The 144,179-nt window shown below is 37.7% G+C and overlaps 3 protein-coding genes and 1 pseudogene across 6 annotated transcripts; all 4 read right to left on the reverse strand.

The window, feature by feature from the left end:
• Positions 1 to 267: 267 nt before the first annotated feature.
• Positions 268 to 32,995, reverse strand: LOC106844392 (membrane-spanning 4-domains subfamily A member 4A-like). 2 transcript variants are annotated; one of them, XM_070487909.1, is made up of 7 exons: positions 32,938 to 32,995; positions 11,106 to 11,265; positions 9,885 to 10,019; positions 6,734 to 6,790; positions 5,389 to 5,547; positions 3,696 to 3,797; positions 268 to 1,484 (listed from the first exon to the last, which is right to left on the reverse strand). In XM_070487909.1, exons 2-7 carry the CDS (start codon positions 11,238 to 11,240, stop codon positions 1,446 to 1,448), a joined length of 627 nt encoding a protein of 208 aa, XP_070344010.1. In that variant the 5' UTR covers positions 11,241 to 11,265; positions 32,938 to 32,995; the 3' UTR covers positions 268 to 1,445. The 2 variants fall into 2 exon arrangements, with proteins under 2 accessions (XP_070344010.1, XP_014717286.1); XM_014861800.3 differs by lacking the exon at positions 32,938 to 32,995 and adding an exon at positions 23,020 to 23,184 and having other exon boundaries at positions 272 to 1,484.
• A 15,237-nt stretch (positions 32,996 to 48,232) lies between these two features.
• LOC106844391 (membrane-spanning 4-domains subfamily A member 4A-like) lies at positions 48,233 to 82,934 on the reverse strand. The gene is made up of 7 exons (XM_014861799.3): positions 82,706 to 82,934; positions 60,258 to 60,417; positions 59,043 to 59,180; positions 55,855 to 55,911; positions 54,550 to 54,708; positions 50,968 to 51,069; positions 48,233 to 49,026 (listed from the first exon to the last, which is right to left on the reverse strand). The coding sequence occupies exons 2-7, from the start codon at positions 60,399 to 60,401 to the stop codon at positions 48,907 to 48,909; spliced, it is 720 nt and encodes a 239-aa protein (XP_014717285.1). The 5' UTR covers positions 60,402 to 60,417; positions 82,706 to 82,934; the 3' UTR covers positions 48,233 to 48,906.
• Positions 82,935 to 83,847: 913 nt separating this feature from the next.
• LOC106844390 (membrane-spanning 4-domains subfamily A member 4A-like) lies at positions 83,848 to 104,422 on the reverse strand. 3 transcript variants are annotated; one of them, XR_011495100.1, is made up of 8 exons: positions 104,271 to 104,410; positions 97,123 to 97,282; positions 95,938 to 96,075; positions 92,750 to 92,806; positions 91,404 to 91,562; positions 87,879 to 87,980; positions 86,331 to 86,473; positions 83,912 to 85,976 (listed from the first exon to the last, which is right to left on the reverse strand). XR_011495100.1 is itself a non-coding variant. In XM_014861798.3 (7 exons), the coding sequence occupies exons 2-7, from the start codon at positions 97,264 to 97,266 to the stop codon at positions 85,887 to 85,889; spliced, it is 690 nt and encodes a 229-aa protein (XP_014717284.1). In that variant the 5' UTR covers positions 97,267 to 97,282; positions 104,271 to 104,410; the 3' UTR covers positions 83,848 to 85,886. The 3 variants fall into 3 exon arrangements, 2 of the variants coding, with proteins under 2 accessions (XP_014717284.1, XP_070344011.1); XM_014861798.3 differs by lacking the exon at positions 86,331 to 86,473 and having other exon boundaries at positions 83,848 to 85,976; XM_070487910.1 differs by lacking the exons at positions 86,331 to 86,473; positions 95,938 to 96,075 and having other exon boundaries at positions 83,928 to 85,976; positions 104,271 to 104,422.
• Positions 104,423 to 115,551: 11,129 nt separating this feature from the next.
• Positions 115,552 to 128,191, reverse strand: LOC106844348 (membrane-spanning 4-domains subfamily A member 4A-like; annotated as a pseudogene).
• Between the last annotated feature and the right edge of the window lie 15,988 nt (positions 128,192 to 144,179).

Here is a 144,179-nt window from a genome sequence, read left to right on the forward strand (position 1 = left end):
GCTCTATGATACCTCAATAAAGCTGGAAAAAACTGAAACCAAAAAAAAGTCTGTAAAAATGCAAAGATTTGTTCTTTTCTCCTATCATAATAAAATTATCACTTCCTCAGAAAGAACTTTCCTGGTTACTCTTTCTAATGTACCACACTCCCCCACCAATACCACCAGCTATTCTCTAGCCCATTAACTTGCATGTAGGTTCTAACAACATGTGGAAATATTTTGACTAATTACATATGTGTTCAATTATGCCCTGCCCTATGAGTTTAACTGACATGACACGAAGGATGTCATATCTCTTGTTCACCACTATATTCTCATTTGCTTAAAACAATACCTACTCATCATAGGCACTTTATAAACATGTGTTGAATAGAATGATAATGAATTGGTATTACATATATACAAATACATATACGTGTACATATATTCATGTATGCGTCTAAATTAAACCTAAGCCTCAGTATTTGCCAATGAGAGTAATGGTTGCTCTGCCTATATTGTATCAAGCAATTATCACAGGTCTATGAGCTAGGTGATATTATCACTACTTTACTGAAGAGCAACATGAAGTACCGAGAAATGTTGTTGTATAGCAATGGCCACTTGGTTAGCAAATGAGAGAAATGGATATTCATTGTTTCTAATTCTGTTTAATTTATTTTTGCTCTGTAATAAGTCAAATGTATTTAATGAACAAACAGTAAATACCATGTGTTGTTCTATCACATATATGGCACTGGATACAAATTTGATTAGAATATAACCCTGCCCTGTAGGAAAGAGAATGAGAGAGATAGGGAAGGAGAGGAAGGTGAAGAGAGAGAGAGAAAAAATAAAAGTTGAATCTGATCCATGATATGATTTCTATTCTATGTATATTTACACGCAAATAATGGTTTGTGCACATGCAAGGACTGACTGTGCTATTCGAAGTTATTTTCAATAGGAGAAGGAAAAGGGAAGAGAAGGAAAAGCCACGCATCTCAACTTTCTAAATGTTAAAATACCTTGTATTGCCAAAGGCAGGAAGAGAAAGTCACACAAGAGGGAGAAGTATTGACCAAGGAAGCAGAAATATGTAGTCTGCATGGAGGCCTCATTCAGCAATATCTTTTTGCCCTTATTCTGCCAAATCTTATTTACCACCTTATGTCCTTCTATAAAAGTCCTGAAGCTGGATGAAAAACTTTCAGGTCCTATTGACTTTTACATTTATTTAATTTCTGCTATTGATGATAAAGAGCCAGCGAAATGAGCTCTGGGGAGAAAACGAGAACATATTTCTGAATTTTATATAGATAAATATATTAAAGTCAGAGTTGGATTCTGTTACTTTCCCAAGTGGGGTTCTTGCATAACTGTCAAGAAAGGTTTTCTGGAACATTTCTCTGTTGATCTGTTGGTGGCATCAAATATCCTGTAACTGGTGCAGGAGATGCTGTTTATGCCACGTGAGGATTTGATGAAGCAATGAACACAACCTGCGGAATCAATCAGAATGCCATAGGTGAGTCAACAAATAACCTTGGGGTTTGCATTACCTGTCTACACAATGTCACCATCATCAGAGTCTACAATTTCTTCTCTGAATTCAGTCTCAACATCAATTTTCTGGGTTTTTCAGGCATTCTTTAGATGAGGCTAGATCTAGGAAAAACACTCAGTGATAGCTCTTGGCCTGAGATCTTGATTGCTGTTACTGTGGCCTTGCAAGTAGATCAATCATACATGTGGATGATGGTGCTCAACACGTTGGGTAAACCCAAGTGTCGTGGAAAATACAGAGCTCTTCTTCCAAACCTGGTCGTTCATGCTGATGGCAACAACCTATCCAAATCACTGATTTGCTGAACATGAGTAAAGCATTGCAAAAAACCACATTGACCCAAAATAGGAGGAATCATTAGGAAACTAAGGAAAATGCTGGTTCTTCTTCCACAAACTCAGTGTGAAATGGAGTGTATGTGGCGGGGAGATCCAGAAAGAGATAAAGACTTAAGCATTATATGCTCCAAAGCCATTGCTTTTCTTGATTGACACTTTCCAGTTCTGTAACCAGTGGAATTAGGGAAAGCAAAACTTCTCAGCTCTGTAACTAATCTAGGAGCAGAAGCCAACAGTAGCCTAGATATTACGATCTGAGCATTACTAAGGAGTTTACTGCCTGGTTCAAATGTTTCATGTAATGAAAAAAATGCTGCACTTAATTAAGTTACAAAATCATTGGGAATTGTTGAGAAACTCTAGCTTCTAGGATCTTATAATGCAAGAGTCCAACAATAAAGTTCATTTGATTTAGTCAATCTCTTTTCTGTGGGGAACGGCTGTAGGGTGGGGGATGTAGTCTAGCATGGAAGCCCCAAAAGAAAGTAGTGGAGGGGCCGGCTCCGTGGCCGAGGGGTTAAGTTCGTGTGCTCCATTGCAGCGGCCCAGGGTTCGGATCCTGGGCGCGGACATGGCACCACTTGTCAGGCCATGTTGAGCTGGCGTCCCACATCCCACAACTAGAAGGATCTGCAACTAAGATATACAACTGTGTATGGGGGGGTTTGGGAGATAAAGCAGGAAAAAAAAAAAAAAAGACTGGCAACAGTTGTTAGCCCAGGTGCCAATCCTTAAAAAAATAAAAAAGAAGAAGAAGATTGACAACAGTTGTTAGCCTAGGTGCCAATCTTTAAAAAAAAAAGAAAGTAGTGGAAAAATAATCTGATCAAACTATTATTATTTTATGATTTGGTTTTGGCTTCTGTCTGACCCAGGCCTTTGGGTAGTGAAACTAATGAGCACCTCCTAGGTTTTAACATCCATTTTCTCACCCTGGAACCCTCAGTTCTTGGAAGATATCCTTGTTCTATCCTTCCTAGTACCTCTTGGTCTCTTCTTTCCTCCCATTTCCCAGTCTTCTCCAGTTGACATCCTTTCTGCTCAGCAGCCAGGAGGATCTGCTGCAAGTCTCAGGGTAAGAGAATGGGCAGGTATGCGCACACTGACAGAGAATTGCGAAACCCTGACTTTCTGCAGCAGGAGGCTGCAATAATAGGATAATGGAGCAGCATCTGGCACTGCCTGGGGACCTCTCAATTGTAAAATATTCTGATCCTAAGTAAGAAGGGAGGCCCTTCGAAGGAGTAAGGATGAAGAAAAATAGCTTTACTTTATCCATTGTGATAGGCAGAATTCTAAGATGACACCCGGTCACCCATGCTCCTGCATGATTCCCTCTGCTAGAGTATGGGTGAGACCTCTGTATTTGATGGGATATCAATCCTGTGAGTAAGTTAGTAACCAGTTGACTGTGAGTTTACCAAAAAGGATACTATTCTGGATGCACATGATCTAATGATGGGAACATTTTAAAAAGCCTTAAAGCAACAGAGACTTTTGCTCTCCTGGAGGCCTCACTGTAGAAGTAATTTGTGATGAGTTCCACAGCTGAGAGGAAATAAATTCTGCCATTTGAGCGTGGAAGGGGACCAGAGGCCTCAGCTGAGACTACAGCCTCAGCCCACTCCTCGATTACAGCCTTATAAATCCTGAGCAGAGAACCCAGCTAAGCCATGCCCAAACTGAGAGAAGCTGTAGAAACTGAGAGATAATAAATGTAGGTTGCTTTATAACTCTATGTTTGAGCAATTTATTACACAGTACTAGAAAATGAAGGCAGGTATCTTCAAGGCAAGACTGATACTCACCTTACCACGATTACAACAGATTATTTTGTACCCGATGATAGAGAGGGACACAGCAATGCAGAACTCCAGCACACTTAAAATGAGCACCATACCATCCATACCCTAAGAACAAATTCATAACAAAGGAACATGAGGAATAGAGATGATGAGTTCAAATCATTGACCACTGATTACAATACTAAAAGAGAAGAACCATTGGCCAGAGGTCAGAAAAACTGACTCCTAATTGCAGACATACACTTATTAGTTCTGAGCCTGCTGAATGTCATTTATCCTCTCACTTTTTCACCAATAAAATTATCATTTTTTCCCTGTCCTCTACTTTCAGTGCTATTGTAGATATAGAATATGAAATGCTATAAAAGGGGGGAAAGGATCATAAAGATAATTATCAACTTAGTTCTTTCAAAACTAGGAATTCCATATAGTTGACACAATAATATGATCTCATATCTTAGTAATTGTAGGTGGAGTGATAATTTTAGGCAGAATAACAATAAGCCAAAGAGGTCCACATCCTAGTACCCAGAACCAGTGATTATTTCAAGTTACAGGGAAAAGGAGAATTAAGTTTGTAGATGGAGCTAAGGTTAATAGCTGACCATGAGATGGAGGGGTTTTATGGATTACGCAGTGAGCACAAAATAACTACAGAACACTTATAAGTGGAAGCAGGAGCTGGAAACCTAAGGGAAGTAAATTATTTTAGCAAAGTCACTGAAGGGGTGATTTTGGAGTGAATATATGGCGGTCAAGATTCTCCTAGGATTTACTAGGAATTAAGAAAAGGTAATGCGATCGATCTGCTTAAGAAGTTAGGAAGAATGCTGAGTTCCAAATTTGGGTTTGGAAAAGAGACAATAAGAGAAAGAATTAAGCAGCACAGTGAAAGACTGGAAGCTCAAATGGAGAGGAGACAACAGAAAACTCAGTGGTGTTGAGAATGGCCAATAGACTTTTTAATAATAAAGATTTCATTGTATTTTAGTCTGCTATGGGTACAGCAATATCTCTTCCTCCACGCACTTACCCAAAACTTCAAGAAGTTTCACAACCTACAAAATCTTGTGTAAGTGCTAATTTGGAGAATAAAGCAACCAGGATGCTATCTAGATGAGGGCAAGGGGCACAGAAAAGTAGTAAAATTCAGAACAGAGATTGAGAATTTGCCAAGAGCTGGACATTGAAGCAAAAAGTGCTTAATCTTGCAAGAACATCCAGAGATGGGAGGTATACTGGGTTTTTCACCATTTGTAATATAACGTTCAAGGCAATTTCCTTTATTATTAGAGAACCAGGCAACTGTATCAGGCTCCATCAGGACTCCCTGGAAGATATAGAGACTGACATCTGGGCTCCATTTTTAGAGTGGATAACAGGACATACTTACCAGTGTTTTGAAATTAAACAGGAAGAATTGAGCAAAATGCTTAGCACACTAGTTATTACAGAGTGGATGTTCTACTACTATGAGCTTTCTTCCCACTTTCCCTTATCACATTTAGAGAAGGAACAAAGAGAGAGATGAGACATGGGCCTGACTCCTATATAAAAGATTGCCCTATTTCTCAATCAATTCTAACTTCCCAAAGTGATTCATCAATTAGATGACACTGATTGTTACTTTTGCCAGAGCCCGGGCTCCTGTGACTTGCTTCCACCACAGTATCCCATGAAAAGAGGAAGCACTAACCAATAAAGCAGATACAAGCATGGAACAATTCTCCGAGTTCTGATGATTTCTACACAAAGGGTAAGTGACTGAGAAAACGATTATGCTGCTCATAGTGACTAAGATCCCTGATGCAGCAAAGATAGAGCTGGTAATGTTCAGCCCTAGGCTACCTTGGACCTAGAAAGGAAGGAAAATCAGTTAATCCAACAACGTTCTCTGATACGTCTCCATCAATAACTTTACATTCACAACTTCTTCTCCAACCATCTTCTCTGTCTTGATTATAGCAATAGTCTCCTAACTTGTCTCTTTTGTTATAGTAATTGCAACTCCAATCTCCTGCCAAACCACAAATATCGTACTATTATTCCTACATTACAGCCTTCAGATGACTCCCATGGGCGTGTGAGCTCAACTCCAATCTCCTTAGCAGGGCTTTCAATACCCTTTACCCTTTAGCTGGACAGTCCTGTCTGTGTCCATCTCCCATCACGTTCTGTTTCAGGTGACTGACTTCTTATTTTCTCACTGTTTCTTGCCTCTCATGACTACATGCTTTTTGCATATTATCTCCCTTTGTTCTCTCTATTCCTTTTCCTGTATTCTCTTCTCTCAGTGAAGTTATAGAGGCCTTTATAAGAACTAAAATTCCTCAAGAAAGTATGAGAGGCTTAGTGTGGCTGTAGCACATAGTAGATTTTAATGGTTATGGTTATATCTGGAGGAGATGCTAGAGAGACAGATTGAGGTCAGATTTGGAAAAGCAATATTGATCACCTCCATAATTTGATATTTATCCTTTGAGTGAAGATAACTAAAAAATGTTCTTTATCTAGGAAAATCATTTATTGAGATCTGGGCTTTTGCCTTTTATTGGCTTTGGGAAAGACATATTGGCATGAAAGCTTGTTTTAAATTTGCTTCTCCTTATTTAACAGCTTTATTCTGAATTTATTTAATTGAAAACTGAATCAAAATCCTTTCTGTATATAATTGGAATACATATTTTCATCAATAAGTCAATAAATATGATGCTACATCAACACTTGGTGCTACTGTCATGTGGGGCTGGATCTCAAGCTGTAGGGTTTGTTTAACCGATCCTTTGGATGTATCGTCTCATGACTTCTCTGTATTTTCATAAAGATTCTCCCAGCAAGTACTTTCCCAAATGTTCATTCTCATGTCAATAATTCTCTTATCTGACAATTTTTTATTCCAATTTTTGAAAGACCAATCCCACCAGGTAAAACTTACAATTTCTTCTGATTTTTAAAAAGTAAAATTTGTTTTCTATTCTGGAAGAATACATACATGATTAATCTTTCTTCTTTTGGAGCAAAAACTAGGAAGCATTACTCACCAGACCTCTTGTAGTTCTGGTTCCTGCTGCAATTGACAAGGACCCTGATATAAGAAACTAATAACAAGAAGAAAAATACAGGTAAAAAACTTTAAACAAATATGTAAAGGGATCACTTGCTAAAACTTATCCTCAAAAGTCACAATTATGTTAAACAGAACAATTATATTAGAAGAAACACAAAAATTTGTAAATAACGGTAGCCTTTTCCCAGAAACAACAGAGAAATTTTACTAGATGGATTCACAGGAGAATTTATCCACCCTTTCAGAAAATGTCTAACAGTGATGGTATTTAAACTGTTTAAGGGGATTGAAACATACAGAAAGCTTCTCAATTCCTGATATGAAGTAATCCTAATATGAGGCCAAATTTAACAAGATTAATATCTTATTATTAATATATAATTAAAACCTAATGATTATTTTCTTTTAAAATGACTATTAAAAGTTGTAAATAAAATAGTAGCAAAGAAAAATTTTAAATTCTATATTAGATGATATTTCTAATATACTGATTCACTTGACTCCATCAATTGGGTAATTATTTTCCATTTAGCTCAGATGATTGGAGTGAAGTCGATGGGACTCCCTGCCTTAAGCTGTTTAACTGTTTGAGTTTCTAGGTTTGCTTTCCCTATTTGATTTCAGAAGTTTCAAAAAATCTATCTTCATACCAAAAAAGACTGATCTAATGAAGTAGCTTGATAAATTTTTTCAACAAATTTATGAATACCAAGACAGATGATTAATGTAAACTAAGTCTCTTCTGAAAAAAAATAGCAGGTCGAATCACCCATCATGTAATATCACGTGAATCAACAACAAGTGGGTATTTCTCCAAATGTCTAGTTTTTTTAGTATTGAAATGCTGTTATAATTTATGAAATTAATGAATTTAAGGAGAAAACTCAGATGCTAATTGCTATTCATGTTTACAATGTGGATAAGACAGTTAATAGCATTTGATGTTCTTATTGACTTAAACATTATTTATAAAATATGAAGAGTTGCAATTTCTATAATATGCTAGAACATCTGTCTCAATCTTAAGGTTGTTATGTTTAATGGGGAAACACTGGGGTCATCTTATAAAATCAAATCAAGATAAAGATGTAGACTCTTATGTAATACTATTCTTAGTATATTCACCAAAATGGTTATATAAGAAAAATATTTGAAGCAAATGGTTATAATTACTTCTTTCTACATATAAATATGTTATACTGCAAAAATCCAAGATTATCAACTAAAAACTGCTATACACTCTAAGAAAATTCACTAAGGCACAAGGGAACATCATTATATACAGAAATTAAGTATATATATGCTATAAACATGTGTTTGTGTGTTTGAATATAGGAATTAATAAGAGAAATTCATTTACCATAGCAAAAAATTTATAGTTTCTGAGACAAAACGCTTAACAAAGAATGTGAAAGGTACGTATAAATAAAACTTTACAATATTCCAAAAGTACACAAAAGAAAACTTGAACAGATAGACTAATGTGAGGATAATTTCATGGGATTGTGATAAAGGACATTTATCTCTACTGGAGACTAGAGGGCCAAATAGAAGAGAAATGTGTGAGTGGTTCTTGGTGTTATTCTTGTACTGCATAAGGGAGAAAAGGAGGCATTTCAAAGGTGAAGTTTCGAGATAAGGTTGAAAGCATAACTGATGGTAGCAGGAAAAAATATTCCCCCAGTTAAGCAAAGGCTCATCTAGTGGGACGCCTACAAGAGTCTGAGCAATGTCTCAGTTGACAAACACAGCTCCTGCAGTTCCTGGTAATCTACTGAACATGTGTAAAGGTGTAAATTATGAAAACTGGTTTCCAAAGTGGTCTTGAAAAGGAAACGGAAAGGGAAGCAGAAACCCCAAGTGGTTAGATGCATGAAATACTGGAATTACACTGACCCTATTTGAGCTCTAATTCCCCTACCAAATAAGTGTGTGATCTTGGGCGATTTACTTAATCTCTCTAAACCCTAATTTCTTCATCCATAAAATGAGGACAATGATAAATCCTTTCTCAGAAGTTTGGGATGATTGTTTGAAATGGAATTACACATATAAAGCACTTAGCAGAGTGCCTAGAGCACAGTAAGAATTTAATAAAAGCTACTACTGACATGAATATGATCAGATATATAAAGCATTGTACAACTGCCCAGAAGGAGACCAGCATTTGCTCTTCTTCAAAGCTTGCAACAGGCATGGGGGCGCACAAAGCCAGCTCATTATAGACTTTAAACTCTAAACTGTCTCATTTTCAACTTTGCAGATAAAGGGAAACTTGGCAGACTTAAATAGATTCCCTGAGTCTAACACACATCCAGTTCATAGATGTATTTTCCTCTTGTCAGTAGATAAAACTTGATACTTTATGCTTCATTTACACTCTCAATTTGCAGAGAAACTCTCTTGCAATTTTTTCTGGGGGGAAATTTTAAACTTTCTTAAATTTTAATTTAATTTATAGTTATTAATATTGAAATTATGAGATAAAATGTATCTAATGGCAATGGTATTTGCAAAGATTTGAGAGTTGACTGTAAATTGCTTGCATACAAGCCATGTATCCTCTCCTCTCTTGCTGACAAAATTCTCATTTTTTTCAGACTCTATGAGCTTCAGTGAACGCTTGCCAGCCATAGAGGTGAATCTTGAGTAGCCCAAGCTAATAATGGCAAATACATGAACTTTGCCCATAGCTGGCTTAGGAATATAAAGCATTTATGCATTATAGAACGTTTATGAACAAGAAGATGTGCCAATGAATCTGATACACTATGCCAGCAGTCCTCAATGGGGTAACTCCTGAAAAACCAACCCTATAAATGACTAACTACCAGGCTTCTTGTTGTGGAGTAATCAATGCTTTCAATTTTTTAACCATTCTGGTTTAGATTTTTTGCTATATGGTGTTGTAATATACCCTGATACATTCATTATTTAGTCTGCCTAGCTTTCTTTGAGTTTTATGTTATTATTCACATTTATGAGAAAATTGAGTCAAAAGAGGTTGGAGATCTTTCTCAAAGTTATAGACCTACAAGAGAGGGTTAGGATATGATTCCAAAGCTCCAGGAGATTAACAACTATGTTATATTGTCTCCAACTATGTCAGACGGTATTCTGCTCACCATCACCGACCCCCAAATTGTGTACCCTGAGTACACTGTTAAAGGACGATCATAAATTCCATTAAATGACACCACACCAGTAGTCATTATTATTCCCAAGCTGAAGTTCACCAGGGCAATCAGAATCTGGACAACCTAGAAATGATGAAGAAAGTAAAAATTGATTACCTACCACAAAATTTGCTGCCAAGATACCCCCTTTCCAACCACTAAGTTACCCTTATTCTCTATCTTTTGAAATAGTCAGATGATCTTGATGATATTGTCCTGCCACTTTTCTTACATACAAAGTACTGTGTAAATATTAAGTTACTAAAATTATCTCTTGGTATATCTATCCCAATTGCCTCATTAATTTCAAGATAAAAAAGATGGTACCAGGACCTTCCCAGAGGTGCTTTATGATACCTACCTATTATGCTACTCCTACCACCACTGTTGATCTCCTTCGCACATGCTCAGACAGGAGTGATCCAGAAATTAGGAAGCAAATGTTCTAGCAAGAGAAGTAATCTAAGGAATGAGAGTATGTACAGCAGAAGACAAAGAGAAGAGAAATATGCCATTTTCCTGGGGTCTGGGGCCTGGGGCCTGAGGACATGAGTGAGTACATGGCCCAAAATAGAGAAATTGGAGTACATTAACCCATTGAGTTCAAAAGGATCCACAGCATCATAATGACTTTGTACCATTGGCTTAAATCTTGGGCTAAAGATAATCCTCTATATTCACTGTCCTTCCACCTGCACTAACCTGTCTTTCTTTACATCATCCATTTCTTTTAGACACATCCACCTGTGACTCCAGACAGAAATGCACAGAGCACAGAAGAAAGCTAAGAAAACTCCCCAGAGAGAGATAGTAAAAAATATGGGGCCATCAGCTATCAGGAAGTTCTGTAGATGGAACACGAGCTGCTGCACATATGTCCTTTTCTTTTGTTGCTCTTCCGTGGTGAAGTTAAATATAGTTGTCACGGATGACCCACAACCCTACAGTAGATCTGAAGTCACTATATTTTAAATACAACTAAATCAGATGCATGAAGTAATAGAATATTGTATCATTTTTCAAGTGATAGGCTCTGCACACCAAATACTGATATTCCTAGGGCCTGCTGATGTATTATGAGGCTAGTGAGACAGAGTATTTGATGTTAGATCTGATCCCTGGTGATTCTACAACAGGATTGGTCTTCTCCCAGATCCGCTGCTGACTTACCCCGAGGACTTTGGGTTCCCCCTTCAAGAACTTCTCTGGCATCCCTAGCCATTGGTACTCGTTTTGAGAAGCATGAGGTCCTGGCTGGTAAAAACCAGCACCAGCCCCTGGTGTCGTCTGTTGCATTCCTTGCATGGTTGTCGTGGCAGCAGAAAAGATGCTATAGTAAGAAATGTAATTTAGGAAGAGGTCATGAAAATGATAGAACAACATCGGGTCTACATGTGCTTCCTCTATTACAACATCTATTAGGACATTTTTACATAATGTAATTATTCATAGACTAGCCAGGAAAGTAGAACAAGGAGAGAAGGCGAGAGACACAGAGAGAGAGAGGGAGGGAGAGAGACAGACAGAGAAAGAGAGAGAGAGAGAGACAGAGAGAGAGAGAGAAATGCCCTGTGACATCAATATGTTAGAAAGTATGGAAGAGAGGGAAATGTGGATAGAATTGAGGCAAATATGCTGGGCCCCTCAAATTAGGGAAATGTCATCAAGTTTATATATCACATCTGCACTCTGATTTTATCTCTATCCCTATGTCTGCATATTCCCTTGATTACAATCATTTCCTCTTTGAGAGTCAAGTTTTTCAACAGTAATAACACATGGAATCACCTGCAGTCCAATTTCCTGCGTTTTGTAGCCTTCCTTTTCTAATCAGAGCAGAATGACATTCTCAGAGCTGGAAAATTTTCCCAGGTTCATCTTGACTAAATACAATTTATGTAATCTTGGCTTTTACCCCATAAATTTTGGACTTTGGAGGTGGAATTTATGATTCTGAAGTATATCCCTTGCACCAAGAATTTAAGTCTGTTGTCCCATTAAAATGTTTTAAATTAATGTTTAAATTGATAATTAATTAAAACTGACTTGCTAATGCACAGCAAGGACATAAAATTATCTTTCTGAGACTCAAAGCACAAACACAATACTCTACTGCCACTTTCTCTCCTCAACATAGTAACCTCAATCAGGTTATGTGGAGATACGTTTAAGTCACATGATTTTTTTTTTTTATTGAGGAAGATTAGCCCTGAGCTAATTGCTGCCAATCCTCCTCTTTTTGCTGAGGAAGACTGGCCCTGAGCTAACATCCATGCCCCTCTTCCTCTGCTTTTTTACATGTGGGACACCTACCACAGCATGGCTTTGCCAAGCGGTACCAAGTCCGCACCCGGGATCCGAACGGCCAACACCAGGCCACCGAAGCGGAATGTGTGAAATTAACTGCTGCACCACCGGGAAGCCCCCATGTGAATATTTTTATCTGCTCTTTTGAATCCATGTTCAGATGTTGCATGGCTCTCTTCCATAAATTTTGAGGGAAGTGAAACTTGGTAAGACTCTGCCAAAACCAATCAATTCTGATACCATTTACGCTTGATTGGTATTGATAAATGTCTCAAGGTTGGAGATGTGTGTACTTTGATTAATTCAGATTTCTATGGAAAGGATTATTAACCTGTATTTATATTCAGTGTGCCAAAGGAACTACATTATTAGTTAACTAGCAATAAAACTGACGGAGATCCAAAAAAAAAATGAGTCTATTTTAAAGATAGATAGAAAAAAAAGTCCAAAATCAAAATACAAGATTAATCATTTAAAACATTATTTTAATTTTAGTTACATATGCATTCTAAGTTCTGAAAAGTACAAAAGAGCAAATCATAAAAGAATGAGTAAAATAAAAATTAAGAAAATGATAAGAAAAATATAATTAAAAATTCGTAAGCAATACATAAGGTGAAGGAGACTAAAATAGTTGAGATCAAGAAGTAAACAAGAGAATGTAACCAAAAATTCAATATTTCTTTTTCTGTTCTAAAAAATTTCTAAAATCAACACAGAGAAAGAAATTTGGAAGTGCATTTTGAAACTAGGAAATAACTAAAATCCCCATAAGTTAGATGAAATGATTGTCGAAAACAACCAAGATTGCGTGAGGATGAATTTAGGGGAAAAGTAGAGACATCATAAAAAAAAACAGGACACTACTGCCGCAGATGTTCAGAATACACTTCTCAAAGATGAGAGACTCACTGAGGTATAAAACATATATTCTTGTTTATAATCCTGAGAATATATGCACCAGTTGATAGCAGTAGCTTCTCTGGGCAAGTATAGTTCTGGGAAGTAAAAGGCAGGAATAAAAGAGAAATCACATCAAAAAGCCACTTTTGTAGAAGGCCATCTGTCTCTGACTAAGTCTTAGGCTGGAGTCCACAAAGAAGGAAGAAAGCATTCTTGGCCTGAGTCTCCAAGAAATCCCACAGATTAGGATCACCTGAATATATCATCACAACCAAAGATCATAATATGCACTAAAGCCAGTCTGTGAGATTTAACCAGGAGAAACAGCAAGTGTGTCAGATGTTAGCATAATCAAATACACAGTATGTAATACATATGGACAAAGTATTTTAAAAAATGGAATCAAAAAAGCGAGAAAGCACGGATAAAGTGCAAAAACTGACATGACACATTTAAAACTTGTCATGAAAAAAGATAACGTTGACATTAAAAAAAAATTTGACCAAAGTGTTAAACAGCAAGGAACAACTGAAAAGAGAATTAGTGAACTGGAAGGTAAATCTGAAGAAATCACCCAGAAGCCATATAGAGAGAAAAGGAAATGGTCATAAAAGAATACAGGTTAAAAGATTAGAAATAAAGAGTGAAAGTTCGAGAATATGTATAATTAGAGTACTAGAAAGAGAAAATATTAACCAGAGGATGGGCAAAATTGGCAACGTTTGGAATGATAATATATCTGTACATTTTCTTTAACTGATGAAATTCTTAAACCCACAGACACAGGTCACATAACATACACCAAGGAGTACCTTTATCAGATCTACACTGAAACACATTGTAGTGAATTTACAAGATAGCAAAGAACAAAGATGATCTTCAAAGTCGTAGAAAAGAAAAGTCAGATCACACACAAAGGAACAGCAATTAGACTGACAACAATCCAGAAAACCACAGAAAAATATTTTTCAAACAACTATAGACTTAGAATTTGTTCTGCACCAAAACTGCACTTTAAGATCAAGGGTACAATAAAGACATTTTCAGATAAGTAAACACCTGACAGAGTTTACCAGCACAGACATTTACTAAATAAAACTTCTAAATGATGTGCTTCGAAAGTAAGGCATATAAAACCCAGAGGGATGTTCCACCATACAAGAAGGAACGGTGAGCAAAGAAACTGGTAAACATGCATGTACACACATAGTTTGCAAAAATTAAGAACAATATCTAACTTGTTAGGTTAAACATAAGGACAAAATATAAAATACTGGACCCTCCAAAAGCAAAATTTGGGATTGGAATGTCAAGGGTTGGTCTTTTAATGTCCTTGTGCTCTTTGGGTGATGGGTGAAGGAAGTAACATTAGATTTCGAGTAAGAATGAAAAACATCGAGTTACCACTAAGCATAAGGAGCGGGTTGTTTAATTTTTCAGTAAAGAGAGGAAAATGTTATGACAAAACAAGTGAATGATAATTAAAAGAATAAATGCAATCCATCAACTAAAAAAGCAGAAAAGGAGATGAAATGAGCAGAAAAATAAGTGAGACAAGCAGTAAGCAAAAATATGGTAGAGGGCAAGGCACCTCCAGAATTGCCAAGCGAGGGCATCTGAGAATCCTCTCCTCTTTAAAAGCAATGAGAACACTGCAAAAATTATCAAAATCAACTTTTTCAGAACTCTGGACACTAACCAAGACCTTGCTTCAATCCTGGGAGCATTTATTCAAAGAAAATGGCCGAATCTCAGTAAAAATATTGAGCATGGTCATTTTGTTTGTAGTAAAATATTCATAGCCTAGAATTCACCATTTTAACCATTTTTAAGCCTGCAGTTTTGTACTGTGGTTTTAAGCACATTTACATTTTGGTGCAAAAATTAGCATCTCCATCTCCAAAACTTTTTCAACTTTCTCAGCTGAAACTGTAGTCGTTAAATACTAACTCCACGTGTCCACCTTCCCCCAGCCCTGCGGCCACCACCATTCTACTTTCCATTTCTATGAATTTAACTACTCCAGGAACCTCACATAAGTGAAATCATAAAATATTTGTTCTTTTGTGACTGACATTTCCCTTAACAAAATGTCTTCAAAGTTCACCTATGTTGTAGATGCACATCAAAATTTCTTTTCTTTTTAAGGCTGAATAATAATCCATTGCAGGTATAAACCACATTTTGTTCATCCAATCATCAGCCAATGTACACTTAGGTTGCATCCACCTTTTGACTCTTGTGAATGATATTGCTGTGTAAATGGATATACAATTATCTGTTCAAGTCCCTGCTTTCACTGTTTTAGGGTGTATATCCAGAAGTGAAATTGTTGGATCATATTACCATAAGGTAATTGTAAGATTAATTTTCTTAGAAATCAACATACTGTTTTCCACAGTTGTGACACTATTTTACTCCCCACCAGCAATGCACAAGGGTTACAATTTCTCCACATCCTTGCCAAACTTGTTACATTCTGGGGTTTTTTTGTTGTTTTGGGGGGTTGTTCTGACAATAGCCTTCCTAATGGGTGTGAAGTTGTATCTTACTGTGGTTTTGAGTTGCAGTTTCCTAGTGACTAGTGATGTTGAACGTCTTTTCATATGATTCTTGGCCATTTGTATATCTTCTGTGGAGAAATGTCTATTCAAGTTTTCTTCAATTTTTAATCAGTTTTTTTTTGTTTTGTTTTTTTGTTGTTGAGTTCTTTATATGCTCTGGATATCAATTCCTTATCAGATATACCATTTGCAAATATTTTCTCCATTCCATTGGTTGCCTTTTCACCCTGTTGATATTCTCCTTTTATGAACAAAAGTTTTTAGTTTTCATGAAGTCCAATTTATCTGTTTTTTTGTTGTCATTGCTTCTACTTGTGGTGTCAAATCCAAAAAAATCATTGCGAAACTTAATGTCATCAAAATTTCAATCTATGTTTTTTTCTAAGAGTTTTATAATTTAGCTTTTAGAATTGGGTCTTTGATCTATTCTGAATTGATTTTTGTACTTATATGGTGTAAGGTAAGGGTCCAACGTCAGTTTTTTGCATACAGATATCCAGTTTTCCCAACACTATGTGTTGAAAAGACTGTCCTTTCCCTGTTTAAAGATCTTAGCACCCTGGTTGAATATCATTTGACCATATATGTGAGAGTTTATTTCTGTGCTATTTCATTCCATGATCTGCACATCTATTTTTATGCTAGTATTACAATTTTTTGATTACCATGGACTTGTAGTTAGTTTTTAAATCAGGAAGTGTGAGATCTCCAACTTTGTTTTTATTTCTCAAGATCGCTTTGCCTATTCAAACTCTCTTGAAATTCCATTTGAACTTTAGGATTGATTTTTCTATTCCTTGAAAAAACTATATCACTCAAATTTTGATAGATATTTTATTGAGTCTATTCAATACTTGCATGTTAATAATATTAAGTCTTCCCGTCCCTGAACACAGGATGTCTTTCCATTTCTTTGTGTCATCTTCAATTGCTTTCAGGAATATTTTGTAGTTGTCAGTGTGAAAGTCTCACCTCAATAGTTAAGTTTACGCCTAAACATTTTTTTTTTTTGCTACCAGTATAAATGAAATTATTTTCTTAATTTCCTTTTCATTGTTCATTGTTAGTGTATAGAAAAGCAACTTATTTTTGTGTGTTGATTTCATATCCTACAACTTAACTGAATTTTCCTCCACCTACCGTCTTTTTGTGTATGGAATCTTTGGTGTTTACAAAATAGAAGTGCATGTCATCTGTGACCAGAGATAATTTTACTTCTTTTTTTCCAATTTGGAAGCCTTTTATTTCTTTTTGTTGCCTAACTGCTCTGACCAGGACTTCCATTTTTATGTTGACTAGAAGTAGCAAAGGCAGGCATCCTTGTCTTGCTCTTGGGCCTAGAGGAAAAGCTTTCATCCTTTCACTATTGGGTATGAGGTGGACTGTGGGTTTTTTCATAGATAGCCTTTATTATGTTGAGGGAGTTTCCTTCTATTGGTAGTGTTCTGAATGTTTTTATCATAAAAGAATGTTGAATTTTGTCCATTGCTTTTTCTACATCACGTGAGATGATCACATATTATTGTTTATGTCATTCTGTTAATGCAGTATATTATATTGATCCATTTTCAAATGTTGGACTGCACTTGCATTCTAGGTATAAGTCTGACTTGGTCATGAAATATAATCTTCTTAATGTGCTGTTGAATTTTATTTGCTAGTACTTTGTTGAGGATATTTGTATCAATAATCAAAAGGGATAGTGGTCTGTAGTTTTCTTTTCCTGTAATGTCTTTATCTGGCTTTGGTATCAGGGTAATGCTGACATCATAGAATGACTTAGGAGGCGTTTGGTCCTCTTGAATTTTTTGTAAGAGTTTGATAAAGATTGATGTTAATTCGTCTTTAAATATCTAGTAGATTTCACCAATGAAGCTACCTCATCCTTGAGTTTTCATTTTTGGGAAGTTTTTAATTATTCATTCAATCTCTTTACTAGTTATAGGGCCCTCCCCATTTTCTATTTATTTTTGATTCAGTCTAGGCAGATTGTATGTTTCTAGAAATTTATCCATTTCATTTACATTATCTGATTTTTTGGAGTATAATTGCTCATGATACTCTTATAGTCACTTTATTTTTTCTGTAAAATTTGTAAGAATGTGCTCTCCTCTGTTTCTAATTTTAGTTATTTGACTCTTCTATCTTTTTGTCTTAGTTAATCTAACTAAACTTATGTCAATATTGTTGATATTTTGAAGAAGCTACTCTTGGTTTCATTGATTTTCTCTACTGTTTTTTTCTTTTTTGAGCTTTGTCATCTTTTTACTTAGAACCACGGAAGTTGTAAAAACCAGTAGCTTAACAGGCTATGGAGGTGTTAGAACAGGGTTGTAAATCCCAGAAAGCTCCATCACCAGAGTATTATGAGTATTTGATCTGTTTGGCAACTACCTAGAAGAGCCACACTCATAGATATTGTCTTTATTTGATGTGACTAAGAGTTCATTCAGTGAAGGAAACCCTAACTCCAAGGTGTTTGTCAAAAACAATCATTAGAAACTGTTTAATTCACACCTTCCTGGGCAGTGATAGCTGTTCAGGGAAAGAAAAGCTGAATTAAAAAAAATTAAAAGAAAAAGACAAGAAGGAGGTACATGCAGGGAGCTTTGAAAAATTCCTAATGTATCCATGGAAATCTAGAAAGTCATGCACATGTGGAGGGTTGCGTCTACGCCCAAGAAAGAGCTGAGAAGTCCCTGATCCCTCAACTATAGCTGATCTTAAGAATCTATGCAAGTAAGAAGGAAAGACTAAGACAGAGTTGTAAACTCTGAAGTTGCCTCAGTGCATACACACAAAAAGCCTAACAGAAAAGAAGAGGAGACTTACTATTTTAGGGCTCTTAAAGACAACTGTTAAATCATTAGTTGACCATTAAACTAATCAAGCAGAAAGTTCAATGTCCACAGATTACAAAAAATACAGACTTCACAGAACCAAGGAGTCACTAAACAAACAAACAAAAAATAGCAACAGAAAAACAAAAAAACAGACAACAGCCACAACACTAATGAATGCTTGGGATGGAGTAGTCTTTTAAAAGATCAACAGAATTGGAAATCCTTTAGCTGGGTTGAACAGGAAAAAGTGCAAGAAGAAATTACTAAAACCAGGAATGAAAAAGGGAACATGATTACCAACTTGACAGAAATTTTAAAAAATTAAAAGGGAATACTAGGAAAAACCGTATGCTATTAAATTAGATAACTTAGATGAAATAGTCAAATTCCTATAGAGGCACTAACTAGTGAAACTGAATCAAGAAGTAATACAAAAGCTACAAAGATCTATAACAAGAAATTAAATTAGTAATTTAAAAGATTCCCACAATGAAAAGCCCAAGCCCATATGGTTTCACTGGCGAAATCTATTAGGCATTTTTTAAAATATTAATAACTCCTTCAAAAACTCTTTGAAAAATGAGAAGAAGAAGGTCACTTCCCAACTGATTGTGAAAGAATGTAAAAGAACAAACTTAGACCCTTCTTCACACCAAACAAAAAAATTAACTCAAAATGGGTGAAAGATCGTAATATAAGAGCTAAAAATATGAAACTATTAGAAGAAAACATAGGAGTTAGTTTTTGTGAACGTGGGTTAGGCAATGGTTTCTGAACTATAAAAATAAAAGCCTCAAGCAACTAAGAAAAAACAGATAAATCAGACTTCTTCAAAATTAGAAATTTTCCTACTTCAAAGGGTCCCATGAAGAAAGTGAAAAGAAAACTCACAGAATGGGAGAAGATATTTGCAAATCCTATATGTGATATAGGACTTGGATCCAGTATATACAAAGAACTCCTACAATTCAAATATGAAAGAGAAAAATAATCCAAGTTAAAAATGGACAAAGAATTTAAATAGACATTTCTCCAAAGAAAATAGACAAATGGCTGATAAGTGCATGAAGAAATGCTGAATGTCATTTATCGTGAAAGAAATGTAAACCAAAATCACAAGGGGATACCACTTCACACCAACTCAGAAGGAAAAAATAAAGACAGTAACAGCTGTTGGTTAGAATGTGGAGAAATTGGAATCCTCAAACGTTGGTGTTGAGATTGAAAATTGGAGCAGTCACTTTGGAAAACAGTTTGTTTTCCAAATGTAATAGGGAGACTTACCATATGACCCAACTATTCCACTTGCAGGTATATAACAAAGAGATACAAAAATATAAGTCCACCCAAAATTTGCATACACATTTTGTTAGCAGTATTATCTCTAATAGCCAAAAGAGAGAAAACCTCCAAATGTTCTTCCATTCACCAGACTAGTATAGTGGATCTTATTAAGCAAAGAGGCTTTGGAATTACACTATCTTGGTTTGAATTCCAGTTCTGCCATTCTTTGCTCAAGTTACTTACTATTGTGTTTCTATAACTCTCTACTGTAAATAACAGTGCCTATCTCTTGTGGGAAGTTAATAACAAGATAATGCATTTAAATCACTGCATTTCACATGATGAATACTAAACACATATTAACTATTATTATTGTTGTTACTACTCTTATTTATCCATTTTTGGATAATTTATGTTTAATGTATAAAACATAAACTTCCTCTAATACTTGCTGCCACTCAAGAACATGCTAGAGAGGAACTTTATTCCTGACATCCCCAGCTCCCACTTGCTCCTGTCACAGGGCTCCTGGAAAGGCAGAGGAGAGGGGCTTATATGATTAGTTAGAGCATGTTATTCATTGTGCCATTTGGTCATGGGTTGGGGCTTCCTCTCTTTTGCAGATTATTTCAGAGTGTTACGATTAGTTCCTAATACAGAATGGCAAAAGCTAAAGGTAACAAGAATCATGAGAGGGTTATGGGATTCCAAGAGTTTTCTTAATGGAAGGCCCGAAAATTAGACCAGGTTTCCATGTTAAGAAACTTGATAGGTCGTCTTTGGAAAGCCCAACAATTAGCTCAGGTTTCCATGTTAAAAAAACTTGGTAGGTCGTCATTGACACCTTCTCTTACCCACCCTCGATCTCCAAATCAACCATGTTCTTCCAACCCTACACAATTATTTCAAATCTGAGTTTTTCTCCTACATCCTCAGACCAAGATATCATCCAATTTTTATCAGGAATTTTCTCAAAGCCTCTTAATGTTCTCCTGTGTCCACTTGTGAGCATGTATGTCCAGCTCATTCTCCACTTTGTAGGCAGAATGATCGTGTTAAAGTGCAAAAAGAATTCTGTCACCCTCCTCTCTAAATCCTCCCTTGGCACCCCGGGGCCCTCACTGTAAAGTTAAAATGGGTAATGTCGTTGAAGGAGCAGCTCTGCTCCTTCAGCCCACACCCGTTGTCCTAATCTTACCTTGAATCTCTCTCTTTTGATTTTTGAAGCCACAAATACACTTGACTTATTTTAATACTTCCAGAGCAGTAATTTCATTCCTATATGGTGGCATTTGCACATGTTGAACCCCTTGTCAAGAATGTTCTGCACCTCCCACAGACACCCTGCAACAACTACAACTCCTCCTCCCCCATAAACACACCAGCCCAGGATTTGATCTCCTCACACACTGACAGTGCTTCACAGTCTCTGCCTTCTCTCAGTACAACTCCCCACCTCCTCCATTCCCCACACATGGCTTACTCAATCTATGGTGGTAAGGAAGAGTTTAAGAAATCTTAGTTATTTCTCTCTTACAGCATAGAGACCAAAAGTGTTGTAAAGGTAAGTACCAATAATTCTTAATCCAGCTAAAAGTGTACCTGAGCTTACTTCTCTTTAATGCAAAGGAAACTCTGCATTGATCTCTCAGACACACCTACAGACTGAGGATTTAGGAAATGTAGGCTCAGTCTTATCAAACATCTCTAATGGTTTTCCCTCTATACTTAATAAGACTGTGAGCTTCCACAGAGCAGACACTGTATTAAAATAATGCTTTCAAATGATTCTTCTGTTCTCTCCGTAGTTCAGTGGTAACACACGTCAGGTCTTGGCCACTCAGGTATGGTGCTCTGTCTTTCTAAAACCCCTCACTATAAGTTCATATAACAGCTCCTACCTTCATACCATAGAAATCCATGTGTTAAGGAAAAAAGTGTGTGAATATGGGCTTAACTTTCCCATATTCAAATACCAAGGAATCCAAAAGAACAGAGAATATTGGATAGAGATGAGGGACATTTCTTCCAGTTTGGGGAGGACTTTGAATCTAGTCTTGTCCAGTCATCTGTGACATGCATTTGGCTATTGACAACTATAGTGTCTTTTTTGTAGTTGTTCCCATTACAGATGGAGAGAAGCTTAGAAAGCTCCCCTCTCTTCTTCTACTGCCTTCAATCTCCTTGTGGATCAGCACCAACATCAATCTTTTGTTTCCTTATCTTTATGTCACCATTCCCCTCATGGGTCACAGTTGCCAAGGAGGGACCATGAGGAGGGTGGTCTAAAGGGGCCACATCTCCTTCCTTGTCAAACCTATAAGATAGAATAGATGCGCATAAGGAGGCCTGAACTTGGGTGGTTTGATGGAGGATGATGATGATGGTAATGTAGAGATGGTTACCTGAGCAGGGAAAGACCTCAACTAGGATTCAACAAGTCTGGGTTCTACTCCCTGCTGTTTTACTGCCTAGTGTGACTTTGGATATGTTATTTGCCTTCTCTAGATTTTCTTTAACCCCATGCAAGGAAAGCATGCATTGGGAACAATTGCCTTCGTCCTTCTTTGTGGTCCCAAGAATACTAAGAAACTACAAAGTCTCTTTTATTCACCCACTTCCTCATGAGCATCTTGAGCTTATGCCTTGGGTGTCACATGAATGGTGTCAAAGACAGTTGTAGAACTAGGTCAGGTCACAGCCTATCTCAGGGCCTACGTAAGACTGGGGACCCCACATTTGCCCTACAAAATTTACACCAAATTCTGCATGTGGTAGATATTTTCTTAAATGTTAAATTAAAAATAGTAAGTCAGAGACAGAGAATAAAGACCTTGCAGGAAAGGGCATCAAGAGTACATGAAATAATAAGTCAAAAGTATAAAATATTGCTTTCAGTTTCCTGATATCCTGAGGATTTAGAGAACAAAAGTAACTAAAACAACCTTATCGAGCGTCAGCTGTTGGGAGCCTGTCCTTACCCCCATCCTCTGCAGCAAAGATTGTTCCTCCAAACACCAAACATATATCTAAAGGTGCACTCAACCCACCCCAACCTGGAATACCAGCTTGTGCCATGGGAGGTGACCTCATCCTCTCTCATTCCACTTCCTGGGATCTTAGAACAAGTGGATGTAGAAACCATCAGCCCTAAAGCCTAGGAAGGCATGTCCTTGGACCTACCTTTCTTCAAGCCAGCAACGTCTGCAGGTGTCTTATAAGTGCCAGAAATTCTGGGCAAGTGCCTTCAGTCTAGGTATAATAACTTGTCCCCACTCCACACCTGTGCATTCCTCTTCTGGCAATTTGTCTGAATGCCAAAGGTGGTGCTGAATATTTCTGAGTCGCACCACTAGTTCCTTTTTTACATCGGAAGTACTAACTGAGCCTGTGTCCCTAATATGGGTGTGGAAGTCTGTTGTGACATTTGCTAACAGTCAGTGACTGCCTCATACAGTCTTTTATAGGAAAATAATAGTGGCTATTACCACTGTTAGTGGTTTATTAGTGTATATAGTGTATATCAGTGGAGATCAGTGGTTGAGGATTTACTGGATGTCAAACTCTCCTCAAAGATCTTTATACACACAAACTAACTTAATGGCATTTAAAAATCATTTGAAAAGCCACTTTTGACAATTTCACACATTCTCCTTGTCTCCCTGGAGAACTGTGTTGTTATATTATACATAACTTAAATGTATTGTTTATATGAAATTCCACCAGTAGAGATGAATGTCTGTAAAATGTCAACAAGTTGCTTGCATAACAATAATTAATATGGTACTTTCCTAAATCAAAGAGGAAGCTGGTATCATAGAAAAAGCCTGGTCTTTGACTAAGACAAACCCAATACCAATCATTTATTACATGACTTTGTTGTCTCTCTAAACATAAGATTCCTCATCCATAATATAAAATCAATATTTACTTTATAGGGAGGAGGAAAGTAAAGTGGTGTTCAGTTCTCATTCATTCAACATTCTCTTAGAGAAAAATTCCCATTAGCCAAGCAGTATGCTATGTGCTGCAGATAAAATGATGAAAAATGATAGAGTTCCTGACCTCAATGAACTTAAAGATCATGGGGCAGCCAGACAAGTAAACATACCATCGAAATCCAGGATAATCAGTTCTCTGCAAGTTAAAGAAGAGTGTTCTAACAGAGCTTATAGGGAACTCAATTCAACCTTGGTGATGCAGAAAAGACTTCCTGGAGAAGGGGACATCTAACTGGAAACTTGTTGAATGAGTAGGAGATAGATAAATGAAAGGAGAGTTAGACAAAAGAAAGTAAGGGGTTTCCAGACAGAGTCAATAGAATAAAGAAAAGCCATCTCTGTTTACAAGCATCCTTTTAAAATTAAAGCACAAATCTTCCAGTCATTATGGAACCAGACTTCCTCTTCCACTCAGCATAATTAGAAAACTGGGGAAAGATTTTAAACAACGCTTGAGGACATTGGACAGTGGTCAATGCAGGGTTTTGCACATTGAGGAAATGGCAACAAACATACAAATAACAACTGTTCTGATTTTCTGCATGAAGGATCTTTCCAGACCATGGTCAAGGAGATGGATTCCTGTGGCTCTTCTTGTACTGAGGAGAAAGAAATCAGAGTTTGAAGGAGCTGAGGCAGCAAGAATTAGTGAGTAGAGAACCATAAAATAGGTAGCCATTGTAGAGACAGAGCTCCTGAAATCTGAAAGAGACTCCTTTTAAATTTATTGTCAAATAGTACACATTTACAGGCTGACATTCCAGAAGTCCTATCAAAGAATAACCAGGTTCATTTACCTGCCACACAGGAGGGCCAATAACTGGAACGCCTGGCTAGTGGCAAGGAAAGAGGTTGATTATCAAAAGGCAGCCAGACGAGGAGATGCAAGTTAAAACTCAGATGCTCCTCCTTGAAGGGGAAAAGGAAAAGGCTTTCATCTGGGGTTTGGGGCAGAGGAAGGGGACATGGGGCTTTGGGGCTGAAGTTCTAAGAATCCTCTGCACAGGCAGGACTGTCTTTCATATTCCTACATGGATCACATGTGCGAATTTGGGAGGGGGCGTTCTCTGTGTTGCATGCAGTGGATTTTTAGTCTGTGATGTCTAAAATTGACAACTGGTCATTTTAGCATCTCAATGCTCCTATGTGATGCTTAGTCAGGTGGGGCAGGGGCAGTCAGCAAGCTGCTCTCTTATCAGCGGTTCTCCAGCTCTTCTGCAAAGCAAGCCCCGAAACTTTGGTTACTGTGTTTCCCACGTTAACCTTCTGGGTACAAGGCAGAGTTTCACCCTAATAAAGGGAAATTGTAACTCCTTCATCCTCACTTTCATTATGCCTTGACAATACATCTAAACTAGCCAAGGGTCATAACAAGTTTATAGCCTCCCTATAAAGGCTTTAAGAAGTCTCAAACTGGACTTAACTGCCTGCCAGAAACAAAGTGCAACACTCTTTGAAAAAAATTTGAGCAATCAACCACAAAAATAACAATATCCAGCATCCAATCAAAAATTATTATTCATGCCAAGAAGCAGAAAAATGACAATAACCAGGAGAAAAATCAATCAATTAAAACAGACCTCTAAGTTACTGAGAAGTTTAAAAGGACATGATGTGAAATGCAGGCAGTCTTCTTTAAAAGTTAGAATCATAACATCTTGCTCTAATAGCCTAGATGTTTGTAGGAACTTTTTATAGCTAAAAACTTACCAGTCTTAGGCTGCTTATATAAACTACAACTTTCTCAGAGAGAACTTTCCTGGTTACCCTTTCTAATGTCCCATACTCCCCCAGCACTACCACCAACCATTCTAGCTCATTACCGTACACATAACTTTCCATGTAGCTTCTAACTATATATGAAAATATTTTGACTGGTTACTTATATGTTCAATTATGTCCTGCCCTGTTGGTTTAACCTACATGAGAGGAAGGACGTCATCCCTCTTGCTCACCACTAGATTCTCATATGCTTAAAACAATACCTGCCCATCATAGGCATTTTATAAATACGTGTTGAAAAAAATGATAATGAATTGATATTATACGTATACAAATGAATACACATGTGCATATACTCAAGTATGTGTGTAAATTAAAACCCTTACAGTTCAGTATGTACCAGTTGGAGTAGTTGATGCTCTACCTATATTGTATCAAGTATTTATCACGTGTCTATCAGCCTGGTGATATTATCACAAAATTAATGAAGAGAAACATGAAGTACAGAGAAATTTCGCAGCACGTCCATGGTCACACAGGTAACAATCGAGAGAAATGGAGTTATTGAGATGAAAACCCAGGGTTGCTGATTATAAAACCCACATTCTTCACTACTATACTATATTTCCTGATATCAACAGTCTCTTTCCGCCATATCATATCTGAATGGGAAGTAGGCAGTACCTGGACTTATTATTTCTAATTTTATTTAATTTATTTTTGCTCTATAATAAGTCAAATGTATTTAATGAACATTCAGTAAATACCATGTGTGTGCTCAATCATATATGGCACTGGATACAAATTTGATTAGGATGTAACCCTGCCCTGTAGGAAAGAGAAGGAGAGAGAAAGGCAAGAAAAGGAAGGTGAAAAGAAAGAGAGAAAAAATATAAGTTGAATTTGACCATGATGTGATTTTTACTCCACGTGTATTTATACTCAAATAATGGTTTGTGCACATACAAGTACTGACTGTGCTAGTCAAAGGTATTTTCTATGGGAGAAGCCTAGCAGGAAAAGGACACAGAGGGAAGAGCCATACATCTCAAATTTCTACCAGTAAAAACGCCTTGCATTCCCAAAGGCAGGAAACAAAAGTCAAACAAGTGGGAAGAGTATTGGCCAGGGAAGCAGAAATACATAGTCTGTATGGAGGCGTCACTTCAACAATATCTTTTTGCCTTTTTTTCCACCAAATCTTATTTACCACCTTCATGTCTTTTTACAAAATCCTGAAGATGGATGAAAAATTTCAAGGGCTATTGACTCATAAAACGCATGATATATTTATTTAACTTCTGCTATTGTGCATAAAGAATGATGAAATGTGTTGTGGAGTTCTTGGGGGAAAATGAGAATATAGTTCCAAATTTTATGTATGTATATATATATTAATATAAAGAGTTGGATTCTGGTGCTTTCGCAAGTGGTGTTCTTGCATAACTGTCAAGAAGAGTGCGTGTTGGAGGAGATCCAGGAAGAGATAGAGGCTTGGGCATTATATGGCCCAAAGCCACTGCTTTTCTTTTTCCTGTTGTTTTTTATTTTAGGAAGATTAGCCCTGAGCTTACATCTGCTGCCCATCCTCCTCTTTTTGCTGAGGAAGACTGGCCCTGAGCTAACATCTGTGCCATCTTCCCCTACTTTATAAGTGGGACGCCTACCACAGCATGGCATGCCAAGCAGTGCCATGCCCGCACCCCGGATCCGAACCCATGAACCCTGGGCTGCCAAAGCGGAATGTGTACGCTTAACCACTGTGCCACTGGGCCGGTCCCACCATTGCTTTTCTTGATTCACACTTCCTAATTCTATAAGCAGTGGAATTAGCAGGAGCAACATTTCCCAGCTATATAACTAATCCAGGAGCAGAAGGAGACACAGTGCTAGATATTATGATGTGAACGTTACTAAGGAGTTTGCTCCCTGGTTCAAATGCTTCACTTAATGAAATTACAAAATCACTGGGAATTGCTGAGAAACTAGCTATTAGGGTCTCATAACTGAAGAGTCCACCAATAAAGTTAATGTGATTTAGTCAATCTCTTTTCTATGGGCAAGGGCTCTGGGGGTGGGGTATGTGGTGTAGCATGGGAGCCCCAAAAGAGAGTAAAGAGGCACCAAATGGGGGAGAAGAGCACCATAAAAATAATCTCATCAAACTATTATTGTTTTATGATTTGTTTTTGGCCTTTGTTTGACAATGTCTTTGGGTAATGAAACTAATGACCATTGCCCGGCCTGTACTACCCATTTTCTCACCCTGGAATGCTCAACTGTTGGAAAATATCCTTGTTCTATTCTTCCTAGTGTCTCTGGATCTCTTCTCTCCTCCCATTTTCCATGCCTTTCCAGTTGCCGTTTTGTTCTGCTCAGCAGCAGGGAGTATCTGCTGCAGGTCTCAGGGTAAGAGAATGGGTAGGTATGCGCACACTGACAGAGAAGTGTGAAACCCTGCCTTTCTTCAACAGCCAGGGAAGGCTGGAATTATAGGATAATGCAGTAACATCAAGCACTCCTCGTGGACCTTTCCATTGTGAAGTGTTCTCTGATCTGGACTAGGCGAGAAGGCCCTCTGAGGGGTTAAAGATGATGAAAAATACTTTTCTTTATCCATTGTGATAGTCAGAATTCTAAGATGACACCAAGTCACACATGCCCAAGTGTGATTCCCTCTCCTGCAGTATGGGTGGGACCTGTGTTTATGATGGGATATCACGCTGTCAGTAGGCTGCTAATCAGTTGACTTTCAGTTTATCCAAAAGGAAATTATTCTGGATGGACTTAGTCCAATCATGTGAGCCATTTAAAAGTGGCTGAAATCACCAAAGACTTTTGCTCTCCCTTAGGCCTCAATGTAGAAACAAGTTTTCACGAGTTCCACAGCTGAGAGGAAATAAATTCGGCCATATGAGCATGGAAGAGGACCAGAGGTCTCAGCTGAGATCACAGCCTCAGCAAAGTCCTTAATTACAGCCTTATAAACCCTGAGCAGAGAACCCAGCTAAGCTGTGCCCAGACTCTTGACACATGGAAACTCAGAGATAATAAATGTGTGTCGTTTTATGTCTCTATGTTTGTGTAATCCATTGCACAGCAATAGAAAATGAATGAGGGTATCTTCAAGGGAAGCCTGATGCTCACCCTATCACGATTACAACAGGTTACATTACTTCCAAAGACAGTCATAGGAATGCAGAACTCCAGCACACTTAAAATGTGCATCATACCATCCATACCCTAAGAACAAATTCATAACAAGGGAACATGGAGAACAGAGATGAGAAACCCAAAAGAATGACCACTGATTACAATACCAAAAGACATGAACCATTGGTCAGAGGTCAGAAAAACTGGCTCCTAATTGCAGCCATACTCTTATCTAGTTCATAGCCTGTTGAATGTCACTTATCCTGTTATTTTCATCACTACTGAAATGAGCATTTTCCCCCACCCTCTACTTTCCAATGCTATTGTAGATACAGAATGTGAAATACTGTAAAATGGGGGAAGAGATTATCAAGATAATAATCAACTTAGTTCTTTCAGACACTACAGATTCCTTACAGTTGGCACGATAATATGACCTCATATCTTAGTAATTGAAGGCAGACTAATAATTGTAGGCAGGATAATAATAATTTTATGTTGTCTTAAGTTATTAAATTTGTAGTAATTTGTTACAGCAACAATAAGAAACAAATGCAACAATGAACACCAAATTAGTTGGTCTTTAATCCCTCTTACAGAATTGACTTTAGGTCTAATCTTTAGCCAAAAATGGTCAGATTTTAGAAACTTTGGCAAGTACTCTTATTCCTAAAAACTTGAATTAGATGCCTGCATTGATTCCTGGGATTCTTTGGTCTAAATATTCTTCCTTTTTTCTCCACAGATAGGAATGGTGCTTCTGCTGTGGAAGAGCCAATAGATCAAGAGCCCAGGACATGAGTGACACTGACTCAAGTGAACCTTGAGAATATTTGCATTCATCGTTCCTTTATCTATTTACTCATGTCTTCAACATATTCAGCAGCCTATATGTTTCAGAAATTGTAGGTATAGATGATAGAGCAGCAAACAAAACAGCTAATTTCCCCAACCTCAGGGATTTTTCCATCTAGTGAGGTAGAACAGGAGTTAACAAACTTTCTATCAGGAGCCTGCTGGCATATACTTCAGGTGTGGCAGGACATTTGGTCACTAACCATCAACTCTGCTGCAGCACAAAAGCAGCCATGGACAAAACGTAAACAAATGGATGTGGCTATGTTCCAATAAATCTTTATTTACAAAAAACAAGTGTCAGGCTCATTCCCAGGAATAAGTAGAAAAATACATGTAATATATATAATTTGAGCCATATGAAATCGCTGTATTTTTAGATCAAGTACAGTTGATCATTGGCAATTTCATCTGCTTCTCCTAATGATTCCATGCAGTGTGCACTCTACCTTTCTTACAAAGAACTCACCTTTTTCTAACCTCTTTTTAAAATTATAGTTAAAAGTAAGCCCTTGGTCCTTTGTCAATCTCTAACTGCTTTCCAATATTTCTACTTTTCTCCCAGGAGGACTGGAGCTTCCTAAACGTAAAGACTGGTCTCCTTCTTATGTCTCCCACTATGCCCAACCCAGGACTGAGCATAAAGTATAGGCTCATAGACCTGTTTACTAACTGTGCAGGTATCCAGGTAGGAATAAATTGGATGCATCAGATCCCAAGAAGCCGTTATGGATGTGCTCTGCTATAAGGACAGGCAGAAAAAGTGTTTAGTAAGAACTGGTGACAGCCTCTGGGAGATGGTGATTGAGATGAAGGCAGGACTGGCTACATCACCTACAGGGCCTCTTGTTAAAACAGTATTAAGAATTTAAGGCAGCAACAGCAGAGCAGTAAACCAAAGACAGAAAACTTCTGTCTACAAAGCCCTGTGTGACCACACAAGTCCCATGCCCAGCAGCCAGCCCTATGAAGCTGTTACATTGTAGATTTTGTCCCTATCATTGTGCCCTTAAAGTCTATGAGTGGAGAGAATTTCTGACACTGAAAGTAAGATTCCTCTTCAGCATAAATACATGGCAAACATTAAATAATAGGTGGATTAGAAGCAGGAAGTTCCAGGATCTAATCTTGCTTTTGTCAATTTCTAACTGCGTGATCTTGGAAAAAGCTCTAAAGTTCTTGGAAGAAATTTTCTTTTTATTTTGAAGGGGTGGTAATAAGCAAAATTTCTTACTGTAAGAACAGTTAGAAATCTCAAGAGGAGTAAATGATTTCAGCAAATCACTGAAGGGGTTATTTTGGCGTGAATATATAGCACTTGAGACTCACCTAGGATTAGGTAGGAATGAAGACAAGTTAATGCAATTTACCTGCATAAGAAGTTAGAAAGAATGCTGAGTTTCCAAATTTGGGTTTGGAAAGGAGACAATGAGAGAAAGAACTGAGCAGCACAGTGAAAGGCTAGAAGCTCATATGGAGGGGAGGTAACAGAAAACTCCATGGTGTTGAGAATGACTAGTAGACTTTTTAGTAATAAAGATTCCATTGCATTTTAGTCTGCTACGGGTGCAGCAATAACTCTTCCTTCCCACACTTATCCAAAACTTCTAGATGTTTCACCACCTACAAAATCTTGTGTAAGTGGTAATTTGGAGAATAAAGCAATTAAGCTAATATTTGGATGAGGGCAAGTGCTAGAGAAAGATAGTGAAATATGAAACAGAGATTGAGAGTTTTCCAAGAGCTGGATGTTGAGGCCAAAAGTGCTTAATCTTGTAAGAACATCCAGAGGTGTTGGGAGGGATACTGGGTTATTCGCCATTTGTAGGCTAATGATCAAGAGAATTTTCCTTTATTACTAGAGAACCAGGCAACTGCTTCGGGCTCCAACAGAACGCCGTGGGACGTAGAGAGACTGACATCCAGCTCTAGTTTTAGAGTAGGTAACAGTACAAACTTACAGGTATTTTGAAATTAAACAGGAAAAATTATGCAAAATGCTTAGCACACTAACCATTACAGAGTCTGTGTCCCATAGCTACGAGGGCTTTCTTCCTACTTCTCCTCATCACATTTAGAGAAGGAACAAAGAGAAAGATGAGATGAGATGTGGTCCTGACTCCTAAATAAAAGATTGCCCTATGTCTCAATAACTTTTAACTTTCCAAAGTGATTCACCAATTAGGGAATACTGATTGCTATTTTTGCCAGAGCCCAGGCTCCTGTTACTTGCTTCCACCACAGTATCCCATGAAAAGAGGAAGCACTAACCATTAAAATATGTATGAGCTTGTAATAATTCTCCAACCCCTCTCTAGGGTTCCAGTTATAGTAACTGTCTGAAAGAATAATCATGCTGATCATAGTGATTATGATCCCTGATGCAGCAAAGACAGAGCTGGTGATGTTCACTCCTAGGCTACCTTGGACCTAGAAAGGAAGGAAAAGCGATTAAACAATCCAACAACACCCCCAGATATGTCTCCATCAATCACTTTACACCCACCACTTCTTGTCCAACCCATTTCATCTTCTCTGTCTTGATTAGTGCAATAGTCTCCCAACTTGTCTCTTTCCTTATAGAAGCTTCAACTCTAATCTCCTGCCAAAACACAAATATGATCTAGTTATTCCCACGCTTAAATCCTTCAGATGACTCCCATGGGACAATGAGATTAATTCCAATCTCCTTAGCAAGGCTTTCAATCCCTTTACACTTTAGTCGGATAGTTCTGTCTGTGTCCATCTCCTACTATGTTCTCTGTCAGGTGCCTAACTTCTCATTATTTTCTAAATGCCACTTGCCTCTCATGCCTTTATGCCTGTTGCGTATTGTCTCACTTTGCTGTGTATTCCTTTTCTTATATTCTCTTCTCTCAGTGAAGTTTTGAGGCTTTTTGCAAGAGCTAAAATTCCTGAAGAAAGTGTGAAAAGTTTAGAGTGGCTGTAGCACAAGGTAGATTTTAATGGTTATAACTGGAGGACATGCTAGGGAGATGGATTGAGGTCAGATTTGGAAAAGCCATAGTGACCATCTCTATAGTTTGATATTTATCCTTTGAGTGAAGAAAATACAAATATGGCTTTAGCTAGAAAAACTTTTATTGAGATCTGGGCTTTTGCCTTTTCTTGGCTTTGGGAAAGACATTTGGCATGAAAGCTGTGTTTTAAATTTGCTTCTTCTTTTTTAACAGCCTTATTGTGAATTTCTTTCATTGAAAACTGAATCAAAATCCTTTCTGTGTACAATTGGAGTACATATTTTCATCAATAAGTCAATAAATATGACACCACACCAACACTTGTTGCCACAGTCATGGGGGCTGGATCTCAGGTTGTAGGGTTTGTATGACCGATACATTGGACGTACCTTCTCAGGACTTCTCTGTATTTTCATAAAGATTCTCCCAGGAAGTACCTTCCCAACGACTGTTCATCCTCATGTCAGTAATTCTATTGTTAGACAATTTTGTATTACAATTTTTGAAAGATCAGTTCAACTAGGTAAAACTTACCATCTCTCCTAACTTTTTAAGAATAGGAAAAATTTGTTTCCTATTCTGTCAGAACATATTCTTAGTTAATCTTTCTTTTGGAACCAAAAAAGAGGAAATATTAAGATAACCAGACCTCTTGTAGTTCTAGTTCCTGCTTCAACTGACAAGGAACCTGAAGTAAGAAACTAACAATAAAAAGAAAAATACAGATAAAAATCTTTAAACAAACATGTGAAGTCATGACTTACTAAAACTTGTCCCAAAATATGATAAGTATGTTAAACAGACCAACGGTATTAGAAGAAACACAGAAGTTTGTAAATAAATATACCCTTTTCTCAGAAACAAAAAAGAAATTCTACCAAATGAATTCACAGGAGAATTTATTGAGCCTCAGAGAGTGTCTAACTGTGATGGTATTTAAATTGTTTGAGGGGATTGAAACATAAAGACAGCTTCTCATTTCCTGATATGAAGTAACTCTAATATGGTATCAAAATTTACTAAGCTTTCACAAAAGAAAAAAACCTAAGGATTACTTTCATTTAAAATGACTATTAAAAGTTGTACATAAAATTGTAGCAAAGAAAATTTTAAAATTCTATATAGATGATGATTAGTTTGTACTACTTCATTTGATTCCATCTTTTGGGTAATTATTTTACATTTAGATCAAATGACTGGAGTGAAGTCAGTTGGACTCCCTGCCTTAAACTATTTAACGGTTTGAGTTTCTGAGTTTGCTTTCCGTATTTGATTTCAGAAGTTTCAAAACTTCTGTCTTAATACCCAAAAAGCCTGATCTAATGAACTACCTTGATAAATTTCCTCAACAAGTTTCTAATCACCAAGACACAGAGATGATTAACATAAACTAAGTCTCCTCAGGAAAAAAAACAGCAGGGAGAATCGTCCATATTATATGAAATAAAACATGAACATGTGGATATTTCTTCAAATGTCTACATTTTTTAATATTGAAATATTCTTATAATTTATGAAATTAATGGATTCAGGGAGAAAACTCATATGCTAACTGCTATTCATGTTTACAATCTTGATAAGACATTTAATAGACTTCTACATTATTATTGACAAAAATTATCTATAAAATGTAAAGAGTTGCATGGTAAACATCAGTCACAGTCTAAAAGTCTTTATCATGTTTAATGGGGAAACACTAAGACTGTCTCATTAAAGTGAAAATCCAGATAAACATATAAGACTATTATGTGTTACTATTCCTAGTATGTTAACCAAAATGGTTATATAAGAAAAATACATGAAGAAAATGGTTGAAATTACTGTTATTTAAATATGAATATGTTATACTGCAAAAATCCAAGATTATCAACTATAAACTACTATACACTCTAAGCAAATTCAGTAAGCCACATGGGAACAACATTATGTACAGAAATGATATGTACATACTATAAATAGGTGTGTGTTTGTGTGCTTGAAGATAAGATTTAATAAGAGAATTTCATTTACCATAGCAAAAAATTTATAAAGTTCTGATAGAAAAACACTTAACAAGGAATGTGAAAGATATATAGAAATAAAACTTTACAGTGTTCCAAAAGTACACAAAAGAAAACTTGAATAAATAGACTAATGTGGGGATAATTTTATATAATTCCAATAAAGGACATTTAGCTCTGCTGGAGACTAAAGGGCCAAATAGTAGAGAGATTTGTGACTGGTTCTTGGTTTCGGTTCTTGTCTACATAAGGGAGAGAAGGAGGCACATCACAGATGAGGTTTCTGAAAGAAGGTTGAAAGAATACCTGAAGGTAGCAGCAAAAAGTGTCCCCCCAGTTAACAAAGGTTCCTCTAGTGAGATACCTACAAGAGTCTGAGCGATGTCTCAATTGACAAACACAGCTCGTGCAGTTCCTGGTAATCTACTGAACATGTGTAAAGGTGTAAATTACAAAAACTGGTTTCCAATGTGGTCTTGAAAAAGAAATGAAAGGGGAAGCAGAAAACTAGAGTGGTCAGATGTATGAAATCCTGGAATTGGACTGGCTCTATTTGAGCCCTGATTGCCATACCATAAAATTGTGTGCTCTTGGGCAAGTTACTTAATCTAAGCTGCAATTTCTTCATCCTTAAAATGAGGGCAATGATAGATCCTTTCTCAGAAGTTTGGGATGATTGTTTGAAATGGAATTGCACGTACAAAGCACTTAGCAGAGTGCCTAGATCATAGTTAGAGTTTAATAAAAGCTACTACTGACATCAGTGTGATCAGATACATGAAGCATTGCACAACTGCCCAGAAAGAAAATAGCATTTGCTCTTGTTCAAAGCTTGCGTTTTTCCTACAAACAGGCAAGGAGGCACAAAAACTCAGCTCATTGTAGACTTTAAACTCTGAACATCTCATTCTCAACTTTGTACACAAATGTAAACTCTGCAGAGATGAAGAGGTTCCCTGATTCTAATACACCCAGTTTGTAATGTATTTTCCTCTTGTCAGTAGGTAAAACTTGCTGCTTTATTTTCTATTTACACTCAATTTACAGTGAAATTCTCTTGCATTTTGTTGTGGGGTGAAATTTTTACTCTTTCTTAAATTTTAATTCAATTTTAATAATAGTTATTGTAATTAAACTTATGAGAAAAAATGTATGCAATAGCAGTTGCATTTGCTAGGCTAACAGTTTGCTAAGATTTGATAGTTGACTATAAAATCCTGCATACCAGCCGTGTCTCCTCTTCCTCCTTGCTAACAAAATCCTCATGTTGTTCAGCCTCCCATGAGCTTCAGTGAACCCTTTCCAGCCACGGACATGAATCTTGAGTAGTTCAAGCCAATACTGGCAAATCCATGACCTTTGCCCATATTTGGCTTGGGAATATAAAACATGTATGCACTACATAACATTTATGAACAAGGAGATGTGCCAACAAGTCTGCTATGGTCTTCCAGTAGTCCTCATTGAGGTAATTTCTGAGTTAGTGAACCTTGGAAATGTCTAGCTCTGGGCTTCTTGTTGTAAAATAATCCAATACTTTCAATGTTTAATCCAGTCTGGTTTGGAGTTGTTTCTACATGCTGCTGTAATACATCCTAACTGATACACATTAAATATTTAATCTTAGCTTTCTATGAGTTTTATATTGTCATTCCTACTTTAAATATGAGAAAATTAAATCAAAAACAGGTTAGAGAGGGGCTGGCCCAGTGGCACAGCAGTTAAGTTCACATGATCTGCTTCAGTGGCCCGGGGTTTGCTGGTTTGGATCCCGGCTACAGACCTATGCACCGCTTGTCAAGCCATGCTGTGGCAGGTGTCCCACACATAAAGTAGAGGAAGATGGGCACAGATGTTAGCTCAGGGCCAGTCTTCCTCAGCATAAAAAGGAGGATTGGGGGCAGATGTTAGCTCAGGGCTAATCTTCCTCAAAAAAAACCCACCATAAAAACAGGTTAGAGATCTTTCTGAAAGTTATGGAACTACAAGACAGAGCTGGGATATGATTACAAAGCTCAGGATATTAACAACTATGTTATGTTGTCTCCAGCTGCATCAGATGGTATTCTTCTCACCATCACCGACCCTCAAACAGTCTACACCGTGTACACTGATATGGGACAGTCATAATAACCTCCATGAAATGTCAGCGTGACGCTAATCATTATTATCCCCGAGGCCAAGTTCATCAGGCAATCAGGATCTGCACAACCTAGGAATGATGAAGGAAGTAAAAATGGATTACCTACCACAAAATGGCACCCAAGCCACCCCCTTTCCAACCACTAAGTTACCCTCCTTCTCTATCTTTTGAAATAGTCAGACGGTCTTCTTGATATTGTCCTGTCACTTTTCTTTCATATAAAGTACTGTGGATATATTAATTTGCTAAAATTATCTCTTGGTCTATCCCAATTGCCTCATTGATTTCAACATAAAGAAGAGTGTACCAGGACCTTCCCAGAGGTGCTTTATGATACCTACCTATGATGCTACTCTTACCACAACTGTTGCTCTTCTTCACACATGCTCAAATAGATGTGATCCAGAAATTAGAAAGCAAATATTCTAGTAAGGAGGAGTAATCTAAGGAAGGAGAGTATGTACAGGGGAAGACAAAGAGAAGAGCAATATGCCCTTTTCTTGGGGTCTGGGGCTTGAGTACATGAGTGAGTACAGGGGTATAAAATAGAGAAGTTGGGGTACATTACCCCGTGGCACTCGAAAGGATCCAAAGTGTCATCATGACTTTGTCCCATTGGTTTAAAGCTTGGGCTAGAGATAAACCTCTGTATTCACTGTCCTCCCACCTGCACTCACCTATCTTTCTTTAAACCATCATTTCTTTTAGTCACATCCTCCTGAGACTCCAGACAGAAATGCACAGAAGATAGAAGAAGGCTAAGAAAATTACTGAGAGAGAGATAGTAGCAATATGGGGCCATCAGCTATTAGGAGGGTCTGCGGATGGGACACCAGCTGGGGCACATGTGTCCTTTTCTTTTGTTGCTTTCCATGCTAAGGTTAAATATATTTATCTTGGATGACCCACAACCTTAGAGTAGACCTGAATTCACTACGTTTTAAGTACAACTTAATCAGAAGCATGATATAATAGAATATTGTGTCATTTTTCAAATGATAAGGCCTGAACACAAAATACTGATCTTCCTAGGTCTGGCTGATGTATTACGTGGTAGTGGGACAGCGTATTTGGTCTTAGATCTCATCCATGTGATTCTACAACATGATTGGTCTTCTCCAAGGTCCGTAGCTGACTTACCCCGAGGACTTTGGGTTTCCCCTTCAAGAACTTCTCTGGCATCCCTTTCCACAGATATGTATTTAGAGAAGCATGATCTCCCGGCTGGTATACAACAGGGCCACCCGTTGGTGTGGTCTCTTCCTTTCCTTGCATGGTTGTCATGGCAGCAGAAAAGGTGCTACAATAAGAAATATAATTTAGGATGAGGTTCTGGAAATGATAGATCAACCTCTGGTCTACATGCCCTTCCTCTATTATAACAGCTATTAGGAAATCTTTGCAAAATGTCATCATTTCAAAATCCAGCCAGGAAAGTAGAACCAGGAGAGAGAGAGAGAGAAAGAGAGAAAGAGAAATGCCATGTGACATAAAGATGCTATAAAGTATTGGAAAGATAGAAATATGGATGGAATTGGGGGAAATATGCAGTGCCCCACCAATTAGGGAAATGTCCTCAAGTTCATAAGTCAAGTCTACACTCCAGATTTTATCTCTATCCCTATTATTGCATATTCCCTTGATTACAGTCATTTCTCCTTTGAAAGAAAACTTGTTCTTTTTAAGTCTTTTTCCATTTGATATTTAACAGGGAAAGATTTGCTCTGAGTTAACATCTGTTGCCAACCTTCCTCTTTTCTTCCCCTCTCCACAAAGCCTCAGTATATAGTTGTACATCCTAGTTGTAAGTAGTTCTAGTTCTGCTATGTGAGCAGCTGCCACAGCATGGCAACTGACAGATGGGTGGTGTGGTTACCCAAATGGGAAGCAAACCCGGGCAGCTGAAGTGGTGAGAGCCAAATTTAACCACTAGACCATCAGGGCTGGCTCAAAAGATAACTTTTGTAATAGTAATAAATTTCACAGAATCATCTACATTCAAATTTCCAGCATTTTGCAGTCTACCTTTTCTAACCAGAGCACAGTGACATGCTCGGAGCTGGAAACCTTCTCCAGGTTCATCTTTACTAAATACAATTTGTGTAATCCTGGATTCTACCCTATAAACACTGGACTTTGGGATGGAATTTATGATTCTGAGTCATATCCTTAGCACCAAGAATTTAATCTCTTGTCCCATTAAAATGCTTTAAATCCTGACTTGCCAATGAATAGCAAGGACACATAAAATTATCTTTCTGAGACTGAAAGCACAAACATAATGCTCTTATGCCATTTTCTCTCCCCAATATAGTAACCCAATCAGGTTATGTGGGGATAGGTTTAAGTCACATGAACATTTCATCTACTCATTTGAATACAAATTAAGATGTCACGTGGCTCACATCTGAATAGAAAGAAAATTGCAGAAAGTATTTTTCAAATGCTATAGACCTAGAATTTGTTCTGCACCAAAACTGTACTTCAAGATCAAAGGTAAAGAGGCTGGCCCCATGGCCAAGTGGTTAAGTTTGTGCACTCTGCTTTAGTGTCCCAATGTTCACTGATTCATATCCTGGGCACAGACCTACATGCCACACATCAAGCCATGCTGTGGTGGCATCCCACATAGAAGAACTAGAATGACTTGAAACTAGGATATATAACTATGTGCTGAGGCTTTGGGGAGAAAAATAAAAGAGGAAGATTGGCAACAGATGGTAGCTCAAGGCTAATCTTAAAAAAAACAATCAAGGGTAAAATAAAGACATTTTAAGATAAGTAAACACGTGATAGAGTTTACTAGCACAAACATTTACTAAACAGAACTTCTAAACAATGTGCTTCAAAAGTAAGGCATGGGGCTGGCCTGTGGCCTAATGGTTAAGTTTGACATGCTCGGTTTGGTGGCCCAGGTTCTGTTACTGGGTGTGGACCTACACCACTCATTGGTAGCCCTAAGGTGGTGGCAACCCACATACAAAATAGAGGAAGATTGGCACAGATGTTAGCTCAGGGTGAATCTTCCTCAGGAAGAAAATAATAATAATAAGGCATATAAAACCCAGAAGGAGGGCTGGCCAGGTGGTGCAGTGGCTAAGTTTGCACATCCCGCCGCTTGGCGGCCCGGGGTTCACCAGTTCGGATCTTAGATGTGGACATGGCACCGCTTGGCAAAGCCATGCTGTGGTAGGTGTCCCACATATAAAGTAGAGGAAAATGGGCATGGATGTTAGCTCAGGGCCAGTCTTCCTCAGCAAAAAGAGGAGGATTGGCAGTAGTTAGCTCAGGGCTAATCTTCCTCCAAAAAAAAAAAACACAAAACCCAGAAGGATGTTGCATGTTACAAGAAGGAATGGTGAGCCAAGCAACTGGTAAACATGCATGTGTACACAGTTTGTACAAAATAAGAACAACAGTATCTAATTTATTAGGTTAAGCATGGGGACAAAATATAAAATACTAGATCCACAAAAAGCAAAATTTCACATTAGAATGATGAGAATTTGTCTTGTACTGTCCTTGTGCTCTTTGGGAGATGGGTGAAGAGAGTAACTTTAGATTTCAAGTAAGAATGAAGAAAATCAACAGTTATCAATAAAGATAAGAAGTGGGTTGTGTAATTTTTTAGTGGAGAGGAAAATATTATGAGAAAACAAATGACTGATAATTGAAAAAATAAATGTAGGGACCAACCTGGCATAGTGGTTCAGATCCTGATCTGGGCCTGCACGCAAGTCATCAAGCCATGCTGTGGTGGCACCCCAAAAGCAAAATGGAGGAAGATTGGCACAGATTATAGCTCAGGGCCAATCTTCCTCACAGAAAAATAAATAAGCTCTTTGAAAAAGGAGAAGAGGAAAGACACTTCCCAACTCATTGTAAAAAAATATAAAAGAACAAAGTTACACCCTTCCTCACACTAAAAAAAAAACCCCAAAACTCAAAATGGGTCAAAGCCCTAAATACAAGCACTAAAAATAAAAACTATTAGAAGAAAAGATAGGAGTTAGTCTTTGTGAACTTGAGTTAAGCAATGGTTCCTTAGCTATAAAAACAAAAGCTCAAGTAACTAAAAAGAAAGATAAATTAAATTTCTTCAAATTTAGAAAATTTTCTACTGCAAAGGTCACCATGAAGAAAGTGGAAAGAAAACTTACCAAATGGGAGAAGATATTTGTACATCTTATATCTGATAAGGGACTTGTATCCAAAATACATAAAGAACCCTTAAAATTCAATTATAAAATAAAAACCAAACTTAAAAACGGCCAAAGAATTTGAATAGGTATTTCTCAAAGGAAAATATGCAAATGACTGATAAGCATGAAAAATGTCAACATCATTTGTCATTAAAGAAATATAAATCAAAACCACAATGAGATAGCACTTCACACCTACTAGGATGGAAAAAATAAAAACAGACCATAACAAGTGGTGGTGAGAATGTGGGGAAATTGGAACCATCAAACATTGATGTTGAGGTTGAAAATTGGAGCAGCTACTTTGGAAAATGGTTCGGGAGTACCTCAAAATGTAAAAGGGAGACTTACCACATGACCCAACCATTCCACTCCCAGGTATATACCCCAGAAACAAAAATGTATGTCCATGCAAAAACTTGTATACACATTTTATTAGCAGTATTATCCTGAATGGCCAAAAGATGGAAGCACACCAAATGTCCATGAACTGATGAGTTGAGAAATGTGCAAACAAAATAGTTCTTCCACTCACCAGACTAGTAGAGTGGATCTTCTTAGGCAAAGAGGCTCTAGAATTATACCACCTAGATTTAAATTCCAGCTCTGCCACTCTTTACTCAAGTTGCTTAATCTTGTGTTTCTATAAGTCTATACTATACTAATAGTGCCTACCTACTGTGGGGATTTAATGATGAGATGGTGCATTTAAACCAGTGCATGAATACTAAATACATAGTAACTAGTACTAGGAACCTCTGCATTGATCTCTCAGACATGCCTTCAGACTGAGGATTCAGGAAATTTAGGTTCAGTCTTATCAAACATCACTTATGGTTCTCCCTCCGTGTTTCATAAGGCTGTGAGTTCCCCCAGAGCAGATAAAATATTAAAATAATGCTTTCAAATGACTCTTATGTTCTTTCCATTGTTCTGTGGTAATACATGTCATATCTTGGTCTCTCAGACCTGGTGCTCTGTTTTTCTAAAAATCCTGGCTATAAGTTCATATAACTGCTCCTACCTGCATATCATAGAAATCCATGTGTTAATTACCTCCAGAATGTAAATTCCCGAAGGACAAAAATTTGTGTTTATCCTCCAGGGCTTCAGTTTTCTATATTCATATTTCAAGGAGACCAAAACAACAGAGAATATTGGATAGAGATGAGGGACATTTCTTCCAGATTGTGGAAGACGCTGAATCCTAGTCTTGTCACATCATCTGTCACATACATTGGGACTGACAACTACAGTGTCTTTTTTTTATTGTTGTTCCTGTTACAGATGTGGAGAAATCTAGAAAACTCCCTTCTGCTTCTACTGGCTCCAATTTCCTTGTGGATCAGCACCAACGTTAATCTTTTGTTTCATTATTTTTATGTCACCATCCCCCTTATGGGTCACAATTGCCAGGAATACCAAGGATGGTCTGACGGGGCTGCATCTCCTTCCTTGTCAAACTTATGAAATACAATAGAGGCCCCAAATGACGCCTGAACTTGGATGGTTTAAAGACGGATGGTGATTTCAACGTAGATAATGGTGACTTGGGCAGGGAAAGGGCTGGTAATAGGAATCAAGAAGTCTGCGTTCTATTCCTAGCTCTTTTAGCAACTAGTATGACTCTGGATAAGTTATTTCCTTTTTCTGGGTTTCATTTACTTCATCCAAGTAAAGAACGCATTGGGCAAAATTGCCTTCAAGCTTCTTCCTGATCCCAAGAATGCTAGAAATCTACAAAGTCTCTTTCATTAGCAAACTTCCTATGAGCAGCCTCACTTTATGCCTTGAGTTCTCATGAATGATGCCAAAGATAGTTGGGGAACCAGGTCAGGCCCCAGACTATCCCAGGGCCTGCATAAGACTGGGGACCGCACCTTTGCCCTACAACATCTCCAACAATTTCTGCATGTGGAGGATATTTTTCTTAAATGTTGAATATAAAAATAACATGTCAGAGACAGAGAATAAGACCATGGAAGAAGGAGCATGAAGACTATATGAAGTAATTAGTCAAAAGTGTAAAATATTGCTCTCCATTTTCTCATAGCCTGGGGGGTTAGAGAACAAAAGTAACTAAAACAAGCTAATCCAGCATCATCTGTCAGGTGCCTGTCCTTATCTCCATCTTCTGCAGCAAAGATTGGCTCCTTGAACCTCCCAAACATACATTTAAAGTTGCACTCGACCCACCCCAACCTGGAATATCACCTTGTACCATGGGAGGTGACCTCCTCTTCTCTCCCTCTCCCAGTGATATTAGAACCAATGGATGAGGAAACCATCAACCTAAAAACCTTTAAGCCGGCAACACGTGCGTGTGTCTTATGAGTGCCAGAGACTCTGGGCAAGTGCCTTCAGTCCAGATACAACCACTTGCCCCTGCTCCATGCCTCACTCAGTTTTAATCTGCCTTCCTCCTCTCCTGACACTTTTCTAAACCCCAAAGGCAGTGCTAAATATGTCTCACATGCACAGTTACTTCCTTTTTCATGTTGGAAGTGCTGCCTGAGTCTATGTTCCTAATATGTGTGCAGATGTCTACTGTAAAATATACTGAACAAGTAGTGACTGCCTAATAGAGTCTTTTACAGGAAAATAATGGTGGTTACTACCACTATTAATGGTATGTCGGGTACATAGTGAATATCAGTGGTTGAGGATTTCCTCTATTTCGGACTCTGCTCAAAGATCTTTATATGCACAAACTAATGTAATGGCATTTAAAATCGTTTGAGAAGCTTTTCACAATTTCAAAAGTTCCCCTTGTCTCCCTAGAGAACTGAGTCTTGCCATGCTATACACAACTTTCATGTATTGTTTACATGAAACCCCACAATTAGAGATGAATGTCTGTAAAATGTCAAAAGGTTGATTGGATACCAGTGATTAATTTGGCACTTTCCATATAAATGAGGAAGCTAGTGTTACAGAAAGAGTCTGCACTTTGACTAAGACAAGCCCAATGTTTATTAAAACCATTTTAATTAATACCCATTTATTGCATGACTTTGTTATTTCTCTGAACCTAAGATTCTCCACTTGTAATATAAAAGCAATATTTACTTTATATGGAGGAGGAAAGCAAAGCTGTGTTCAGTTCTTTTTCATTTAACATTCTATTAGAAAAAAATTGCTATGAGCCAAGCAGTGTGCTATGTGCTGCAGACAAAATGGGGAAAAATGATAGAGATCCTTCCCTCAATGAGCTTATAGATTATGGAGCATACAGAGCATTGTAATTCAGGATAATCAGTTCTCTGCAAGGTAAAGAAGAGTATTCTAAGAGAGATTATAGGAGGATCAATTAATCCTACAGTGGTGATGCAGAGGAAACTTCCTGCAGAAGGGGACATCTAGCTGGAGACTTGTGGAACAAGGAGGAGACAGACAAATGAAATGAGAGTTAGACAAAGGAGAGTAAGGGATTTCCAAATCGAGTCAACAGAATGAGGAAAAGCCATCTCTGTTTATAAGCATCCTTTTAAAATTAAAGCACAATTCTCCCAGTCATACTGGAACCAGGTTTACTTTCCCATTCTGCACAATTATAAAAGTGGAGAAAAATTTAAATAGTACTTGCAGACATTGGACAGTAGTCAATGCAGGGCTTTCCACATTGAGAAAATGGAAACAAATGTGAATATAACAGTTGCTTTGATTTTCTGCTTGAAGGAACTTGCTAGATCATGGTCAAGAAGATGGACTTCAGCAGATATTATTGCACTGAGAAGATAGAAATCAGAGGTTGAAGGAGCTGAGGCAGCTAGAATTAGTGAGTAGAGAAGCATAAAGTAGGTAGTTATGGGGAGACAAAGTTCCTGAAATCCCGAAGAGAGTCCTTTTAAATTTATCATCAAATAGTATACATTTACAGGCTGAAATTCCAAAAGTCCAACCATAGAATACCCAAGTAGTTAGATAGGTCCAAGCTGAATGATTATTAGAACTCACACAGAGGTGGGAAACATTCAAGTTCCAAGCAGCTGGAACGCAGAGTCTTCCATGAACACTCGGGGTGTTGGATAAAGACTTCCAGGAAAGTTATTGTTACTGAACACAAGCACAGGTTTGTTTGCCTGCCACAGAGGAAGACCAATAACTGGAAGGCCAGGCTTGTGACAAGGAAAAAGATTTATTATTGAAAGGTAGCCAGTCAAGGAGACGGGAATTAAAACTCAGATCCACCTCCATGAAGGGAAAAAGGTAAATGTTTTCAGCTGGGGTTTTAGGCCGAAAGGAAACCATTGGAAGATTTTGCCCAGTTATTGCCCTACTTGAATAGTTGTATTTTAATTTCTTTATATATTTAGAACTTCAGGGATTGGCCCAACCCTAGATGTTGATCCATCTCCAGGTATACCTTGACTTAGAGACACAACTGACATTGTTAGGAACTGACCTCTTACTAGATACCTCTCAGTTCTGCTCTCATCAGTAAGCATTTGTCTCTGATAGGTTTGATCCCTGCCCTAATACCAGTTCCCGTACATTGAACCCAGCATATAGGGGGTTAAAACCAAAAGCACCCATTGCTTTTCCCTGCTTGTTTAGTTACAACCATATGTAAATATCTGTTTCTTTAACCTTTGACTCCCTGATCTTTACTACCAAGAAGTTACAAGTTATTAAAACCAGGTGGCCTCACGCTGGGCTCACACTAAAGTTTTGGCTAATCACAGCTCCTTGAAGTTTATGACAGGGAAACTCATGTCCAGAGAATATCAAGGAATTGAAGCTTCCCAGAGCCAAACTCCTTGGCTCCCTGGCATGGAATGCACCATCCAGCATTGAGGCAGAAAACCAAGGAAGCCGTCTATGGATTCCCTTATCTCCTCCTCCTCTCTGCAAGCAGCCTCGCAAGACAAAACACAGGCTGCTTAGAAACTGCTGACCAGCAAGGCCACTTGCTCCCCCTCCCTTAGCTAAAACCCCAAGTAAAAACCCTTGCTTGTAGCTTTTTGAAGAGTTTGGTATTGTCGCGTTAGATACCCATTCCCCTTTTTCAGTGCTGTGTAATAAAAAATTCCTACTTTCTTCCACTACACCTGGTACCAGAGACTGGCTTGCTGTGATGGGTGACTAAACTCACTTCAGGTTCGATATCAGGTTCAAAGAGTATCATGAAGGCTGCTAATATCATCAGATTTACATTGTCACAGTTCAACATCCTCACAAGCCCAAAAGGAAAGAGAAAATAAGTAGACTCTCTTTCCTCTCTTTCCTGCTGAGAATAGCTTTCATTGGAAATGTCAGTCATTGGTACAACTGGTTTTTCTTAGTTCACAAGGCTAAGTGGTACAAGAACTAGTTACTGTAATTGGGTTGATGTAATTCTGCCATTGCTCCAATCAAGGAGAATTAAGGGGTAGAGTCAGCATAATTTGGGAGTATGGGAATGGTGATTTCTTAGAGGAAATTCAAGCCACGACTGCTGGAACAAATGGGAATAAATTTTGTGTACCAAAACCTGCAAAATATAAATGAAGTATTTGAGGAAAAAAGTACTAAGCGAGGAAGGGAAAATGGGCAAAGGACCTGATAGACATTTCTCCAAAGAAGACATAAAAGTGGCGAACAGATATATGAAAAGTTGCTCAACATCACTAATCATCAGAGACATGCAAATCAAAACCATGACATATCATCTCATACCTGTTAGAGTGGCTATTATCAAAAAGACAAGAGATAATAAGCATTGACAAGAATGTGGTGAAAAGAGAACATTTATAAACTGTTATTTGGAATATAAATTGGTACAGCCATAATGGAAAAGAGTATGTAGGTTCCTCAAAAAATTAAAAAGAGAACTGCCATATGATCCAGCAATCCCACTTCTGGGTATATATTCAAGGGTATATATTCAATGAAATTACTAACTAAAAGAAATATCTGTATTTCCATTTCATTGTGTCAGTATTCACAATAGCCAATATATAGAAACAACCTAAGTGTCCATTGATGGATAAATGGATGAAGAAAATGTGATATATACACACAGAAATATTTTGAGCCTTAAAAAAGAAGGAAATCCTACCATTCACAACTACATGGTTGAAACTGGGGAACATTATGCTAAGTCAAATAAGCCAGACACTGAAAGACAAATACTGCAATATCTTACTAACATGTGGCATCTAAATAAGTCAAACTCATAAAACAGAGAGTACAATGGTGATTGCCAGGGGCTGGGATATTAGGGAAATGGGGAGATGTTGGTCAGAGGGTACGAAGTTTCAACAAATAGGGATCAATAAGTTCTGGAGATTTAATGTACATCACGGTTACTACAGTTAATAATATTGTATTGTATACTTTGCTAAAAGAGTTTAAGTCTTCTCACTAAAAAAAATAAAAGATAACTATGTGAGGTAATGGATATGTGGTAAACATTTCACAATGTATACCTACATGCAAACATCAGGTTGTACATCTTAAATACGTACAATTTTTATTGTTCTATTATACCTCAATAAAGCTGGAAAAATTGACTTTTTAAGAAAGGATAAAATGTCTATAAAAGTGCAATGATTGTTTTTCTCCTATTATAATGAAACTATCACTTCCTCAGAAAGAACTTTCCTGGGTATTGTTTCTAATGTCCCACACTCCCCCACCACTACCAACAGCCATTCTCTAGCCCTTTAAATTGCATATAGCTTCCATGTGGCCTCTAAGAATATATGAAAAGGTTGACTGATTGTTAATATGTTCAATTATGTCCTTCTCTATGAGTTCAACCTACACGAGAGGAAGGACATCGTCTCTCTTGTTCACCACTATATTCTCATATCCCTAAACCAATACCTGTCCATCATGGGCATTTTATAGATATGTATTGAATAAAATGATAATGAATTAGTATTATACATATACAAATGAATACACATGTACATATATTCATGTACGTGTCTTAAGGCTCAGTATGTGCCAGTTGGAGTAGTGGTTGCTCTACCTGTGTTGTATCAAGTAATTATCATGGGTCTACCAGCCACATGATATTATCACTATTTTACTGTACAGAAATATGAAGTACAGAGAAATTTTGTGGCATGTCTATGGTTACACAGATAACAACTGAGAGAAATGGAAATTTTGAGATGAAAACCCAGGGTTTCCTGATTTAAAAACCTACATTCTTCTCTAGTATACTCTACTTCCTGATATCAATACTTAGTCTCTTTCCAGCATGTCACCTCTCAATGAGAAGTAGGCAGTACATGAAATTATTGTTTCTAATTTTATTTAATTTATTTTTTCTCTCTAATAAATCAAATGTATTGAATGGACATTCAGTAAATACCATATATTGCACAATCACATAAATGGCCATAGATACAAATTAGATTAAGATATAACCCTGCCCTGTAGGAGAGAGGATGAGAGACCAAGGAAGAAAGGGAAGGTCGAGAGAGAGAGAGAAAATATAAGCTGAATCTGATCCATGATATGATTTTTACTTTATGTGTATTTACACTCAAATAATGGTTTGTGCACATACGAGTATTGACTGGGCTATTCAAAGGTATTTTCTATGGGAGAAGGAAAGCAGGGAAAGGAAAGAGAGGGAAAAGCCATACATCTCAACTTTCTGAAGGTAAAAATACCTTGCATTCCCAAAGGCAGGAAAGAAAGTCAAACAAGTGGGAGGAGTATTGGCCAAGGAAGCAAAAACATGCAGTCTGCCATGGAGGCCCCATTTCAATAATAACTTTTTGCCCTTGTTCTGCCAAATCTTATTTACTACCTTCATGTCATTTTATAAAAGCCGTGGAGGTTGATGAAAAACTTTCAAGAGCTATTAACTCATTGAAGTCATGATGCATTTATTTAACTTCTGCTATTATTGATAAAGAGCCAGCAAAATGGGTTGTTAACTTCTTAGGGGAAAATGAGAACATAGCTCTGAATTTATATATATATATATATATATATATGTATATGTATATATAAAAATTACAATCAGAGTTGGATTCTGGTTCTTTCCCAAGTGGGGTTCTTGCATAATTGTCAAGATAGATTTGCTGGAACATTTTCCTGCTGATACATTGGTGGCATCAAATCTCCTATAACTGGTACAGGAGATGCTGTTTCTGCCATATGAGGATTTGATGGCACCGGGAACACAACCTGTGAAAGCAATCAGAATGCCATACGTGAGTGAAGCAAATAACCTAAGGGTTTCCCTTTCTTGCTCACACAATGTCATCATTATCAGAGTCTACCATTTCTTCTCTGAATTCAGTCTCAACATCAGTTTGGTGGGGTTTCTCAGGCATTCTTTAGATCAGGCCATATCTAGAATATACACTCAGTGATAGCTCTTAGTATGAGATACTGATAGTTGTTGCTGTGGTGTTGCAGGGATGGATCTTACATGTGGATGGTGGTGCCCAACCAGTTGGGTAAACCGAGGTATCGTGGAAAATATAGACCTCTTCTATGAAACTTTGTTGTGCATGCTGATGGCAACAGCCTACTGAAATCATTGATTTGCTGGACCTGAATAAACCATTGCAAAAACTACACTGACCCAAAATAGCAAGAATTGTTAGGAAACTAAGGAAAATGCCTGTGCTTCTTCTAGAAACTCAATGTGAAATGGAGTGTGTGTGTGTGTGTGTGTGTGTGTGTGTGTGAGTGAGGAAGATCTATCCAGGAAGAGATAGAGACTTAAACATTATGCCCCAAGGCTGTTTCTTTTCTTGATTCACACTTCCCAACACTGTAGACAGTAGAATTAGGGGAGCACATATCTCAGCTCTGTAACTACTCTAGGAGCAGAAGGGAACACTGGCCTTGATATTCTGATAGGAACGTTACCAATGAGTTTGTTCCCTTGTTCAAATGCTTCACTTAATGAAAAAATGCTCCACTTAATAAAATTACAAAATCACTGGGAAATGCTGAGAAACTCTAGCTTCTAGGGTCTTATAATGCAAGAGACCACTAATAAAGTTAATGTAATTTAGTCAATTTCTCTTCTGTGCTCAAGGGTGGAGGGGGGTGGGGGATGTGGTGCAGCATGGGAGCACCCAAAGAAAGTAAAGAGGCACAAAATGGAGGAGAAAGGCACCAGAAAAATAATGTTATGAGACTATTATTGTCTTATTACTGGGTTTTGGCATTTGTCTGACCTGGGCCTTTGGGTAAAGAAACTAATGAGGATCTGTTGGGCTTTTAATATTCATTTCTCACCCTGGAACCCTCAATTTTTGGAAGATATCCTTATTTTATTCTTCCTAAAGCCTCTTGGACTCTTGTGTCCTCCCATTTCCCAATCCTCTCCAGGTGTCATCCTTTCTGCTCAGCAGTCAAGAAGATCTGCTGCAGGTCTCAGGGTAAGAGAATCGGCTTGTATGCATACACTGACAGAGAAGTGTGAAACCCTGACTTCTTCATCAGCCCAGGGAAGGCTGTAATTGGGGCAATGGATTAGAATCTGGCACTGTCTACAGACCTCTTCATTGTTAAGTATCCTGATGTGGAGTAAGAGTTGAGGCCCTTTGAGGGATAAAGATGAAGAAAAATAGCTTTTCTTTCTCCATTGTAGTAGGCAGAATTCTAAAATGACACCTGGTCACCCATGCCCCTGTATGATTCTCTTCCTTAGAGTATTTGTGGGACCTGTGTATATGATGGGATATCAATCCTGTGAGTTAGGTTACTAATCAGTTGACCTTGGGCTCATCCAAAAGGACATTATTCTGGAGAGACTTGATCTAATCATGTGAACTCTTTAAAAGAGGCTTCAAGTGCCAAAGACTTTTGCTCTCCTTTAGGCCTCAACGTACATGTTGTCGTGAGTTCCACAGACGAGAGGAAATAAATTCTGCCATGTGAGCATGGAAGAGGACCAGGGGCCTCAGCTGAGATCACAGCCCCAGCCAACTTCTTGATTACAGCCTTAGAAACCCTGAGCAGAGAACCCAGCTAAGCTGTGCCTAGACTCTTACCCGTGGAAACTGAGAGAGAATAAATGTGTATTGTTTCTTGCCTCTACCTTTGCGTAATCTGTTACATAGAATAGAAAGTGAATGCAGGTATCTTCAAGGGAAACCCACTACTCACCCGACCAGGATTACAACAGGTTATTTTGCATCCAAACACAGAGAGGAACATCGCAATGCAGAACTCCAGCACACTTAAAATGAGCACCACCCCATCCATACCCTAAGAAAAATATTCATAACAAGAAAACGTGAGGAATAAAGATGACAAGTCCAAATCATTGACCACAGATTACAATACCAAAAGAGATGCAGCATGAGGCAGAGGTCAGAAAAACTGGCTCCTAATTGCAGCCATACACTTATGTAATTCTTAGCCTTCTGAATGTCACTTCTCCTCCCAATTTTTTCACTAATAAAATAATCATTTTTCCCCATCCTCTGCTTTCCAGTGTTACTATAGATACAGAATGTGAAAATGCTATTAAGGGGGGGAGAGATCGTCAAGATAATAATCAACTTAGTTCTTTCAAACACTAGGAATTCCATACAGCTGACACAATAATGTGACCTCATATCTTAGTAAATGAGGCAGAGTAATAAGTTTAGGCAGGAAGATAATAGAGCAATGAGATCCACATCCTGCTCCCTAGAATCTGTGAATATGTCAAGTTACATGGCAAAGGAGAATTAAGTTTGCAGATGGAATCAAGGTTAATAGATGACCACGAGATGAAGGGGTTATCTTGGATTATTTGTTAAGCCCAAAATAATTATGGAAGCCTTATAAGTGGAAGCAGGAGGTAAAAGAGTCAAAGTCCATGAGAGACTTGAAGATGTTGCACTGCTTGCTTTGAAGATGGAGGATGGCACAACAGGGGCAGGAATGTAGGCAGCCTCGAGAAACCACAAAAGTCAGAGAAACTGATTTTCCCTTACGGCCTCTAGAGAGGAATACAGCCCTAACAACTCTTTGTTTTAGCCCAGTGAGACTCTTTCAAACTTTGGACCTTCAGAACTGTCAAACAATAAATTTATGTTGTCTTAAATCACTAGGTTTGCAGTAACTTGTTAAAGCAACAACAAGAAACTAATACAACAAGGAATACCAAGTTAGTTGGTCTTTAATCCATTTCCACAGAGAATAGACTTTAGGTCTAATTTTTAGCCAAAACACATGGTCAGATTTGAGAAATACTGGGCAGTACTCTTATTGCTAAATATCTGAATTGGATGCCTGAATTGATGCTTAGGATTCTTTGGTCTAAATATTCTCTTTTTCTCTCTGTGGATAGGGATAGTACCTCTGCTGTGGAAGAGCCAGTAGATCAAGAGCCCAGGACATGAGTGACACTGATTCAAGTGAACCTTGAGAATACTTGCATTCATTGTTTCTTAATCTATTTACTCACCTCTTCAAGCTATTCGGTAGCCTTTATGTTTCAGGAATTGTAGCCACTAATGATAGGGCATCAAACAAAACAGAGAGTTTCCCTAACCGCAAGTATTTTTCCATCTAGTAGGGTAGACCAGGAGTTAACACAATTTCCATCAGGGTCCAGCTAGCATATATTTTTGGTTTTGCAGGCCATATGGTCACAAATACTCAACTCTGCTGTTACAGTACAAAAGCAGCCATGGACAATATGTAAACAGATGAGTGTGGCTTTGTTCAATAAAACTTTATTTACAAAAACAGGTGTCAGGCTAGATTTCCAACAAAAAATAGAAAAAATACATATAATATATATGCTTTGAGCTAGATGAAACTACTATATTTCTAGATCAAGTAGACTTGATCATTGGCAACTTCATTTGGTTCTGCCTAATGATTCCAAGTAGTGTGCACTGTCTATATTTCCTACAAAGAGCTCACCTCTTTCTAACTCTTTTTATATTTAAGTAAGTACAAAAGTAAGCCCTTGGGCCTTGTCAACTTCTAACTGCTTTCCTATATTTCTATCTTTTCTTCTCAGAAACACTGGAGCTTCCTGAAGGTGGGGGCCTGGTCTCCTTCTTACGTCTTCCAGAGTGTCAACTCTGGGGCTGGGCATAAAGTGTGGGCACATAGACCTCTGGACTGACTGTGCAAGTGCCCAGGTAGAAATAGACCTGATGCTCCAGATCCGAGGAAGCCCTTATGGATGCACTCTGCTATAAGGGCAGGCGGAAAAAATGCTCACAGAATAGGAATTTGTGATGGTCTTTGGGAGAAGGTAATTGAGATGAAGGCAGGACTGGCTACAGCATTTACAGGCCCTCTCGTGAAAAGGTATTAAGAACTTCAAGACAGCAACAGCACAGCAGTAAACCAAGTGTAGACCTCTTCTATCTACAAAGCCCTGAGTGACCTTACAGGTCCCGTGCCCACAATACCAGCCCTATGAGGATGGTCAATTGTAGATTGTGTCCCTGTCATTGTGCCCTTAAAGTCTATGAGTGGAGAGAACTTCCAAAAGTGGATGTCAGATTCTTCTTAAGCATAACTACATGAAAAATATTAAATAATAGGAGTATTAGAGGCAGGAAGTTACAGAATCTGATCTTACTTTTGTCAATATCTAACTGAGAGAACTTGAAAAAAGTTTTACATTCTCTGAAGAAACTCTCTTCTGATTTTGAGTGAGTGGTAATAAATAAAATTTTTGCTGTAAAAAGTGATAGAAATCTCAAGGGGAGTAGATTATTTTAGCAAAGACACTGAAGAGGTTATTTTTGGGTGAATATATAACAATCAAGACTCACCTAGGATTAGCCAGGAATGAAGAAAAGTTCGTGCAACTGATCTGCATAAGAAATTAGGGAGAATGCTGTTTCTAAATTTACGTGAGGAAAGAAGACAATGAGAGCAAGAACTAAGCAGCACAGTGAAAGGGTGGAAGTTCAAATGGAGGGGAGATAACGGAAAACTTAGTGATGTTGAGAATGGCTAATAGACTTTTTAATATTAAAGATTTCATTGCATTTTAGTCTGCTATGGGTGCAACAATAACTCTTCTTTCCTGCACTTACCCAAAACTTCTAGATGTTTTACCACCTACAAAATCTTGTGTAAGTGGTAAATTGGAAAATAAAGCGATTAGGATAATACCAGGATGAGTGGAAGTGGTACAGAAAAGTAGTAAAACACAGATTAAAGATTTAGAATTTTCTAAGAGCTGGAAGTTGAGGCCAAAGTGCTTAATGTTTCAAGCACATCCAGAGATGTTGGGAGGGGTACTGGGTTAATCGCTACTTGTCAGATAATGTTCAAGACAATTTTCCTTTATTATTAGAGACATATATGCATGATTAGAGACATGATGCAGGCAACGGTATCAGGCTCCATCAGGGCTCCCTGGGACATATAGAGGCTGACATCTGGGCTCCAGTTTTAGAATGGATAACAGGACATACTTACCAGTGTTTTGAAATTAAATGGGAAAACTTATGCAAAATGCTTAGCACGTTAGTTATTACAGAGTGAGTGTTCTTCAACTATAAGCTTTCTTCCTACTTTCCCTTATTACATTTACAGAAGGAACACAGAGAGAGATGAGATGTGGGCCTGATTCCTAAATAAAAGATCGCCCTATGTCTCAATCACTTCTAACTTTTCAAAGTGATTCATCAATTAGGGAATACTGATGGTTACTTTTGCCAGACCCAGGGCTCCTGTGCCTTGCTTCCACCACAGTATCCCATGAAAAGAGGAAGCACTAACCATTAAAACATTTACAAGCATGGAACAATTCATTGGCTTCTGATTGTTGTGACAGTAATAGTAACGAGATGAAAAAACACTCATGCTGATCACAGTGATTATGATCCCTGATGCAGCTAACACAGAGCTGGTGATGTTTAGTCCTAGGCTACCTTGGACCTAGAAAGGAAGGAAAATCAATTAATCCAGCAACATCTTCCATTATATCTTCATCAATCACTTTACACCCATCACTTCGTGTCCAACCATCTTTTCCATCTTGATTATTGCAATCGTCTCCTAACTTTGTCTCTGTCTTTATGGTAGTTTCAACTCTAATCTCCTGCCAAAACACAAATATCATCCTGTTATTCCCACACTTAAATCCTTCAGATGACTCCCATGGGCACATGAAATCAGCTCCAATCTCCTTAGCTGGGTTTTCAATATCCTTTACACTTTAGCGGGACAGTCCTGTCTGTGTGCATCTCCTACCATGTACTGTTTCAGGTGCCTGACTTATTTTCTAAATTCCACTTGCCTCTCATGCCTCCATGCCTTTTGCGTATTATCTCCCTTTGCTGTGTATTCCTTTTCCTACGTTCTCTTTCTCAGACAAGTTTTGGTGGCTTTTAATAAGAACCAAAATTCCTCAGGAAAGTATGAGAGGCGTCGTATGGCTGTCACATGAGGTAGATTTTAATGGTTATACCTAGAGGAGATGCTAGGGAGGCAAATAGAGGTCAGATTTGGAAAAGCCATATTGATCATCTCCATACTTTGATATTCATTATCCTTTGAGTGGAGAAAGCTCCAATGTGGTTTTACCTAGCAGAAACATTTGTTGAGATCTAGGCTTTTGCCTTTTATTGTTTTAAATTTCCTGCTTCTTATTTAACAGCCTTATTGTGAATTTCTTTGGTGGCAAACTGAATCAAAATCCTCTCTGCCTACAGTTGGAATACAAACTTTCATCCAAGACAATAAATATGATGCCACACCAACACTTGGTGCCACTGTCATGAGGGGCTGGATCTCAAGTTGTAGGTTTGTATGACCCATCCATTTGACGGTTCTTTCAGGAATTCTCTGTATTTCCATAAAGATTCTCTCAGCAACTGCCTTCCCAAACTATACCTTCTCATGTCAGTAATTCTATTATCAGCCAATTTTTTATTCCAATTTTTGAAAGACCAATCCAACTAGGTAAAACTTAGAATCTCTTCTGATTTTTAAAAACACACAAAATTTGTTTTCTCTTCTGGCAGAATACATAGGAGGTTAATCTTTCTTCCTTTGGGACAGAAACCAAGAAATGCTACTCACCACATCTCTTGTAGTTCTAGTTCCTGCTACAATTGACAAGGACCCTGAAATAATAAACTAATAACAAGGAGAAAAATACAGGTAAAAAATGTTATACAAATATTTGAAGGCATAACATACCAAAACTTGTCCCAAAATGTGATAAATATGCTAAACAGACTAATTACATTGGAAGAGACACAAAAGTTTGTAAATAATGGTACCCTTTTCCCCAAAACAACAGAGAAATTGTACCAAATGGAGTCACAGGAGAATTTGTCAAGCCTTTCAGAAAGTGTCTAACTGTGATGGTATTTAATCTGAGGGGATTGAAATATAAAGGAAGATCCTCAGTTCCTAATATGAAGTACCTCTAATATGGTGCCAAAATTTAATAAGGTATTACAAAAGAAAAAACCCTAATGATTGTTTTCATTTTAAACTGACTATTCAAAGTTGTAAAGAAAATTGCAGCAAAGAAAAATTTTAAATTCTATATTAGATGATGATAAGAATATACAATTTCATTTGACACCATCAATTGGGTAATTATTTTCACTTAGGTAAAATGACTGGAGTCAACTCAATTGGTCTCGCTGCCTTAGACTTTCTTAACGGTTTCAGTTTCTGGGTTTGCTTTCCAAATTTAATTTCAGATGTTTCAAAAATTCTATCTTAATACAAAAGAGGATTGATCTAATGAAACAGCTTGATAAATTTCTTCAACTGATTTCAAAATACCAAGACATAGAGATGATTAATGTAAACTAAATCTCCTCTGGAAAAAAAGAACAGGGAGAATAATCCGTCGTATTATATGAACTGAATCATAAACATATGGAGTATTTCTTAAAATGTCAAGTTATTCTAATATTGAAATATTATTATAATTTATGAAATTAACTATTTAAGGAGAAAACTCACATGCTAATTGCCATTTATGTTTATAGTCTTGATAAGACATTTCATAGCATTCAACATTATTATTGACTTAAACATTATTTATAAAATATGAAGTGTTGCATTTTCCATAACATGATAGAACATCTATCTCAGTCTAAAGTCGTTACCATGTTTAATGGGAAACACTAGGGCCATCTCACAAAGTCAAATCAAGATAAAGATGGAGACTATTATGTATCACTATTCTTAGTATATTAACCAAAATGATTATATAAAAAAATTGAAGCAAATGGTTAAAATTACTGTTAAATATGAATATCTTATACTGAAAACATCCAAGGTTATCAACTAAAAACTACCATAAATAGGAAAATACAGTGAGGCACATGGGAACATAATTATATACAGAAATTATGTATACACATTATAAATATATGTGTGTTTGAATATAGAATTTCATAAGATAATTTCATTTACCATAGCAAAAAATATATAAGGCTTCTGAGAGAAAAAACTTAACAAGGAATGTGAAAGATATATAGAAAGAAAAGATTATGATGTTCTAAAAGTACACAAAATAAAACTTGAACAAATAGACTAATAAGGGGATAATTTTATATAATACTGATACAGGAGATTTAGATCTACTGGAGGGTAAAGAGCCAGATAGAAGAGAAATTTGTGACTCTTTCTTCGTGTTTGTTCTTGTCCACATAAGGGAGAAAAAAAAGACACATCACAGGTGAGATTTCTCAAAGAAGGTTGAAAGAACACCTGAAGGTAGCAGAAAAATAATGTTTCCCCAGTTAACAAAGGCTCCTCTAGTGGGATACCTACAAGAGTCCGAGTGATGCCTCAATTGACAAACACAGCTCCTGCAGTTCCTGGTAATCTACTGAACATGTGTAAAGGTGTAAATTATGAAAACTGGTTTCCAATGTGGTCTTGAAAAAGAAATGAAAGGGGAAGCAGAAAACTAGAGTGGTCAGATGAATGAAATACTGGAAATAGACTGGCTCTATTTGAGCCCTGATTGCCATACCACAAAATTGTGCGATCTTGGGCAAGTTACTTAATCTCTCTAAGTTGCAATTTTTTTTAACCTTAAAATGAGGACAATGATAAATCCTTTCTCAGAAGTTTGGGATGATTTTTTTTGAGATGGAATTGCAAATATAAAGCACTTAGCAGAGTGCCTAGATCATAGTACGAGTTTAATAAAAGCTATTATTGACATCAGTATGATGAGATAAACAAAGCATTGCACAACTGCCCAGAAGGAGAACAGTATTTACTGTTCTTCAGATCTTGAATTTTTTCTATAAACAGGTGAGGAGGCACATAAAACCAGCTCATTATAGGCTTTAGACTCTAAACGATCTCATTCTCAACTTTGTAGATAAATAGAAATTCTGCAGACTTGAATAAGTTCCCTGATTCTAACACAAACCCAGTTTATACATGCATTTTCCTCTTGTCAGTAGGTAAAACTTGATACTTTATATTCTATTTACACTCTCAATTTGCAGAGAAACTCTGCATTTTGTTCAGGGGGAAATTTTTAATATTTCTTTAATTTTAGTTCAGTTTTAATTATAGTTATTGATATTAAAGTTATGAGAAAAAATTTAGCTAACAGCACTTGCATTTGCTAAGCTAACCTCTTGCTAAGGTCTGATAGTTGACTACAAATGTCCTGCATACCAGCCATGCCCCCTTTTCTTCCTTGCTAACAAAATCCTCATTTTGTTCAGTCTCCCAAGAGCTTCAATGAACCCTTCCCAGCCATAGAGGTGAATCTCGATTAGTCCAAGCAAATAGTGGGAAATTCATGACCTTTGCCCATAGTTGGCTTGGGAATAGAAAACATTTATGCATTATAAAACATTTATGAACAATGACATGTGCCAACATATCTGATATGATATGCCAGCAGTCCTCAATGAGGTTACCTCAATGAGGTAACTCCTGAATTAACCAACCCTGACTAGCCACCAGGCTTCTTGTTGTGAAATAATCAACGTTTTCAATGTTTAATCCATTACAGATTACAGTTTGGACTTTTTGGTACATGTTGCTGTAATATATCCTACCTGATATACATTAAATATTTAGTCTGCCTAGCTTTCTATGAGTTTTATATTATTATTACCACTTTAAACATGAGAAAATTGAGTCAAAAGAGGTTAGAGATCTTTCTCAAAGTTAAAGAACTACAAGATAGGGTTACGATATGATTCCAAAACACAGGATATTAACAACTATGTTATACTGTCTCCAACTATATCCAGCGGTATTCTGCTCACCATCACCGATCCCCAAATTGTGTACCCTGAGTCCACTGATATGGGACGGTCATAATAAAATTCAGTGAATGAGAGCCAAACACTAATCATTATTATTCCCAAGCCGAGGTTCACCAGGGCAATCACGATCTGCACAACCTAGAAACAAAGAAGAAAGTAAAACCTGATTATCTACCACAAAAACAGAGCCCAAGCCATCCCCTTTCCACCACTAAGTTATCCTTATTCTCTAACATTTGAAATAGTCAGATGGTCTTCTTGATATTTTCTTGTCATTTTTTTCATATAAAGAATTGTGGATATATTAATTTACTAAAACTATGTCTTGGTATATCTATCCCAATTGCCTCAGGAATTTCAAAGTAAAAAAAGGAGCGTACCAGGACCTACCCAGAGGTGTTTTGTGATACCTAGATATAATGCTACTCCTACCAAAACTGTTACTCTCCTTTGCACATGCTCAGAAAGAAGTGATCCAGAAATTAAGAAGCAAATATTCCAGCAAGGAGAAGTAATCTAAGGAAGGAGAGTATGTATAAGGGAAGACAAAGAGAATAGCAATATGCCATTTTCTTGGGGTCTGGGGCCTGAGGATTCAGGGGTCTTGATTCAGGGTCTAAAATAGAGAAGTTGTAACATAGTACCCCTTGGCACTCAAAACGATCCAAGGTGTCTTAATGACTTTGCCTCATTGATTTAAAGCTTGGACTAGAGATAAACCTCTGTGTTCACTGTCCTCCCACATTCACTAACCTGTGTTTCTTTAAATGGTCTATTTCCTCTAGGCACATCCACCTGAGACTCCAGACAGCAATGCACAGAGGATAGAAGAAGGCTAAGAAAATTCCCCAAAGAGAAAGTAACAATATGGGTCCATCAACCATCAGGAAGGTCTGTGGCTGGGACACCAGCTAGTGTACATGTGTCCTTTTCTTTTTCCACTCTTCCATGCTGAAGTTAAGTATAGTTATCATGGATGACCCACAACCTCACAGTACATATGAAGTCACTCTATTTTAACTCAACTAAATCAGAGCAAGATGCAATAAAATGTTGAATCATTTTTCAAATGAAAGGGCCTGAACACCAAATTCTGATGTTCTTAGGGCTGCCTGATGTATTATGAGGCTATTGGGACAGAGTATTTGTTTTATGTTTGATCTATTGTGTTTCTAAAACATGATGTGTCTTCTCTCAGATCCTCAACTGACTTACCCCAAGGACTTTGGGTTCCCCCTTCAAGAACTTCTCTGACATCCCTTTCCACAGATATGCGTTCCGATCAGCAACCTGTCCCAGCTGGTACACATTAGGACCAGCCCCTGGCATGGTCTGCTCCATCCTTTGCATGGTTGTCATGGCAGCAGAAAAGGTGCTACAATAAGAAATGTAATTTAAGATGAGGTCATGGAAATGATAGAACAACCTCTGGTCTACATGCCCTTACTTTATTATAAGAGCTATTAGAACATCTTCGCAAACGTCATTATTTTGTAGTCTAGCTGAGAAAGTAGAACAAGGAGAGAAAGAGAGAAGAGTGATAAATGCCTTGTGACATCAAGATGCTAGAAAGTATTGGAGAGATAGAAATATGGATAAAATTGAGATGAATAGGCTGGGCCCCGCAAATTCGGGAAATGTCTTCCAGTTCATGCATCAAGTCTGCACTCAGATTTTATCTCTATCCATATTAATACATATTCCCTTGAGTATAGCCATTTCCCCTTTGAAAGAAAATTTATAGTAGCAACAAAGTGTACAGAATCACCTGCATTCCAATTTAATGTATTTTGTAGTCTTCCTTTTCTTATCAGAACACTGTGACTCAGAGGGCTCTCAGAGCTGGAAACTTTCTCCATCTTCATCTTTATTAAATACAATTTGTGTAATCTTGGATTATACTCTATAAACTCTGGACTTTGGGGATGGAAGTTATGATTCTGAATCAATTCCCTGGCACCAGGAATTTAAATCTCTTGTCCCATTAAAATGCTTTAAATCCTGACTTGTCAATGCAAGGACATAAAAAATTATCTTTCTGAGACTCAAAGCACAACCTTATGCCACTACTCTTATGCCACTTTTTCTCCCAATACAGTAACCCCAATCAGGTTATGTGGAGATAGGTTAAAGTCACATGAACATTTTTATCTACTCATCTGAGTCCATATTCAGATCTTGCGTGGCTCACTTCCATGAATTTTGTGGGAAGTCAAACCGGTTATGACTCTGCAAAGCCACAATCAATTCTGATACCATTTATGCTTTCATTGGTGCTTGGTAAATTCTCAAGATTAGAGATGTGTGCAATGTTGGTAGCAGAAAGTAAAAGAATGTTCTAGCAGCACAAATTTTCTGTGTATTGGAAAAGAATTCAGAATTTCTGGAAAGGATTACTAACCTATGTTTATATTCAGATGGCCAAGGGCACTACATTATTAGTTATCTAGCAATAAAACTGATGAAAATCAGTAAAAAATGAGTCAGTTTCAAAGATAGATAGAGAAAATGTTCAAATTAAAATAAAATATCAATCATTTAAAATATTAATTTAATTTTGGTTAAATATACATTCTGAGTTCTGGAAAGCAGTAGAATGTAAAGTACTAAATAGTAAATCAGTAAAACTTAAAAAAATAAGAATATAGAAAAGTATAATGAATAATTCATAAGCAATGCAAACGTGAAAGAGACGAAATAGTTAAGATCAAGAAGTAAAGAAGAGGATGTAACCAAAAAAGTCAATGTTTCTTCTTCTGTTCTAGAAAATTTCCAATATCAACATGGAGAAAGAAATTTGGAACTCCACTTTGAAACTAGGAAACAACTAAAATCTCCATAACACAGGTGAAATCACTGTGGAAACCACCAAGATTCACAAGGATGAATTCTGGGGAAATGTGGAGAGAGTGTCAAAGAAACAGGACCCTATGGCCACAGATTTTCAGCGTACACTTCTCAAATACAAGAGGCTCATTGAGGTAGGAAACATATATTATTGTTTATAATCCTGAGAGTGAACGCGCCAGTTGATAGCTGTAACTCTCTGCACAAGTATAGTTCTGAGAAGTAAAGGGCAGGAAGAAAAGAGAAATCACACCAAAAAGCCCATATTGTACAAAGCCATCTGTCTCTGAATAAGTCTTACACTGGAGTTCACAATGAAGGAAGCAGGTATTCTTGGCATAAATCTCCAAGATTCCACAGATTAAGATCATCTGAATATATCATCACAGTCACAGATCACCAAATGCACAAAAACAAAGATACCATGAGATGTATTGAGGAGAAACACCAAATGCATCAGATATTAGCATAATCAAATACAGAATATGTAGTAAATATGGATAAAATATTCAAGTATAAATGGAATCACAAAAGCGAGAAAGCATAGATAAACTGCAAAAAGCGACATGACTAATTTCAGGTGTGAATAAAGATGATGTTGATATTTAAACAAAGCTAGTCAAGTGTGAAATAGCAAAGAACAACTGAAAAGAGAATTAGTGAACTGGAAGGTAAATCTGAAGAAATCACCCAGAAGCCATATAGAGAGACAAGGAAATGGTCATAATAGAATACAGGTTAAAAAATTAGAAGTGAAGAATTAAAACTTCTAGAATACGTATAATTAGAGGACTAGAAAGAGAGAAAATAATAAATGGAGGACAGGTAAAATTGGCAACATATGGAATGACAACAAACTATATATTTTCTTTGATGAAATACTTAAACCCACAGGTACAGGTCATATAACATACACCAAACTGTATCTTTAACGGATCTATATTGAAACGCAGTATAGTGAATCGAAAGATAGCAAAGAACAAAGATGATCTTCAAAGTAGTAGAAAAGAAAACTCAGGTCACACACAAAGTAATGGCAATTAGAGTGGTAATAATGCAAGCCAGAAAACCACAGAAAACTATGTTTGAAACAACTATAAATCTAGATTTTGTTCTGCACCCAAACCGTACTTCAAGATCAAGGGTAAAATGAAGACATTTTCAGTTAATAAACACCTGACAGAGTTTACCAGCACAGACATTTGCTGAACAGAACTTCTAAATGATGTGCTTCTAAAGTAAGGCATATGAAACCCAGAAGGATGTTCCACGATAGAAGAAGGAATGATAAGCAAAGAAACCGGTGAACTTGCATGTACACACATTGTTTGTGCAAAATGAGAACAACAATATCTAATGTATTAGGTTAAACAAGAGGACAAAACATAAAATACCAGATCCCCAAAAAGCAAAATTTGGGATTGGAATGATGAAAGTTGGCTTCTAAATTCCTTGTGTTCTTTGGGAGATGGGTGAAGGGAGTGACTTCAGATTTCGAGTAAGAATGAAAACAATCAAGAGCTACCAATAAAGAAAGGAAGCAAGTTGTGCAATTTTTCAATACAGAAAGGAAAATGTTACGAGAAAACAAATGAATGATAATTAAAATAATAAATGTAATCCATAATGCAAAAATGCCAGAAAGGAGACCAAATGAGCAGAAAATAGGTTAGACAAAGAGAAAGCAAAAATAAGGGTAAAGCACCTCCAGAATTGCTGAGCGAGGGCACCTGAAAATCTACTCCTCTGTAAAAGCAATGAGAACACTGGAAAAATTGTCAGCATCAACTTTTCCAGAACTGTGGGCACTAACCAATACCTTGCAACAATCCCAGGAGCTTTTATTTAAAGAAAAGGCTGAGTCCCACTAAATATATTGAGGTTGGTCACTTTTTTTGTGGTATAATATTCACAGTCTACAATTTACCTTTTTTAATTTACATTTTTTAAAAATTTTTATTGAGAGTATGATAGTCTACAACTTTGTGAAATTTCAGTTGTACATTATTATTTCTCAGTCACTTCACCCTTTGTGCCCACCCCCCACCTCCCCTTTTCCCTGGTAGCCACTAATCTGTTCTCTTTGTCTGCATGTTTAACTTCCACATATGAGTGGAGTCATACAGAGATTGTCTTTCTCTATCTGGTTTATTTCACTTCACATAATACCCTCAAGGTCCATCCATGTTGCTGTGAATGGGACGATTTTATTCTTTTTTATGGCTGAGTAGCATTCCATTTTATATATAGACCATATCTTCTTTATCCAATTATCAGTTGATGGGCACTTAGGTTGTGTGTCAGTGTATAGCCTTAAGCACATTTACATTGTTGCAAAAACACTAGCACTTCCATCTCCAAAAGTTTTTCAACTTCCTCAGCTGAAACCGTATTGATTAAATACTAACTCCATATTTCCACCTCCCCCTAGCCCTGTGGCCACCACCATTCTACTTTCTGTCTCTCTGAATTTAACTATTCTATGAATCTCGCATAAGTGGAATCAGACAATATTTGTTGTTTTGTGACTAGATATTTCACTTTACAAAATGTCTTCAAACTTCACCCCATGTTATAGTCATGTGTCAAAATTTCTTTTCTTTTTAAGGCTGAATATTATTCCATTGTATATCTAAACCACATTTTATTTATCTAGGCATCAGCCAATGGGCACTTGGGTTGCATCCAACTTTGGACTCTTGTGAATGATATTGCTGTGTACACGGGTATACAATTTTCTGTTCAAGTCCCTGCTTTCACTATTTTAGGGTATATATCCAGAAGTAGAATAGCTTGATCAGATTACTGTATGGTAATTCTGAGACTAATTTCTTTTTCAATTATTTTATTTAAATCATAAACGTTGATAACATTGTATAATTTCACCTTGTACGTTATTATTTATCTATTTCAGTATAGACTGCATTGTGCTCACCACCAGTTGCCTAATTTTTATCCATCACCATACGTATGTGCCACATTACCCCTTTTGCCCACTCCCAGTCCCCTTCCCTTCTGGTAACCACTAATCTGTTCTCTTTCTCCATGTGTTTGTTTATCTTCCATATATGAGTGAAATCGTGCAGTATTTTTCTTTCTGGCTTATTTCACTTAACATCATACCCTCAAGATCCATCCATGTTGTTGCAAATGGGATGATTTTGCCTTTTTTATGGCTAAGTAGTATTCCACTGAGTGTATGTGTATATATATATATATGGTATATATATATATATATATATGTATGTATATGTATATGTATACATATGTATGTATATATGGTATATATATATATATATATATATATATATATATATATATATATATACCATGTTAGTTTGCCATTTTAGAGTTGATGGGCATTTGGGTTGCTTCCACATCTTGGCTATTGTGAATAATGCTGCAATGAACATAAGGGTGCATAAATCTCTTTGGATTGTTGACTTCAAGTTCTTTGGATAAATTCCTAGTAGTAGTGGGATAGCTGGATTATATGATTTTAATTTTTTGAGAAATCTCCATACTATTTTCCATAGTGGCTAGATAAGTTTGCATTCCCACCAGCAGTGTATGAGCGTTCCCTTTTGTCCACATCCTCTCCAACATCTGCTATTTCTTGTCTTCATGATAATAGCCATTCTGACAGGTGTAAGGTAATATTTCATTGTAGTTTTGATTTGCATTTTCCTAGTAATTAGTGATGTTGAACATCATTTCATGTGTCTGTTGGCCATCTGTATATCTTCTTTAGAGAAAAGTCTGTTCATATCTTGTGCTCACTGTTTTATTGGATTGCTTTTTTTGTTGTTGAGTTTCATGAGTTCTTTATATACTTTGGAAATTAACCCCTTGTCAGATACATGATTTTCAAATATTTTGTCCCAGTTGGTGGGTTGTCTTTTCATTTTCTCTACGGTTTCCTTTGCCTTGCAGAAGATTTTTAGTCTGATGAAGTCCTATTTGCTAATTTTTTGCTTTGTTTCCCTTGCCTGAGTAGACATGGCATTCGAAAAGACACTGCTAAGGCTGATATCAAAAAGTATACTGCTTATATTTTCTTTCAGGGGTTCTATGGCTTCAGGTCTTAGATTGCAGTCTTTAATCCATTTTGAGTTAATTTTTGTGTATGGTGCAAGATAATGGCCTATTTTCATTCTTCTGCATGTGGCTGTCTAGTGTTCCCAAGACCATTTACGGAAGAGACTTTCCTTTCTCCATAGTATGTTCTTGGCTCCTTTGTCAATGATTAACTGATCATAGATGTGTGGCTTTATTTCTGGGCTTTCAATTCTGTTCCATTGATCTATGTGTCTGTTTTTCTGCCAGTACCATGCTGTGTTGATTACTATAGGTTTGTAGTATATTTTGAAGTGAGGGATTGTGATGACTCCACCTTTGTTTTTTTTCCTCAGGATTGCTTTGGCTATTTGAAGTCTTTTTTTGCTCCATGTAAATTTTAGGATTCCTTGTTCTATTTCCGTGAAGAACGTCATTGGGATTCTGATTGGGATTGCATTGAATCTGTAGCCTGCTTTAGGTAATACGGACATTTTAAGTATGTTTATTCTTCCAATCCATGAGCATGGAATATCTTCCAATTTCTTTACATGTTCTTTGATTTCTTTCAGTAATGTCTTATATTGCCGGGGTCCAGCCTTGGCAAAGTCCAGGTTCCCACGGGAGAGACGGCGTCGGCGAAAGTGTAAGTGCTAGACGTGAGACTCGATGCAGTTGCAAGCAAGTCCAATTTATTTCTGGGACAGGGTACACTTATATAGGAAAAAATCACACGAGGTGGTCTAACTATTGTCGTCATGGGAACAATAGATGAGGGGCAGTGCGTGACTAAAGGTGATAATCAAAGGTGGTTATCTACATACCAGATGTGCAGCATACATATCGATTTTTTAGGAAGAGGTTACGTAGTTTCATAGTCTTCAAAGAAGTTAGGACAGCGAGTATATAATTAACGGAATATAGACCCCCTCATCCTTGGGGGCTGTTGTTTGTTCTTTGAGATATGTTTATTGCTAGTTCTGCCTGTTTTAACAAGGCTTCCAGGACAGAGGGAAGACGTTAATCAGTAATAGGATTTAGAAAGGAGGACAAAGGATTCTGCTTAAAGAATTATGTTCCCTGGAGAAGTGCCTTGCACGATTCTCCTTCCATTGCCAGACCTTGTCACAATACAATGGCAGCTAGATTGGGGGAATGCTTCCCACACTATATAGTTTGGGTCTTTCCCCTCTTTGGTTAAATTTATTCCTAGATAACTTATTCTTCTTGTTGCAATTGCAAATGGGCTGGTGTTCTTGACTTCTCTTTCTGCTAGTTTGTTATTAGAGTAGAGAAGCACAACTGATTTTTGTAAGTTGATTCTGTACCCTGCAACTTTGCTATAGTTGTTGATTATTTCTAATAGCTTTCTGATGGATTCTTTAGAGTTTTCTATGTATAGAATCATGTCATCTGCAGAGAGTGAGAGTTTTGCTTTTCCGTTCTAATTTGTATATCTTTTATTTCTGTTTCTTGCCTAATTGTTCTGGTCAAAATCTCCCATGCAATAACTTTTAAAAAAATTACCATACTGTTTTTCACAGTGGTGGCACTATTTTACATTCCCAATAGCAAATCACAAATGTTCCAATTTCTCCACATTCTTGCCAAATAAGTGTTAATTTTTGTTTGTTTCTTTATTTGTTTTTGACAATAGCCTTCTGAGTAGGTGTGAGGTGGTATCACATTGTGGTTTTGATTTGCAGTTTCCTAATGGCTAGTGACGATGAGCATCCTTTCACGTGCTTATTGTCCGCTTGTATATCTTATCGGAGAAATGTTTAATCAAGTATTTTGCCCATTTTTGAATCAGATTTATTGGTTTCTTTGTTGTTGAGTTCTTCATATATTCTGGAGATTAACCTCATATCAGATATGTGTTTTGCAAATATTTTCTCCATTCCATGTGCTCCATTCCATTCCTTTTCACTCTGTTGATAGTCTACTTTTATGAACAGAAGTTTTTAATTTTGATGAAGTCCAATGTACCTATTTTTTATCATTGTTTCCCACTCTTTTGGTGTCATATCCAAGAAATCATTGCCAAATTTAATGTCATGAAAATTTCAATCTATACTTTTTTTTCTAAGAGTTTTATAATTTAGCTCTTATAATTGGGTCTTTAATCTATTTTGAATTAATTTTTGTATATATGTGGAATAAGTTAAGGGTCAACTTGAGGTTTTTTTCTTTTAGTTGTTGTTGAGGAAGATTCACCCTGAGCTAACGCCTGTTGCCAATCTTCCTCTTTTTGCTTGAGGCATTTTGCCCTAAGCTAACATCTGTCCCAATCTTCCTCTATTTGGTATATGAGTCACTGCTAAAGCATGGCTGACGAGTGGTGTAGGTCTGCACCCAGGATCTGAACCCGCGGACCTGGGCTGCTGAAGCAGAGTGTGCTGAACTTAATCAGTACACCATGGGGCAGGCCCATCACCTTCATTTATTTGCCTAATTAGTCCAACACTATTTGTTGAAAAGACTGTACTTTCCTCATTTAAGGATCTTGGCAGCCTTGTTGAATATCATTTGACCATATATGTGAGGATTTATTTCTGGGCTTTTATTCTATTGATCTCTGTGTCTATTTTTAAACTAGTGCCACATTGTTTTGATTATCATGGATTTGTATATTTTTTGAATCAGGAATTATTAAACTTCCAAATTTGTTCTTATTTTTCAAGATTGTTTTGGCTATTGAGATTCCCTAAGACTCTATATGGATTTTAGGGTGGATTTTTTCTATTTCTTCAAAAGAATATATCATTGGAATTTTGATAAGTATTGCATTGAATCTATTCAGTACCTATATGGTAACAATATTAAATCTTCCAATCCATGGACATGGGGTATAATTCCATTTATTTGTGTCATCTTCAATTTCTTTCAGCAGTGTTTTGTAGTCTTCAGTGTGCAAGTCTCACCTCTATACTTAAGTTTATGCATAAATATTTTTTGACACTATTATAAATGAAACTATTTTCTCAATTTCCCTTGCAGATTGTTTATTGTCAGTGTATAGAAAAGCAAGTAATTTTTGTGTGCTGATTTTGTTTCCTGCAAGTTTGCTGAATTCATACCTTAGTTCTAATGATTTTTTTGTTTGTGTATGGGCTCTTTGGCATTTTCTACATATAAGAGCAAGTCATCTGTGAAAATAGATAATTTTACTCCCTTCTTTCCAATTTGGATGACTTTTATTTCTTTTTGTTGCCTAAATAATCCGACCAGGACTTCCATTTCTATGTTCATTAGAAGTGGCAAAAGCAGGCATCCTTGTCTTGCTCCTGATCTTAGAGGAAAAGCATTCATTCTTTTACTGTTGGGTATGATCTTGATGGTGCATTTTTCGTAGATGGCCTTTATTATTTTGAGGTAGTTTCCTTCTATTGCTAGTTTTTTCTATGTTTTCATCATGAAAGGATGTTGACTTTTGTGAAATGCTTTTTCTGTATTAATTCAGATGATCATGTGTTATTGATTTTGTCATTATGTTAATATGGTATATTATATTGATCCATTTTCATATGTTTATCAATCCTTGCATTCTAAGTATAAGTCCCACTTGGTCATGTTATATAACCACTTTGATATGCTGTTGAATTTGGTTTGCTAGTACTTTCTTGAAGATATTTGCATCAATAATCATAAGAAATAGTGGTCTGTAGTTTTATAGTAATGACTTTATCTGGCTTTAGAAGGAGAGTAGTGGTGACCTCATAGAATGACTTAGGAGGTGTTCCCTCTTCTTGAATTGTTGGGAGAGTTTGATAAAGGTTGGTGCTAGGAGATCTTATCAATATGGTACCATAGGCAGATTCTGAACTCACCTCCTCCCACAAACTCAACCAGTTTACAACTATTCTTGGAGAAAGCACCCTGGAGGGAAAACTGAGAACTGGATAAAAAGAACCTCCTCAACAAGGGACAGTCATGACTGAGGAGGGAGAGGCAGAAATTCCCTCTAGAGTGAAAAAAGCCACCTTCCGATGTGGTAGAGCTTCAAAGCTGGCAGGGAGGAAGTCACCCTAAGGTATGCAACCATCCCTGGAGTAGTGGGGTCCTGAGAGGGGGCACATTACAGCTGTAAGCATCCTTCAGACAGCACCAGTGAGGGTCCTACTATCTGCCTTTGCTGGCTATTAACCACAAGGGGGGAATACCCCCAGAGAAGCTATTGGACAAAAGCCAAGGAAACCTGATTCTTAATGGGCCCATGCACAAATTCACCCATCTCAGAGAGCAACCAAAAACCACCAAAAAGACAGCCGCACAGTACTTTGGTGAAAAGTGACTCACCTGGTAGGCCCTGGGTATATCTTGGTGAAAAGTGAGACCTCTCCAGAGATTGAGACATTGGTGGCGGCCATTGTTATGACCTAGTACAGGCATACTGACTCAGAAGTTGGCAGATGCCATTGGAGTTCTTCCCCTGGCATATAAACCCAGGGGTCTGCCACACCCACTAGGGAACAGATTTAATCTAGTTCTGCCAGAGAAGGCAACCTGCCCTAGGGACTGGCCCCACCCAACAGCAAGCCCTCAGGCTACTTGTTGGCCTGCATAGATTGGGTGCCTCAATCCTCTATGAGCAGATAAGTGTGTCCACTTCTGTGGGGCAGGGCCTGTGTGAGGACCAGATGAACTGTGGGGGGAGTTGGTGGAGAGGTGGGGCCTCTGCAGTTGGGCAAATGTGTATGCTCCAGGGGGTCAAGAAGTATGCACGGACCAGGGCTGTGTTGACAGTGTGTGTGGACCTGTGGGAGCTGGGGCTTATCAGTGGCAGAAGACCTGTGCTTCACAATCAGTGACATAGAGGATTGGCTCCACCTTCCAAAGTCTGAAACAATTGGGTGCTCCCATACCTAGGGTCAGCCACACTAAGCTGCAATCCTAAGAGAGCTGACAACAACCTTGCACATCTGAGGCATACAGCAACTGTAAGCCCCTGAGCCTAGCAACTAGCTAAACTGGGTACATACTCAACTAACTGGAAAAGTGCAACAGGAGTGTACTATTAAACCTTGTAGCCAATGGTGCTGGAGCACACCAAACCTAATTTACAAATAACCGACCAGGGAGGGAAAGACTAGACTCCCTGGGTACTTGTAGTAAGAGCAACCCAGCCACAGCAGAAGGATGCCAGCAGCCCAAATAGGGGTCACTCTTCATCATTTGGACTGGTGATGAGACAGAAGCACATTGCTGGGCCTCCAAAGTCATCTCTAACATAAGGCCACTTCCCCAAGACCAGGAGACATAACTGACTCACTTAATACATAGATATAAGCACAGAGAAAGGGGCATAATGAGGAGGCAAAGGAATACATTCCAAGCAAGGGAATAGGACAAACCCCCAGAAAAAGAACTAAATGGAGCAGAAATAAGCAATTTACCTCAGAAAGAGCTCAAACAAAAACTCATAATGATGCTCACAGATATTGGGAGAATACTGGATGAACACAGTGAGAACATCAACAAAGAATTAGAAAATATAAAAAACAACCAATCAGACATGAAGAATACAATAATGGAAATGAAACATTCAGTAGAGGGACTCAAGAGCAGAGTAAATGATATGGAAGAATGTATCAGGGAGATGGAAGAAAGACTACAGGAGATCACCCAAGCTGAACAGATAAAACAAAAAAAGAACTGAAAAGAATGAGAGCAATCTAAGGGAAGTCTGGGACAATATCAAGCTCACTAACATTCATATTAAGGTGTCCCAGAAGGAGAAGAGAAAGACAAAGAGGCAGAGAATCTATTTGAAGAAATAATAGGTGAAAACTTTCCTAACCTAGGGAGGAAACAGACATCCAAGTACAGGAAGCACAGAGAACACCAAACAAGATGAACACCCAGAGGCCCACACCAAGACACATTATAATTAGAATGCCCAAAATTAAAGATCAAGAGAGAATGCTAAAAGCAGCAAGGGAAAGGCAATAAGTGACATTCAAAGGAAAGCCCATAAGGCTATTGGTGGACTTCTCAGTCAAAACCATGCAGCTTAGAAGAGAATGGCTTGATATACTTAAAGTGCTGAAAGAAAAAAACTACATCCAAGAATACTCTACCCAGCAAAGTTATCATTCAGAATGGAAGGAGAGACAAAGAGCTTCCCAGACAAGCAAAAATTAAAGTATTTTGTCACCAAGAAACCAATTCTACAAGAAATGCTGAACGGACTTATTTAAGTGTGAAAGAGAATAACACAAATAGGGGTAAAAAAATTATACAAAAAAACCCCTAGGCAATAAAATCACTCGTAAAGGCTAAAATACAGTAAAGATAGCAGATCAACCTCCTATGAAGATAATATTTAGGTTAAAAGACAAAAGTACTAAAATTACCTATTTCAATGATAAGAGAGTAATCGATAAAGACACACAAAACAAGAGATGAGATATCATTCCAAAAACATAAAATATGCAGATGGGGAGTAAGATAGTAGAGCTTTTAGAAAGAGGTCAAGATAAAGAGACTATCAACTCAATATAGATTGCAATATATGTAGAATATTCTATACACACCACATGGTAATCACAAACCAGAAACCTATAATAAGTAAACAAATAAGTAAGAGAAAAGAAATCAAGTATATTACTAAAGAAAGCCATCAAACTACAAAGGAAGAGAACAAGGGAAGAAGAAAGGAACAGAGAAGCACTACTAAAACACCCAGAAAAAAAGTAACAGAGTGGCAATAGATACATTTTTATCAATAGCTACTTTAAATGTCAATGTACTAAATGCTCCAATGAAATGACATAGGGTGGCTGATTGGATAAAAAACATGACTCCTATGTATGCTGTATGCAAGAGACACACTTCAGAACTAAAGACACTCACAAACTGAAAGTGAAATGATGGAAAAAGATACTCCATGCAAATGGCAAAGAAAAGAAAGCATGGGTAGCAATACTTATATCAGACAAAACAGACTTTGAAACAAAAAGTGTAACAAGAGACAAAGGAGGGTAGTACATAATGATAAAGGGAACAATCCAACAAGAGGCAAAAGCCTTGTAAATATCTATGCACCCAACATAGGAGCACCTAAATATATAAAGCAACTATTAACAGGTATAAAAGGACAAATAGACAGTAACACAATAATACTGGGGAACTTTAATATCCCACTTAAACCAACGGACAGATCATCCAAACAGAAGATCAATAAGGAAAGATTGGCCTTAGATGACACATTAGATCAGAAGGACTTAGTAGATATATATAGAACATTCCATTCTTTTCAAATGCACATGGAACATTCTCCAGGATTGATCACATATTAGGCCATAAAACAAGTCTCAATAAATTTAAAAAAATCGAAATACTACCAAGCATCTTTTCTGACCACAAAAGTATGAAACTAGAAATCAACTACAGGAAGAAAAGCACAAAAGCCACAAAAATGTGGAGATTAAACAAAATGTTACTGAACTATGATTGGGTCAATGGAGAAGTCAAAGAAGAAATGAAAAAAATACCTGGATAAAAATGAAAATGAAAATATGACATGCCAAAATCTATGGGATACAGCAAAAGCGGTTCTAAGAGGAATGTTTATAGCAATTCAGGCCTACCTCAACAAACAAGAAAAATCCAAAAAAAAATCTAACAGTGCACCTAAAGGAAGTGGAAAAAGAAGAACAAACAAACCCAACATCAGCAGAAGGAAGGAAATAAGAGAAATCAGAGCAGAAATAAATGAAATAGAGACCTAAAATACAACAGAAAAAAATAATGAAACCAAGAGTTGGTTCCTTGAAAAGATATAGAACATTGACAAACTTCTAGCTAGACTCAACAAGAAAAAAGAGAGAAAGTTCAGATAAATAAAATCGGAAATGAAAGAGGAGAAATTAGAACAGACACCTCAGAAATACAAAAGTTTACAAGAGAATACTATGAAAAGCTATATGCCAACAAATTGGGTATTCTAGAAGAAATGGATAAATTCTTAGAATCATACAACCTTTCAAAACTAGATTGAGAAGAAGTAGAGAATTTGAACAGACCAATTACCAGTAAGGAGATCAAAACAGTAATCAAAAACCTCCCAAAAAATAAAAGTCCGGGACCAGATGGCTTCCCTGGTGAATTCTACCAAGCATTCAAAGAAGACTTAATACGTATCTTTCTCACACTCTTTCAAAAAATGGAAGGGGGGGCTTCCTAACTCACTCTATAGAGCCAACATTATCCTGATACCAAAACGAGACAAGGACATAACAAAAAAAGAATCTTACAGGCCAATGTCACTAATGAACATCGATGCAAAAATCCTCAACAAAATACTAGCACATCAAATACAACAATACATTAAAAAGTTCACACATCATGACCAAGTGGGTTCTATTCCAGGGATGCAGAGATGGTTCAACATCCACAAATCAATCAATGTGATACACCACATTAACAAAATGAAGAGTAAAACTCACATGATCTTCTCAATAGATAGAAATCATTTGACAAGATACAGCATCTATTTATGATAAAAACTCTAAATAAAATGGGTAAGAAAGGAAAACACCTCAACGTAATAAAGGCCATATATGACAAACCCATAGCTCATATCATTTTCAATGGAGAAAAACTGAAAGCTATCCCTCTAAGAACAGGAACCAGACAGGGATGCCCACTTTCACCACTCTTTTTTAACATAGTATTGGAAGTCCTAGCCAGAGCAATCAGGCAAGAAAAAGAAATAAAAGGGATCCAAATTGGAAAAAAGAAGTGAAAGTGTCACTATTTTCAGAGGACATGATTTTATATACAGAAAACCCTAAAGAATCCACTATAAAACTTTTAAAAATAATAAATGAATACAGTCAAGTCACAGGATACAAAATCAACATAAAAATATCAGTTGCATTTCTATAGACTAGCAATGAAGTAGCAGAAAGAGAAATTAAGAATACAATTCCATTTATAATTGCAGCAAAAAGAATAAAATACCTAGGAATAAATTTAACCAAAGACACGAAAGATCTGTACATGGGAAACTATAACACATTGTTGAAGGAAATTGAAGAAGACACAAAGAAATGGGCATATTTTCCATGCTCTCTGCTTGGAAGAATTAACATAGTTAAAATAGCCATACTTCCTAAAGCAATCTATAGATTCAATGCAATCTCGATCAAAGTTCCAACAACATTTTTCACAGAAGTAGAAAAAGAATCCTAAAATTTATATGGAACAACGAAAGACCCTGAATAGTCAAAAGAATCCTGAGGAAAAAGAACAAAGCCAGAGGTATCACACTCTCTGATTTCAAAATATCTACAAACCTATAGCAACCAAAACAGCATGGTATTAGCACAGAAATAGACACACACGACAATGGAACTGAATCAAGAGCCTAGAAATAAACCCACCCCTATATGGACAGATAATTTTCAACAAGGGAGCCAAGAGCATACAATGGAGAAAGGAGAATCTCTTCAATAAATGGTGTTGAGAAAACTGGACAGCTACATGCAAAAGAATGAATGTAGACCATTAGCTTACACCATGCACAAAAATCAACTCAAGATGGATTAAAGACTAGAAAGTAAGACCCAAAACATGAAACTTCTAGAAGAAAACATAGGCAGTATGCTCTTTGACATTGGTCTTAGCAGCATGTTTTCAAGTACCGTGTCTGAACGGGCAAGGGAAACAAAAGAAAAAATAAACAAATGGGGCAACATCAAACTAAAAAGCTGCTTCACAGCAAAGGAAACCGTCAACAAAACGAAAAGACAACCTAACAATTGGGAGAAGATATTTGCAAACCATATATCAATTAAGAGGTTAACATCCAAAATATACAAAGAACTCATACGTCTCAACAACAAAAATCCCAACAACTCGATAAAAAGTGGGCAAAAGATCTGAATAGAGATTTCTCCAAAGGAGATATACAGATAGCCAACAGGTACATGAAAACATGTTCAACATCATTAACTGTCAGGGAATTGCAAATCAAAACTACAATGAGATATCACCTCACTCTGATCGGAATGGCTATAATTAACAAGACAGGAAACGTCAAGTGTTGGAGAGGATGTGGGGAGAAGGGAACACTTGTACACTCCTGGTGAAGAGTGTAAACTGGTGCAGCCACTATGGAAAGCAGTATGGAATTTCCTCAGAAAATTAAGAATAGATCTACCATATGACCCAGCTATCCCACTGCTGGGTATTTAGCAAAAGAACTTGAAAACACAAATGCATAAAAAACGCATGCCTGTATTCATCACAGCATTATTCAAAATAATGAAGACTTGGAAGTGACCTAGGTGCCCATCAAGGGACGAATGGATAAAGAAGATGTGGTATTTATACACAGTGGAATACTACTCAGCCATAAGAAATGATGAAATCCGACCATTTGTGACAACATGGATGGACCTTGAGGGTGTTATGCTGAGTGAAATAAGTCAGAGGGAGAAAGTCAAATACCATATAATCTCACTCACAAGTAGAAGATTATCAAGGACAAACAAACACATAGAAACAGAGATTGGATTGGTGGTTGCTAGAGGGGAGAGCAAAAGGGGTGATTAGGCATACGTGTGGTGATAGATTATAATTAGTCTTTGGGTGGTGAACGTGATGTAATCTACACAGAATTTGAAATATATTATCATGTACATCTGAAAGTTATACAATGTTATAATCCAATGTTACTGCAAGAAAAATTTAAAAAACACAAAAAAAGATTGATGTTAATTCTTGTTTAAATGTTGGTAGATTTCACCAGTAAAACCATCTTGTCCTTGGCTTTTCTTTTTTGGAAGGATTTTAATTATGCATTCAATTTCCTTACTATCTGTAGGACTCTTCCTATTCTCTATTTATTTATGATCCAGTGTAGGTAGGTTGTGTGTTTCTAGAAGTGTGTCCATTTCATTTAGGTTACCTGATTTTTTGGGGGTAAAATTTTTCATATTACTCTCTTATAATCCTTGTATTATTTCTGTAAAATTGGTAATAAAGTCTTCTCCTTTATTTCTAATTTTATTTTTTTTGAGTCTTCTTTTTGTCTTAGCTAATCTAGCTAAATTTTTGTCAGTTGTGTAGATCTTTTGAAGAACAAACTCTTGATTTCATTGATTCTCTCTAGTGTTTTTTTTTTTGATATTTGCCTTGTTTTGACTTTTCTGATTCCCATTCCTCTCTCCAAACTCTCTTCTCCATGGTATCCCTCAAAAGCACAGGCCTTAGAACCATGACAGCTGTAAAAACCAGTAGCATAACAGGCTATGGAGTGGTTAGAAGAGGATTGGAAATCAAAAGCCTCATCCCCAGAAAATTGCCACTATTGGGTTTGCTTGACAACTATCTGGAAAAGCCCCACTCATAGATCTTCTCCTTATTCGATCTGACGTAAGTTTCGTTCAGTGAAGGAAACCCTAATCCCAAGGTGTTTGTCAAAAGCAATCATCAGAATTGTTTAATTCACAGCTGTCAGAGGCAGTGGTAGCAATTGGGGCAATGAAAAAGCTAAATACAAAGAACTAAAAGAAAAAAAGCAGGAAGGCGGTACATACAGGGAGCTTTAAAAAGTTCCTGATAGATCCCTGAAAATCTAGAAAGCCATGCATGTGTTCAGGGTTGTGTATATGTATAAGACCTAAGAAGTCCCTGGCTCCTCACTTTAAGGCTCTGTGCAAATAAGAAGGAAAGGTTAAGACACAGTTTTAAAATACTGAAGTTGCCCCAATGCATACACACACGCACACACACACACACAGCCTAACATAAAGGAATAAGAGACTTACATTTTAAGACTCTTAAGGATATCTGTTAAATCCTTAGCTGGTCATTAAGTCAATCAAGCAGAAAGTCCAATGTCCACAGATTACAAAAAACACAGACTTCACAGAAGAGATCAAGGAGTCACTAAACAGATAAACAGAAAATAGCAAACAGGCAAACAAAAACCAGACAGCAGTCACAAGAATAATGAATCAGTGGATTGCGGTATTCTTTGAAAAGATCCACAAAATTGGAAAACCTTTAGCTAGACTGAACAAGAAAAATTCTGAGAAGAAATTACTAAAATCAGAAATGAAAAAGGGAACATGATTACCAACTGGGAAGAAATAAAAGAACTGTAAGGGAATTCTGGGAACAACTGTATGCCAATAAATTAGATAACTTAGATGAAATAGTCATATTCCTATAGAGACACTAACTAGTGAAACTCAATCAAGAAGAAATACAAAAGCTATATAGATCTATAACAAGAAATTAAATTAGGAATTTTAAAATTTTCCACAAAGAAAGCCCATGGCCATATGATTTCAATGGTGATTCTTTTAAGCATTTTAAAAAGAAATAACAACTTTTCTTCAAAGACTCTTTGAAAGATGAGAAGAAGGACACATGCCAATTCATTGTAAAAGAATGTAAAAGAACAAAGTTAGAGACTGCTTTACGCCAAACAAAATATTAACTCAAAATAGATCAAAGACCTAAATATAAGAGCTAAAAATAGAAAACTATTAGAAGAAAACAAAGGAGTTAGTCTTTGTGAACCTGGTTTAGCCAATGATTTCTTAACTATAAAAATAAAAGCTCAAGCAACCAAGAAAAACCCAACCAGATAAATCAGACTTCTTCAGAATTAGAAATTTTCCTACTCCAAAGGACACCACGAAGAAAGTGAGAAGACAACTCACAGAATGGGAGAAGATATTTGCAAATCTTATAGCTGATAAGGCACTCGTATCCAGAATATATAAAGAATTCATACAATTCAATTATAAAAAGGAAAAATAACCCAACTTAAAACGGGCAAAAAATTTGAATAGGTATGCCTTCAAAGAAAATAGTGTGCTAAGCACATGAAAAAACTCTCAACATCATTTGTCATTAAAGAAATGTAAATGAAAACCACAGAAAGATATCACTTCACACCTACTAGAATGGAAAAAATAAAGACAGACATAAGAAGTGGTGGTGAGAATGTGGAGAAATTGAAACCATCAAATATTGATGCTGAGATAGAAAATTGGTGCAGCCACATTGGAAAACAGTTTGGCAGTAGCTCAAAAGATTAAGGGCAGACTTAACATATGACCCAACAATTCCATTCCCAGATAGATACCAAACAGAAATGAAAACATGTGTCCACATGAAAAGTTGTTGATGCATTATGTTAGCAGTATTATCCAGAATGGCCAAAGGATGGAAACACACCAAATGTCCATCAGTTGATGAGTGAACAAATGTGCAAACCAAATAGTTCTTCCATTCACCAGACTAGTAGAGTGGATCTTCTTAAGCAAAGAGGCTCTGGAATTATACCACCTGGATTTAAATTCCAGCTTTGCCTCTCTTTATTCAAGCTACTTAATCTTGTGTTTCTAGAAGTCTATGCTGTAAATAATACTGCCTGCTCCTTGTGGGAATTTAATAATGAGATTATGCATTTAAATCAGTGCGTGTCACAAACCAAATACTAAATGCATATTAACTATTATTAGTGTTGTTACTACTGTTATTTAACCATTTCTTGGCTTTATAAATAAAACATAAACTTCCAATACTTCGCCATTCCAGGACATGCTAGAGAAGGATTTTATTCCTTACATCCTCTTGATCCACTTGGTTCCTGTCATAGGGGAGGTGGAGAGGTAGAGGAGAAGGACTTACATCATTTGTCAGAGCATGGTATTCATTGTGTCATATGATCAGTGGTTGAGGCTTCCTCCCTTTTGCAGTTTGTCTCAAAGATTGTTCAGAAAGGTCAGGGGTGTCCCCTGTTTTCTGCTCTCATGGAACAAGCTGCATACAAGACTACATAGAGGCAGGCCAGGTAACTCTCCTCTTTATCTATCAATCTGACCCAATGATAACTGGGTTTGTGAGATGGGTTACATATTACATGTCATTGAGTAGGTGAGTTAGACTTTTCTGTATACTTGAGCATCCCCAGAATGGAACCCAAGATCTCAGTTTAGAAAAAAGAGCATAAAATAGGTAGCTTTCTTTTTGACCTTCAATCTAATCCACATCCTCGAATCCAGTTTTTCCTGGCAGATCTGCCCCTCTGAACCTAATTTAAAGTCATTACAACAAATCACATAATTTGATCTTCATTTAGTGACTTGTTGCAGGGGGGTGTAGGGAAAATTTTCACTTCGAACATTAGAAGACATAAACAGAAGATATCTAGCCTTCTTTAACATTTTTGTTTCAAAAATTAGTAGTTCGATGAAAAGTATGTAGAGGAGATTATTTCAGAGTGCTACAATTAGTTCCTAATACAGAATGGCAAAAGCTAAAGGTCACAAGAACCATAAGAGGATTATGGGATTCCAAGTGTTTTTCTTAATGGAAGGCCCAACAACTTGCTCAGGTTTCCCTGATAAGAAACTTGGAAGTTTGCCATTGATGCCTTCTCTTACCCACACTCGATGTCCAAATTAATCATGTTCTTCAGGCCCTACACAATCATTTCAAATCTGGGCACTTCTGCCACAACCTCAGACTTAGCTATCATCCAATTTTTATCAAGAATATTGTCAAAACCTCTTAATGTTCTCCTATGTCCACTTGTGAGCATGTATGTCCAGTTCATTCTCCACTTTGTAGGCAGAGTAATCATATTAAAGTGTAAAAATAATTCTCTCACCCTCCTCTCTAAAATCCTCCCTTGGCACGCCAGGGCCCTCACTGTAAAGTTAAAATGGGTAATGTCGTTGAAGGAGCAGCTCTGCTCCTTGAGCCCACATCCATTATCCTAATCTTACCTTGAATCTCTCTCTCTTGATTTTTGAAGCCACAAATACACTTGACTTATTTTAATACTTCCAGAGCAGTAATTTCATTCCTATACAGGGGCATTTGCACATGTTGAACCCCTTGCCAAGAATGTTCTGCCCCTGCCACAGACACCCTGAAACAACTAAAGCACCTCCCTTCCCCAGATTTGATCTCCTCACACACTGATAGTGCTTTACAGTTTCTGCCTTCTCTCAGGTACAACTCCCCACATCCTCCATTCCCCACACAGGGCTTACTCAACCTATGATGGTAAGGAGGAGTTTAAGAAATCTTAGGTATTTCTCTCTTACAGCATAGAGGCCAAAAGTGTTGTAAAGGTAAGTACTAATAATTCTTCTTAATCCAGCTGAAGGTTCTCTTTAGTTTACTTCTCTTTAAAGCAGAGGAACCTCTGCATTGACCTCTCAGACATCCCTTCAGACTGAGTGTTTATGAAATATAGGTCCAGTCATATCAAACATCTCTGATAGTTCTCCCTCTCTATACTTAATAATATTGAGCTTCCCCAGAGCAGACACTATATTAAAATAATGCTTCCAAATGACTCTTCTGTTCTCTCCATAGTTCTGTGGTAACACATGTCAGGTCTTGGTCACTCAGACCTGGTGCTCTCTCTTTCTAAAAACCCTGACTAGAAGTTCATATAACTACTCCTACCTTCATACCATAGAAATCCATGTGTTAATTACCTCCAGAATGTAAATTCCCCAAGGAAAATAATTTGTTTTTATACTCTAGGGCTTAACTTTCCCGTATTCAAATATCAAGGAAACCAAAAGAACAGAGAATATTAGATAAAGATGAGGCACATTTCTCCCAGATTGGAGAAGACTTTGAATCTACTCTTATCCCATCATCTGTGAATTATATTGGGACATTGACGAGTACAGTGTCTTTTTGTTGTAGTTGTTGCTATTACAGATGTGGAGAAAGCTAGAAACCTCCCCTGTCTTCTTTGACTGCCTCCAATCTCCTTGTGGATCAGCACCAACAGCAATCTTTGGTTTTCTTATCTTTATGTCACCATTCCCCTCATGGGTCACAATTGCCAAGGAGGGACCATGAGGAGGGTGGTCTAAAGGGGCCACATCTCCTTCCTTGTCAAACCGATAAGATAGAATAGACGCGCATAAGGAGGCCTGAACTTGGGTGGTTTGGTGGAGGGTGATGATGGTAATGCAGAGACGGTTATCTGAGCAGAGAAAAGGTCTCTACTAGGAATCAAGAACCCTGGTTTCTACTCCTGGCTCTTTTACTACTTGTGTGACTGTTGGTTTGTTATTTGCCCTCTCTGGGTTTCCTTTACCTCTTGCTAGGAAAGAATGCATTGGGAACAATTGCCTTCAAGCTTCTTTGTGATCCCAAGAGTGCTAAGAATCTACAGTCTCTTTCATTAGCAAATTTCCTCATGAATATCTTCAGTTTTTACCTTTGGTGTCACATGAATTGTGCCAAAGATAGCTGGAGAAGTGACTCACGTCACAATCTATCTCAGGGCCTCCATAGGACTAGGGACCGCACATTTACCCTACAAAATTTACACCAAATTCTGCATGTGGTAGATATTTTTGTAGATGTTAAATTAAAAATAATAATTCAGAAACAGAGAACAAAGACCATAGAGGACAGGATATTAAGAGTACATGAAATAATTAGTTGATAGTCAGAAATATCGATTTCAGTTTCCTGATAGCCTGGGGATTTAGAGAACAAAAGGAACTAAAACAACCTAATCCAGCATCAGGTGTTGGGAGCCTGTCCTTACCCCCATCCTCTGCAGCAAACATTGTTCCCCCAAAGCCCAAACGTACATTTAAAGGTGCACTCAATCCACCCCAACCTAGAATACCAGCTTGTGCCATGGGAGGTCACCTCATCTTCTCTCATTCCACTCCCTGGGATCTTAGAACAAGTGGAGGTAGAAACCATCAGCCCAAAAGCCTAGGAAGGCATGTCCTTGGACCTACCTTTCTTCAAGCCAGCAACGTCTGCGGGTGTCTTATAAGTGCCAGAAACTCTAGGCAAGTGCCTTCAGTCCAGGTACAATAACTTGTCCCCACTCCACACCTCTGCATTCCTCTTCTGGCAATTTGTCTGGTTGCCAAAGGTGGTGCTGAATATTTCTGAGTTGCACAATTAGTTCCTTTTTTAAATCGGATGTGCTAACTGAGCCTGTGTCCCTAGTATGGGTGTGGAAGTCTGTTGTGAAATTTGCTGAATGAGCAGTTACTCCCTCACAAAGTCTTTTATAGGAAAATAATAGGGGTTATTACCACTATTACTGGTATATCAGTGTATATGGTACATATCAGTGGAGATCAGTGGTTGAGGATTTATTGTATGTCAGACTCTGCTCAAAGGACTTTGTATACACGAACTAATTTAACGACATTTAAAAATCATTTGAAAAGCCACTTTTCACAATTTCACACATTCTCCTTGTCTCCCTGGAGACCTGTGTGTTGTTACTATATACATAACTTAAATGTATTGTTTGCATGAATTTCCACCAGTAGAGATGAATATCTGTAGAATGTCAACAAGTCTCTTGCATGGCAATAATTAATGTGGCACTTTTCTAAATCAAAGAGGAAGCTGGTATCATAGAAAGAGGCTTGCCTTTGCCTAAGACAAACCCAATACCAGTCACTTAGTGCGTGACTTTGTTATTTCTCTAAAGCTAAGATTCCTCATTTGCAACATAAAATCAATATTTACTTTATAGGGAGGAGGAAAGCAAAGTGGTGTTCAGTTCTCATTCATTCAACATTCTCTTAGAGAAAAATTGCCATCACCCAAGCAGTGTGCTATGTGCTGCAAATAAAATGGTGAAAAAGGATAGAGTGCCTGCCCTCGAGATTATGGGACATACACACAAGTAAACATACCATCATAATCCAGGAAAGCAGTTCTCTGTAAGGTAAACAAGAGTATTCTAAGAGAGCATATAGGGAGCTCAGTTAATCCACCCCTGGTGATGCAGAAAAGACTTCCTGGAGGAAGGGACATCTAACTAGAGACTTGCTGAATGAGTAAGAGGCAGACAAATTAAAGGACTGTTAGACAAAGGAGAGTAAGAGGTTTCCAGACAGAGTCAACAGAATGATGAAAAGCCATCTCTGTTTACTGGCATATTTTTAAAATTAAAGCACGATTCTTCCAATCATTATGGAACCAGACTTCCTCTCCCACTCTGCACAATTAGAAAATTGGAAAACATTTTAAACACTTGTGGGCATTGGACAGGAGTCAATGTAGGGCTTTCCACATTGAGAAAATGGAAACAAATGTAAATATAACAATTGTTCTGATTTTCTGCATGAAGGATCTTTCCAGACCATGGTCAAGGAGATGGATTCAAGGAGATAGATTCTGGATCTTATTGCACTGAGAAGACAGAGATCAGAGTTTTAAGGAGCTGAGGCAGCTGGAATTAGTGTGCAGAGAACCATAAAATAAGTAGCTATAGCAGAGACAGAGTTTCTGAAATCTGCAAGAAAGTCTTTTTAAATTTATTGTCAAATAATACACATTTACAGGCTGAAATTCCAAAAGTCCTATCAAAGAATAACCAGGTTCATTTACCTGCCACACAGGAAGGCCAATAACTGGAACGCCTGGCTAGCGGCAAGGAAAGATGTTTATTATAGAAAGGCAGCCAGACAAGGAGATGCGAGTTCATACTCAGATCCACCTCTTTGAAGGGAAAAAGGGAAAGATTTTTATCCAGGGTTTTAGGCAGAGAAACGGGACATGTAGCTTTGGGGCTGGAGTTCTAAGAATCCTCTGCACAGGAAGGACTGCTTTTCATATTTCTACATGGATCACATGTGCAAATTTGGGAGGGGGGGTGTTCTCTGTGTTGCATGCAGTGGATTTTTAGTCTGTGCTGTCTAAAATTGACAACTGGTCATTTTAGCATCTCAATGCTCCTATGTGATGCTTAGTCAGGTGGGGCTGGGGCTGTCTGCAACTGCTCTCTTATCAGTGGTCCTCCAGCTGTTCTGCAAAGCAAGCTCAGAAACTTTGGTTACTTTGTTTCCCACGTTAACCTTGTGGTTACAAGGCAGGATTTCACCCTAAACCAGGGAAATTGTAACTCCTTCATGCTCAGTTTTGTTATGTGTTAGTAATAAATCTAAACTAGCCAAAAGTCATAACAAGTCTAAACTCTCCCTATAAAAGCCTTACAAAGTCTCAAAAGAATCAAACTGAACTTAACCGCCTGCCCAAAACAGGGCAATACTCTTTGATAAAAAGAAAATTTGAGCAGTCAACCACAAAATGTGACAATTTCCAGCATCCATTCAAAAATTATTATTCATGCCAAGAAGCCACCATATCACATCTGAATGGGAAGTAGGCAGTACCAATTTCATTTAATTAATTTTTGCTCTGTAATAAATCAAATGTACTTAATGAACATTCAGTAAATACCATGTGTTGCTCAATCACATATATGGCACTGGATGCAAATTTGATTAGGGTATAACCCTGCCCTGTAGGAAAGAGAATGAGAGAGAAAGGGAAGAAATGGAAGGTGAAGAGAGAGAGAGAAAATACAAGTTGTATCTGACCAGGATGTGATTCTTACTCTATGTGTATTTATACTCAAATAATAGTTTGTGCACATGTGAGTACTGACTGTGCTAGTCAAAGGTATTTTCTATGGGAGAAGCCTAGCAGGAAAAAGAAACAGAGGGAAGAGCCATACATCTCAATTTTCTGCAGGAAAAATCACCTTGCATTCCTAAAGGCAGGACAAGAAAGTCAAACAAGTGGGAAGAGCATTGGCCAGGGAAGCAGAAATATGTAGTCTGCATGGAGGCCTCACTTCAGCAATATCTTTTTTGCCCTTCTTCTACCAAATCTTCTTTACCACCTTCACGTCCTTTTATAAAAGTCCTGAAGATGGAGGAAAAATTTTCAAGGGCTCTTGATTCATAAAATGAATGTTATATTTATTTAACTTCTGCTATTGTGAATAAAGAACCAGTGAAATGAGTTGTTGAGTTCTTGGGGAAAAATGAGAACATCGCTCTGAATTTTATAGGTGTAAATATATTAATGTAAGAGTTGGATTCTGGCACTTTCCCAAGTGGAGTTCTTGCATAACTGTCAAGAAATGTTTTCTGGAACATTTTGCTGTTAATCTGTTGGTGGTATCAAATGTGCTCTCACTGGTGCAGGAGATGCTGTTTCTGCCATGTGAGGATTTGTCATAGGAATGAACACAACCTGTGGAATCAATCAGAATGCCATAGGTGAGTCAAGCAAAAAACCTCAGACTTTTCCTTTCCTATCCACACAATGTCATCATTATCAGAGTCTACTGTTTCTTCTCTGAATTCAGTCTCAACATCAACTTGGTGGGGTCTCTCAGGCATTCTTTGGATGAGGCTATATCTAGGAAAACCATTCAGCGAAGGCTTTTGGCATGACATGCTGACAGCTGTTGCTGTGGTCTTGCAAGTGGATGGATCTACTATGTGGATGAGGGTGCCCAACAAGCTGGGTAAACCTAAGTGTCATGGAAAATATATCGAGTTCTTCTACCAAACCTGGTTGTTCATGCTGATGACAACAGCGTACCCAAATCATTGATTTGCTGGCCATGACAAAAACATTGCAAAAACCACACTGATCAACATGGCAGGAATCATTAGGAAACGAAGGGAAATGCTGGTCCTTCTTCCACAAATTCAACGTGAAATGGAGTGCATGTTGGAGGAGATCTAGGAAGAGATAGAGACTTAGGAATTTATGTCCCAAAGCCATTGCTTTTCTTGATTCACACTTGCCAATTCTATAAGAAGTGGAATTAGCAGGAGCAATATTTCCCAGCTCTGTAACTAACCTAGGAGCAGAAGGGAACACAGGCCTAGATATTATGATGTGAATATTACTAAGGAGGTTGCCCCCTGGTTCAAATGCTTCACTTAATGAAATTACAAAATCACTGGATTTGCTGAGAAACTCTCGCTTCTAGGGTCTTATAACTCAAGAGTCCACTAATAAAGTCAATGTGATTTAGTCAATCTCTCTTCTATGGGGAAGGGCTCTGGGGGTGGGGGATGTGGTGTAGCATGAGACCCCCAAAAGAAAGTAAAAAGGAACAAAATGGGGGGAAAGAGCACAAAAAAATAATCTTATCGAACTATTGTTATTTTGTGATTTGGGTTTAGCCTTTGTTTGACCAGACCTTTGAGTAATGAAACTAATGAGCATCTCCTGGGCTTTAATATCTATTTTCTTACCCTGCAACCCTCAACTGTTGGAAGATATCCTTGTTCTATTCTTCCTAGTGCCTCTGGGTCTCTTGCGTCCTCTCACTTCCCAATCCCCTCCAGGTGACATCCTTTCTGCTCAGCAGCCAGGAGGATCTGCTGTAGGTCTCAGGGTAAGAGAATGGGCAAGTTTGCACACACTGACAGAGAAGTGTGAAACCCTGACTTTTTTCATCAGCCCATGGAAGACTGCAATCATAGGATAATAGAGTAACATCTGGCACTCCTTGAGGACCTCTCCATTGTGAAGCATACTCTGCTCTAGACTAAGAGAGGAGGCCCTTTGAGGGGTTAAGGATAAAGAAAAGTACTTTTCTTTATCCATTGTGATAGGCAGAATTCTAAGACAACACGTGGTCACACATGTGCATGTATGATTCCCTTGCCTGCAGTATGGCTGGGACCTTTGTTTATGATGGGATATCAAAACCGTGAATAGGTTGCTACTCAGTTGACCTTGAGTTTATCCAAATGGAAATTATTGTAGATGGACTTGATCCAATCATGTGAATCATTTAAAAGAGGCTTAAATTACCAAAAACGTTTTCTCTCCTGTAGGCCTCAATGTAGAAATAAGTTGTCATGAGTTCCACAGCTGAGAGGGAATGAATTCTGCCATGTGAGCATGGAAGAGGACCAGAGGCCTCAGCTGAGACCACAGCCCCAGCCAAGTCCTTAATTACAGCCTTATAAATCCTGAGCAGAGAACCCAGCCAAGCTGTGCCCAGAATCTTGACCCATGGAAGCTCAGAGATAATTAATGAGTGTTGTTTTATGCCTCTATGTTTGTGTAATCCATTACACAGCAATAGGAAATGAATTCAGATATCTTCAAGGTAAATCCAATACTCACCCTCTCACGCTTACAGCAGGTGACATTGCTTCCAAAGACAGAGAGGGACACAGCAATGCAGAACTCCAGCACACTTAAAATGAGCACTATACCCTCCATACCCTAAGGGCAAATTCATAACAAAGGAACATGAGGAATAGAGATGACAAGTTCAAATCATTGACCACTGATTACAATACCGAAAGAGAAGAACAATTGGCCAGAGGTCAGAGAAACTGGCTCTTAATTGCAGCCATACTCTTATCAAGTTCATAGCCTGTTGAATGTCACTTATCCTGTCACTTTTATCAGTACTGAATTGGGCATTTTTCCCCACCCTCTACTTTCCAGTGCTATTGTAGGTACAGAATGTGAAATGCTGTAAAATGGGGGAAGAGATCATCAAGATAATAATCAACTTAGTTCTTTCAGACATTATGGATTCCTTATAGTTGACACAATAACGTGATCTCATATCTTAGTAATCGAAAGCAGAGTAATAATTGTAGGAAGGATAATAAAAGACCAAAGAGGTCCACATCCTAATCCACAGAAACTGTAAATATGTGAATTAAGTTTGTAGATGGAATTAAGCTTAATAGCTGACCATGAGATGCAGGGGTTATCTTGGATTATCCAGTGAGCCCTAAATGATTACAGAATGCTTATAAGTGGAAACAGGACGCAGAAGAGTCAAAGTCCTAGAGAGATTTGAAGATGTTCTACTGATTGCTTCGAAGACGGTGGATGGAATGACAAGCCCAGGAATGTAGGTAGCCTCTAAAAGCCATAAAAGGCAGAGTTACTGATTCTCCCTTACAACCCCCAGAGAGAAATACAGCCTTGACAACAAGTTGATTTTAGCCCAGTGAGACTCATTCCAAACTTTTGGCCTTCAGAACTATAAAATAATAATTTTACGTTGTCTTAAGTCACTAAGTTTGTAGTAGTTTGTTACAGCAACAATAAGAAACTAATGCAACAATGAACACCAAGTTAGTTGGTCTTTAATCCATCTTCTCAGAGAATTGACTTTAGGTCTAATCTTTAGCCAAAAATGGTCAGATTTTAGAAACATTGGGCAGTACTCTTATTCCTAAAAACTTGAATTAGATGCCTGCATTGATTCCTGGGATTCTTTGGTCTAAATATTCTTCCTTTTTCTCCACAGATAGGAATGGTGCTTCTGCTGTGGAAGAGCCAATAGATCAAGAGCCCAGGACATGAGTGACACTGACTCAAGTGAACCTTGAGAATATTTGCATTCATCGTTCCTTTATCTATTTACTCATGTCTTCAACATATTCAGCAGCCGCTGTGTTTCAGAAATTGTAGGTACAGATAATAGAGCAGCAAACAAAACAGCTAATTTCCCCAACCTCAGGGATTTTTCCATCTAGTGAGGTAGAACAGGAGTTAACAAACTTTCTATCAGGGGCCTGCTGGCATATACTTCAGGTGTGGCAGGACATTTGGTCACTAACCATCAACTCTGCTGCAGCACAAAAGCAGCCATGGACAAAACGTAACAAATGGATGTGGCTATGTTCCAATAAAACTTTATTTACAAAATCAAGTGTCAGGCTGGATTTCCAACAATAAGTAGAAAAATACATGTAATACACATAATTTGAGCCATGTGAAATCATTGTATCTTTAGATCAAGTACAGTTGATCATTGGCAGTTTCATCTGGTTCTCCTAATGATTCCATGCAGTCTGCGCTGTACGTTTCTTACAAAGAGCTCACCTTTTTCTAACCTCTCTTTATAATTATATTCAAAAGTAAGCCCTTGGGCCTTTGTCAATCTCTAACTGCTTTCCAACATTTCTACTTTTCTCCCAGGAGGAGTGGAGCTTCCTAAAGGTAAAGACTGCTCTCCTTCTTATGTCTCCCACTGTGCCCAACCCAGGACTGAACATAAAGTGTAGGCTCATAGACCTGTTTACTGACTGTGCAGGTGCCCAGGTAGGAACAAATTTGGTGCTTCAGATCTCAAGAAGCCATTATGGATGTGTCTGATATAAGGGCAGGCAGAAAAAAGGTTCACACAATAAGAATTGGTGACAGCCTCTGGGAGATGGTGATTGAGATAGAGGCAGGAAAGGCTACATCACCTATAGGACCTCTTGTTAAAACCGTATTAAGAATTTAAGGCAGCAACAGCAGAGCAGTAAACCAAGGATACAAAACTTCTATCTACAAAGCCCTGCGTGACCTCACAGGTCCCGTGTCCAGGAGCCAGCCCTATGAAGCTGGTCCATTGTGGATTTTGTCCCTATCATTGTGCCCTTAAAGTCTATGAGTGGAGAGAACGTCCGACACTGGAAGTAAGATTCTTTTTCAGCATAACTGCATAAAAAACATTAAAGAATAGGAGGATTAGAGGCAGGAAGTTCCAGGATCCAATCTTGCTTTTGCCAATTTCTAATGGTGTCATCCTGGAAAATCTTTTAAGTTCTTTACAAACTTTGTTTTTATTTTGAAGGAGTGGTAAGAAATAAAATTGCTTACTGTATGAACAGTTAGAAATCTCAAGGGGAGTGAATCATATTATGAAAGACACTGAAGTGACTATTTGGAATGAATATATAGCACTCGAGACTCACCTAGGATTAGCTAGGAATGAAGAAAAGTTAATGCAATTGATCTGCTTAAGAAGTTAGGAAGAATGTTGAATTTCCAAATTTGGGTTTGCAAAAGAGACAATGGAAGAAAAAACCAAGCAGCACAGTGAAAGGCTGGAAGCTCAAAGGGAAGGGAGGTAACAGAAAACTCAGTGGTGTTGAGAATGGCTAATAGACTTTTTAGTAATAAAGATTCCATTGCATTTTAGTCTGCTACGGGTGCAGCAATAACTCTTCCTTCCCGCACTTATCCAAAACTTCTAGATGTTTCATCACCTACAAAATCTTGTGTAAGTGGTAATTTGGAGAATAAAGTGATTAAGATAATATTTTGGATGCAGGCAAGTGCTACAGAAAAGTAGTGAAATATGCAACAGAGATTGAGAGTTTTCCAAGAGCTGGATGTTGAGGCCAAAAGTGCTTAATCTTGTAAGAACATCCAGAGATGTTGGGAGGGATACTGGTTATTCACCATTTCTAAGCTAATGTTCAAGATAATTTTCCTTTATTGTTAGAGAACCAGGCAACTGCATCAGGCTCCAACAGAATGCCCTGGGGGATAGAGAGACTGACATCTGGCTGCAGTTTTAGAGTAGGTAACAGTACAGACTTACAGGTATTTTGAAATTAAACAGGAAAAATTATGCAAAATGCTTAACACGCTATTACAGAGTCTGTGTCCCATAGCTACGAGGGCTTTCTTCCTACTTCCCTCATCACATTTAGAGAAGGAACAAAGAGAAAGATGAGATGAGATGTGGTCCTGACTCCTAAATAAAAGATTGCCCTATGTCTCAATCACTTCCAACTTTCGAAAGTGATTCATCAATAAGGGAATACTGATTGTTATCTTTGCCAGAACCCAGGCTCCTGTGGCTTGCTTCCACCACAGTATCCCATGAAAAGAGGAAGCACTAACCGTTGAAATATGTATGCGCTTGTAATAATTCTTCAACCCCTCTCTAGGGTTCCAGTTATAGTAACTGAATGCAAGACCAATCATGCTGATCATAGTGATTATGATCCCTGATGCGGCAAAGACAGAGCTGGTGATGTTCACTCCTAGGCTACCTTGGACCTAGAAAGGAAGGAAAATCAATTAAACAATCCAACAACACCCTCAGATATGTCTCTATCAATCACTTTACACCCACCACTTCTTGTCCAACCCATTTCATCTTCTCTGTCTTGATTAGTGCAATAGTCTCCCAACTTGTCTCTTTCCTTATGGAAGCTTCAACTCTAATCTCCTGCCAAAACTCAAATATGATCTAGTTATTCCCATGCTTAAATCCTTCAGATGACTCCCATGGGACAATAAGATTAATTCCAATCTCCTTAGCAAGGCTTTCAATCCCTTTACACTTTAGTCGGATAGTTTTGTCTGTGTCCATCTCCTACCATATTCTCTGTCTGTGCCTAACTTCTCATTATTTTCTAAATGCCACTTGCCTCTCATGCCTCCATGCGTTTTGTGTAATATCTCCCTTTGCTGTGTATTCCTTTTCCTATATTCTCTTCTCTCAGTGAAGTTTTGAGGCTTTTTACAAGACTTAAAATTCCCGAAGAAAGTATGAGACGTTTAGAGTAGCTATAGCACAAGGTAGATTTTAATGGTTATAACTGGAGGACATCCTAGGGAGACAGATTGAGGTCAGATCTGGAGAAGCCGTATTGATCATCTCCATGGTTTGATATTTGTCCTTTGAGGGAAGAAAAATCAAATATCGCTTTAGGTAGAAAAACATTTATTGAGATCTGGGCTTTTGCCTCATTGTCTTTGGGAAAGACATATTGGCACGAAAGCTGTGTTTTAAATTTGCTTCTTCTTTTTTAACAGCCTTGCTGTGAATTTCTTTCCCTGCAAACTGAATCAAAATCCTTTCTGCATAGACTTGGAATAAATATTTTCATCAATAAGTCAATAAATATGATGTCACACCAATACTTGGTGCCACGGTCATGGGGACCTGGATCTCAAGTTGTAGGGTTTGTATGATGAATCCATTTGATGGTTTTTCTTAGGGATTCTCTGTATTTCCAAAACGATTCTCTCAGCGACTACTGTCCCAAACTCTTCATTCTCATGTCCGTAATTCTATTGTCAGACATCTTGTATTACAAGTTTCGAAAGACCCTTTCAACTAGGTAAAACTTACCATCTCTCCTAGTTATTAAGAATAAACAAAATTTGTTTTCTATTCTGTCAGAACATTTTCACAGTTAATCTTCCTTTTGGAACAAAAACGAGGAAATATTACTAACCAGACCTCTTGTAGTTCTAGTTCCTGCTGCAACTGACAAGGAACCTGAAATAAGAAACTAAAAACAAAAATGAAAATACAGGTAAAAAGCTTTAAATAAATATTTGAAGTCATAACTTATTCAAACGTATCCCAAAATCTGAGAACTATGTTAAACAAACTATATTGAAACAAACACAGAAGTTTGTAAATAAATGGCCCTTTTCCCAGAAACAACAAAGAAATTCTACCAGACGGATTCACAGGAGAATTTATCAAGCCTTTCAGAAGTGTGTAATTGTGATGATATTTAAACTGTTTGAGGGGATTGAAATATAAAGAAAGCTTCTCAATTCCCGATATGCCTAACCCTAATATGGTATCAAAATTTACTAAGGTTTTACAAAAGAAAAAAACCTAATGATTATTTTTATTTAAAATGACTATTAAAAGTTGTACATAAAATTATAGCAAAGAAAATGTTTAAATTCTGTACAGATGATGATTAGTTTGTACTACTTCATTTGACTCCATCTTTTGGGTAATTATTTTACATTTAGAACAAATGACCAGAGTGAAGTCGATTGGACTCCCTGCCTTACAGTATTTAACAGTTTCAGTTTCTGGGTTTGCTTGTTGTATTCGACTGCAGAAGTTTCAAAACTTCTGTCTTAATACCAAAAACGCCTGATCTAATGAACCACCTTGATAAATTTCCTCAACGAATTTCTAATTACCAAGACACAGAGATGATTAACATAAACGAAGTCTCCTCAGGAAAAGGAACAGCAAGGAGAATCATCCATCATATTATGTGAAATAAATCATGAACATCTGGAGTATTTCTTCACATGTCTAGATTTTTTAATCTTGAAATATTCATATAATTTATGAAATTAATGGATTCAGGGAGAAAACTCATATGCTAACTGCTATTCATGTTTACAATCTTGATAAGACATTTAATAGACTTCCACGTTATTATTGACAAACATTATTTATAAAATGTAGAGTTGCATTTTATATTACATGGTAGAACATCAGTCACAGTCTAAAAGCCTTTATCATGTTGAATGGGGAAACACTAAGACTGTCTCATTAAAGTGAAAATCCACATAAACTTATAAGACTATTGTGTGTTACTATTCCTAGTATGTTAACCAAAATGATTATATAAGAAAAATATATGAAGAAAATGGTTAAAATTACTGTTATTTAAATACGAGCATGTTATACTGCAAAAATCCAAGATTATCAACTAAAAACTTCTATACACTCTACGCAAATTCAGTAAGGCACAGGGGAACATCATTATACACAGAAACAATATGTACATATTATAAATAGGTGTGTGTTTGTGTTTGAAGATAAGATTTAATAAGAGAATTTCATTTACCGTAGCAAAAATTCATAAAGTTCTGATAGAAAAACACTTAACAAGGAATGAGAAAGATATATCAAAATAAAACTTTACAGTGTTCCAAAAGTACACAAAAGAAAACTTGAATAAATAGACTAATGTGGGGAGAATTTTATATAATTCCGATAAAGGACATTTAGCTCTGCTGGAGACTAAAGGGCCAAATAGAACAGAGATTTGCGACTGGTTCTTGGTATCGGTTCTTGTCTACATAAGGGAGAGAAGGAGGCACATCACAGATGAGGTTTCTGAAAGAAGGCTGAAAGAATACCTGAAGGTAGCAGCAAAAAATGTCCCCCTAGTTAACAAAGGTTCCTCTAGTGGGATACCTACAAGGGTCTGAGCGATGTCTCAATTGATAAACACAGCTCTTGCAGTTCCTGGTAATCTAGTGAACATGTGTAAAAGTGTAAATTATGAAAACTGGTTTCCAATGTGGTCTTGAAAAAGAAATGAAAGGGGAAGCAGAAAACTAGAGTGGTCAGATGTATGAAATCCTGGAATTGGACTGGCCCTATTTGAGCCCTGATTCACAGACCATAAAATTGTGTGATCTTGGGAAAGTCACTTGATCTAAGTTCCAATTTCTTCATCAGTAACATGAGGGCAATGATAAATCCTTTCTCAGAAGTTTGGGATGATTGTTCGAAATGGAATTACCCATATAAAGCACTCAGCAGAATGTCTAGATCCTAGTAAGAGTTTAATAAAGGCTACTACTGACATCAGTGTGATCAGATACCAGAAGCATTGCACAACTGACCCGAAGGAGAATAGCATTTGCTGTTCTTTAAACATTTTTTCTACAAACAGACAAGAAGGCACAAAAAGCCAGCTCATTATAGACTTTAAACTCTAAACAATCTCATTCTGAATTTTGTAGATAAATGGAAACTCTGCAGACTTCAGTCGGTTCCCTGATTCTTACACAAACCCAATTACAAATGTATTTTCCTCTCGTCGGTAGGTAAAACTTGTTACTTTATACTCTATTTACGCTTTCAATGTACAGAGAAATTCTCTTGTATTTTGTTGTGGGGTGAAATTTTTACTCTTTCTTAAATTTTTATTCAACTTTAATAATAGTTATTGTTACTAAACTTAGGAAGAAAATTTATGCAACAGCAGTTGCATTTGCCAAGCTAACAATATGCTAAGATTTGATAGTTGACTATAAAATCCTGCATACCAGCCGTGTCTCCTCTTCTTCCTTGCTAACAAAATCCTCATTTTGTTCAGCCTCCCATGAGCTTCAATCAACCCTTCCCAGCCATAGACAAGAATCTTGAGTAGTTCAAGCCAACACTGGCAAGTCCATGACCTTTGCCCATAGCTGGCTTGGGAACAGAAAACATGTATGCACTACATAACATTTACGAACAATGAGATATGCCAACAAGTCTGCCATGGTCTGCCTGCAGTCCTCATTGAGGTTGCCTCATTGAGGTAACTCCTGAATGAATGAACTCTGGAAATGACTAGCTCTTGGCTTCCTGTTGTGAAATAATCAATGCTTTCAATCTTTAATCCACTCTGGTTTGGCGTTGTTGCTACATGCTGCTGTAATATATCCTAACTGATATACATTAAATATTTGATCTTTTTAGCTTTCTATGAGTTTTATACGACCATTCCTCCCTTAAATATGAGAAAATTGAATCAAAAACAGGTCAGAGATCTTTCTCAAAGTTAGAGAACTACAAGACAGGGTTAAGATATGATTCCAAAGCTCAGGATATGATCAACTATGTTATAGTGTCTCCAACTGTATCAAACGGTATTCTGCTCACCATCACCGACCCCCAAATTGTGTACCCTGAGTACACGGAAATGGGAGTGTCACTATAACTTGCACCAAATTTCCCCGTGACAGTAATCATTATTATTCCCAAGCTGAAGTTCATCAGGGAAATCAGGATCTGCATAACCTGGAAAGGATGAACAAAGTAAAAACTGAATATTTACCACAAAATTGAACCCATGCCACCCCCTTTCTAACCACTAAATTACCCTCATTCTCTACCTTTTGAAATAGTCAGATGATCTTGATGATATTCTCCTGTCACATTTCTTACATACAAAGTACTGTGGACATACTAACTTACTAAAATTATCTCTTCATCTGTCTATCCCAATTGCCTCATTAATTTCAAGAGAAAAACGAGTGTACCAGGACCTCCTCAGAGGTGTTTTATGGTACCTACTTATGACGCTACTCCTACCACAAGTGTTGCTCTTCTACACACATGCTCAAATAGGAGTGATCCAGAAATCAGGAAACAAAGATTCTCACTTGGAGAATTAATCTAAGGAAGGAGAGGATGTACAAGGGAAGACAAAAAGAAGAGCAATATGCCATTTTCCTGGGGTTTGGTGCCTGAAGACAGAGAAGTTGGAGTACGTTATGCCATGGCATTCAAAAAGATCCACAGTGTCATCGTGACTTTGTCCCATTGGTTTAAAGCTTGGGCTAGAGATAAACCTCTGTATTCACGGTCCTTCCACTTGCACTCAACTATCTTTCTTTAAACCATCATTTCTTTTAGGCATATCAGCTTGAGACTCCAGACAGAAATGCACAGAAGATAGAAGAAGGCTAAGAAAATTACTGAGAGAGAGATAGTAGCAATATGGGGCCATCAGCTATCAGGAAGTTCTGCAGATGCAACACTAGCTGGTGCACGTGTCCTTTTATTTTGTTGGTTTCCATGCTGAGGTTAAATATATTTATCTTGGATGACCCACAACCTTAGAGTAGACCGGAATTCACTATGTTTTAAATACAACTTAATCAGAAGCATGATGTAATAGAATATTGTGTCATTTTCAGGTGATAAGGCCTGAACACAAAACACTGATCTTCCTAGGTCTGGCTGATGTATTATGCAGTAGTGGGATAGAGTATCTGGTGTTATATCTCATCCATGTGATTCTACAACCTGATTAGTCTTCTCCCAGGTCCACAGCTGACTTACCCCGAGGACTTTGGGTTCCCCCTTCAAGAACTTCTCTGGCATCCCTTTCCACAGATACGTATTTAGAGAAGCATGATCTCCCGGCTGGTATACACGAGGGTCAGCCCCTGGTGTGCTCTCTTCCTCTCCTTGCATAGTTGTCATGGCAGCAGAAAAGGTGCTACAATAAGAAATATAAATTAGGATGAGGTTCTGGAAATGGTAGAGCAACCTCTGGTCTACATGCCCTTCCTCTATTATAACGGCTATTAGAACCTCTTTGAAAATGTCATTATTTCCTAGTCCAGCCAGGAAAATAGAGCAAGGAGAGAGAGAGAAAGAGAGAGAAAGACAGAGACTGAGAAATGCCATGTGACATCGAGGTGCTAGAAAGTATTGGAAAGATAGAAATATGTATAGAATTGAGGTAAATATGCAGTGCCCCACAAATTAGGGAAATGTCTTCAAGTGTATATATCAAGAGTGCACTCAGATATTATCTCTATCCCTATTATTGTGTATTGCCTTGATTACAACCATTTCCCCTTTGAAAGAAAACTTCTTCTTCTTTTTAAGTCTTTTTTCTTTTGTTATTTGACAGGGAAAGATTTGCCCTGAGCTAACATCTGTTGCCAACCTTCCTCTTTTATCCTGGCTCTCCAAACCCCCAGTATATAGTTGTACATCCTAGTTGTAAGTAGTTCCAGTTCTGCTATGTGAGCAGCTGCCAAAACATGGCAACTGACAGATGGGTGATGTGGTTCCACAACTGGGAAGCGAACCTGGGCTGCTGAAGTGGTGAGAGTTAACTTTAACCACTCGGTCATCAGAGTTGGCTCAAAAGATAACTTTTATAATAGTAATAAATTGCACAGAATCATCTGCAATCCAATTACCTGCATCTTGTAGTCTTCCTTTTTAATCAGAGCACAGTGACAATCTCAGAGCTAGAAACTTTCCCCAGGTTCATCTTTACTAAATACAATATGTGTAATCTTGGATTTTACCCTATAAACTCTGGACTTTGGGGATGGAATTTATGATCTTGAGTCATATCCCTGACACTAAGAATTTAAATCTCTTGTCACATTAGAATGCTTTAAATCCTGACTTGCCAATGAATAGCAAGGACATATAAAATTATCTTTCTGAGACAGAAAGCACAAACATAATGCTCTTATGCCATTTTCTCTCCCCAATATAGTAACCCAATCAGGTTATCTGGGGATAGGTTTAAGTCACATGAACATTATTATCTACTCATTAGAATCCATATTCAGATATTGTATGGCTCACTTATGGACACACAGAAAACTATAGAAAATAGTTTTCAAACAAATGTAGACCTAGAATTTGTTCTGCACCAAAACTGTACTTCAGGATCAAGGGTACAGGGGCTGGCCTTATGGCTGGGTAGTTAAGTTTGTGCACTCTGCTTTGGTGGCCCAGGGTTCACTGGTTTGTAACCTGGGTGTGGACCTGCACACTGCACATCAAGCCATGCTGTGGCAGCATCTCACATAGAAGAACTGGAATGACTTGCAACTAGGATATACAACTATGTGATGGGGTATTGGGGAGGAAAAAAAGGAGGAAGATTGGCAACGGCTGACAGCTCAAGGCCAATCTTAAAAAAGATCAAGGGTAAAATAAAGACATTTTCAGATAAGTAAACACCTGATAGAGTATATTAGCACAGATATTTACTAAATAGAACTTCTAAATGATGTGCTTCAAAAGTAAGGCATGGGGCTGGCCTGTGGCCTAGTGGTTAAGTTCAGCACACTCTGTTTGGTGGCCCAGGTTCAGTTCCTGTGTGCAGACCTACACCACTCATCGGTAGCCATACTGTGGCAGCAACTCACAAACAAACTAGAGGAAGATTGGTAAAGATGTAAGCTCAGGGTGAATCTTCCTCAGGAAGAAAATAATAATAATAAGGCATATAAAACCCAGAAGGATGTTGCATGTTACAAGAAGGAATGGTGAGCAAAGCAACTGGTAAACATGCATGTGCATACAATGTTTGTACAAAATAATAACAACAGTATCTAACTTATTAGGTTAAACATGAGGACAAAATATAAAATACTAGATCCACAAAAAGCAAAATTTGACATTGGAATGATGAGAATTGGTCTTGTAATGTCCTTGTGCTCTTTGGGAGATGGGTGAAGAGAGTAACTTTAGATTTCAAGTAATAACAAGGAAAATCAAGAGTTACCAATAAAGATAAGAAGTGGATTGTGTAATCTTCAGGGAAGAGAGGAAAATACTATGAGAAAACAAATGAATTATAATTAAAAAAATTAATGTAGGGGCCAAGCTGGTGGCATAGTGGTTCAGATCCTGATCAGGGACCTACACACAACTCATCAAGCCATGCTGTGGCGGCACCCCACAAGCAAAATGGAGAAAGGTTGGCACAGATTATAGCTCAGGACCAATCTTCCTCACAAATAAATAAATAAATAAATAAATAAATAAATAAATAAACTCTTTGAAAAAGGAGAAGAGAAAGGACACTTCCCAATTCGTTGTAAAAAAATGTAAAAGAACAAAGTTACACTCTTCTTCACACTAAAAAAAATAACTCAAAATGGATCAAAGACCTAAATACAAGCACTAAAAATATAGAACTTTTACAAGAAAAGATAGGAGCTAGTCTTTGTGAAATTGGGTTAGGCAATGGTTCCCTAGCTATAAAAACAAAAGCTCAAGCAACTATAAAAAGATAAATTAAATTTATTCAAAATTAGAAATTTTCCTACGGCAAAGGTCACCATGAAGAAAGTGGAAAGAAAACACACAGAATGGCAGTAGATATTTGTAAATCCTATATCTGGTATGGGACTTGTATCCAGAATACATAAAGAACACTTAAAATTCAACTATAAAAAAAACCTTAAAAATGGCCAAAGAATTTGAATAGGCATTTCTCAAAGGAAAATATGCAAATGACTGATGAGCACATGAAAAATGTCAACATCATTTGTCATTAAAGAAATATAAATCAAAACCACAATGAGATAGCACGTCACACCTACTAGGATGGAAAAAATAAAAATAGACTGTAACAAGTGGTGATGAGAATGTGGAGAAAGTGGAAGTATCAAACATTGATGTTGAGATTGAAAATTGGAGCAGCCACTTTGGAAAACAGTTCGGGAGTACCTCAAAATGTAAAAGGGAGACTTACCACATGACCCAACCAATTCCACTCTCAGTTATATGCCCAAGAGAAACAAAAATGTATGTCCACACGAAAACTTGTATACACATTTTGTTAGCGGAATTAACCAGAATGGCCAAAAGATGGAAACATACCAAATGTCCGTTAACTGATGAGTGGACAAATGTACAAACAAAATAGTTCTTCCATTCACCAGACTAGAAGAGTGGATCTTCTTAAGCAAAGAGGATCTGGAATTATACTACCTTGATTTAAATTCCAGCTCTGGTCCTCTTTACTCAAGTTACTTTATCTTGTGTCTCTATTCCTCTATACTATACTAATACTATACCAATACTATACTATACTAATAGTGCCAACCTACTGTGGAAATTTAATAACGAGATAGTGCACTCAAACCAGTGCATGTCACATAATGAATACTAAATACATATGAACTAGTAGTATTGTTGTTACTGCTGTTATTTACACATTTTTTAGCTTTGCATATAATACACAAACTTCCTCTTACACTGCCTGCCACTCAAGGACATGCTAGAGAGGGACTCTATTCAGGTCAGCATCCTGCTCCAAAAGCTCCCGTCTTAAGGGATGTGGAGAGACAGAGGAGACGAGCTTATATGATTTATTAGAGCATGTTATTCATTGTACCATGTGGTCAGTGGTTGAGGTTTCCACTCCTTTGCAGTTTGTCTCAAAGATTGCTCAGAAAGGCCAGGGGTGTCATCTGTTTTCTGCTGTCATGGAATAAGCTATTGTCAAGACTACGTAGAGGCAGGCCAGGAGACTCTCCTCTTTATCTTGTAGTCTGTCTCAGTGATAACTGGGTTAGCGAGATAGGTTACCTATTACATGTTGTTGAGTAGGCATGTTCAGACTTTTCTGGATACTTGTGTATCCTCTGAGCAGAACCCAAGATCTCAATTTACAGAAAAGAACATAAAATAGGTAGCTTTCTTTTTGGCCTTCAATCTAACCCACATCCTTTAATCCAGCTTTTGCTGGAAGATCTGCCCCTCTGAGCTCAATTTAAAGTCATTACAATAAACTCCGTAGTTTGATTTTCATTTAGTAACTTTTCCTAGAGAGGGAGAGGGAGAATTTTCACTTCAAACATCAGAAGAAATAGAGAGAAGATATCGAGTCTTCTTCAACTTTTTCCTTTCAAAAAATTAATGGTGCAATGAAAAGTATATGGAGGACATTATTTCAGGGTCATACAGTTGGTTCCTAATATAGAATAGTAAAAGCTAAAGGTAACAAGAACCATGAGAGGATTATGAGATTCTATGTGTTTTTGTTTTTTTGTGAGGAAGATTGGTCCTGAGCTAACCTCTGTTCCCCATCTTCCTTTTTTTTATTTGAGGGAGATTGTTCCTGAGCTAATAGCCATGCTAATTTTCCTCTATTTTGTATGTGGGATGCCACCACAGAATGGCTTGCTGAGCAATGTGTAGGTCCGCGCCTGGGATCTGAAGCTGTGAACCCCAGGTCACCAAAGCACAGTTGTGAACCTAACCACTATGCCACAGGACTGGCCCCAGCAAGTGTTTTTTGTAATGGAAGGTCTAATGATTAGCTCAGCTGTCCATGTGAAACATTCTGGTAATTTGTCATTGATGCCTTCTCTTACTCATCCTTGACATCAAAAATCAATCATCTTCCAATCCTGGGCAACCATTTCAACTCTGGCCACTTCTCCCACATCCTCTGACCAAGCTATCATTCAATTTTTATCAGGAGTATCTTCATGACATCTTAACGAAATCCTGTGTACACTTTTGACCATGTGTGTCCATTTCATTCCCCACTTTGAAGCCAGCATCATCATATTAAAGCGCAAAAACAACTCTGGCACTCTCCTCTCTAAAATTCCTTATTTGGCATCCCAGTACCCTCACCCTCAAGTTAAAATGGGTAATGCAGTTGATAGGAGCAGCTCCGCTCCTTCAGCCCATATCTATTACCCTAACCCTACCTTGAATCTCTCTCTTTTTATTTTTGAAGCCACTAATATACTTGACTTATTTTAATACTGCAGAGCAGCAATTTCATTCCTACATGGTGGCATTTTCACATGTTGAACCCATTGCCAAGAATGTTCTGCTATTCCCAAGGCCACCATGCAACAACAACATCCACACACACACACACACACACACACACCCTCCCCCCCAGGATTTGATCTCCTCACACACTGACAATACTGCAGTCTCTGCCTTCTCTCAGGTACAACTCTTCACCTCCTCCATTCCCTACACAGGGCTTACTCAATCGATGATATTAAGGAGGGGTTTAAGAAATCTTAGTTATTTCTTATGTCCTAGAGACCAAAAGTGATGTAAAGGTAAGGACTAATGATTCTTAATCAAACTGAACGTGTACTTGAGTTTACTTCTTGTTAAGGCCAAGGAACCTCTGCATTGATCTCTCAGACATGCCTTCAGACTGAGGATTCAGGAAATGTAGGTTCAGTCTTTTCAAACATCACTTGTGGTTCTCCCTCTAAATTTAATAAGGCTGTGAGTTTCCCCAGAGCAGACACCATATTAAAATAATGCTTTCAAATAACTCTTATGTTCTTGTAGTTCAGTGGTAACACACGTCAGGTCTTGGTCACTCAGGTCTGGTGCTCTTTCTAAAAACCCTGACTGTAAGTTCATATAACTGCTTCTACTTTCATACCATAGAAATCCATGTGTTAATTACCTCCAGAATGTAAATTCCTCAAGGACAAAAATTTGTGTTTATCCTCCAGGGCTTCAGTTTCCTATATTCATAGATCCTGGAGACCAAAACAACAGAGAATACTGTGTCGAGGTGAGGGACATTTCTTCCACATTCGGGAAGATGCTGAATCCTAGTCTTGTCCCATCATCTGTCACATACATTGGGACGTTGTCAACTGCGATGTCCTTTTTTTGTTGTTGTTCCTGTTACAGGCATGGAGAAACCTAGAAAACGTCCCTCTTCTTCTACTGGCTCCAATCTCCTTGTAGATCAGCACCAACATCAATCTGTTGTTTCATTATTTTTATGTCACCATCCCCCTCATGGGTCACAATTGCCAAGAATACCAAGGATGGTCTGAAGGGGATGCATCTCTTTCCTTGTCAAACTTATGAAATAGAATAGAGGCCCAAAATGAGGCTGAACTTGGATGGTTTAAAGAAGGCTAATGATGGTAATGTAGAGATGGTGAGTTGGGCAGGGAAAACATCTGTACTAGGAATCAAGAAGTCTGGGTTCTATTCCTAGCTCTTTTACTGACTAGTGTGACTCTGGATAAGTTATTTCCCTTCTCCGGGTTTAATTTACCTCATCCAAGTAAAGAATTCATTGAGTACAATTGCCTTCAAGATTCTCTCAGATCCCAAGAATGCTAGAAATCTACAGTCTCTTTCATTAGCAGACTTCCTATAAGCAGCCTCACTTTATGCCTTGAGTTCTCATGAATGATGCCAAAGATAGTTGGGGAACCAGGTCAGGCCCCAGACTATCCCAGGGCCTGCATAAGACTGGGGACTGCACCTTTGCCCTACAACATCTCCAACAATTTCTGCATGTGGAGGATATTTTTCTTAAATGTTGAATATAAAAATAACATGTCAGAGACAGAGAATAAGACCATGGAAGAAGGAGCATGAAGACTATATGAAGTAATTAGTCAAAAGTGTAAAATATTGCTCTCCGTTTTCTCATAGCCTGGGGGGTTAGAGAAAAAAGTAACTAATACAAGATAATCCAGAATCATCTGTCAGGTGCCTGTCCTTATCTCCATCTTCTGCAGCAAAGATTGGCTCCTTGAACCTCCCAAACATACATTTAAAGTTGCACTCGACCCACCCCAACCTGGAATATCACCTTTTACCATGGGAGGTGACCTCCTCTTCTCTCCCTCTCCCAGGGATCTTAGAATCAATGGATGAGGAAGCCATCAACCCAAAAGCCTAGGAAAGCATGTCCCTGGACCTACCTTTCTTCAAGCTTGGAAGGTCTCAGTTGTGTCTTATGAGTGCCAGAGACTCTGGGCAAGTGCCTTCAGTCCAGATACAACCACTTGCCCATGCTCCACGCCTCACTCAGTTTTAATATGCCCTCCTCCTCTCCTGGCACTTTTTCTAAACCCCAAAGGCAGTGCTATGAATTTCTCACATGCACAGTTACTTCCTTTTTCATGTTGGAAGTGCTGCCTGAGTGTGTGCTCCTAATATGTGTGCAGATGTCTACTGCAAAATATACTGAACAAGTAGTGACTGCCTCATACAATCTTTTTAGGAAAATAATGGTGGTTATTACCACTATTAGTGGTATATCAGGTACATAGTGTGAGATCAAGTACATACTGTAGAAATCAGTAGTTGAGGATTTCCTCTATTTCAGGCTCTGCTCAAAAGTGTTTATATATACAAACTAATGTAATGACATTTAAAATCATTTGAGAGGCTTTTAACAATTTTAAACGTTCCCCTTGTCTCCCTAGAGAACCGTGTGTGGCCATTCTATACACAATTTAAATGTATTTTTTAAAAGAAACTCCACCATTAGAGATGAATGTCTGCAAAATTTCAAAAAGTTGATTGCATACCTGTAATTACTACGGCACTTTCCATCTGAAAGAGGAAGATAGTATTACACAAAGAGTAATAGACAAACCCAATACCAATCATTTATTGCATGACTTTGTTATTTCTCTGAAACTAAGATTCCCCATTCGTAAGATAAAATCAATATTTACTGTATATGGAGGAGGAAAGCAAAGTTGTGTTCAGTTCTTTTTCATTCAACATCTTCTTAAATAAAATTTGCTATGAGCCAAGCAGTGTGCTATGTGCTGCAGACAAAATGGGGAAAAATGATATAGATCCTGCCCTCAATGAGCTTATAGATTATGGGGCATACAGACCATCATAATTCAGGATAATCAGTTCTCTGCAAGGTAAAGAAGAGTACTCTAAGAGAGATTATAGGAGGATGAATTAATTCAACAGTTTTGATGCAGAGGAGAAGGGGACATCTAATTGGAGACTTGTTGAATGAGTATGAGACAGACAAATGAAAGGGGTTTTATACAAATGGGAATAAGGGGTTTCCAGACAGGGTCAACAGAATAAAGAAAAGTCATCTCTGCTTATAAGCATCCTTTTAAAGTTAAAGCACCATTCTCCCAGTCATACTGGAACCAGATGTACTTTATTGGGAATATAAATTGGTAAGGCCATTATGGAAAAGAGTATGTAGCTTTCTCAAAAAATTAAAAATAGAACTACTATGTGATCCAGTATTCCCTCTTCTGAGTATATATTCAATGGAAATGTAATTACTAACTAAAAGAGATATCTGTATTTCCATATTCATTGTATCATTATTCGCAATAGCCAGGATATGGAAACAACCTAAGTGTTCATTAATGGATAAATGGATGAAGAAAATGTGATATATACACACAGAAATATTTTCAGCCTTAAAAAAGAAGGAAATCCTGCCATTCACAACTACATGGTTGAAACTGGGAGACATTATGGTCAGTAAAATAATCCAGACACTGAAAGACAAATACTGTATGATCTCACTAATGTGTGGAATCTAAATAAGTCAAACTCATAAAACAGAGAGTAGAATGGCAGTTGCCAGGGGCTGGGGTGTGAGGGAAATGGGAAGATGTTGGTCAGAGGGTACGAAGTTTCAGCAAAGAGGGATAAATAAGTTCTGGAGATTTAATGTACATCATGGTGACTATAGTTAATAATACTGTATTGTATACTTTGCTAAAAGAGTTTAAGTGCTCTCACTAAAATAAGTAAAGATAACTATGTGAGGTAATGGACATGTGGTAAACATTTCACAATGTATATCTACATCCAAACATCACATTGTACATCATAAATATATACAATTTTTATTGGTCTATTATACCTCAATAAAGCTGGAAAAATTGACACTTTAAGAAAGGACAAAATGTCTGTAAAACTGCAATGATTCTTTTTCTCCTATTATAATGAAACTATCACATCCTCAGAAAGAACTTTCCTGGGTATTGTTTCTAATGTCCCACACTCCCCCACCACTACCAACAGCCATTCTTTAGCCCTTTAAATTGCATATAGCTTCCATATGGCCTCTAAGAACATATGAAAGGTTGACTGATTGTTAATATGTTCAGTTATGTCCTTCCCTATGAGTTCAACCTACATGAGAGGAAGGATGTCATCTCTCTTGTTCACCACTGTATTCTCATATCCCTAAACCAACACCTGCCCATCATGGGCACTTTATAGATATGTGTTGAATAAAATGATAATGAATTGGTATTATACATATACAAATGAATGCACATGCACATATACTCATGCACATGTGTAAATTAATAGTCTTAAGGCTCAGTATGCGCCAGTTGGAGTAGTGGTTGCTCTACCTGTGTTGTATCAAGTAATTATCATGGGTCTACCAGCCACGTGATATTATCACTATTTTACTGTACAGAAATATGAAGTACAGAGAAATTTTGTGGCATGTCCATGGTCATACAGGTAACAATTGAGAGAAATGGAAATTTGGAGATGAAAATTCAGGGTTGCCTGATTTAAAAACCCACATTCTTCTCTACTATACTATATTTTCTGATATCAACACTTAGTCTCTTTCCAGCATATCACCTCTTGATGAGAAGTAGGCAGTACATGAAATTATTGTTTCTAACTTCATTTCAACAGTGACTTTTTCCCTTCATCTGCCAAATCGTATTTACCACCTTCATGTCTTTTTATAATAGTCCCGAGGCCGGACGAAAAACTTTCAAGAGCTATTGACTCATTAAAAGCATGATGCATTTATTTAACTTCTGCTATTGGTGATAAAGAGCCAGCAAAATGGGATTTTGACTTCTTAGGGGAAATGAGAACATAGCTCTGAATTTTGTATATATATACATATATAAATCAAAGTTGGATTTGGTACTTTCCCAAGTGGGATTCTTGCATAACTGTCAAGATAGATTTTCTGGAACATTTTTCTATTGATACATCGGTGGCATCAAATCTCCTGTAACTGTTACAGGAGCTGCTGTTTCTGTCATGTGAGGATTTGGCGGCACCAGGAACACAACCTGTGAAATCAATCAGAATGCCACAGATGAGTCAAGCAAATAACCTCAGGTTTACCTTTCCTGCCCACACAATGTCATCATTATCACAGTCTATCCTTTCTTCTATGAATTCAGTCTCAACATCAGTTTGATGAGGTTTCTCAGGCATTCTTTAGATCAGGCTGGATCTATGAAAAACACTCATTGATAGCTCTTGGCATGACATGCTGATAGCTATTTGCTGTGGTGTTGCAAATGGATGGATCTTACGTGTGGATGATGGTGCCCAGCCATTTGGGTAAACCAAGGGGTCATGGAAAATATAGAGCTCTTCTTCCACACTTGCTTGTTCAGGCTGATGGCAACAGCCTATTGAAATCATAGATTTGCTGGACCTGAATGAAGCCTTGCAAAAACCACCCTGACCCAAAATAACAAGAATCATTAGGAAACTAAGGAAAATGCCTGTGCTTCTTCCACAAACTCAATGTGAAATGGAGTGTGTGGCAGGGTGGGGAAGGTGAGGAGATCCAGGAAGAGATAGAGACTTAAGCATTATATACCCCAAAGTCATTTCTTTTCTCGATTCACACTTCCCAGCTCTGTAACCAGTGGAATTAGGGGGAGCACGTTTCTCAGCTCTGCAGCTACTCTAGGAGCAGAAGGGAACACTGGCCTAGATATTACATGTGAACGTTACTATTGAGTTTGCTCCCTTGTTCGAATGCTTCACTTAATGAGAAAAGGCTCCACTTAATAAAATTACAAAATCACTGGGAATTACTGAGAAACTCTAACTTCTAGGGTCTTATAATGTAAGAGTCTACTAATAAAGTTAATGTAATTTAGTCAACCTCTCTTCTGTGCTCAAGGGTGGTGGGGTGGGGGATGTGGCGTAGCCTGGGAGCACCAAAAGAAAGTAAAGAGGCACAAAAGCGGGGAGAAGGGCAGCAGAAAAATAATCTTATCCGACTATTATTATTTTACGATTTGGTTTTGGCCTTTGTCTGACCTGGGCCTTTGGGTAAAGAAACTAATGAGCATCTCTTGGGCTTTTAATGTTCATTTCTCACCCCAGAACCTTTAATTCTTGGAAGATATCCTTGTTTTATTCTTCCTAAAGCCTCTTGGTCTCTTGTGTACCTCAAAATGTAAAAGGGAGACTTACCACATGACCCAACCAATTCCACTCTCAGTTATATGCCCAAGAGAAACAAAATGTATGTCCACACGAAAACTTGTATACACATTTTGTTAGCGGAATTAACCAGAATGGCCAAAAGATGGAAACATACCAAATGTCCGTTAACTGATGAGTGGACAAATGTACAAACAAAATAGTTCTTCCATTCACCAGACTAGAAGAGTGGATCTTCTTAAGCAAAGAGGATCTGGAATTATACTACCTTGATTTAAATTCCAGCTCTGGTCCTCTTTACTCAAGTTACTTTATCTTGTGTCTCTATTCCTCTATACTATACTAATACTATACCAATACTATACTATACTAATAGTGCCAACCTACTGTGGAAATTTAATAACGAGATAGTGCACTCAAACCAGTGCATGTCACATAATGAATACTAAATACATATGAACTAGTAGTATTGTTGTTACTGCTGTTATTTACACATTTTTTAGCTTTGCATATAATACACAAACTTCCTCTTACACTGCCTGCCACTCAAGGACATGCTAGAGAGGGACTCTATTCAGGTCAGCATCCTGCTCCAAAAGCTCCCGTCTTAAGGGATGTGGAGAGACAGAGGAGACGAGCTTATATGATTTATTAGAGCATGTTATTCATTGTACCATGTGGTCAGTGGTTGAGGTTTCCACTCCTTTGCAGTTTGTCTCAAAGATTGCTCAGAAAGGCCAGGGGTGTCATCTGTTTTCTGCTGTCATGGAATAAGCTATTGTCAAGACTACGTAGAGGCAGGCCAGGAGACTCTCCTCTTTATCTTGTAGTCTGTCTCAGTGATAACTGGGTTAGCGAGATAGGTTACCTATTACATGTTGTTGAGTAGGCATGTTCAGACTTTTCTGGATACTTGTGTATCCTCTGAGCAGAACCCAAGATCTCAATTTACAGAAAAGAACATAAAATAGGTAGCTTTCTTTTTGGCCTTCAATCTAACCCACATCCTTTAATCCAGCTTTTGCTGGAAGATCTGCCCCTCTGAGCTCAATTTAAAGTCATTACAATAAACTCCGTAGTTTGATTTTCATTTAGTAACTTTTCCTAGAGAGGGAGAGGGAGAATTTTCACTTCAAACATCAGAAGAAATAGAGAGAAGATATCGAGTCTTCTTCAACTTTTTCCTTTCAAAAAATTAATGGTGCAATGAAAAGTATATGGAGGACATTATTTCAGGGTCATACAGTTGGTTCCTAATATAGAATAGTAAAAGCTAAAGGTAACAAGAACCATGAGAGGATTATGAGATTCTATGTGTTTTTGTTTTTTTGTGAGGAAGATTGGTCCTGAGCTAACCTCTGTTCCCCATCTTCCTTTTTTTTATTTGAGGGAGATTGTTCCTGAGCTAATAGCCATGCTAATTTTCCTCTATTTTGTATGTGGGATGCCACCACAGAATGGCTTGCTGAGCAATGTGTAGGTCCGCGCCTGGGATCTGAAGCTGTGAACCCCAGGTCACCAAAGCACAGTTGTGAACCTAACCACTATGCCACAGGACTGGCCCCAGCAAGTGTTTTTTGTAATGGAAGGTCTAATGATTAGCTCAGCTGTCCATGTGAAACATTCTGGTAATTTGTCATTGATGCCTTCTCTTACTCATCCTTGACATCAAAAATCAATCATCTTCCAATCCTGGGCAACCATTTCAACTCTGGCCACTTCTCCCACATCCTCTGACCAAGCTATCATTCAATTTTTATCAGGAGTATCTTCATGACATCTTAACGAAATCCTGTGTACACTTTTGACCATGTGTGTCCATTTCATTCCCCACTTTGAAGCCAGCATCATCATATTAAAGCGCAAAAACAACTCTGGCACTCTCCTCTCTAAAATTCCTTATTTGGCATCCCAGTACCCTCACCCTCAAGTTAAAATGGGTAATGCAGTTGATAGGAGCAGCTCCGCTCCTTCAGCCCATATCTATTACCCTAACCCTACCTTGAATCTCTCTCTTTTTATTTTTGAAGCCACTAATATACTTGACTTATTTTAATACTGCAGAGCAGCAATTTCATTCCTACATGGTGGCATTTTCACATGTTGAACCCATTGCCAAGAATGTTCTGCTATTCCCAAGGCCACCATGCAACAACAACATCCACACACACACACACACACACACACACCCTCCCCCCCAGGATTTGATCTCCTCACACACTGACAATACTGCAGTCTCTGCCTTCTCTCAGGTACAACTCTTCACCTCCTCCATTCCCTACACAGGGCTTACTCAATCGATGATATTAAGGAGGGGTTTAAGAAATCTTAGTTATTTCTTATGTCCTAGAGACCAAAAGTGATGTAAAGGTAAGGACTAATGATTCTTAATCAAACTGAACGTGTACTTGAGTTTACTTCTTGTTAAGGCCAAGGAACCTCTGCATTGATCTCTCAGACATGCCTTCAGACTGAGGATTCAGGAAATGTAGGTTCAGTCTTTTCAAACATCACTTGTGGTTCTCCCTCTAAATTTAATAAGGCTGTGAGTTTCCCCAGAGCAGACACCATATTAAAATAATGCTTTCAAATAACTCTTATGTTCTTGTAGTTCAGTGGTAACACACGTCAGGTCTTGGTCACTCAGGTCTGGTGCTCTTTCTAAAAACCCTGACTGTAAGTTCATATAACTGCTTCTACTTTCATACCATAGAAATCCATGTGTTAATTACCTCCAGAATGTAAATTCCTCAAGGACAAAAATTTGTGTTTATCCTCCAGGGCTTCAGTTTCCTATATTCATAGATCCTGGAGACCAAAACAACAGAGAATACTGTGTCGAGGTGAGGGACATTTCTTCCACATTCGGGAAGATGCTGAATCCTAGTCTTGTCCCATCATCTGTCACATACATTGGGACGTTGTCAACTGCGATGTCCTTTTTTTGTTGTTGTTCCTGTTACAGGCATGGAGAAACCTAGAAAACGTCCCTCTTCTTCTACTGGCTCCAATCTCCTTGTAGATCAGCACCAACATCAATCTGTTGTTTCATTATTTTTATGTCACCATCCCCCTCATGGGTCACAATTGCCAAGAATACCAAGGATGGTCTGAAGGGGATGCATCTCTTTCCTTGTCAAACTTATGAAATAGAATAGAGGCCCAAAATGAGGCTGAACTTGGATGGTTTAAAGAAGGCTAATGATGGTAATGTAGAGATGGTGAGTTGGGCAGGGAAAACATCTGTACTAGGAATCAAGAAGTCTGGGTTCTATTCCTAGCTCTTTTACTGACTAGTGTGACTCTGGATAAGTTATTTCCCTTCTCCGGGTTTAATTTACCTCATCCAAGTAAAGAATTCATTGAGTACAATTGCCTTCAAGATTCTCTCAGATCCCAAGAATGCTAGAAATCTACAGTCTCTTTCATTAGCAGACTTCCTATAAGCAGCCTCACTTTATGCCTTGAGTTCTCATGAATGATGCCAAAGATAGTTGGGGAACCAGGTCAGGCCCCAGACTATCCCAGGGCCTGCATAAGACTGGGGACTGCACCTTTGCCCTACAACATCTCCAACAATTTCTGCATGTGGAGGATATTTTTCTTAAATGTTGAATATAAAAATAACATGTCAGAGACAGAGAATAAGACCATGGAAGAAGGAGCATGAAGACTATATGAAGTAATTAGTCAAAAGTGTAAAATATTGCTCTCCGTTTTCTCATAGCCTGGGGGGTTAGAGAAAAAAGTAACTAATACAAGATAATCCAGAATCATCTGTCAGGTGCCTGTCCTTATCTCCATCTTCTGCAGCAAAGATTGGCTCCTTGAACCTCCCAAACATACATTTAAAGTTGCACTCGACCCACCCCAACCTGGAATATCACCTTTTACCATGGGAGGTGACCTCCTCTTCTCTCCCTCTCCCAGGGATCTTAGAATCAATGGATGAGGAAGCCATCAACCCAAAAGCCTAGGAAAGCATGTCCCTGGACCTACCTTTCTTCAAGCTTGGAAGGTCTCAGTTGTGTCTTATGAGTGCCAGAGACTCTGGGCAAGTGCCTTCAGTCCAGATACAACCACTTGCCCATGCTCCACGCCTCACTCAGTTTTAATATGCCCTCCTCCTCTCCTGGCACTTTTTCTAAACCCCAAAGGCAGTGCTATGAATTTCTCACATGCACAGTTACTTCCTTTTTCATGTTGGAAGTGCTGCCTGAGTGTGTGCTCCTAATATGTGTGCAGATGTCTACTGCAAAATATACTGAACAAGTAGTGACTGCCTCATACAATCTTTTTAGGAAAATAATGGTGGTTATTACCACTATTAGTGGTATATCAGGTACATAGTGTGAGATCAAGTACATACTGTAGAAATCAGTAGTTGAGGATTTCCTCTATTTCAGGCTCTGCTCAAAAGTGTTTATATATACAAACTAATGTAATGACATTTAAAATCATTTGAGAGGCTTTTAACAATTTTAAACGTTCCCCTTGTCTCCCTAGAGAACCGTGTGTGGCCATTCTATACACAATTTAAATGTATTTTTTAAAAGAAACTCCACCATTAGAGATGAATGTCTGCAAAATTTCAAAAAGTTGATTGCATACCTGTAATTACTACGGCACTTTCCATCTGAAAGAGGAAGATAGTATTACACAAAGAGTAATAGACAAACCCAATACCAATCATTTATTGCATGACTTTGTTATTTCTCTGAAACTAAGATTCCCCATTCGTAAGATAAAATCAATATTTACTGTATATGGAGGAGGAAAGCAAAGTTGTGTTCAGTTCTTTTTCATTCAACATCTTCTTAAATAAAATTTGCTATGAGCCAAGCAGTGTGCTATGTGCTGCAGACAAAATGGGGAAAAATGATATAGATCCTGCCCTCAATGAGCTTATAGATTATGGGGCATACAGACCATCATAATTCAGGATAATCAGTTCTCTGCAAGGTAAAGAAGAGTACTCTAAGAGAGATTATAGGAGGATGAATTAATTCAACAGTTTTGATGCAGAGGAGAAGGGGACATCTAATTGGAGACTTGTTGAATGAGTATGAGACAGACAAATGAAAGGGGTTTTATACAAATGGGAATAAGGGGTTTCCAGACAGGGTCAACAGAATAAAGAAAAGTCATCTCTGCTTATAAGCATCCTTTTAAAGTTAAAGCACCATTCTCCCAGTCATACTGGAACCAGATGTACTTTATTGGGAATATAAATTGGTAAGGCCATTATGGAAAAGAGTATGTAGCTTTCTCAAAAAATTAAAAATAGAACTACTATGTGATCCAGTATTCCCTCTTCTGAGTATATATTCAATGGAAATGTAATTACTAACTAAAAGAGATATCTGTATTTCCATATTCATTGTATCATTATTCGCAATAGCCAGGATATGGAAACAACCTAAGTGTTCATTAATGGATAAATGGATGAAGAAAATGTGATATATACACACAGAAATATTTTCAGCCTTAAAAAAGAAGGAAATCCTGCCATTCACAACTACATGGTTGAAACTGGGAGACATTATGGTCAGTAAAATAATCCAGACACTGAAAGACAAATACTGTATGATCTCACTAATGTGTGGAATCTAAATAAGTCAAACTCATAAAACAGAGAGTAGAATGGCAGTTGCCAGGGGCTGGGGTGTGAGGGAAATGGGAAGATGTTGGTCAGAGGGTACGAAGTTTCAGCAAAGAGGGATAAATAAGTTCTGGAGATTTAATGTACATCATGGTGACTATAGTTAATAATACTGTATTGTATACTTTGCTAAAAGAGTTTAAGTGCTCTCACTAAAATAAGTAAAGATAACTATGTGAGGTAATGGACATGTGGTAAACATTTCACAATGTATATCTACATCCAAACATCACATTGTACATCATAAATATATACAATTTTTATTGGTCTATTATACCTCAATAAAGCTGGAAAAATTGACACTTTAAGAAAGGACAAAATGTCTGTAAAACTGCAATGATTCTTTTTCTCCTATTATAATGAAACTATCACATCCTCAGAAAGAACTTTCCTGGGTATTGTTTCTAATGTCCCACACTCCCCCACCACTACCAACAGCCATTCTTTAGCCCTTTAAATTGCATATAGCTTCCATATGGCCTCTAAGAACATATGAAAGGTTGACTGATTGTTAATATGTTCAGTTATGTCCTTCCCTATGAGTTCAACCTACATGAGAGGAAGGATGTCATCTCTCTTGTTCACCACTGTATTCTCATATCCCTAAACCAACACCTGCCCATCATGGGCACTTTATAGATATGTGTTGAATAAAATGATAATGAATTGGTATTATACATATACAAATGAATGCACATGCACATATACTCATGCACATGTGTAAATTAATAGTCTTAAGGCTCAGTATGCGCCAGTTGGAGTAGTGGTTGCTCTACCTGTGTTGTATCAAGTAATTATCATGGGTCTACCAGCCACGTGATATTATCACTATTTTACTGTACAGAAATATGAAGTACAGAGAAATTTTGTGGCATGTCCATGGTCATACAGGTAACAATTGAGAGAAATGGAAATTTGGAGATGAAAATTCAGGGTTGCCTGATTTAAAAACCCACATTCTTCTCTACTATACTATATTTTCTGATATCAACACTTAGTCTCTTTCCAGCATATCACCTCTTGATGAGAAGTAGGCAGTACATGAAATTATTGTTTCTAACTTCATTTCAACAGTGACTTTTTCCCTTCATCTGCCAAATCGTATTTACCACCTTCATGTCTTTTTATAATAGTCCCGAGGCCGGACGAAAAACTTTCAAGAGCTATTGACTCATTAAAAGCATGATGCATTTATTTAACTTCTGCTATTGGTGATAAAGAGCCAGCAAAATGGGATTTTGACTTCTTAGGGGAAATGAGAACATAGCTCTGAATTTTGTATATATATACATATATAAATCAAAGTTGGATTTGGTACTTTCCCAAGTGGGATTCTTGCATAACTGTCAAGATAGATTTTCTGGAACATTTTTCTATTGATACATCGGTGGCATCAAATCTCCTGTAACTGTTACAGGAGCTGCTGTTTCTGTCATGTGAGGATTTGGCGGCACCAGGAACACAACCTGTGAAATCAATCAGAATGCCACAGATGAGTCAAGCAAATAACCTCAGGTTTACCTTTCCTGCCCACACAATGTCATCATTATCACAGTCTATCCTTTCTTCTATGAATTCAGTCTCAACATCAGTTTGATGAGGTTTCTCAGGCATTCTTTAGATCAGGCTGGATCTATGAAAAACACTCATTGATAGCTCTTGGCATGACATGCTGATAGCTATTTGCTGTGGTGTTGCAAATGGATGGATCTTACGTGTGGATGATGGTGCCCAGCCATTTGGGTAAACCAAGGGGTCATGGAAAATATAGAGCTCTTCTTCCACACTTGCTTGTTCAGGCTGATGGCAACAGCCTATTGAAATCATAGATTTGCTGGACCTGAATGAAGCCTTGCAAAAACCACCCTGACCCAAAATAACAAGAATCATTAGGAAACTAAGGAAAATGCCTGTGCTTCTTCCACAAACTCAATGTGAAATGGAGTGTGTGGCAGGGTGGGGAAGGTGAGGAGATCCAGGAAGAGATAGAGACTTAAGCATTATATACCCCAAAGTCATTTCTTTTCTCGATTCACACTTCCCAGCTCTGTAACCAGTGGAATTAGGGGGAGCACGTTTCTCAGCTCTGCAGCTACTCTAGGAGCAGAAGGGAACACTGGCCTAGATATTACATGTGAACGTTACTATTGAGTTTGCTCCCTTGTTCGAATGCTTCACTTAATGAGAAAAGGCTCCACTTAATAAAATTACAAAATCACTGGGAATTACTGAGAAACTCTAACTTCTAGGGTCTTATAATGTAAGAGTCTACTAATAAAGTTAATGTAATTTAGTCAACCTCTCTTCTGTGCTCAAGGGTGGTGGGGTGGGGGATGTGGCGTAGCCTGGGAGCACCAAAAGAAAGTAAAGAGGCACAAAAGCGGGGAGAAGGGCAGCAGAAAAATAATCTTATCCGACTATTATTATTTTACGATTTGGTTTTGGCCTTTGTCTGACCTGGGCCTTTGGGTAAAGAAACTAATGAGCATCTCTTGGGCTTTTAATGTTCATTTCTCACCCCAGAACCTTTAATTCTTGGAAGATATCCTTGTTTTATTCTTCCTAAAGCCTCTTGGTCTCTTGTGTCCTCCCATTTCCCAATCCTTTCCAGGTGACATTCTTTCTGCTCAGCAGCCAAGAAGATCTGCTGCAGGTCTCAGGGTAAGAGAATGGTAGGTGTGTACAAACGAACAGAAAAGTGTGAAACCCTGACTTTCTTCATCAGCCCAGGGAAGACTGCAAAGAGGGCAATGGATTAGAATCTGGCACTGTCTAGGGACCTCTCCATTGTGAAGTATCCTGATCTGGAATAAGAGTGGAGTCCCTTTGAGGGATAAAGGAAAATAGCTTTTCTTTCTCCATTGTAGTAGGCAGAATTCTAAAATGACACCTGGTCACCCATGCCCCTGTATGATTCTCTCCCTTAGAGTGTGGGTGGGACCTATGTATATGATGGGATATCAATCCTGTGAATTAAGTTACTAATCAGTTGACCTTGGGTTCCCCAAAAAGGACATTATTCTGGAGAGACTTGACCTAATCATGTGAATCCTGTAAAAGAGGCTTCAAGCACCAAAGACTTTTACTCTCCTTTAGGCCTCAATGTAGAAGTAACTTGTCGTGAGTTCCACACCTAAGAAGAAATAAATTCTGCAATGTGAGCATAGAAGATGACCAGAGGCCTCAGCTGAGACCATAGCCCCAGCCAACTTCTTAATTACAGCCTTATAAATCCTGAGTAGAGAATTCAGCTAAGCTGTGCCCAGATTCTTGATCCGTGGAAACTGAGAGATAATAAATGTGTGTTGTTTTATGCCTCTAGCTTTGCATAATCTATTACACAGCAATAGGAAATGAATGCATATCTTCCAAAGAAACCCAATACTCACCTGACCAGGATCACAACAGGTTACTTTGCATCCAAAGACAGAGAGGGAGATAGCAATGCAGAACTCCGGCATACTTAAAATGAGCACCACACCATCTATACTCTAAGAAAAAATTCATAAAAAGAAAATATGAGGAATAGAGATGACAAGTCCAATCATTGACCACTGACTACAATACCAAAAGAGATGAAGCATGAGCCAGAGGTCAGAAAAACTGGCTCCTAATTGCAGCCATACCCTTATCTAGTTATTAGCATGCTGAATGTCACTTCTCCAGCTAATTGTTTTCACTCATAAAATAACCATTTTTCCCCACCCTCTACTTTCCAATGCTTGTAGATATAGACTATGAAAATACTGTAAAAGGGGGGAAGAAATCATCAAGACAATACTCGACTAGCTTCTTTCAAACACTAGCAATTCTATATAGTTGACACAATAATATGATCTCGTATCTTAGTAATTGAAAGTAGAGTAATAATTTTAGACAGGGTGATAACAGGCCAAAAGTGTCCACATCCTAAACCCCAGAAACTGTGAATATGTCAAGTTACATGGCAAAGGAGAATTAAGTTTGCAGCTGGAATTAACGTTAATAGCTGACCACGAGATGGAAGGGTTATCTTGGATTATCCAGTGAGCCCACAAGAATTACAGAACCCTTACAGGTGGAAGCAGGAGGTAAAAGAGTCAAAGTCTAAGAGAGATTTGAAGATGTTGCACTGCTTGCTTTGAAGACGGAGGATGGCACAACAGGAGCAGGAATGTAGGCAGCCTTGCGAAGCCAGAGAAGGTAAAGAAACTGATTTTCCTTTACGGTCTCCAGAGAGGGATGCAGCCCTAAAAACCCTTTATTTTAGCCCTATGGGACTCTTTCGAACTTTTGACCTTCAGAACTGTAAAATAATGAATGTATGCTATCGTAAGTCACTAGGTTTATAGTAACTTGTTAAAGCAACAATAATAAACTAATGCAACAAGGAACACCAAGTCACTTGGTCTTTAATCCATCTCTCCAGAGAACAGGCTTTAGGTCTAACCGTTAGCCAAAACACATGGTCAGATGTGAGAAATACTTGGCAGTGCTCTTATTCTTAAATATTTGAATTGATTGCCTGAATTGATGCCTAGGATTCTTTAGTCTAAATATTCTCTTTTTCTCTCCAAGGATAGGGATAGTACCTCTGCTATGGAAAAACCAGTACATCAATATCCCAGGACATGAGTGACAATGACTCAACTGAATCTTGAGAATATTTGCATTCATCATTTCTTCATCCATTTACTCATATCTTTAACATATTCAGCAGCCTCTATGTTTCAGGAATAGGAGGCATTGATGACAGGGCAGCTAACAAAACAGATAATTTCCCTGACCTCAAGGATTTTTCCATCTAGTAAGATAGACCAGGAGTTAACACACTTTCTATCAGGGCCAGCTACCATATATTTTTGGTTTTGCAGGCCATATGGGTCACAAATTCTCAACTCTACTGTTATAGCACAAAAGCAGCCATGGACAATATGTAGACAAATGAGTGTGGCTTTGTTTCAATAAAAATTTATTTATGAAAACAGGTATCAGGCTGGATTTCCAACAAAAAGTAGAAAAAAATACATGTAATATATATACTTTGAGCCAGATGAAACCACTGTATTTCTAGATCAAACAGAGTTGATCTTTAGCAATTTCATCTGGTTTTGCCTAATGATTCCAGGTATTGTGCTCTCTTTCTTTCCTACAAAGAGCTCACCTCTTTCTAACCACTTTTTATAATTATACTCAAAAGTAAGTCCATGGCCTTTGTCAACCTCTAACTGCTTTCCTATATTTCTACCTTTTCCTCTCAGGAGGACTGGAGCTTCCTGAAGGTGGGGGCCAGGTCTCCTTATGTCTTCCAGAGTGTCAACCCTGGGACCGGGCATAAGGTGTGGGCTTAGAGACCTCTGGACTGACTGTGCAGGTGCCCAGGTAGAAATAGACCTGATGCTCCAGATCCCAGGAAGCCCTTACGGATGTGCCCTGCTATAAGGGCAGGCAGAAAAAATGTGCACAGAATAGGAATTCGTGACGGTCTCTGGGAGAAGGTGATTGAGATGAAGGTAAGACTTCAAATGGTACAAAATGGCTGCACCATTTACAGGACCTCTTGTGAAAAGGTATTAAGAACTTCAAGACAGCAACAGCAGAGCAGTAAACCAAGTGTAGAGCTCTTCTACCTAAAAACCCTGTGTGACCCCACAGGTCCTGCGCCCACCAGCCAGCCACTATGAAGCTGGTCTGTTGTAGATTGTGTCCCTATCATTGTGAACTTAAAGTCTATGAGTGGAGAGAACTTCTGACACTGGAAGTAAAATTCTTCTTCAGCATAACTACATGAAAACTATTAAAGAATAGGAGGATTAGAGGTGGGAATTTACAGGATCTAATCCTGCTTTTGCCAATCTCTAACTGTGTGAACCTGAAAAAAGTTTTAAGTTCTCTGAAGAAACTCTCCCACAATTTTCAGGGTGTGGTAAGAAATAAAATTACTTACTGTAAGACCTGTTGGAAATGTCAAGGGTAATAGATCATTAGCAAAGACACTAAAGGGGTTATTTTAGGGTGAATATATAGCACTCAAGACTCACCTGGATTAGCAGGAAAGAAGAAAAGTTAATGCAATTGATCTGCATAAGAAGTTAGGAACAATGCTGACTTTCTAAATTTAGGTGAAGAAAGGTGACAGTGAGAGAAAGAACTAAGCAGCACAGTGAAAGGCTGGAAGCTCATATGGAGGAGAGGTAACAGGAAACTCAGTGGTATTGAGAATGGCTAATAGACTTTTTAATAATAAAGATTTCATTGCATTTTAGTCTGCTACGGGTACAGCAATGTGTCTTCCTTCCCACACTTACTCAAAACTTTAAGAAGTTTTACTACCTGCAAAGTCTTGAGTAAGTTGTAATTTGGAGAACAAAACAATATGTATAGCAGGTAGATGAGGGCAAGTGGTACAGAAAAGTAGTAAAAATACACATTAGAGATTGAGAATTTGCCAGGAGCTGGGTGTTGAGGCCAAAAGTGCTTAATCTTGCAAGAACACCCAGAGATGTGGTGAGGGATACTGGGTTATTCAACTTTTGTAGGATAATATTCGATACAATTTTAATTTATATTTAGAGAACTAGGTAATTGCATCAGGTTCCAACAGAATGCCCTGGGACCTATAGAGATTGACATCTGGGCTCCCGTTTTAGAGTGGATAACAGTAAATACTTATTGGTGATTTGAAATTAAACAGGAAAAATTATGCAAAATTCTTAGCACACTCATTATTACAGAGTGGTTTTTCCATAATCATGAGCTTTCTTCCCACTTTCCCTCATCATATTTAGAGAAGGAACAAAGAGAGAGATGACATATGGGCCTGAGTCCTAAATAAAAGATTGCCCTAATTCTCAATCACTTCTAACTTCCCAAGTAATCCATCAACTAGGGAATACTGATTGTTACTTTTGCCAGAGCCCGGGTTCCTGTGACTTGCTTCCAGCAAAGTATCCCACGAAAAGAGGAAGCACTAACCATTAAAACATTTACAATGATGGAACAATTCTCTGACCTCTGAAAACGGTAACAGAGATGGGAATTGCCTGAAAGAATAATTATGTTGATCACAGTGATTATGATCCCTGATGCAGCAAAGACAGAGCTGGTGATGTTCACTCCTAGGCTACCTTGGACCTAGAAAGGAAGGAAAATCAATTAAACAATCCAACATCATCCTCATATATGTCTCTATCAATCACTTTACACCCACCACTTCTTGTCCAACCCGTTTCATCTTCTCTGTCTTGATTACTGCAATAGTCTCCTAACTTGTCTCTTTCCTTATAGTAGTTTCAACTCTAATCACCTGCCAAAATACAAATATCATCCTGTTATTCCCACCCTTAAATCCTTCAGATGACTCCCATGGGCACATGAGATCAGCTCCAATTTCCTCGGCAGGGCTTTCAGTATCCTTTACGCTTTAGCTGGACAGTCCTTTCTGTGTCCATCTCCTACCATGTACTGTTTCAGGTGCCTGACTTCTCCTTATTTTCTAAATTCCAGTTGCCTCTCATGCCTCCATGCCTTTTGCATGTTATCTCCATTTGCTGTGTATTTCTTTTCCTATTTCTCTCCCTTAGAGAAGTTTTGAAGGCTTTTAATAAGAACTAAAATTCCTCAAGAAAGTATGAGAGGTTTAGTGTGGCTGTAGCACGAGGTAAATTTTAATGTTTATAGCTGGAGAAGATCCTAGGGAGGCAAATAGAGATCAGATTTAGAAAAGCCATAGTGATCATCTCCATAGTTTGATATTTATCCTTTGAGTGAAGAAAACTCAATACAGTTTTAGCTAGAAAAAACATTTGTTGAGATCTGGGCTTTTGCCATTTATTGGCTTTTATTGTTTTAAATTGCTTTTTCTGACTTAGTAGCCTTATTGTGAATTTCTTTCTTTGCAAACTGAATCAAAATCCTTTCTGCACAGAGGTGAAATACATATTTCCATGCAAGTCAGTAAATATGATGCCACACCAACAATTGGTGTCACTGTCATAGGGGGCTGGATCTCAAGTTGTAGGGTTTGTATGACCCATCCATTTGATGCCTCTTTCTGAAATTCTCTGTATTTCCATAAAGATTCTCTCAGCAGCTACTTTCCCAAACTATTATTTCTCATGTGAGTAATTCTATTATCAGACAATATTTTATTCCAACTGTTGAAAGACAAATCTAACTAGGTAAAATTTACAATCTCTCTAATTTTTAAAAAACTAATAAAATTTATTTTCTATTCTGGCAGAATACATAGGTCGTCAGTCTTTCTTCCTTTGGAACAAAAAAGAGGAAATATTACTCACCAGACATCTTGTAGTTCTAGTTCCTGCTACAATTGACAAGGACCCTGAAATAATAAACTAATAACAAGGAAAAAAAATACAGGAAAAATCTTTAAACAATTATTTGAAGTCATAACTTACTAAAACTTGTCCCAAAATGTGATAAATATGCTAAACGGGCTAATTATATTGGAAGAGACACAAAAGTTTGTAAATTATGGTCCCCTTTGCCCCGAAACACCAGTGAAATTCTACCAGATGGAATCACAGGAGAGTTTGTCAAGGCTTTCAGAAAGTGTCCAACTGTGATCGTATTTAATCTGAGGTGGGGGCCGGCCCTGTGGCCGAGTGGTTAAATTTGCGTGCTCCGCTTTGGCGGCCCAGGGTTTCACCGGTTCAGATCCTGAGTGCAGACGGGGCATCACTCATTAGGCCATTTTGAGGCGGCGTCCCACATGCCACAACCAGAGGGACCCACAACTGGAATATACAGCTGTGTGCTGGGGTAGTGGTGTGGGGATTTAGAGAGCAGAGACAGGAAAAAAAAAGATTGGTAACAGTTGTTAGCTCAGGTGCCAATCTTAGAAAAATAAAGCATAAAAATAAACAAACTGAGGTGATTGAAATATAAAGATTCTCACTTCTTGATATGAAGTAACTCTAATATGGTGCCAAAATTTAACAACGTATTACAAGAGAAAAAATCCCAGTGATTATTTTCGTTTTAAATTGACTATTCAAAGTTGGAAAGAAAATTGCAGCACAGAAAATTTTAAATTTTATTTTAGATGATGATTATAATATACAGTTTCATTTGACTCAAAATGACTGGAGTCAAATCGATTGGTCTCCCTGCCTTAAACTTTTTTAACGGTTTGAGTTTCTGGGTTTGCTCTCCAAATTTAATTTCGGAAGTTTCAAAACTTCTATCTTAATACAAAAAAGGATTGACCTAATGAAACAGCTTGATAAATTTCTTCAATAGATTTCTAAATACCAAGACATAGAGATGATTAACGTAAACTGTCTCCCCTTGAAAAAAAAAAAAAACAGGGAGAATAATCCATCATATTATATGAACTGAATCATGAACATATGGAGTATTCTTCAAATGACCAGATGTTTTCATATTGAAATATTATTATAATTTATGAAATTAATGGATTTAAGGAGAAAACTCACAGGCTAATTCCTATTTACGCTTATAATCTTTTTTTTTTTTGAGGAAGACTGGCCCTGAGCTAACATCCATGCCCATCTTCCTCTACTTTATATGTGGAACGCTTCCCACAGCATGGCGTGCCAAGCAGTGCCATGTCTGAACCTGCAATCTGAACCTGCAAACCCCGGGCCACCGAGAAGCCGAATGTGCGAACTTAACCACTGCGCCACCAGGCGGGCCCCTATGTTTATAATCTTGATAAAACATTTAATAGTGTTCAACCTTGTTATTGACTTAAACATTATTTATGAAGTCTGAAGAGTTGCATTTTACATAACATGATAGAACATCTGTCTCAGTCTAAAAGTCGTTACCATGTTTAATGGGAAACACTGGGGCCATCTCATAAAGTCAAATCAAGATAAAGATGGAGACTATTACGTATTACCGTTCTTAGTATATTAACCAAAACGATTATGTAACAAAAATATTTGAAGCCAATGGTTAAAATTACTGTTAGTTAAATATGAATATCTTACACTGCGAACATCCAAGATTATCAACTAAAAACTACCATAAATAGGAAAATTCAGAAAGGCATATGGGAACACAATTATATGCAGAAATGATGTATATACATTATAAATATATGTGTGTTTGTGTGTTTGAAGATAGGATTTCATAAGAGAACTTCATTTACTATAGAAAAAAATATATAAGGTTTCTGAGAGAAAAAACTTAACAAGGAATGTGAAAGATACATAGAAATAAAATTTTACAGTGTTCCAAAAGTACACAAAACAAAACTTGAATAAATAGACTAATGTGGGGGTAATTTTATAAGATTCCAATAAAGGACATTTAGCTCTACTGGAGACTAAAGGGCCAAATAGGAGAGAGATTTGTGACTGGTTCTTGCTGTCGGTTCTTGTCTATATAAGGGAGAGAAGGAGGCACACCACAGGTGAGGTTTCTGAAAGGAGGTTGAAAGAATATTTGAAGGTAGCAGCAAAACATGTTCCCCCAGTTAACAAAGGCTCCTCTAGTGGGATACCTACAAGAGTCTGAGCGATGTCTCAATTGACAAACACAGCTCCCGCAGCTCCTGGTAATCTACTGAACATGTGTAAAGGTGTAAATTATGAAAACTGGTTTCCAAGGTGGTCTTGAAAAAGAAATGAAAGGGGAAGCAGAAAACTAGAGTGGTCAGATGTATGAAATCCTGGAATTGGACTGGCCCTATTTGAGCCCTGATTCCCAGACCATAAATTTGTGTGCTCTTGGGCAAGTCACTTGATCTAAGTTCCAATGTCTTCATCCGTAAAATGAGGACAATGGTAAATCCTTTCTCAGAAGTTTGGGATGATTGTTTGAAATGGAATCGCATGTATAAAGCACTTAGCAGAGTGCAGAGTGCCCAGATCATAGTAAGAGTTTAATAAAAAGCTATTAATGACATCAGTATGATTAGATAAATAAAGCATCTCACAACTGCCCAGAAGGAGAACAGTATTTACTGTCCTTCAAAGATTGCAGTTTTCCAAAAACAGGTGAGGAGGCCCCAAAGGCAGCTCATTATAGATTTTAAACTCTAAACGATCTCCTTCTCAACTTAGTGAATAAATGGAAACTCTGCGGACTTAAATTGGCTCCCTGATTCTAACACAAACCCAGTTTATAAATGTATTTTCCTCTTGTCAGTAGGTAAAACTTAATACTTTATACTCTATTTACACTCTCAATTTGCAGAGAAACTCTTTGCATTTTGTTCAAGGGGGAATTTTTAATATTTCTCAAATTTTAGTTCAATTTTAATTGTAGTTATTGATATTAAAGTTATGAGGAAAAAATTAGCTAATAGCACTTGCATTTGCTAAACTAACAATTTGCCAAGGTCTGATAGTTGGCTACAAACCACCTGCACACCAGCCATGCCCCCTTTTCTTCCTTGCTAACAAAATCCTCATTTTGTTCAGTCTCCCAAGAGCTTCAATGAACCCTTCCCAGCCATAGAGGTGAATCTCGATTAGTCCAAGCAAATAGTGGGAAATCGATGACCTTTGCCCATAGCTGGCTTGGGAATAGAAAACATTTAAGCATTACAAAACATTTATGAACAATGACATGTGCCAACATGTCTGATATGATATGCCAGCAGTCCTCAACAAGGTTACCTCAATGAGGTAACTCCTGAATTAACCAACCCTGGACATGACTAGCCACCAGGCATCTTGTTGTGAAATAATCAATACTTTCAATGTTTACTCCATACAGTTTGGACTTTTTGGTACATGTTGCTGTAATATATCCTAACTGATACACATTAAATATTTAGTCTACCTAGCTTTCTATGAGTTTTTTTTTTTTTATTAATGTTATGATAGATTACAACCTTTTGAGATTTCAGTTGTACATTTTTGTTAGTCATATTGTGGGTACACCACTTCCCCCTCCGTGCCCTCCCCCCATCCCCCTTTTCCCTGGTAACCACCGATCAGATCTCCTTCTCAATATACTAATTTCCACCTATGAGTGGAGTCATATAGAGTTCGTCTTTCTCTGACTGACTTATTTCGCTTAACATAATGCCCTCGAGGTCCATCCACGTTGTTGTGAATGGGCCAATTTCGTCTTTTTTCTTGGCTGAGTAGTATTCCATTGTGTATATATACCACATCTTATTTATCCAATCATCAGTTTCTGGGCATGTAGGCTGGTTCCACGTCTTGGCTATTGTAAATAATGCTGCGATGAACATAGGGGTGCAACGGACTCTTGAGATATCTGATATCAGGTTCTTAGGATAGATACCCAGTAATGGGATGGCTGGGTCATAGGGTATTTCTATTTTTAACTTTTTGAGAAATCTCCATACTGTTTTCCATAGTGGCTGTACCAGTTTGCATTCCCACCAACAGTGTATGAGGGTTCCTCTTTCTCCACAACCTCTCCAACATTTGTCGTTCTTGGTTTTGGATGTTTTTGCCAATCTAACGGGGGTAAGGTGATATCTTAGTGTAGTTTTGATTTGCATTTCCCTGATGATTAGCGATGATGAGTTTTATATTATTAATCCCACTTTAAACATGAGAATATTGAGTCAAAGGAGGTTAGAGATCTTTCTCAAAGTTTTAGAACTACAAGAGATGGTTAGGATATGACTCCAAATCAGAGGGTATTAACAACTATGTTATGCTGTCTCCAACTATATCCAGTGGTATTCTGCTCACCATCACTGACCCCCAAATTGTGTACCCTGAGTACACTGATACGGGACCGATATAATAAACTTCAGGAAATGAGACTGCAACTCTAATCATTGTTATTCCCAAGCTGAGGTTCACCAGGGCAATCACGATCTGCACAACCTAGAAACAAAGAAGAAAGTAAAAACTGATTATCTACCACAAAAACAGAGGCCAAGCCATCCCTTTTCCAACCACTAAGTTACCCTTATTCTCTAACATTTGAAATAGTCAGATGGTCTTATTGATATTCTCTTGTCACTTTTTTCATATACGGAATTGTGGATACATTAATTTACTAAAACTATCTCTTGGTATATTTATCCCAATTGCCTCAGGAATTTGAAAATTAAAAAAAAGAGTGTACCAGGACCTACTCAGAGGTGCTTTATGATACCTACCTATGATACTACTCCTACCAAAACTGTTGCTCTTCTTTGCACATGCTCAGACTGGAGAGATCCAAAAATTAGGAAGCACATATTCTAGCGAGGAGAAGTAATGTAAGGAAGGAGAGTAAGTACAAGGGAAGCCAAAGAGAAGAGCAATATGCCATTTTCTTGGGGTCTGGGGCTGGAGGATATGCTTGATTCAGGGGTCTAAAATAAAGTTGTAATATAGTACCCTATGACATTCAAAAGGATCCAAAGTGTTATAATGACTTTCTCCCATTGGTTTAAAGCTTGGGCTAGAGATAAACCTCTATATTCACTGCCCTCCCACCTTCACTAACCTGTCTTTCTTTAAATGGTCTATTTCCTCTAGGCACATCCACCTGAGACTCCAGACAGAAATGCAAAGAGGATATAAGAAGACTAATAAAATTACACAGAGAGATACAGTAACAATATGGGGCCATCAGCTGTCAGGAAGGTCTGTGGATGGGACACCAGCTAATGCACATGTGTCCTTTTCTTTCTCTACTCTTCCGTGCTGAAGTTAAGTATAGTTATCATGGATGACCCACTACCCTAGAGTAGATCTGAAGTCATTGTATTTTAAGCCAACTAAATCAGAAGCATGATGTAATAGAATATTGTATCATTTTTCAAATGACAGGGCCTGAACACCAAATACTGATGTTTTGAGGGCTGGCTGATGTATTTTGAGGCTAGTGGGACAGAGTATTTGTTTTGTGTATGACCTATTGTGTTTCTATAAAATGATTTGTCTTCTCCCAGATCCTCAACTGACTTACCCCAAGGACTTTGGGTTTCCCCTTCAAGAACTTCTCTGGCATCCCTTTTCACACATACGCATTTAGATCAGCATTCTGTCCCAGCTGGTACACACCAGGGCCAGCCCCTGGTGTGGTCTGTTCCATCCTTTGCATGAGTGTCATGGCAGCAGAAAAGGGACTACAATAACAAATGCAACTTAGGGTGAGGTCATGGAAATGATAGAACAACCTCTGGTCTACATGCCCTTCCTCTATTATAACAGCTATTAGCACATCTTCGCAAAATTTCATCATTTGGTAGTTCAGCCGAGAAAGTAGAACAAGGAGAGAGAGAGAGAAAGACAGAGAGTGAGAAATGCCATGTGACATCAAGATGCTAGAAAGCATTGAAGAGATAGAAATATGGGTAGAATTGAGTGGATATACTGGGCCCCACAAATTTGGGAAATGTCTTCCAGTTCACACATTAAGTCTGCATTTTCAGATTTCATTTCTGTCCCTATTGCTGCATATTCCCTTGATTACAGACATTTCCCCTTTGAATGATAACTTTTATATAGCAATGAACTGTACAGAATCATCTGCATTCCAATTTAATGTATTTTATAGTCCTCATTTTCTAATCAGAGCACTGTGACTCAGAGCACTCTCAGAGTTGGAAACTTTTTCCATGTTCATCTTGATTAAATACAATTTATATAATCTTGGATTATACCCTATAAACTCTGGACTTTGGGGATGGAAATTATGATTTTGAATCATATCTCTGGTATCAGGAATTTAAATCTCTTGTCACATTAAAATGCTTTAAATCTCAACTTGCCAATGTAAGGACATAGAAAATTATCCTTTTGAGACTCAAAGCACAACCATGATACTCTTATGCCACTTTCTCTCCTCAATACAGTAATCTCAATCAGGGTAGAGGACAATATTTCAAGCTAATAGCAAGCAAAAGAAAGCAGGTGTTGCAATTCTTATATCACACAAAACGGATTTCAAAATAAGACAGGTAAAGAGAGACACAGAGGGACAATATATAATGATCAAAGGGACAGTTCATCAAGAAGAAATAACGCTTATAAATATCTATGCACCCAACATAGGAGCACCAAGATTCATAACGCAACTATTATCAGACCTAAAGGAAGATGTTAAAAACAACACAGCAATAGTAGGGGACCTCAACACCCCACTCACATCAATGGACAGATCATCCACACAGAAAATCAACAAGGAAATAGTGGAGATAAACGAAAAACTAAAACAATTGGACTTAATAGACATATATAGATCACTTCACCCTAAAACAGCAGAATACGCATTCTTCTCAAGTGCACATGAAACACTCTCAAGGATAGACCATATGTTTGGAAACAAGTCAAGCCTCTACAAATTTAAAAAAATTGAAATAATAACAAGCATCTTCTCCGATCATAATGCTATAAGGCTAGAAATTAATTACAAGAAAAAAGCTGAGAAAGGCACAAAGATGTGGAGACTAAACAATACGCTACTGAACAAGCAATGGATCAATGAAGAAATTAAAGAAGAAATCAAAAATACCTGGAAACAAATGAAAATGATAACATGCCATACCAACTCATATGGGATACAGCAAAAGCTGTATTAAGAGGAAAATTCACCACAATACAGGCACATCTTAACAAACAAGAAAAATCCCAAATAAGCAATCTTAAAATACACCGAACTGAACTAGAGAAAGAACAAATAAAGCCCAAAGTCAGCAGAAGGGGAGAAATAATAAAAATCAGAGCAAAAATAAATACTATTGAAATGAAAAGGCAGTAGAAAGGATCAACAAAACAAAGAGCTGGTTCTTTGAGAAGATAAATAAAATTGACAAACCCCTAGCCAGACTTACAAAGAAAAAAGGGAGAAAGCTCAAACAAACAAAATCAGAAATGAAAGAGGAGAAATAACAACAGACTCTGCAGAAATACAACGGATTATAAGAGAATACTACGAAAAACTATATGCCAACAAAATAGATAACCTAGAGGAAATGGATAAATTCTTGGACTCCTACAATCTCCCATAGCTCACTCAAGAAGAAGCAGACAATTTGAACAAACCAATCACAAGGAAAGAGATTGAAACAGTAATCAAAAACATCCCAAAGAATAAAACCCCAGGACCAGATGGCTTTCCTGGGGAATTCTACCAAACTTTCAGAGAGGATTTAATACCCATCCTTTTCAAGCTATTCCAAAAAATTAGGGAAGATGGAACACTTCCTAACACATTCTATGAGGCCAAAATCATGCTGATACCAAAGCCTGACAAGGACACCACCAAAAAAGAGAACTACAGGCCAATATCACTGATGAAAATAGATGCAAAAATTCTAAACAAAATTTTGGCAACCAGAATTCAGCAATTCATCAAAAGGATCATACGTCATGACCAGGTGGGATTCATACCAGGGACACAGGGATGGTTCAACATCTGCAAATCAATCAACGTGATACACCACATCAACAAACTGAGGAATAAAAACCACATGATCATCTCAATAGATGCAGAGAAAGCATTTGACAAGATCCAACAGCCATTTATGTTAAAACTCTGAACAAAATGGGCATAGAAGGAAACTACCTCAACATAATAAAGGCCATATATGACAAACCCACAGCCAACATCATACTCAATGGGCAAAAACTGAGCACCATCCCCCTGAAAACAGGAATGAGACAAGGATGCCCTCTATCACCACTCTTATTTAACATAGTACTGGAGGTCCTGGCCAGAGAAATCAGGCAAGTAAAAGGAATAAAAGGAATCCAAATAGGGGGGAAGAAGTGAAACTCTCACTGTTTGCAGATGACATGATCTTATACATAGAAAACCCCAAAGCATCCATTGGAAAACTTTTAGAAGTTATCAACAACTACAGCAAAGTTGCAGGGTATAAAATCAATTTGCGTAAATCAGCAGCATTTCTATATTCTAATAACGAACTAACAGAAAAAGAACTCAAGAACACAATACCATTCACAATCACAACAAAGAGAATAAAATACCTCAGGGTAAATTTAACTAAGGAAGTGAAGGACCTATATAATGAAAATTACAAGGCTTTTCTGAGAGAATTGGACAACAACATAAGGAGGTGGAAAGACATTCCATGTACATGGATTCAAGAATAAACATGGTTAAAATGCCCGTTCTACCTAAAGCAATCTACAGATCCAATGCTATCCCAATCAGAATCCCAATGACATTCTTTACAGAATTAGAACAAAGAATCCTAAAATTCCTATGGGGCAACAAAAGACCCCGAATTGCTAAAGCCATCCTGAGAAAAAAGAAGAAAATGGGAGGCATCACAATCCCTGACTTCAAAACAGACTACAAAGCTACAGTAATCAAAACAGCATGGTACTGGTACAAAAACAGGTGCACAGATCAATGGAACAGAATTGAAAGCCCAGAAATAAAACCATACATCTATAGACAGCTTATCTTCGACAAAGGAGCTGAGGGCATACAATGGAGAAAAGAAAGTCTTTTCAACAAATGGTGCTGGGAAAACTGGAAAGCCATATGTAAAAGAATGAAAATTGACCATTCTTTTTCACCATTCATCAAAATAAACTCAAAATGGATCAATGACCTAAAGTGAGACCTGAAACCATAAGGCTTCTAGAAGAAAATGTAGGCAGTACTCTCTTTGACATCAGTGTTAAAAGGATCTTTTCAGACACCATGTCTTCTCAGAGAAGGGAAACAATAGAAAGAATAAACAAATGGGACTTCATCAGACTAAAGAGCTTCTTCAAGGCAAATGTAAACAGGATTGAAACAAAAACACAACCCACTAACTGGGAAAAAATATTTGCAAGTCATATATATGACAAAGGCTAACTATCCATAATATATAAAGAACTCTCGCAACTCAACAACAAAAAATCAAACAACCTGATCAAAAAATGGGCTGGAGACATGAACAGACATTTCTCCAAAGAAGATATACAGATGGCCAATAGGCACATGAAAAGATGTTCATCATCGCTGATCATCAGGAAAATGCAAATCAAAACTACACTAAGATATCACCTTACACCCATTAGAATGACAAAAATATCTAAAACTAATAGTAACAAATGTTGGAGAGGTTGTGGAGAAAAAGGAACCTTCATACACTGCTGGTGGGAATGCAAACTGGTGCAGCCACTGTGGAAAACAGTATGGAGATTCCTCAAAAAATTAAAAATAGAACTACCATACGATCCAGCTATTCCACTACGGGGTATCTGTCCAAAGAGCTTGAAGTCAGAAATTCCAAAAATCCCATGCACCCCAATGTTCATTGCAGCATTATTTACAATAGCCAAGACATGGAAGCAACCTAAGTGCCCATCAACAGATGAATGGATAAAGAAGATGTGGTATATATATACAATGGAATACTACTCAGCTGTAAAACAGAAAAAAATCATTCCATTTGCAATAACATGGATGGACCTTGAGGGAATTATGTTAAGTGAAATAAGCCATGTAGAGAAGGATTATCTCTGTATGACTCCATTCATATTAGGAATTTAAAAATGTGGACAAAGAGAACAGATTAGCGGCTACCAGGGGAAAGGTGGGGTGGGGGGTGGGCACAAAGGGTGAAGTGGTACACCTACAACACGAATGACAAACGTTAATGTACAACTGAAATTTCACAAGATTGTAACCTATCATTAACTCAATAAAAAAATAAATAAATAAATAAAAGCAATGAGAACACTGGAAAAATTGTCAGCATCAAAATTTCCAGACCTGTGGACACTAACCAATACCTTGCAACAATCCCAGAGCTTTTATTTAAAGAAAAGGATGAGTCTCACTATGTATATTGAGGTTGGTCACTTTTTTTGTGGTATAATATTCACAGTCTACAATTTACCATTTTAGCCATTTTTAAGGGTGTCAGTGTATAGCTTGAAGCACATTTACATTATTGAGCAAACACTAGCATTTCCATCTCCAAAAGTTTTTCAACTTCCTCTGCTGAAACTGTATTCATTAAATACTAACTCCATATTTCCACCTCCCCCCAGCCCTGCGGCCACCACCATTCTATTTTCTGTCTCTATGAATTAAACTATTCTATGAATCTCATATAAGTGGAATAACACAATATTTGTTGTTTTGTGACCGGATTACTTCACTTAGCAAAATGCCTTCAAAGTTCACCCATGTTGTAGCCATGTGTCAAAATTTCTTTACTTTTTAAGGCTGAATATTATTCCATTGTATATATAAACCACATTTTGTTTATCTAGGCATCAGCCAATGGGAACTTGGGTTGCATCCAACTTTTGACTCTTGTGAACGATATTGCCGTGTACATGGGTATACAATTATCTGTTCAAGTCCCTGCTTTCACTATTTTAGGGTATATATCCAGAAGTAGAATAGCTTGATCAGATTACTGTATGGTAATTCTGAGACTAATTTCTTTTTCAATTATTTTATTTAAATCATAAACGTTGATAACATTGTATAAATTCACCTTCTACATTATTATTTATTTCAGTATAGACTGCATTGTGCTCACCACCAGTTGCCTAATTTTTATCCAACACCATACGTATGTGCCATGTTACCCCTTTTGCCCACTCCCAGTCCCCTTCCCTTCTGGTAACCACTAATCTGTTCTCTTTCTCCATGTGTTTGTTTATCTTCTACATATGAGTGAAATCGAGCCGTATTTTTCTTTCTGGCTTATTTCACTTAACATCATACCCTCAAGATCCATTCATGTTGTTGCAAATGGGACGATTTTGTCTTTTTTATGGCTGAGTAGTATTCTGTGTATATATATATATATATATATATATATATATATATATATGTATATATATATACCATCTTAGTTTGCCATTCTAGAGTTGATGGGCATTTGGGTTGCTTCCACATCTTGGCTATTGTGAATAATGCTACAATGAACATAGGGGCGCATATGTCTCTCTGGATTGTTGATTTCAAGTTATTTGGATAAATACCTAGTAGTGCGATAGCTGGATTGTATGATATTTCTATTTTTAAGCTTTTTGAGAAACCTCCATATTGTTTTCCATATTAGCAACATCAGTTCGCATTCCCACCAGCAGTGTATGATTGTTCCCTTTTGTCCACATCCACTCCAACATCTGTTATTTTTTGTCTTCGTGATTATAGCCATTCTGACAGGTGTAAGGTGATATTTCAATGTAGTTTTGATTTGCATTGCCCTCATAATTAGTGATGTTGAACATTGTTTCGTGTGTCTGTTGGCCATTTGTATATCTGCTTTGGAGAAATGTCTGTTCATATCCTCTGCCCTTTTTTGATTGGGTTGCTTTTTTTGTTGTTGAGTTGTATATATTTTGAAAATTGACCCATTGTCAGATATATGATTTGCAAATACTTCCTCCCAGTTGGTGGGTATTCCTTTCATTTTATCAATGGTTTCCTTTGCCTTGCAGAAGATTTTCAATTTGATGAAGTCCCATTTTGTTAATTTTTTTGTTTGTTTTACTTGCCTGAGTAGACATGGCATTTGAAAAGATGCTTCTCAGCCTGATATCAAAAAGTGTACTGCCTATGTTATCTTCTAGGAGTTTTATGGCCTCAGGTCTTAGATTGCAGTCTTTAATCCATTTTGAGTTAATTTTTGTGTATGGTGCAAGATAATGGTCTATTTTCATTCTTCTGCATGTGGCTGTCTAGTTTTACCAACACAATTTGCTGAAGAGACTTTCATTTCTCCATAGTATGTTCTTGGCTGCTTTGTCAAAGATTAACTGATCATAGACGTGTGGTTTTATTTCTGGGCTTTCAGTTCTGTTCCATTGATCTGTGTGTCTTGTTTTGTACCAGTACCATGCTGTTTCGATTACTATAGCTTTGTAATATATTTTGAAGTGAGAGATTCTGATGCCTCCACCTTTGTTCTTTTTTCGCCAGGATTGCTTTGGTGATTCAAAGTCTTTTGTTGTTCCATGTAAATTTTAGGATTCTTTGCTCTATTTCCATGAAAAATCTCATTAGGATTCTGATTTGGATTGCATTGAATCTGTAGACTGCTTTAGGTAATACAGACATTTTAAGTATGTTTATTCCTCCAATCCATGAGCATGGAATATCTTCTCATTTCTTTACATGTTCTTTGATTTTTTTCAGTAATGTCTTATATAGTTTGGGTGTATAGGTCTTTCACCTCTTTGGTTAAATTTATTCCTAGATATCTTATTCTTTTTGTTGCAATTGTAATGGGCTTGTCTTCTTGACTTCTCTTTCTGGTAGTTTGTTATTAGTGTATAGAAGCACAACTGATTTTTGCAAGTTGATTTTGTACCCTGCAACTTTGATATAGTTGTTGATTATTTCTAATAGTTTTCTGATGGATTCTTTAGGGTTTTCTATATATGGAATCATGTCATCTGCCAACAGCGAGAGTTTCACCATTTTGGATATCTTTTATTTCTTTTTCTTGCCTAATTGCTGTGGCAAAAATCTCCAGTACAATAATTTTTAAAAAAATCACCATACTGTTTTCCACAGTAGTGGAAAGTCCTAAAGTAGTGCCACTACCTTACATTCCCACCAGCAATGCATAAGTGTTCCAGTTTCTCCACATTCTTTTCCTTTTTTGTTTGTTCATTTGTTTTGACAATAGCCTTCTGAATGGGTGTGAAGTGGTATCTCATTGTGGTTTTGATTTGCAGTTTCTTAATGACTAGTGACACTGAGCATCTTTTCACGTGATAATTGTCCACTTGTATATCTTATTGGGGAAATGTCTATTCAAGTATTTTGCACATTTTTGAATCAGAATTTTGGTTTCTTTGTTGTTGAGTTCTTTATATATTCTGGATATCAATCCTTTATCAGATATGTGATTTTCAGATATTTTCTCCATTCCATGGGCTGCCTTTTCACTCTGTTGATAGTCTCCTTTTATGAACAAAAGGTTTTAATTTTTATGAAGTCCAACTTATCTACTTTTTTTTTTATCATTGTTGCCCATGCTTTTGGTGTCATATCCAATAAATCATTGCCAAGTTTAATGTCATGAAAATTTCAATCTATGCTTTATTTCTAAGTGTTTTATAATTTAGCTCTTACAATTGTGTGTCTTTGATCTATTTTGAATTAAATTTTGTGTGTGTATGGTATAAGTCAAGGATCAACTTGAGGTGTTTTTCTTTTCTGTTGTTGTTGAGGATGATTCACCCTGAGCTAACATCTGTTGACAATCTTCCCGGTTTTGCTTGAGGAATATTTGCCCTAAGCTAACAAAACAAAAAATAGCAAACAGGCAAACAAAAACCAGACAACAGCCACAAGAATAATGAACAATTGGATTGGGATATTCTTTGAAAAGATCCACAAAATTGGAAAACCTTTAGCTAGACTGAACAAGAAAAAGTGTGACAAGAAATTACTAAAATCAGAAATGAAAACAGGAACATGATTACCAACCGGGCAAAAAATAAAAGAACTGTAAGGGAATTCTGGGAAAAACTGTACACCAATAAATTAGATAACTTAGATGAAATAGTCAAATCCCTATAGAGACACTAACTGATGAAACTGAATCAAAAATAAATACAAAACTATATAGATCTATAACAAGAAATTAAATTAGTAATTTTAAAAAATTTCCACAAAGAAAAGCCCATGCCCATGTGATTTCAGTGGTGAATTCTTTTAAGCATTTTAAAAAGAAATAACAAGCTTTCTTCAAAAACTCTTTGAAAGATGAGAAGAAGAAGGACACATCCCAATTCATTGTAAAAGAATGTAAAAGAAGAAAGACGCTTCTTCATGTCAAGTAAAAAATTAACTCAAAATGGGGGCTGGCCCCGTGGCCAAGTGGTTAAGCTCGCGCACTCCGCTGCAGGTGGCCCAGTGTTTCGTCAGTTCGAATCCTGGGCGCTGACATGGCACTGCTCATCAAACCACGCTGAGGCAGCGTCCCACATGCCATAACTAGAAGGACCCACAACTAAGAATATGCAACTATGTACCTGGGGGCTTTGGGGAGAAAAAGGAAAAAAAATAAAATCTTTAAAAAAAAATTAACTCAAAATGTATCAAAGACCTAAATATAAGACCTAAAACTAGAAAACTATTAGAAGAAAACAAAGGAGTTAGTCTTTGTGAACCTGGTTTAGCCAATGGTTTCTCAGCCATAAAAATAAAAGCTCAAGCAACCAAAAAACCAACAGATAAATTTGACTTCTTCAGAATAGAAATTTCCCCACTTCAAGGGACACCATGAAGAAAGTGAGAAGACAACTCACAGAATGGGAGAAGATATTTGCAAATCTTATATCTGATAAGGGACTTGTACCCAGAATATATAAAGAATTTACACAATTCAATTATAAAAAAGAAAAATAACCCAACTTAAAATGGGCAAAGAATTTGAATAGGCATTTCTCCAAAGAAAATATGCAAATGGCTGGTAAACACATGAAAAAAACTCTCAACACCATTTGTCATTAAAGAAATGTAAATCAAAACCACAGAAAGATACAACTTCACATCTACTAGGATGGAAAAAATAAACAGGTAGTAACAAGTGATGATGAGAATGTGGAGAAATTGGAACCTTGATGCTGAGGTTGAAAATTGGTGCAACCACTTTGGAAAACAGTTTGGCAGTAACTCAAAATGTTAACATTAGACTTAGCATATGACCCAACATTTCCACTCCCAGGCATATAACAAAGAGAAAGGAAAACATATGTCCACACAAAAACCTGCATATGCATTTTCTTAGCGGTATTATGCAGAATGGCCGAAAGATGGAAACACACCAAATGTCCATGAACTGATGAGTGGACAAATGTGCAAACCAAATAGTTCTTCCATTTACCAGACTAGTAGACTGGATCTTCTTAAGCAAAGAGGCTCTGGAATTATACCACCTGGATTTAAATTCCAGCTTTGCCACTCTTTATTCAGGCTACTTAATCTTGTGTTTCTAAAAGTCTATACTGTAAATAATAGTGCCTATCTCTTGTGGGAATTTAATAATGAGATAATGCATTTAAACCAGTGCATGTCACATACCAAATACTAAATACATATTAACTATTATTATTGTTGTTACTACTGTTATTTAACCATTTTTTGGCTTTATATATAAAACACAAACTTCTTCTAATACTTCCTGCCATTCAAGGACATGCTAGAGAAAGATTTTATTCCTCATATTCTCTTGTTCCAACTTGCTCCTGTAATAGGGGAGGTGGAGAGGCAGAGGAAGGGGCTTATATGATTAGTTAGAGCATGTTATTCATTGTGCCAGGTGGTCAGTAGTTGAGGCTTCCTCTCTTTTCCAGTTTGTCTCAAAGATTGGATAGAATGGTCAGGGTTGTTCTGTTTTCTACTCTCATGGAATAAGCTGCATACAAGACAACGTAGAGGCAGGCCATTAAACTCTCCTCTTTATCTTTCAGTCTGTCCCAATGATAACTGAGTTTGTGAGATGGGTTCCATACTACACATCGTCAAGTGGGTGTGTTCACTTTTCTGTACACTAGAGCATCCCCTGAACAGAACCCAAGATCTCAATTTACACAAAAGAGCATAAAATAGGTAGTTTTCTTTTCGACTTTCAATCTAATCCGCATCCTCTAACCCATTTTTTCCTGGCAGCTCCGCCCCTCTGAACTTAATTTAAAGTCATTACAGTAAAGTGCATAATTTTATCTTCATTTAGCAACTTGTTCCAGACGGGAATAGGGAGAATTTTCACTTTGGACATTAGAAGATCTAAACAGAAGATATCCAGGCTTCCTCAACAATTTTCCTTCAAAAATTAATGGTGCAAGGAAAAGTATGTAGAGGGCATTACTTTAGGGTTTCTAACATAGAATGGCAAAAGCTAAAAGTAACAGGAAGCATAAAAGGATTATGGGATTCTAAGCGTTTTCCTTAACAGAAGGACCAACAATTCACTCAGTTGTCCACGTTAAAAAAAAAAAAATGATAGTTTTCCATTGATGCCTTCTCTTATCCATCCTCCATGTCCAAATCAGTCATGTTCTTCTGACCCTACACAACCTTTTCTCACACATCCTCAGACTTAGCTATCATCCAATTTTCATCAGGAATGTTGTCAAACCCCATTAATGTTGTCTTGTGTCCACTTGTGCCCCTGTATGTCCAGTTCATTCTCCACTTTGTAGATAGAATGATCATGTTAAAGTGTGAAACCAATTCTGTTACCTTCCCCCTCTAAAATCCTTCCTTGACCTCCCAGTACCCTCATGATAAAGTTAAAATGGGTAATGTAATTGATAGGAGAAGCCCTGCTACTTCAGTCCACGTCCCATTATCCTAACCTTACCTTGAATCTCTTTTTATTTTTGAAACCACAAATATATTTGACTTATTTTAATACTTCCAGATCAGCAATTTCATTCCTACATGGTGGCATTTGCACATGTTAAACCCATTGCCGAGAATGTCAGTGCCAATGATTCTTCTTAATCCAGTTGAATGTGTACTTGAGTTTACTTCTCTTTAATGCATAGGAATTTCTGCATTGATCTCTCAGACATACCTTCAGACTGGGGATTTAGGAAATGTAGGTTCACTCTTAGCAAACATCTCTGGTGGTTCTCCCTGTCTATACTTAATAAGACTGAGTTTCCCCAGGCCAGCCACTATATTAAAACAATGCTTTCAAATGACTCTTGGTGTTCTTTCCATTGTTCTTTGGTAACACACGTCAGGTCTCTGTCACTTTGACTTGGCGCTCTGTCTTTTTAAAAACTCTGGCTATAAATTCATATAACTTCTCCCACCTTCATACTGTAGAAATCCATGTGTTACTTACTTAGGGAAGGTAAATTCCCCAAGGACAAAAATGTGTGTTTATTCTCCAGGGCTCAACTTTCCTATATTCAAATATCATGGAAACAAAACGACAGAGAATATTGGATAGAGATGAGGAACATTTCTTCCAGACTGGGGAAGACTCTGAATCCTAGTCTTGTCACATCGTCTGTGACATATATTGGGCCATTGACAAGTACAGTGTCTTTTTTTGTAGTTGTTGCTGTTACAGATGTGGAGAAACCTAGAAAATTCCCCTCTCTTCTTCTACTGGCTCCAATCTCCTTGTGGATCAGCACCAGCATCAATCTTTTGTTTCCTTATTTTTATGTCACCATCCCCCACATGGGTCACAATGCCAAGGAGGGAGCATGAGGAGGATGGTCTGAAAGGGCCACCTCTCTTTCCTCGTCAAACTTATAAAAAATAGAACAGAAGCCCAAAAGGAGGCCTGAACTTGGATGGTTTGATGGAGGGTGATGATGGTAATGTAGAGATGGTGAGCAGAGTGGGGAAAGGCCTAGAGCAGTAATCAAGAAGTCTGGGTTCTATTCCTAGCTCTTTTACTACATAGTATGACTCTGGGTAAGGTATTTCCTTTCTCTGGCTTTCATTTACCTCATCCAGAAAGAATGCATTGGGCACAATTGCCTTTCATCTGCTTTCTGATCCCAAGAATGCCAAGAATCTGCAATGTCTCTTTCATTAGTAGACTTCCTATGAGCAGTCTCAGTTTATGCCTTGCATTCTCACGAATGGTACCAAAGATAGTTGGAGAACCAGGTCAGGCCACAGTCTATCTCAGGGCCTGCATAAGACTGGGGACTCCACCTTTGCCCTATAACATCTCTACCAAACTCTGCATGTGACAGATATTTTCTTAAATGTTTACTTATAAAAACCACATGTCAGAGACAGAGAATAAACCCCATGAAAGAAGATAAATCAAGAGTATATGAAATAATTAGCCAAAAGCAGAAAATATTGATTTCAGTTTCCTGATAGCCTGGGGATTTAGAGAACAAAAGCAACTAAAACAACCTCATCCAGCATCAGCCATCAGGAGCCTGTCCTTACCCCCATCCTCTGCAGCAAAGATTGTTCCCCAAAGTACCTAAACGTATATTTATAGATGCAGTTGACCCACCCCAAACTAGAATACCAGCTTGTGCCATGGGAGGTGACCTCATCCTCTCTCATACCATTTCCAGGGACCTTAGAACAAGTGGATGAGAAAATCATCAGCCCAAAAGCCTTGGAAGGGATGTCCCTCGACCTACATTTCTTCAAGCAGGCAATGTCTGTAGGTGTCCTATAAGTGCCAGAGACTCTGGGCAAGCGCCTTCAGTCCAGGTACAATAACTTGCCCCAACTCCACACCTCTCTCAGTTTAAATCTGCCTTCCTCTCCTAGCAGTTTTTCTAAATGCCAAAGGTGGTGCACAGTAGAGAGAAAGGTATTATGGAATTAGTCCCCAAATGAAAGTTCTGAGTTCACCCTCCAGCCCTAGGATTCTGAGGATGGAGACACAGAGGGCGCCTTGGTCTGGAGAAGCAGGATGCTCTCTCCCACCTAGATCACGATCAACCAGCACATGTGATCTGGCTTAGTGCCTACTCCTCCCTCACGATCACCAGATGTAGTCTGTGGTAAGCAGAGTATATATTCACTGACGTGGAACAAGCAATCAAACAAAAGTGTGAATAGACACAAAACATTTAAGGAAATCAATACCATAAAATAGAGAATTCAAATTAAATAGGTAAATGAACAAAGAAAAAAGTTTTCTATTTTTTGGCAATGCTCTATACTCTCTTATCTCCCTTTTCTTGTATTATTTTCAAGTGATTACGTATTTATTATTATTACGTTTCTCTCTTCGATTAGTCTGGTAATTATACAATCTGGTAATTATAAAGCCTTTTACTGTGTGTTTACTTATAACCCTAAAAATCACAGCATTTATATCTGATTTATCAAATTCTAATAAGAATTAGAACTTTTGTTTCTCCCAGGAAAGCCAATAGTAACATGATAGATTGCATTCCAAATGCATAAGTAAATATATTTTGTGCAATAAATGACAAAAATTTCAGACTAGATAAAAAAAGTCAAAACCCAGCTACTTTCTATTTAAAAGAGGCAAATTTTGATAGACACAAAAAATTTTAAAGCGAAAAATGAGAAAGATATGTCAGGCAAAACCCAAACTAAAGTCTTATTAATATCAGACAAGGTTGACCTTAGAACAGAAAGCATTACTGAAGCAAAGGAGGAATATTACATACTTATAAAAATGGCCAAATCCCGAGGACAATGTAATAATTTTTTTTAACTTTTTTTTTTTAAGATTTTATTTTATTTTTTATTTTTTTCCTTTTTTTCTCCCCAGAGCCTCCCAATACATAGTTGTATATTCTTCATTGTGGGTCCTTCTAGTTGTGGAATGTGGGACGCTGCCTTAGTGTGGTTTGATGAGCAGTGCCATGTCTGTGCCCAGGATTCGAACCAACACTGGGCCGCCTGCAGCAGTGCACGCGAACTTAACCACTCAGCCACGGGGCCAGCCCCAGACAATGTAATAATTTTAAATGTGTAGATACCTAATAACAAAATGTCTAAATATGTAAAGCAAAAATTGACAACCCACAGAGTGTTAGATGGCATTTTTAATACATATAATCAAGAAAGGGTATATATCCAGGACGTATAAAGAACTCTTACAAGTACTAAGCAAAAAAGAGACAATGCAGCACAAAATTGTTCAAGAAACTTGTCTTGGCACTTTACACAAAGAGAATATCCAAATGAGCACGAAAGATGTGAAAACATGTTTAATCTCATTAGTAATCAAGAAAATGAAAATTAAAACCACAATTAGATTCCACTGGACACCCACCAGAATCAGTAAATGCTCCTACATAAAAAGCATCCCAAATGCCAGGCTCACTTCTCTGAATTTCCTTATGATTTTAAATCATTAAAGGAAAATCCCAAGAGATAGTGAATCACCCTCGGCTATATAAATTCTCTGACCTCTCTCTTCCCACCATGTCCTGCCATTGACCAAGCCAACCAGCTGGCAGAGGTGACCTCTGCGACTGTCAATCAGTTCCAAACTGGGTTATTCAAGTATTTCTCAATGTGTCTGTGTAAGCCCTGATAGTTTTTTTCTTTTTGTAATGCAAGTGCCTGACTTAAGCTTTGATTGCTGTGGCATCCACTTCAAGGATGGCTATCTCGAATAAACACATTGCCAGCCGCAGGACTAGAAAAAGAGCCAGGCTGCCTCCCCAGACTGAGGCTCCTTTGTTTTAGAGATCTTGGCTGATTTTGATTACTGACCATTTGGGCCACTTGTTTTTTCCTTTCTTGAGCTTTACATTCCCCTTCATATGTTTTAAATTCACCAATAGTGAGCCTGAGAAACCCTAGGCCGCCAACTTCAACTCCATTGAAAGCAGAACCAGAGGCCTATGTGCTCTCTCTCTCTCTCTGTCTCTCTCTACCCGCAACCTTGGACCTCACTAAGTGGCCCCAGGTGTGTTATGTAATTTCCAGGTCCTGTAAGCAATAAACTTATTTTTTAAAAATTTCCTGATGGTTGTTGCTGAAGAGTGTCTTGCAATCATAGTAACAACCACAAGGGCTGGTCCAACCTCAACACTGGTTATTGATAGGCTGAGACCAGCAGATAATAGTGTTTCAATTGAAAATTAGTCCCCTGAGATATTTGGAGGGCAAAACAGTCGTGACTAGATTCCACAGACCATTAAGTTCTGAAAGTACCAGAAACTACACTACCTTCTGGAAGGTCACGATGAACATTAGTATACTGAAGACTCTCAGAAGTCCTACAAAAAAATTAACACTCAAAAGTAAGGACAAAAAAAGTATTAGTTAAGAAATGGCTAGACACAGAAGGACACCTCAGAGCTTCTTTGAATGATTAAAAGATATAATGCAGCAAAACAAAAAATTAATACGAAATAATGAGAAAGACATTAAATAGCATTGGACAAATAAAGCAATAAGACATTTAAGCCTACATGATTTTTCATGTAAAATATAAAATATAATAACTTGATCTCGAAAACTACATGACTACAACATGAGAAAGAGTAGGAACAAGTATAAGTATTCCAATGTCCCACCTGCAATAGCGAAGAGGTGCTTCTCAAAGGAAAAAGTCTGAATACATTTCTGGAAAAATTAGAAAAGATGCTGGTCAAGCAAAAGCCAGATGTCTACTCTATTCCATTCCTTGGATTTCTAGCTTACGGATCTAAAATTATCAATCAAA

Source organism: Equus asinus, chromosome 17, assembly GCF_041296235.1.
Source record: "Equus asinus isolate D_3611 breed Donkey chromosome 17, EquAss-T2T_v2, whole genome shotgun sequence".
Lineage (NCBI taxonomy): Eukaryota > Metazoa > Chordata > Mammalia > Perissodactyla > Equidae > Equus > Equus asinus.

Excerpts from the sequence above, each read along its gene's own strand:
- LOC106844392 (XM_070487909.1), bottom strand. The coding sequence starts at position 11,240 with ATGCAAGGAATGCAACAGACGACACCAGGGGCTGGTGCTGGTTTTTAC. Across the intron at positions 10,020-11,105 it reads GGGAACCCAAAGTCCTCGGG|GTTGTCCAGATTCTGATTGC; the intron begins GTAAGTCAGCAG and ends CATCATTTCTAG. Across the intron at positions 3,798-5,388 it reads TGCTTGTATCTGCTTTATTG|GGTATGGATGGTATGGTGCT; the intron begins GTTAGTGCTTCC and ends ATTTGTTCTTAG.
- LOC106844391 (XM_014861799.3), bottom strand. The coding sequence starts at position 60,401 with ATGACAACCATGCAAAGGATGGAGCAGACCATGCCAGGGGCTGGTCCT. Across the intron at positions 55,912-59,042 it reads CAATTTGGGGATCGGTGATG|TTTATTATTTCAGGGTCCTT; the intron begins GTGAGCAGAATA and ends CCTTGTTATTAG. Across the intron at positions 51,070-54,549 it reads TGCTTGTAAATGTTTTAATG|GGTATGGATGGGGTGGTGCT; the intron begins GTTAGTGCTTCC and ends TATTTTTCTTAG.
- LOC106844390 (XM_014861798.3), bottom strand. The coding sequence starts at position 97,266 with ATGACAACTATGCAAGGAGAGGAAGAGAGCACACCAGGGGCTGACCCT. Across the intron at positions 91,563-92,749 it reads CTAGAACTACAAGAGGTCTG|GTCCAAGGTAGCCTAGGAGT; the intron begins GTTAGTAATATT and ends CTTCCTTTCTAG. Across the intron at positions 85,977-87,878 it reads CCTGCTGTAAGCGTGAGAGG|GTTGTGTTCATTCCTATGAC; the intron begins GTGAGTATTGGA and ends TTGATTCCACAG.